General features: G+C 42.9%; 1 protein-coding gene across 1 annotated transcript; it reads left to right on the forward strand.

Moving 5' to 3' along the window:
* Nucleotides 1–44,327: 44,327 nt before the first annotated feature.
* Nucleotides 44,328–101,403, forward strand: tmprss13a (transmembrane serine protease 13a). Its single transcript, XM_028808490.2, has 13 exons — nt 44,328–44,567; nt 85,711–85,852; nt 85,989–86,087; nt 86,186–86,353; nt 86,514–86,640; nt 91,003–91,101; nt 91,198–91,241; nt 95,467–95,632; nt 95,762–95,931; nt 96,043–96,141; nt 100,712–100,854; nt 100,988–101,140; nt 101,253–101,403. The coding sequence occupies exons 1-13, from the start codon at nt 44,544–44,546 to the stop codon at nt 101,307–101,309; spliced, it is 1,491 nt and encodes a 496-aa protein (XP_028664323.2). The 5' UTR covers nt 44,328–44,543; the 3' UTR covers nt 101,310–101,403.
* The last annotated feature ends 8,148 nt before the right edge of the window (nt 101,404–109,551 follow it).

Here is a 109,551-nt window from a genome sequence, read left to right on the forward strand (position 1 = left end):
TGCAGCCTGGCAGATCTGACTCTGATGCTGCAGTTTCTTCTCTTGGATGGCAGAAGTGTGAAAAGTCCATGTGAGGGGTGTAAGGGGTCCTGCACGATCCTGCAGGCCTAGCGGACACTGCGTTTGTAAAATATGTCCTGCAGTGAAGGGAGAGGCACCCCAATAATGTTCTCTGCTGTCTTCACGATCCTTTGCAGGCACTTGCAGTTGCCATACCAGACAGTGATGCAGCTGGTCAGAACACTCTCAATGGTACCTCTGTAGAACATGGTGAGGATGGAAGAGGGAAGGCTTGCTCGCTTCAGCCGCCTCAGGAAGTGTAGCCTCTGCTGGGCTTTCTTGATTAGTGATGAGGTGTTATGTGTCCACGTAAGTTCCTCAGTTATGTGCACACCCAGGAACTTGGTACTCCTAATAGTCTCCACATCTAAACCGTTGATGATGAGTTGGACGTGGGCAGGATGTGATTTTTCTGAAGTCCACGAGTATCTCTTTTGTCTTGTCGACATTGAGAGATAGATTGTTGTCTTCACACCATGCAGACAGCTGTTCCACCTCATCTCTGTATGCTGTTTCATCATCCCTGCTTATCAGTCCCAGCACCGTCGTATCATCCACAAACTTGATGATACAATACAATACACTACAATTTATTTTTGTAGAGCCCAAAATCACACAAGAAGTGCCACAATGTTCTTTAACAGTCACTGCCTCTTGACAGCCCCCCAGCCTTGACTCTCTAAGAAGACAAGGAAAAAAAGCCAAAAAAATGGAAGAAATCTTGGGAAAGGCAGTTCAAAGAGAGACCCCTTTCCAGATAAGTTGGGCATGCAGTGGGTGTCAAAAAGAAAAGGGGGTGAATACAATACAATACACAGAACAGAACAAATCCTCAATACAGTATAAAAATAAAATTTTAGAAGTACAGAGCAGAATTTAACAGTAAATGATATCACATAAGAAGATCTGGATATATTTAGAGTCCTGGAGACCTCATCCATCAAGCTGCCTCCCCCATTTGGCCATTCCATGGCTGAAACAGCGCTGGGCCAGCCAATCCGATGAAAGGACCCTTCCTTCCCATGATTCCTGCGATCCTCCATCAGGGATGACTTTTCCTTGGGCAGGCAAAACAACTTGACAGGTGGGCCGTGGCACCAAGTGCCACATTTGAGTACCGAGAAGAGAAATAGAATAGGTGAGGGTTAGTATCCAATTCTAACGATCATGTTACTTATGTTTAAGTGCTAATGACTAACAACAGAGGTACAGTCTGTACAGTTAATCAGCAGCTCTAGGCAGGGTGTGCAAAACTGAAGTAGTGAGACTTCAGCTGGGATTTAAAAGCTGAGACAGAAGGGGCATCTCTTACAGTAGCAGGCAGACCATTTCACAGGTTAGGGGGTCCTGTAACTAAAAGCTCGACCTCCCATTGTTATTTTATTAATCCTTGGAATCATAAGCAGACCGGCATCTTGAGACCTTAATGTGCGCTCAGGAATGTAAGTCATGATAAGTTCAGATAAGTAAGCCGGACCTCGGCCATTTAAGGCTTTATATGTTAAAAGGAGGATTTTAAAATCTGCCCTAAACTTAACCAGTGTAAGGATTTAAGAACTGGAGTTATGTGTTCGTATTTTCTTGTTCTTGTAATAATTCTTGCAGCCGCATTTTGGATTAACTGGCTGCTGTATAAAAAACAGTTTGAACATCCAGTGAACACCGCATTGCAGTAGTCAATCCTACTCAATTCATAAATGCATGAATTATTTTCTCAGAATCCAGTTTATTTAGAAAGCGACGTCATATCCTAACATTGTTAAGATGGAAGAAACCTGATTTGGACAACTTTGTAATATGCGCTTTAAATGACATGCTAGAGTCAAAGATAACTCTGAGATTGCGGGCTGATTCAGCAAAATTTATGGGGATTCCAACTGAGTTAAATGATGACAGAATATTGTTATGATCAACAATTAACATCTCTGGCCAGATGTGGTTGGTGTTGTGCGTGGCTGTGCAGTCGTGAGTCAGCGGGGTGAACAGCAGTGGACTAAGCACGCAGCCTGACTTCTCATCTGACTTCTGGCATCGCAGTGCTCTAGTCCTGCCTCTAATTAATTCCACCAATAATTCTTAGCTGAGGGGGTGTCAGACCCCCACTCTGTCCATCTTATCTGTTTGATAAGGACTATTCATCCCAAATATATATATATATACCTCATCAAGGACTTTGTTAAATGGTGCGACTCAAACCACTTACACCTGAACACCAGCAAAACCAAGGAGCTGGTGGTGGATTTTAGGAGGACCAGGCCCCTCATGGACCCTGTGATCATCAGAGGTGACTGTGTGCAGAGGGTGCAGACCTATAAATACCTGGGAGTGCAGCTGGATGATAAATTGGACTGGACTGCCAATACTGATACTCTGTGTAAGAAAGGACAGAGCTGACTATACTTCCTTAGAACACTGGCGTCCTTCAACATCTGCAATAAGATGCTGCAGATGTTCTATCAGGCGGTTGTGATGAGCGCCCTCTTCTACGCAGTGGTGTGCTGGGGAGGCAGCATAAAGAAGAGGGACGCCTCCCGCCTGGACAAACTGGTGAGGAAGGCAGGCACTATTGTTGGCATGGAGCTGGACAGTTTGACATCCGTGGCAGAGCGACGGGCGCTGAGCAGGCTCCTATCAATCATGGAGAATCCACTAAACAGGATCATCTCCAGACAGAGGAGCAGCTTCAGCGGCAGACTGCTGTCACCGTCCTGCTCCACTGACAGACTGAGGAGATCGTTCCTCGCCCACACTATGCGACTCTTCATTTCCACTCGGGGGGGTAAACATTGACATTATTCAAAGTTATTGTCTGTTTTTACCTACATTTTTATTACTCTTTAATTTAATATTTTTTTTTGTATCAGTATGCTACTGCTGGAGTATGTGAATTTCCCCTTGGGATTAATAAAGTATCTATCTATCTATCTATCTATCTATCTATCTATCTATCTATCTATCTATCTATCTATCTATCTATCTATCTATCTATCTATCTATCTATCTATCTATCTATCTATTATCTCAGCACTTGCTACCATAGGGCCCATCGTTTTGGCTGTCTAGCACGTCTGACCTCAGGCTTATACAAAAATAATAAAAAATATATGTAGCATAAGCCTTTTTAATTCTAACCCTTACATCTAAATGTTTAGTGAAATATTATATCTACTTGTCTCATGTGCGTACAATACTCTTCTAATAAGTGCAAATTACCAATTTTAAGTAAACAATTTTCTATAGAAGCCTCTCTAAACTGCCATCCTCAGGTCTTCTCCACAGATGGGGTTTAAGTCTGAGCTACTCAAGGACCACCAGAGACTTCACTTCAGCGTTGTCTTGGCTTTAAGCTTCAGGTCATTGTCATGCTGAAAGGTGACCCATCATCCCAGTCTGAGGTGCTGTGCACACTGAAGCAAGTTTTCTTCAAGGACCTCTCTCAGTATTTGCTTTGTAAGACAAGACAAGACAACATCGGTGTGTTTGGGGCACCTGGTGGCACCCCTCTTAAAAATGAAAATAGCAGAATGGTGCAAAGGAGTCTTCCTCAGACTTGCGTCCTCTCAGGGTGACTGTTAAAGGTTAAGAGGTGTTCAGGCAGGAAGAGGCGGGACCAGGTGGGTGGACCGCAGAAGTGATGTCAGAGGCGGAGAGCCGTCAATCTTCTTTTCTGCAGCAAGAGTAAAAGGGAGACCATTATCACACAGCGCCAACCCCTGGCTCGGCAGTGAATTACTATCATCCAAGCCTTTAAACTGTCTCTCATGCCCACATGCGTGACAGGCTGCATTCACCCTTGCCTCAACTTCTGACCAGTCTCCCTGTCCCCGAGTAGCATCCCCAATAGCATGAAGCTGCAACCACAGTGCTTCACCGTAGGGATGGCATTAGGCAGGTGATGAGCAGTGCCTGTTATTCCCCAGACGTAGTGCTTGGAGTTCTGCCCAAAGATTTCAGTTTTTCTCTCATCAGACCAGTGAATCTTTTTCCTCAGGTGCTAAGAGAATTATAAAAGCTATGTGGCAAACTCCACATCAGCCGCTCCTCCCTCCACCAAGTGGAGCATTGGCTCTGAGGTTAGGGATCTGTGCCAGTCATCAGCAGGTTGCCAGCTCGAATCTTGTAAATGCCAGAAGTGATGCCACTCCGTTGGGCCCCTGAGCAAGACCCTTAACCTGCAATTGCTCCATCCAGCCTGCACCCAGTTGTGCAAGGAGGTCCTCCAAATTGCAGGATGGTCTGGTGGTGGGATTGGCACTCCAGCCACTATAAAAAAAAAAAAACCTCACCCTGTTCCACTCCATTCAAACTAGTGAGGTGCTGAGGTGTCACCCATCGCACAGCTGCACTCGGGTCCTAATTTGGGATCCTGAGGTGGTTTGTCATGTGATGGGTGGGTTAATGCGCTCTATCAGTGCATCACCCAAATACTCCTACTTGGCAAACTGACCACAGATTGATGGATGGAGTGCTTCTGAGATGATTGCCCACCTGACAGATCCTCCCAACTCAGCAGAGGACTTCTAAATCTCAATGGCTTCTTAGTCGCCTTGCTAGCAGAGATCCTCTTTTGCCTAGTTACTCTAGGAAGAGTCCTGGTGGTCCATAACTTCTTGTGTTTCACAATTCTTGAGCCCACTGTGCTCAAAGCTTTAGAAATGCCCTGATCAGTGCCACACCACAATTTGACCACGGAGATCTACAGAAAGTTCCTTGGACTTCACGGCTTGTTTTTTCTTTTTTTTTTAATCCTGACCTCTTACAGGGGCCTTTCTAATCGATGTCCCATCAATTCAGTGTGCCACAGGTGGGCTCCTGTCACATTCTGGACACATCTTAAGGATAATTCAAGCCAACAGGAGGCACCGGGGCACAATCTGAAGGGCCACAGCTAAGGGTCTCGATACTTCTGTGAATGGGAGAGTTGAGTTTAACACATTTGTACACCTATCTGAAAGCATGTCTTCACGTTGTCACCCGAGTCCTGTGGTGGACGCCTATCCTTCTGAGGATGTGCCACAGCATGAAAGAAGGACTTCATCCTGTTGAATTGCACCAGGCAATGACCTTAAATTAAACATGAAAAACACAGATTGCATCAGATGGAGATCCCCTGCCCACCCACCCTCAAACCATGTCTTGACTCCCACAGTATTTAGCAATAGATTACTAATTTACATAACTTCCTTGGCTTGGTCATTTACAAGAGTCCATAGGACATCTCGTTTCTCTTTTTGTCTTCACAGAGAGTTCTCCATTACTTTCACGTATTAGTGACATTTTATTCACCCTGCTGTTTTCTCAGCCTGCCATTCACCCGGATATTTGAATAACTCATTCATTTGTAGTCATCGGTTTGCTAATAATTTAGTAGTTTCATCAGTTCAAAGGCTGTGGTGGGCTGGCACCCTGCCCAGGGTTTGTTTCCTGCCTTGCGCCATGTGTTGGAAGGGATTGGCTCCAGCAGACCCCCGTGACCCTGTAGTTAAGATATAGCGGGTTGGATAATGGATGGATGGATGGATGGTTGGATGGATCAGTTCAGAGGTATACGTGCACACAATACAAACTGGCATAATCCAGTTTGGCTGGAGTCGACCCTGGCCACTCTGAGCAAACGGCAGGAAGGCACAGTGGGCAAAGTGGGCAAACCAAACCTGTATGCCACTGGGGATGTGCTAGGAGAACTGGGGGGAACTGGTGGAAAATCCACACACACACTGCCACACACGGAGACAATGACAACTTCTACAACAGTGACATCACCTTAAACCCACCATTCTGCCAACCTCTCATCTCTCCAGCACGGGCCTAATGAAGCAAAGAACTAAAGAAACAGAAAGCTTGATGACTTTAACCCGAAGGTACTGAAGGAGTGCACTGCAGGGACATGCGGTCACCATGAAAGGTAAAAAAAACTAATAATGATAACATATAAAAAATTTGTCTGTATGACTCCAATAATTCTGATAATTTTATATAGTCAAAATCACCGAATTGGCGCATTTCCTGTTCAAATACAGAGGAGAAACGTGAGGTGCGGAAGCGACAAGCCTCACCTCACCTCGGACTGCGCTCTCCCTCACACACTGGGCTGATGCATGAGGTTGGCGCGTGCCCGTTGCTGTCTCTCGGTATGTCGCCAATATAATGTCTGCACACACGTTTATTATACACTCTGAATTTCCACAGTCTGGCTAATATCTTTAATGAATGCGTGTGGCATATTTAGTCTTGCTGATCGGACATGGGGTGGCACAGTGGTAGTGCTGCTGCCTTGCAGTTAGAAAAGCCGGGTTCGCTTCCTGGGTCCTCCCTGCATGGAGTTTGCATGTTCTCCCCATGTCTGTGTGGGTTTCCTCCGGATGCTCCGGTTTCCTCCCTTGCGCCCTGTGTTGGCTGGCATTGGCTCCAGTAGAACCCCGTGACCCTGTAGTTAGGATATGGCGGGTAGGATAATGGATGGATGATCGGACATAAAACCGCAGTGAAAAGGCACAAGTTGAGCCAGACAGTACCGTGCCGCCCTGAAGGGGGCGCATGTGAGCCCAACAGGTGTTCGTTGCTGCTGTTCTTCTACGCAGAGGCTCCAGGTGCAGATAAGTTAGCGATACCAGAAAGTCAAGTGCACTGCAGCGTCCGTTCATTTTTATTCTTTGTTCAGATTGACTGCCAAAATGGAAGACTAAGTTCTGTTAAAACTAAAGGAAAATAAGGAGGACTTTTACAAAAAAGTGACTGAGATTTTTGTGGAGAAGGATTGGCGCATGGACTTATAAAGATACAAAGGTAAGACCATAAACGGTTTTCAATTTTATAAACTCGCCCACCCCCGGGTTTGGTTAACCTGACATACAATTTTAAGAGATTATTATTTTCATGGGAATTGTTACATATGCATTATTTTTACTTTTACTTTAAAACTTTAGTAAAAACAATATTTGGAATTAACTTCGCATTGAATTTTGATTCCGTGTTTCGACTTACATCGCGACAACGCAACGTATAACTAACTGCCTGTGAGTGAATATCGTTTCTTTCTCTCTAATAAATAAAACGACTTTTTCGAATGTTTGTCCATGCTATTTCGTCCTCGTTTAGTCATTGACGTGTCATCTAGAACATATAAAAGTATTGTCCTAATAAAATTTATAAGAGCTGAGAGCGCAGCAAACGTGTCTACCAAAAGCATTCACACGACTGAGGTTAGATGACCGTGGTATTGTTTGAAAATATTTGTAAGTAGGGCGTGACTTGAAAGAATCTCATTTTAAAAGTCTCCGTCTCACGGGACTTCATTCCGCGCCGTTTTTCAGATTTTTTTAATTCTGGCTGGGAACACGAATTGGACGATCTAAAAGTCTCCGAAAAAATATATTCGATCTCTTTTCACTGTTCCGTTATTTCACCGAGTAGTGATTTCCGTTTGTTAGTGCTAATGCAATCTTTACTATCCTTTTCCCTTTGAGACTTTCGAATTTTCATTCTTCCATTATCTGTAAACTGCTCCGCAAGTGTACCGCGCAAACATTTTTGAATTCCTTATGACGTTCTACTTTGTCATCTACTGTTTGTTTTATTTCCGGCGCGGAGCGTGGACTCGTCTCATGGGACGTATAAGCGCTTCTCCGAGAAAATCACGTCTCGTCTCCTTCCAAGTTTTTTTTTAAATTTTATAATAGAGAGATGGCATCAGACTAAGAAAAAAAATCCAATATTTAAAAACTAAATTTTGACCTTAAATAAAATATTGTTTTGTTTTTCTTGTTATCCTTTTATTGAAATGTCTGTATTAAAATTGATTAAAGCAACAGAATTCAAAGCTTTTAAAAACTAAATATTTCAATTAAGGTTGAAATTAAATCCGTTTTTTTTTTGTACACCTCTCTCACTTTCATTTGTACTGAATGAGTATGAATGGTGGAATTGCAACGGCACAGTTGGAACACATGGAGGGTGAGGAGCACATGCGCTCTTTCCGCTCTCTCTCGCCGCTATAAATGTAACGTTCTTTCTTAGCCAGATATGAACCTCACACCTATGGGTGTGTAAAGAATGCTGATGAGATATGAAACATAACCAGTAGTCAATGCACCAATCGAACAGTGAATAAGCTACTCTTTGGGGTTCATCTATACATATTAATAAAAGGCAAAGCCCTCACTGACTGACTGACTGACTGACTGACTGACTCATCACTAATTCTCGAACTTCCCGTGTAGGTTGAAGGCTGAAATTTGGCAGGCTCATTCCTTACAGCTTACTTACAAAAGTTAGGTAGGTTTCATTTCGAAATTCTACGCGTAATGGTCATAACTGGAACATATTTTTTGTCCATATACTCTAATGGAGGAGGCGGAGTCACGTATCGTGTCATCACGCCTCCTACATAATCACGTGAACTAAAAACAAGGAAGAGATTTACAGCACGAGTCAAACGCGGGAACGAAGGTAAATGACGTTAATTTTTGACTGTCTTTTAATACTATGTAAGCATACATATTAACACATGTGCAATTAAACGTGTGCATTTACGGGGTGATTTCTCAGGCTTAAAAGCTCGCCTTTTATCAAACGCGGGAACAAAGGTAACTGACATTGTTCACTGTCTTTTAATACTGTGTAACCATACATATTTACACATGTGCAATTAAACGTGTGCATTTACGGGGTGATTTCTCAGGCTTAAAAGCTCGCCTTTTATCAAACGCGGGAACAAAGGTAAATCACGTTCTTCACTGTCTTTTAATACTGTGTAACCATACATATTAACACATGTGCAATTAAACGTGTGCATTTACGGGGTGATTTCTCAGGCTTAAAAGCTCACCTTTTACTCTAAAGGTAAATGCAAAACTATTTTCAATCATTCTATGATCTGCTTCTCACAACTGAAGGCACCGTGGCTGATGTTACGTCACTTGCTGTCCAACCATAAGCTTTCCCTTTCGGGAATCGAAGCTCTGAGGTTTTCTTTTGTTCTTAATTAAAATTTAAAAGCAATACTTCACCGCTGCTAAGCCCCTCTAGCGCTGACGTCCGAGTTTCGATTACCGTAAGCAAGTGCAGTGAGTGTGTAATTACATTCACGGCGTTCGTAGTCTGATTCACAATCTGATTGTATGGGTGGTTACCTACGAGGTAACGCTTATACTTGGCCACCAAGTCAGGTCGAAGTGATCACTCGAGTAAAGGCAGCTTCACAAAAAAACAGATCCTTAACAAACTGTTATTAGTATATTTTCCCTCAATTTAAAAACGTTTTATTTTCTTCTTAATAAAAATTTAAAAGCGGTACTTCGCCGATGCGAAGCGCGTGGATTTGACCGACTGACACATACAGACATATTCATGAGTGCAGGTACTTTGGAAAGAAAGCACCGTGTAAATCTAAAGTTTAAATTAAGTTCATAGACCTACAAAAGGTTGCCATTCATTTGAGGCAAGATTGCTTTTCTTCTGTACAACTATACGTTGCATTCTCAAGTGTGTGCTTGCACGGCTTCAGATATATATGTATATATATATATATGTATGTCTATATATAAATATGTAAGCTTATAAGTACTGCCTTACTTCTCTTTAAGAAAGGAAGATGTAATGATACTTGATTTAAACGATTCCATGTCTTCCTGGGTTTCCGTAGCTTATTGTCAATATCTTTACACCTGTTTTTAACACTTATTGACTGAAACGGGCTTTCACGAAAAAAGTTAGGGCTTTGCTACAGGATACACCCTCCACAAGTTAAGCAAGTAAAAATAAAATATATATTTCTGTTTTATTTAAACCTTTTAAGTTCGTATGCATAGCCCCATTTGGCTGTTTAATTTTTTTTTTTCTTTCTTCAGTAATATTTAATCTCCTTAAAGAAAAAGAACATATCCATTTTACTTTTTTTGTATCTCTTTAGTAATATTTTAGTGTAAAAGGATAACCAGTATTTAAACCTTTTATGTTACTTTATACATTTATTTTACACAATGTTGAAAAATTAATAAGAAAGCTACATATTTTGGCAGCTGCTGCTTTCATTTTCAATGAAATGAAAAAAGCTCTCCAAGAGAAAACCTCAATGAAGAACAAACAGTTTGCACTATCTAAAAATCAGAAACCCTCATTTATAAAAGTTTGCTGCAGATGACTTAACTGAAAATAAATGAATAGTTCCTATGTGTATAATACATATTTATCTATTTTACTTATGCCTTTATTCCACCAACTTACAACATCTGAGGTACAATTTGTTACATTACTTTTGTTTTTTGCAGCACAGGCAGGTGAAGTGACTTCCTCAGGGTCACACAGTGGTGTCAGTACCAGGATTTGAACTGACAAGCTCCGGGTTTACTGAAATATTACTGAACAAAGAAAAAAAACGAAAATGGGCAAATACGGCTATGCATACAGATGTCCATCCGTCCATTATCCAACCTGCCATATCCTAAATACAGGAGCCAATAAGTAGATATGTATATATACAGTATATATATATATATATGTGAATGTATGTATGTATATATGTATGTCTATATATATATATATGTAGATATGTAAATTTGTATATGTATATATATGTTTTTGTGGATGTGTATATACGTATGTATATGTAGATATGTGTATATGTAGATATGTATATATATATATATATGTATATGTATATATATGTTCATATGTGTCTGTGTGTGTATATTATATATATAAAAGACAGCAACACTCATAACAATGACAACACAATTACATTGACAATCATGTTACGTTATTTTTAAAATGTTTCCTTTTTTTTTTTCATAACCTCTTTAACACACTACTTCTCCGCTGCGAAGCGCGGGTATTTTGCTATATATATATATATATGACAGCAATACTCATAACAATGACAACACAATTACATTGACAATCATGTTACGTTATTTTTAAAATGTTTCCTTTACTTTTTCATAACCTCTTTAACACACTACTTCTCCGCTGCGAAGCGCGGGTATTTTGCTAGTATATTTATAAATCTGACTCTGAAGGAGTCACCAGCCATGAATCTCACCGCACATCGCTGGTGCATTGGTGCTTGGTTTCTCACCACATCTTCACTCTGTTTCTGTCTGGAAAACATCTTGTGTGGTCCAATTCATATAGAGAGCGAAGCCAAAAGTCTGAAATGACTACCAAGCGGTGGCCGTGCCTTTACACATCATGAGGGCTTTCAAAAGGCTAATATTGACTCACTTGCCACCCCTGATCAGAAGAACACTGGACCCTGCGCAGTTTGCCTATTAGCACCACACAGGGTTGGACGATGGTGGCATTTTTGTCCACTATGTCTTGTTGCCTTTGATTCAGTGTTGCCAGGATCGACTCCAGCCAGACTGGATTAAACAGGTTTGGTGGTATCTTTGTAATATGTGAGATCATCGACTCTTGCATTTTGCTCTGCACTATTGTACGATTGTATTATCTTGAGGATGACTTGTGTTCTGTTCTGTGTAGTTAACCCCGCTTACTTTCTCATATACAAAATTGAGAAGTCAACCCAGACACAGACGGCACAAGTGCAAGCACACACTTTATTTTTTCTTTCTCCCTTGTGGAAAATGGGGGGAGACAAACACAGTCCCAAAGCACAGCTAAGCACAACACAATTCTTCTTCTTCTCTCTCTTTTCCTTTTCTCTCCTCCACTCCTCCAGGCAAGCTTCGTCTGTCTCCTCCCGACTCCGGCTCGCCGAGTAGTGTCAGCTGGCCCCTTCTATAATGCACCAGGGTGCTACTTAACGCATTTCCAGCATCACTCCCGGGTTGGAGAAAGAGCTGCAGAAATGGAGTCAGAAGCAGCTACAGCAAAAACCCCAACCCCCCAACCCCCTTGGCGGCACTCATGGATCCAAACAGGGCTGTATCAAACTCCAACTCCCATGGAGCACTGCAGGACTAGCGCACCTAGCGATAATGAGATAATGCTCTGGCCACGCTTCTTCCCCCAGTCCTTCCATTGTGGAGGCGACCCGGCTGGACAAGGACCCCGGCTATCCGCCACAAAGTATAACAGCGTTTCTCAACCTTTAAGTATTTGCGACCCGAGTTTTCATAACAGTTTTAATCGCGCCCCCCTAACGTTTTTTTGAAAGGAGCCCACTAATACCAATTTGTTCTTTTATAATTAATGATATATCATAGATGCATATTTTATTATACCTACTTAATTTTATCGACATTTATCTAACTCTATATTTATTTTTCTAAAATCAGAATATAGTTTAGGTTAATTTGTTTTGGTTTCAATAGATGTATTTTTCATATTTTCGATTCTTCTGTTTTCTTTTTTTCACATCTTCGCGGCCCCCTTTTTGTTACTTCGCGCCCCCCTAGGGGGGCCCGCCCCACAGGTTGAGAACCACTGAAGTATAGGTAAGGTATTGGAATCGTCCAATAGGGGGGGGATCAAGCGTGTCCAAAACGTTACCTCTACCCTGGACGCTAGATGGCAACCCCCCTGGTACTTCATTGGAGTTGGAGTGTGGTACAGCCCTGTTGGGATCTGCAGGCGCCACCAGGGGGTGCTGCAACAGGAGCTGCTGAGTCCTTATGGGCAGTTCTTCCACCACAAATGAGTCATCAGGCACCTGAAGCATTTCCAGGTGCAGTATAAAAGGAGCCAGCAGCCACTACTTGAGGACCCAGAGTTGGGAGGAGGAAGACTAAGCTTGACCCATGGTGTGGAAGAGAAGGAAAAAGATAGAGAAAAGACTATTGTGTTTGTGCTGTGCTTGTGCTGGGACTTGTGTAAGGTAAAAAGAAAATTAAAACCAACACATGTGCCTTGAACTTGTGAAACAAACTTGTCTGTGTCGGGTTCAGCTGGCGGTGCCAGCCTGGGTGGTCCACACTGTCTATCTGTCTATTATATAGTGCCTTTCATATCTTTCTATCTACATATTATATAATGTCTTTCATATCAGAAAGCATTTGATAAGGTGCCACGTGAGAGGTTGGGCATCAAATTAAAAGAAGTGGGAGTTCAGGGTGATGTTTTTAGATGGGTGCAGAATTTGGCTCAGACACAGGAAGCAGAGGGTGATGGTGCGAGGAACCTCATCAGAACTGGCCGATGTTAAGAGTGTGACCAGCAGGGGGCAGTGCAGGGGCCGCTGCTATTTTTAATATATATACATGATTTAGATAGGAATAGAAGTAACAAGCTGGTTACGTTTGCAGATGATACCAAGATAGGTGGATTAGCAGATCATTTGGAATCCGTTATGTCATTACAGAACGACTTGGATATCACACAGGTTTGGGCAGATTTGTGGCACATGAAATTTAATGTCAGTAAATGTAAAGTATCTATCTGTCTATCTAAAACATATCCATGTAATTCAGGATATGATCAGGCTCAGGATTTGAACCCAGGGTGCTAGGTTTATGAAGCAGCAGTGCTAACCACTATGCCACCATAAAATTAGCGGTTGTTTTTTAAAGTGTTCATTACAACATGCACTCCTTACAATATACTATAATATCTGAAGAAACAGACAAACATGTTGCAGGAAAACATCAGAGCAGTGTAACTGGTGTTCAGTTACCTGGTACACCAAATTCACATATCAAAAATTTATTAAATTTTGCCACGATGTCCTCCAGTAGCACAGGAACTGAACTCTGAGACTCTGAAACTTTTGTGGTTTCACATCCCAGTCTTGGCTCACTGTGAAACCATGAGGGATGTGCTGGGCGGATTTTAACAATAAATTCAATTTCAGTTTATTCTAACACAGTTCTTTTCTCAGAAAACAGAGCCAAAGAAAAGGTTCTTGTTTTCAAATGAACAACATTTATAAAAACACCCCACTCTGTGCACTATGTGCATGCTTAAATTCACACTTCCAATTTCTATGATTCCTCTCATTTATTGTTCCTTATGCTTTAAAATAAGAAAAATACATTACAATAATATCAGATATGGTCACTTTAAAATAGACGGCATGAACAATGAAACTCAAGCTGACAATGTAATATAACTGAACATTCTCAATTCAGGATTGCAGATGTTGCCACAAAGCAGGGACCACCACTGGACAGGACACATGCCCTGGGCACTGGGCACAATGACACACAGGCACTCCAATCGACCATAACATGCATGTTTTGGGAGATTTAATAGTAGAACCAATGCAGATATAAACAAAAAGTGCAGAATCCACGTGGAAAATTGTGTCTTTAGTGAAACTTCACTCATCGGGGACAACCCAGGATTGGCTAAAGGAAGTTTTAATAGTTAAGTAGTCCCAATATCTTAAACAGATACGACTTAAAGGAGGTTAAGGTTTGGACTTCAGTTACATTTCTTAGATAGATAGATAGATAGATAGATAGATAGATAGATAGATAGATAGATAGATAGATAGATAGATAGATAGATAGATAGATAGATAGATAGATAGATAGATAGATAGATAGATAGATAGATAGATAGATTCAAAGGGCACTATATAACAGCTAGATAGATAGATAGATAGATAGATAGATAGATAGATAGATAGATAGATAGATAGATAGATAGATAGATAGATAGATTCAAAGGGCACTATATAACAGCTAGATAGATAGATAGATAGATAGATAGATAGATAGATAGATAGATAGATAGATAGATAGATAGATAGATAGATAGATAGATAGATAGATAGATAGATTTGAAAGGCGCTATATAACAGCTAGATAGATAGATAGATAGATAGATAGATAGATAGATAGATAGATAGATAGATAGATAGATAGTGCCTTTCATATCTATCTATCTATCTAGCTGTTATATAGTGCCTTTTGAATCTATCTATCTATTGTGACCACCAGGGGGCATCGCAGCCTCCCACACTCCCAACACAGAGACACAGATACAAGTCCTGATTAATACAAAGGTTTTATTCCTTTAAATACCTTCACAACACAGACTTCAAAAGTCACACAGCATACACAATACAATTTTTCAAGGCGTTTTCTTCACCTGTGCTCTCCCACGCAAACTTGTAAATCATGTGTGTAAGTATATAATAATAATAATAATAATAATAATAATAATAATAATAATAATAATAACACCTCCTGGAACACTTCTTGACTTTAAAGTGACGAGTCATTATTGTCAAAATGCCCTTGACCACTAGAGGGCACCACTGTTTTATTATTATTACTAAATAAAATATTAGTAGTAATTAGTATTTAGTAGGGCGGCACGGTGGTGCAGTGGGTAGCGCTGCTGCCTCGCAGTTGGGAGATCTGGGGACCTGGGTTCGCTTCCCGGGTCCTCCCTGCGTGGAGTTTGCATGTTCTCCCCGTGTCTGCGTGGGTTTCCTCCGGGCGCTCCGGTTTCCTCCCACAGTCCAAAGACATGCAGGTTAGGTGGATTGGCGATTCTAAATTGGTCCTAGTGTGTGTGCTTGGTGTATGGGTGTGTTTGTGTGTGTCCTGCGGTGGGTTGGCACCCTGCCCGGGATTGGTTCCTGCCTTGTGCCCTGTGTTGGCTGGGATTGGCTCCGGCAGACCCCCGTGACCCTGTGTTCGGATTCAGTGGGTTGGAAAATGGATGGATAGTATTTAGTATTAATATTAGCAGTAGTCATTAGTATTATTAGTAATCTGTGGGCATGCCTTCACAAGTTGGTTCAAAATGGAGGTCGCTCGTCACCATGTACATCTTTAAGGGCGCCATCAGAGCTCAAACTACAGTTCAAGCACCGTCTGCGGGGAGATGGCCTGGTTGCATGGGGTTTCTTTTACTTCTCATTCTGTTTCTTGCTCCATCCCATAGAGGTTTAACTGTTGACTCTAAAATGGCGCAGAACAGATGTGTGACTGTGTAAGCTTCATGATGAACTGGTGTCCAGTGTTTGGGGTTTCCTGGCTGATGCTGCAGGTATTGACTCACTGTCTCCATATATTATTCAATTTGCTATGCAAATTAAAAATGAATAGTTTAAAATAAGGACATCTCAAACAAAATCTGTACTATATCATATATGACCAGCAGGGGGTGCTCAGTAAACAGATATTTTAAGGTAAGATGTCCTTAAATATGAAAGTCAGCCTCACAGCAGGTTGATCTTCGGTGGTCCACAACTCCCACTTAGGCTCTTTCTGTCCTAATGAAGTCCATGGAGTGCAATCATGACATGACGTCTCCTCATTACAAACTGCTCATCTTCCTCCTCTATAACCTCGCATGTGCTTCATGGTGGGACTAAACTGGGTGAACGTTGTCAGTCATCGTGCCTTTGCAGGTGGGTTTCTGGGACCTGACTTGTAGTTCCATCTTTAGGAAGAGAGATGAAAAGGCCTTAAGACATCTGCCTTAGATTCAGAAAATACCAGACGCACACACTGAAAAATAAAGACGCCAAAGTGGTTCTTCAGAATGATGCCATAGAGGGTGGGCATCGTTTTACCCAGGGCCCAGTGGGTAGGGGGGTCTCGGAGCCTAGAATGAAAAGGACATGTGACAGACAGGAATCAAGAGGACAGAGCCCACAGAGACTGCCCAGAGTTATGTGCTTCACCCCTGCATAGAGGGCACATTTTTAGTTTCAAAAAGGACCAACGACATGAAGGTTCCAAAAAGAAACTTTATTTATTCATTTTTTTAGACATGTAGCAGGTTCCATAAAAAACGTGAATAGATAATTACAGATTAGAGAAATACCAAAGGGTTTCCGATTTTTGCAGGACTCGGCATACAATCACACAGGCTGAGCTCTGTTGGTGTCCTGCTAGGTCGCTTCCACTAGACCAGGGCTGGGCAATGTCGGGCCTGGAGGGCCACAGCAGTGGCTGCAGGTTTTTGTTCCAACTCAGTTTCTTAATGAGAAGTCAATTATTGCTGATGAAGCACTTATGACATTTTGGTGCTTCATTTTAGTGGTCTCACTTGTTAAAGTTTCCCACCCTTAATTGCTTATTTCAATCTTAAACTGCTGCATTCAGTGTTTTAATGGATCCTTATTAGCAATCAGATGTAAATGACAAAGCAGCCAGCAGTTCACCATCTAGCTTGTTGCGATTTACATCTCTGTGTCTTCATCTTGCACTGTTTGATTTAATAAAACACTTAATAGAAAAATGTGACAGACTGAAAAGTATGCGTTTTAGGCTTCAAATCATTTTGATGATATCCTTGGAAAGGAAAAAATCTATAAGATCCTTATATTGCAGACTAACAAGTCATAAAATTAAATAAGGTCTGAGATAGGAAAGGATTGGTTTATAATTAAGGAATTTCCAGGGCCGACATTGCCCACCCCTGTACTAGACATTAGAAATGTGCGAGGTCTGTGCGGAAAATACCCAGCCATGTAATATGAAAACCAGATACTGTACATGTATTGAGGAAGAAACGAGAAACAAGAAACTTCGCACATAGGACAATGACGCCTCTGTCCACTTCAAAGTTGGCACCTTTGGACCCCACACAGCCCTCCCAGCTTCTCCTCCACCTTTCAAAACACTCCGCTAAATCCTTTGTTGGACTCGCCATCAGCTGCCTCGTCGTATTTTACTGAATCTCACCGACAATCTGAAATTAGGGGGGGTATCTTTAAAGCGTGTCTGCCACGCTTTTATTTTTGCATTGTCCCCGAAAAGCCCTTCTGGATCATCCGAATAGTTTCCGCGGACGAATGTTCAATCTGCTGCTGATTCGTTGCTCTCCTCGTTCAGTCATTTTGAACGCGCCAGCCACGCGGTACACGTGCTCACCCACGCCCCCACTGACCGGTCCAATGAAGTCGCCGTTGTTCACGCGTGCGCATTTCAGTCCGCTCTCCTTAACTTGCCAGGTTACAGCGAAGCTACTCAAACCGATCTCCCTTACGTTAACAATGGCTGGACTTTTTTTATACGCACAGACCTCGTATGCTTTGTCCACATATTTTAAGATTAGGGTTCGGATTTAAAACTTTAAGATTAGGAGTGAGGCGACGAAGGGACCTAATTATATTGATGTTAAGATAAGGGATGTGGGAAGGGTAGGGGACCAAAAAGATTAGAAAATCGCTGCCATCCATCCCCAGCTGTGAAACCCAGGAATATAAGTCAAACATGGTGCCTGTTTCTCATCCCTTGAACATCTAAACAGCCAATTTCACATGCAAAGCACTCTTCCCACAATTAGATGTTTCTTCATCAAGCAATGGTTCTAAAAGGATCCACACAACACAGGAAAGAGCCATTTTGTAACCGTTATTTGTAAGAGTGCAGCAACCAAACCTGAATAGGATGCCAGTCTACTCCAGGACTCAACTTCAAGTTTCCAAGTATGCCAAGCTTCACGTCTCTGGAAGGAAAACTGGAGTACTGGGAAAGAAATCCAGAAAGAAATTTCCATGCAGGTGGTGCCGTGGTAGAGTTTCTGCTTTGCTGTAAGGAGGTTGTGGGTTTGTATCTTCCCTGCATGAAGAGTGTTTGAGTAGTGAGAAAAGCGCGATATAAATGTAAAGAATTATTATTATAATTATTAGACATCTTTGCACAGACAGCACCGACACTCTTAACAATACTGGTTCTTTAATGGCACTTTATGGATCTTTACTGGGTTGTGTGGTTCCCTCATTGAACCTTTGCTTGCCCAAGCACCATTGCATTCTGGGAAGAGCTCTTTGCATATGAAGTTGGTTCTTTGTAAAACGTCCTAATGAAATCTTTAAGGCAGTGGTTCTCAAGCTGTGGGGCGGGCCCCCCTTGGGGGGCACGAAGTAACAAAAAGCGGGGTGCGAAGTTATGAAAAAAAGAAAACAAGAATCGAAAATATGAAAAATACATCTATTGAAACCAAAACAAATTAACTTAAACTACATTCTGATACTAGAAAAATAAATATAGAGTTAGGTAAATGTCGATAAAAGTTAAGTAGGTATAACAAAATATGCATCTATGATATATCATTAATTTAAAAAGAACAAATTGGTATTAGTGGGCTCCTTTCAAAAAAAAAAGTTAGGGGGCACGATTAAAACTGTTAATGAAAACTCGGGTCGCAAATACTTAAAGGTTGAGAAACGCTGCTTTAAGGTATGGTTAGGCTCCCTCACAGGACACAAACCTGCACTGAGCCAGATGTGATTGTGTGCAGCGAGGGTCCTTTTAAAATCAGGAGGCATTGGTATTTCACAAATCTGTTACCATCCAGTCATGGTTATTAATAGCAAAGCCTGTTACAGATCTAAAGGTGCTTCCTGGAACCTTCATGTGGATGGGTCCTTTGGGAACCAAAAATGCTTCCCTTATGGCATCGCTCTGAAGAACCACGCTGGCACCTTTGATTTTTAAGAGCACAGGGTGGGATCTGAGCCCATGAGCTGTGAGGGGGTAATAATGACCAACACACTGCAGTACAAACTGAATATGAAACTGGTGTCACACACGTGAGCTTGGGAGGCAGTGAAAGGACTTCACCGGATGAGTGACGGGTAGACGCTGTGCACTACCTTCCTCTGTAGACCACCAGATGACAAGAAGACCTAATCCCTAACCAGCTTCCTCATTCCTCACTAGACCACGCCCTCCTCCTGATCTCGCTTCCGCCTCTTCCCTCCTGGACCCGCCTCTTCCTCTCCACCGTCTTTAAAAACCCCGCCCTCTGTCCTTCTGTTTCAGTCCCATTTTGGACACCGTCTCTTGTGACTACTTGGCTTCATTAAATTATACGGGGTGGATTCCCCAAAACTTTGTCCGTCTTTGTGTTCTTGTATTTACACTGGACACTCTGTTCAAAGTTATTTTTGGAACAGTGCAGGGTTTGGTGAGAACTAAGGAATGGAATTTTTAAAAAATGCTCCTAACAATACAAGATAATTATTCCTGTATCATTCATGATGTAATATCACACTTGAATTCATCATAATTAGGTCTGCCAGCATCTAAGCAGAAGAGGTGATTTCTTACCACCTGGATGTAAAATGAGGGTTGGCGCAGGGGGTGTGGGCAGCACATGCACCTCTCAGCGCTCCGACTCTTTGGCTTTGATAGCCAGCCAGGCAGCCCTCTGTGTGCTCATTCCTCACATGTTTTACTGGAGTTTCCACCCACATTCCAAGAAGAAGAAAACTTCTCAGCCAATTGGAGACTATTAATTGACCAGGTTAAAGATGGATAAGATGGAGGATAAAGATGGAAACGTACTCACAAGCGAGGAGAGTGTGTTGAGGAGATGGAAAGAGTACTTGGAGAGGATGATGAATGAAGAGAACAAGAGAGAGAAGAGGTTGGATGATATGGAGATAGTGAATCAGGAAGTGCAATGGATTAGCAAGGAGGAAGTAAGGACAGTTATGAAGAGGATGAAGAATGGAAAAGCCGTTGGTCCAGATGACATATCTTTGGAAGCATGGAGGTGTTTAGGAGAAATGGCAGTGGAGTTTTTAACCGGATTGTTTAATGGAATCTTGGAAAGTGAGAGGATGCCTGAGGAGTGGAGAAGAAGTGTACTGGTGGGCTGATATTTAGGAATAAGGGGGATGTGCAGGACTGCAGTAACTACAGGGGGATAAAACTGATGAGCCACAGCAAGAAGTTATGGGAAAGAGTAGTGGAAGCTCGGTTAAGAAGTGAGGTGATGATTAGTGAGCAGCAGGATGGTTTCATTCCAAGAAAGAGCACCACAGATGCAATGTTTGATCTGAGGATGTTGATGGAGAAGTTTAGAGAAGGCCAGAAGGAGTTGCATCACGTCTTTGTGGACCTGGAGAAAGCATATGACAGGTTGCCTCGAGAGGAGCTGTGGTATTGTATGAGAAATTCGGGAAAGGCAGAGAAGTACGTAAGAGTTGTACAGGATATGTACAAGAGATGTGTGACTGTGGTGAGGTCTGTGGTAGGAGTGACGGAGGTGGGATTACATCAGGCATCAGCTCTGAGTTCTTTCTTATTTGCAATGGTGATGGACAGGTTGACAGACGAGATTAGACAGGAGTCCCCGTGGACTATGATGTTTGCTGATGACATTGTGATCTGTAGCGAGAGTAGGGAGCAGGTTGAGGAGACACTGGAGATATTCTCTAGAGAGGAGAGGAATGAAGGTCAGTAGGAACAAAACAGAATACATGTGTGTAAATGAGAGTGAGGTCAGTGGAATGGTGAGGATGCAGGGAGTAGAGTTGGCGAAGGTGGATGAGTTTAAATACTTGGGTTCAACAGTACAGAGTAATGGGGATTGTGGAAGAGAAGTGAAAAAGAGAGTGTAGGCAGAGTGGAGTGGGTGGAGAAGAGTGTCAGGAGTGATTTGTGACAGATGGGTATCAGCAAGAATGAAAAGGAAGGTCTACAGGACGGTAGTGAGACCAGCTATGTTATATGGGCTGGAGATGGTGGCACTGACCAGAAAGCAGGAGACGGAGCTGGAGGTGGCAGAGCTAAAGATGTTAAGATTTGCATTGGGTGTGAGGGGGACGGACAGGATTAGAAATGAGGACATTAGAGGGTCAGCTCAGGAGGGACAGTCTGGAGACAAAGTCAGAGAGGTGAGATTGCGTTGGTTTGGACATGTGCAGAGGAGAGATGCTGGGTATATTGGGAGAAGGATGATAAGGATAGAGCTGCCAGGTAAGGGGAAAGGAGGAAGGCCTAAGAGAAGGTTTATGGATGTGGTAAGAGAGGACATGTAGGTGATGGGTGTAATAGAACAAGATGCAGAGGACAGAATGATATGGAAGAAGATGATCCGCTGTAGCGACCCCTAACGGGAGTAGGCGAAAGAAGAAGAAGAATTGACCAGGTGCAAGTGTTTTGAGTGTATGGGGGCTTGGGGGTCCCATCAGAGGTGGCTACTGCAAGGCCTCCAGTGCTCTCCATCCACACTCTGGCTTCTTCGTGGACTTATTATAGAAAAGAAGATTCAGAAAATGTCTCATACTGTACAGCAGCATTTTTCAAGATATGGTCCTGTGGACGGTCCACAATTATATGGGTACCAAAAATAAGAAAAAGTCTCATTTACATTTATTTATTTGACACTTTTATCTACGGTGACTTATTGTATAACATTTGAGATACAATTGGTTGCATTTTTGTTTTTTTTCCAAGTGGAGCCCAGGCAGGTGAGGTAAGTGACTTGCTCGGGGTCACACAGTGTCACCTTAGGGTTGGAGGTCCAAAGCCTTAAGCAGGTCCCCTTATTAGCCTGGAGTATCTACAATAAGGCAGCAACCAAACTACAGTTTGCTGAGAAGAGTCATAAACAGACCTTAAAGGTGATGTGTTGACGTGGTGACTACCTGGAATGACACTATATTAAGAAAAGAACATGCAAAAGGCCACAGGCTAAGGCGTCATTGTCACCTATTAAATTCAAGAATGCCAGAGTAATTGAAGAAAAGGTGGGTCCCAACCTGGATTTCAGTACTAGTTTGAGTCAGCCTGGAGTGATTATAATCTGCAACATGCGGCTTTCCCCTTCGACAATGGCTAGCTGCTCAACTCTTACTTGTCAACGCCAAGATGGTGAGATTAGACATGCGTCCAGACCAACGAACTTGATCAAGAGAAGAAATTAAAAAGTCCCCACATGTCATCGCAAACTGGAAGCCCAAATTCCACGAATTGCTAAATGTATCTACTACCAGTGTTCATTTCTTAAAGGACAAAAGATAATCTAGAAGTGATGTGGGTGGGCCTGTGGTTGATGTCTGATGTATTGTTAGACAGCATGTGTAATTCGGAAAATAAAAAAAAAAAAAGATAAAAAAAAATCAGAAATTTAGAGCAAGAAGACAGCTCTTAAGGATTACACAGAAATCAAAAGGGCGCATAGGGGGACAAGAAACAGACACAGCCTCGCTCGCGAGGGACGGACTGACACTCCACCCGTGGGTTTATTTATTTATTTATTTATTAGGGGTTCTGTAGGGGGTCAGAGGGGCATGTGGGTCCAGGAGAACCTCAGAACAGAGTCGCTGCTCGGACCCCTTCATTGAGGTGGTTTGGACTTGTCGTAAGGTTGTCCCCTGGTTGCCTCCCCCGGTAATAGGGGTCCACACACATGATGAAATAAATGTAGATACATAAAGTTTGTTTAAGAAAATTCTGCTGTAATATAAAATATCATATATATTATATATATCTACAAGCCAACCCGTGGCGTAGCATATGCCACATAATTATTTATTGATGGGTGAACACTTCCTGAACGACAAAGTTGTCCAAATGGGGTGGGTTTGAGGATACGACTGTGAGTGAATGAAAAGATGGAACTCTGGAGAGAGCAACATACAATTGTCTGTGACTGAAAACTGGTTTGGCAGATACAGGCATATTGTTTTGAAAGTTTGTCCCTGCGCCTTATTAATTGTCATTGCAAAGGCCAATCTAACAGGAAATTGTCTGCCTGTAAAAGTAAAAGGCAAATTTGAATCTGATGGGGTCAGGGATATCTGGGAAATAAGGACAATTTGTGAGGTAGGAGCTACGATAGTTTTACACTCCAGTACATTGCGGTGAATGCTGGTAACAGTCAGTCTAGTGCCATCACAGAGACTTCTTGCTGGCAGGAGGTTTCTGAGAAGCATGACGACTGAACCAATTTTAATTTTGAGTTTATGCGGAGGCCTGGCAGTGGGAGTAAGACTGTTAAGAAATTATTCGGGGAATGAAAGTTGATCTGCAGGATCCTCTGTGACGATGGAGTCAATGCTGGTGAAAGTTACTTCGTCAGTAGGGATAAGTTTCTGCACTTGTTCATTAAGGTGTAGCGAGTCTTCATTGGTGACGCTTAATATACGGGAGGAGGGTTAGAGTTGGCGGGCGGGGCTCTGTCTTGCATGCGTCTTGCTTGCCATGGTCTTAGTGAATTATTTATATAGATTGCACAATGTGCCTATGAAGTTTAAGAAGGGGTACATGCAGCGCCAGTGGCAAGTTATTTTGCGCCCAGGGTCAGGCTAATTAGTGTGCCAACCAACTGTTCTGTAGCTAACCCGTGCAGCTGGGAGAAACCCCTTTATGATCTGCTCCCCTAGGTAAATATCTAATTCACCTTAATGTTGGCACCGGCCCTGGGTACATGTGGATTGTGTGAACATCATGCTGCCACATTCGCATAATATAGACATTGGGTGAGCACGTGTGGGCGCATTGGATGTGGAGAGAGAGAGAGAGAGAGAGAGAGAGAGAGAGAGAGAAAGAAAGAAAGAAAGAAAGAAAGAAAGAAAGAAAGAAAGAAAGAAAGAAAGAAAGAAAGAAAGAAAGAAAGAAAGAAAGAAAGAAAGAAAAAGAAAGTGAGAGAGAGGAACAGTGAGAGAGACAGACAGACAGACAGACAGAAAGAAAGAAAGAAAGAAAGAAAGAAAGAAAGAAAGAAAGAAAGAAAGAAAGAAAGAAAGAAAGAAAGAAAGAAAGAAAGAGTGAGACAGACAGACAGACAGACAGAAAGAAAGAAAGAAAGAAAGAAAGAAAGAAAGAAAGAAAGAAAGAGAAAGTGAGAGAGAGACACAGACAGACAGACAGACAGAAAGAAAGAAAGAAAGAAAGAAAGAAAGAAAGAAAGAAAGAAAGAAAGAAAGAAAGTGAGAGAGAGGAACAGTGAGAGAGACAGACAGACAGACAGACAGAAAGAAAGAAAGAAAGAAAGAAAGAAAGAAAGAAAGAAAGAGTGAGACAGACAGACAGAAAGAAAGAAAGAAAGAAAGAAAGAAAGAAAGAAAGAAAGAAAGAAAGAAAGAAAAAGAAAGTGAGAGAGAGAACAGTGAGAGAGAGACACAGACAGACAGACAGACAGACAGACAGACAGAAAGAAAGAAAGAAAGAAAGAAAGAAAGAAAGAAAGAAAGAAAGAAAGAAAGAAAGAAAGAAAGAAAGAAAGACAGCGAGAGAGAGAGACAGTGCGTGCTCTTTACTTCAGCTTTGCGTGCGCTCCTATTTGTTTCAAGCCAACCAACGACTCCATTAATGGCCAAAGCTCAGTGACAAAGCGCATGAAACTGGAAGCGTTGGCTCCCCAGATGCAGAAAGCCTGAGCGCAGATAGCACAAAAATGGATAAGGCAGAAAAACAATAATAACAAGTGAGGGATGACCATGTAGAAAGGGGTGTAGTTGACAGGGTCAGTGGTAGGAGAGCAGTGGCACCAACTGCCATTTAGATAACCCGCCTTCTTAATTATAGGGTCTCTTAATAGACCAGTTGTGGTGGGACACTTGTCAGTGGCAGACCTACATTTATGGAGGGACCCACTGATCTGGGGGGCAAGGTGGTCCCTTCGCAAGCAGCAACGATGTCTTCTTCAATGGGGATGTTCCACGACAGATCGTCACAAAATTGTTTTGAAAATCTAACCCCAAACATCTCAAATTTTGATTAAAACTGCAGTACTGGATTATCTCACATGTCAAAGTCACTGATGTGAATAAAAATGTTTCTGTCTTCACTGCCTCTGTTGAAAATTGAAGGGGTAGCGGGGTAACAGGGTGGGTCAGGTCAGTGTCAAAATCAAGGAGGTGCTTTTGGAAGTCCAGACAAGCTTCTGATGACACCTCTGATGGAGTAGAACAGTCACGCTGGACCCCTTGCCTATGAGGGCACTTGCATTCATGCACTGCCAGTGGCATAGCCACCCACCCCATTGGTATCATCCAGCTTGAATAATCAAAAGAAAAAAATGAATGATGATAGTTATAATGAGCAATGTGTCTAATAAAGCTACATTTTTTAACAATTTATCGTTGAAAACAAAATACAGCATTTCTCTTTACATATGTATATTTTAACATGTTGTTAAACAAAACACATTCATTAAATTTTAAAAATATAACATCTTTATAGGCTGGTATGGTAGAGCAGTGGTAGCGCTACCACCTTGAAACAAGAAGCCCAAGGATCACATCCTGGGTCCTCCCTGTGTGGAGTTTGCATGTCCTCCCCTTATCCACATGGGTTTCCTCCAACAATCCAAAGACACGCAGGTTTGGTGGATTGGTGATGTTAAATTGCCCCTGGTGTGTGTGTTCACCTTGTGGTGGACCGGTGCCCCCCTACAAAGAGATTGTTCCTGCCTTGTTTCCGATGTTTTACTGGGGTGGGCTCCAGCTGTCCTACATGGTGATCCTGCCCAGGTTAATGATGGATGGATAAAGTCTTTGCAACTCCACCTTGAAGGAAATCGCAACAGATGTGCTGAAGAAGACAAAGTTGTGAAAGGTAAGTGATGGCTAATGGGCACCATACCATCCCATTAGACTGCTGAACATTTGTGCCAGTGCCCTGTTGGCATTTAATTCTCAAAGTGGCTTTCACTTCAGTGAGTTGCTGGAGGCGTTAGGAAGACCAAATGGAATAAACATGTGCATTGTCTATAACAGATTTGAATTTATTTTACAACACATTATTATTATTATTATTATTATTATTATTGTTAATAATAATAATAATTAACATGTAAATCATAATGTAATAATAATAATGTAACATTGAATGTAACCTGTACATTCAAAAGGATAAGGTTGCACAATGGGTAGAGCCGATGCCCTGTAGAGCGCGGGTGTCGAACTCCGGGCGTGGAGGGCCGCAGTGGCTGCAGGTTTTCATTCTAACAGTTGACCAGTTTTCACTGCTAATTATCTCCTTTTCCCTTCATTTTCATAGCCCTGTTTTTAAGGATTCAGTCCTCTCAATTGATTTTTTTCTTCATTAAATTACAGCCAAACTGAAATGAGACGTGAAACGAGCCAACAGATGACCAGCTAAACTGGGATTTCAAACTCCAACCAATTTCACTCCAACCAATTCCTTAATGAGAAGCCAATTCTGACTGTTAATTAAAGCCGTTGTTTAATTCCACGGCTTGCTGTTGCTCTCATTCTGCCACAGCAGACATTTCCCAAACTGTTGATTTTCTGTTTCTGATTATTGACCTGACACACCTGTGTGTTTTGGGGGCTGGATGTGTTTGGGGGTGTCCTGCAATGAGCCAGCACCTTTCCAGCACTAAATCTTGCCTGGCACCCAATGCTACCAGGATAGGCACCAGCCCCTCCGTGGCTCTGAGTTACATTAAGTGGGTTTCAGAATGTTACTTTTAGTTTGGTTATCTTCTTTAACAATCCAAAAATGAAAAACACATGTACACTGTCCTTGAAGGACCACCCAGGAAAGACCTTCTCCTCTGGAGAGCCGAGCCTTGTGTTTGAGATGCCATGCAATCAAATTATTGTTATGGAAACGACTATCCAAGACCCACGGCACAACATCAGTTGGCAAAAAGTTTGAAACATCTTCAAAATAAAGTCCTGTGTTAATTTCTTAATGGAATTTTTTTTGTGGAAACTAAGGTGCAGGAAATATTTACGTTTGAGCAATCCTAATTATGAAATACAGAAGCAAGTCTGTGTTTTATTTTATTATTATTTTTTAGTATTACAGCATATTGAGCAATCCTGTACTCTAATCTCTGACACCACTTGAAACAGAACCAACAGGAAATGACTAAAATGTTCCTGTCCTTTTAAGGGAGACACAAAAAAAGTAAAGTTTTATTTTTTAACAAACTATACATTAGAAAACCTTTGATGAGAAAAGGCCATTCAACAGGAGAACAGGAGGATGTGGCATTTCTTTGGATCCAAGACTTTCACACAACATTCTTTACATTGAGAGCGGAGTCATTGTCATGAAAGGTATTGGTCCATAAAGTTCTTTGTCACAAATGCCGAAGCAAAATGGTGTAAGTAACACTAACAGGTTACATGGCCAAGTAATCAATATGGACGACACCACAACAGCTCAGGAATTAAACTGGTGAGTGGCTTCAGCCTTGAACTTCTATGAAGTTGCACAATCATTAAGCTTTCAATGTTTTAAATGTTTGTTTAACCGCGGGGTCAAAGAGATGATCCACAGTTTCTTTCCCAGTTTTAAAATGTTCTTTAATGTCTCCCAATCTTAATTCATGAGCTCAGAAGTCTTCCTGGAGTGTTTGATGTTTTACTACAGGAGTCAACCACAGACAGGTCACTCAGGTCTAATCAATCAAACGAAGGAATCCAGTTTTAGTCATTCTGGTGAGTGTGTGTGTGTGTGTGTGTGTGTATGTGTGTTTATTTATTTAAAGTGTTTCTGTAAAAAAACAAATATCTATCTATCTATCTATTGTGGAACATGACCCGGACACGGACAGGCAGACATGTTTAAATCACCCCACACACGTTTATTTACAGTGTCCACATTTACAAATGTGCTCACAAGCCCAAAGTCCCCAAAAGTCCTGGCCAACAACACAATGCCTTACTTCTTCAGGCTGCCTCCTTACCTCCTCACAGACCTCGACCTTCTTCCACCCGACTCAAGTCCTTAAGGGAGGCGGCCCCTTTAATAATCACCCGGATGGGCTCCAGGTGCATCCCGACAATCTTCCACCGGCACTTGGCGGAAGTGCCGGCTGCGCACCCGGAAACACTCCGGGTGTCCCCAATCCTCTTCACCCCAGCACTTCCGGGTGTGGAGGAAGTGCTGAGGTCCAGGGCTCCCAAGGCATTGGGGCGCCCCCTGGCGGTGACCATGGGCCCCTACAGGGTTGAGCTTCAAAGCTCTGTACCCATGGTCCCCATAGCCACCAGGGCGGTCGCCCCCACGTGGTCTGGGGAAGGTGTAATCCCTCTTCCGGTCCTCCAGGGCGCCCCGCCAGCCACCTGCAACACTATCTATCTATCTATCTATCTATCTATCTATCTATCTATCTATCTATCTATCTATCTATCTATTATATAGTGCCTTTCCTATCTATCTATCTATCTATCTATCTATCTATTATATAGTGCCTTTCCTATCTATCTATCTATCTATCTATCTATCTATCTATTATATAGTGCCTTTCCTATCTATCTATCTATCTATCTATCCTTTCTGTCTGTTGAACCTCTGTCTGTCGATTACTCTGGTCTGGGGTGGGCGTGGTTGTTGGCGGTTTCGTTCGTGGCGGGTCTCTGTGAGTATTTTCTCGTTTTCTTTTTCTATCTTTTTTTTACTATCAATTTAATATATACAGATTTTTTTTACTGATTTGCCATTTATTTAAAAGTCTATTGTTTATTGTTAGTGAGTGTTGTAATAGTTGGACGCGGCTGCGGCTTGCCGCCATGGCCGCGTCCCGAGCAAAGCCTCCAGGGCTTAACCCGCGACATTTTGAACACCTTTCCCGAAAACACGGAATTAAGGTGGTTGTGGACCCATTGGTCTCTGTTGAGGCGTGTGTTGTTGAGGTGGCGAAAAGAGTGGGTAGTAAAAATGTAAAGTCTGCCTCTCGCATGAATAAAACGGTTGTGGTCTTTTTAAACGATGAAGCTATGGTGCATACTCTGGTGCAGGAGGGCCTGGTAATAAACGGCTCGCTAGTCCCGGTGCTGCCTTTATCGACTCCTGCTAAAAGGGTTATTATTTCAAATGTTCCACCATTTTTAAAAAATGAGGCTTTATTAACTGAACTTCGTCGATATGGTGAAGTCCTATCGGACTTAGTTATGATTCCGCTTGGCTGCCGTTCTCCTGATTTGAAGCACGTCGTGTCTTTTAGGAGACAGGTGTACATGCTGCTAAATAACTCACGTGAGGAGCTTGATGTGGCCTTGAAATTTAAAGTAGAGGGTTATGAGTATATAGTTTTTATCACTACAGAACTAATGAAATGTTTTAAGTGTGGTCAGACGGGGCACAAAGCGAGTCTGTGTAAGCGAGGTGAGATGACCGTCAACCTGGATAAGCCGGGACCGTCTGGCGAGCACAGAGAGCCCCGTAATAGCACTTCGGACAATGAAGAAAATGAGTCGGTGTTTAGTGATTCAGAAATGGAAGATCAAAGTTATGATTCTGATGAAGTGGCTGAAGATCAGGGTGTGATAACAACCGTACAAAGTGTCACTGTAGGCCCGGGACATGAAGCAGGGGAGCCGGAAGTGTCAAGCAGGGAGCCTGCGATGGAAAACTACCCGAGGACTGAAATAGTTACGGGCGCAGCGGCCGATGACGGGCAAATTAGTGAAAGTAGTGGGAATAAGAAGGCTGAAGTCAGCCATGAAGAGGAGGAGGTGGTGTCTGCGGTTGTACCAGAGGTCGAATGTTATACAGATGACTCTGCAGCGCTTTTACAGAAGACACCCACTGAGAGTGTTGCCGCTGCAGAGACGGACCCAAGTGCTGCGCCTTCTCAAGGGGGGGCGGAGAAGAGCGATCTGACTGTGCAGTCATTGCCTGCTGAAGAAACACAAGTGACGGGGGCCGATGGAGAAATGCTCTGTGAAGACGGTGACGGTGAACACAGTGTGGTTAAGCCGGTAACCAGAAAGAGAAAAGAGCAAACAACCAGTGGTGGACGAGCCAAGAAGAGCACGAAAACTGAAGGTGTAGAGGCCGCCGCTAGTGCTCTGCAGCAGACTGACAGCACAGTGACAGGAGATGGAGGGGAGGACGGCAATGAATCAGACCCGTCAATCAGGGTGGATCTGTCATCTCACTCGAGCTTAAGCGAAGCCTACAGCACAGAAAATATTTTGCAGTTTTTAGAATTTTTAGAAGGGAAGCGAGGGATCAGGATTGTCGAACACTTTCCTGATCTTCATCAATTTCTGAACTCAGCGAAACAAGTGCGTCATCGGGCTGCTGAACTAGGACTGACCTCCAAAGAGAGAGTCCGATTAAAAAATATTATCAGTAAAGTGAAACGTTCCCTTGAAGAGCAATCATGATGGCAGTTTTAATGCAATTCCCCGTTTTTTGGGTTAAATCCGTGTTGTTGACTGCTACTTTACTCTCATGTATTATGCCTGTCTATTCCCTGTGCTCCTTAAATATAAACGGCTGCAGAGATTTGGTAAAACGAACGGCGCTATTTGAGCACTTAGCGCAAAAAAAGATGAATGTGACCTTCCTTCAGGAAACACACACTGACGTGGTAAATCAGTCTGACTGGCACAGAGAGTGGCAGGGGGTGGCACATTTAAGTCATGGCTCCAATATCAGTGCAGGTGTCGCAATCCTGTTTTCAAAAAGTTTTGTACCAGACAGGGCGGTTTGTTCGGAGTTAATCCAGGGGAGGCTGATGAAGGTAGAAGCACTTATGGGGGACAAGAAGTGGGTGTTTTTTAATGTGTACGCCCCAAACTCAGGGACTGAGAGAACTCACTGCTTCTCTGTTTTAAATGATGTGCTGAAGACGTGTGAGGATGATGAGCTGGTGTTTGTGGGGGGTGATTTTAATTGCACAGATAATGCACAGTTGGACAGGAATGGGCTAGAACCTCATCTGGGGTCCGTCATCGCATTGGGTTCTGTGGTCACCAAAAATAATCTCATTGATATTTGGAGAGATTTTCATCCGGGGGTCCGACAATATACGTGGGTAAAGGGCTCAGCTGGGCTGCTTTCTATGGCCAGACTTGACAGATTTTACATCCAAAAACATCACCGTAATCTCATTACTAACTGCTCCATTCTTCCAACTGCCTTATCTGACCACTCTCTTGTTTTCCTTCGAATTTCTTTTCTCTCTAAACATTCTGTCAAGTCCTACTGGCACTTTAATAGTAATCTATTGAAAGACCCCCACTTTATCAACTGTTTCGTGTATTTCTGGACTCAATGGAGATGCAAAAAGAAGAATTTCAGCTCACTGAGGCAATGGTGGGATTGTACTAAAACTGAGATACGCGTATTGTGCCAACAATACACAGAGCAGACCACCAGAGATGTGAATGCGGCCATTTTGGAGCTGGAGAAGGAAATTGAAGACCTTCATTCAGGTTTATGTTCTAACTTTGACGGCCACACCTTTGAGTCCCTGAAAACTAAGAAACAATTATTGTTAGACCTCATGGACAAGAAAGTCAACGGCGCACTCGTCCGCTCGAGAATGCAGTCGCTCACCCAGATGGACGCTCCCACACAATTCTTTTTTAGTTTGGAAAAAACCATTGGCCAAAGTAGGATTATTAACTGTTTAAAGAATGACAAAGGTCAGGAACTGCTGGAGCCTGAAGCCCTTCGAGCCTGGGCGCATCAGTTTTATCAGCGACTGTTTTCTGCGGACATTTCAGAGGTTCCTTTAGAGACGTCTTTTTTTCTCCAAGACTTGCCTCAGATTCCAGATAGAGAGAAGGACTTCTTGGAAACTATGATTTCTCTGGAGGACTTGACTACAGCCTTGAATGGCCTGAACATTGGTAAATCCCCAGGTATCGACGGGTTGCCTGTTGAATTTTTTAAAGCCTTTTGGTCTCACCTTGGCGCTGATCTGGCAGAGGTTTTCAGTGAAAGTTTGCGAGTGGGTGAAATGCCCCTCTCCTGTCGCAGAGCGGTGATCACACTACTCCCAAAAAAAGGAGACCTCACGGAGTTAAAGAACTGGCGTCCAGTCAGCCTGCTATGTGCGGATTATAAAATCTTCTCCAAAGCCCTGGCTAATCGGTTAAGAGGAGTCATGGCGAGTATCGTGAACCCAGAGCAGACATACTGTGTCCCAAACAGGTGTATTCTGGACAACATCTTCTTGGTTCGAGACGTGATTGATGCGGCCAGACTCTTTGGTTTTGACGCTGGACTTTTATCACTGGATCAAGAGAAAGCATTTGACAGGGTGGACCACAAGTATCTCTTAGCAGTTCTGAAGGCTTTTGGCTTTGGACCTTCGTTCATTAAGCACATTGGACTTTTATATCACAACGTCTTTAGTGTCGTGAAATTGAATGGAGCATTAACAGCCCCTCTCCAAGTAACCAGAGGGATACGTCAGGGCTGCTCTCTGTCCGGTATGCTCTTCTCGCTGTCCATCGAGCCACTACTGCAGCAGCTTCGCATCCACCTTCAAGGTCTGAACATCCCTCAGTGCCCGAACTTAAACCTTAAGGTGGTCGCGTATGCAGATGATTTGTCAGTGTTTATCTGTCATCCTGGAGACATCACGGCACTGAAATATTGCCTGGATAAATTTGAGCAACTGTCGTCTGCAAAGATTAATTGGGACAAAAGCAATGCTTTTTTGATTGGCAACTGGAGGAATGGGGACCCGCCAGACCTGCCTGGTGGTCTTCAGTGGAATAGAAGAGTCTTCAGATACCTGGGGGTGTTTTTGGGAAAGGGAGGTTTTGCTGAAGAAAACTGGGCAGACTGGGTAGAAAGAGTTCAAGCCAGGCTGAACAAATGGAAATACCTTCATAAGGAGATCTCCTGTCGTGGCAGGGTCCTCATTATTAATAATTTAATAGCCTCCATGTTCTGGCATAAGTTGCAGTGTGTTGACCCCCCATTATCTATCATCAAGACCATCCAGAGCATGATTTTAGAGTTCTTTTGGGATGGAATACATTGGGTGAGGCGTAGTGTCCTGTATCTGCCTGTAGAAGAAGGCGGTCAGGGACTCATTGACTTGTTAAGCAAGATGGAGGCATTTAGACTCCAAATGTTACATCGACTCTTATACGGACCCGAGCACCTGCCGTGGAGACAGCTGGCCTTTACTTTATTTCGCAGAGTAAGAGGCTTCAATTTTGCTGAACATTTTTTCTTTTTAAACAATGCAGTGTTTGTTCGGTCTGAGTTGCCAAAATTTTATCATTCCGCACTTCAAATCTGGCACAGAAACCTCAGGAGGACCAGGCTAAATCTGGAGAGTACTTATTGGTTCATAGAAGAACCTTTAGTGTGGAATCCTCTGATAGAATGCCCATTATTGCTTTCAGAATTTTTTGTATCTATTCTTTTGAACAATAGACTTTTAAAAATAATTGACCTGATTAACACAGATATGAGGTGCTGGCACACCCCAGCCCACCTAGCGACAGTCCTGGGCATCAGATCAATACGCCTGGTTGAACTTTTTCTCAGCCAGGTAAAAACAGCACTGAGGAGGTCAGGAGCGAGTTCTGTGTGTGCCGAATATTTCAAAGGTGAGGACAAACTAGAGGCAGAGATGACACCACCTGCCATTATCGTGAGGCCAAATGTCACTGACCACACAGACAGGCCTGGGCGCCTTCTCCGTTTTGGTACTGTAGTTGAAAAAGACTTTGAACTGTTTACCAAAAAAGAACTGTATAAACTGTGTGTCAAAGTGACATTTTATAATCAATTGAAGGAGTTACCTGACACACTGTGGAGGAAGGAACTGCAGGTCTCTGAGAATATCTCACCTTCATGGAGAGCTTATTATAAACTCCCATTGCAGAAAAGACTTGGAGATCTGCAGTGGAGGATAACACACTCGGCCTTAGCCACAAACTCGTTTCTGTTTACGATTAAAGTTTCAGAGACTGACCAGTGTCCGTTCTGTACTGTGAGAGAAACCATTTTTCATCTGTTTATTCACTGTGCACGGCTGAAGCCGTTGTTCAGGTTCTTGGACTCTCTTCTTGGTGGATTTGGTTTTAAGTTCTCTACTATTTGCTTTGTCTTTGGTATTAATTATTGCCAAAAAAATAAGAATAAATGTGTTATTGGAAATTTTCTGTTAGGACAAGCCAAGTTAGCAATTTTAAAAACAAGGAGAAACAAAGAGAAGAACCTCATGGGGACTGACGCTCTGCTGCTCTTTAAAATTTTAATTAAAAGTAGACTGAAACTTGATTTCATGTATCATAAATTAACTAACAATTTAGAAATGTTTAGTGACATGTGGGGGACACGACAGGTACTGTGTGCTGTGGATGGGGGTGAACTGGTGTTCAACTGGGAATAACAAGATAGTAATGGTGGGCATCAACATCATGTAATTATTATTGTGCGGAGTAGGAGGAGTGTAAAGGGGAGTACAGGTGGTCTTTGTGTTATAATGAATTATTAACTGTTAAAGTTATTATTAATGTGTGGAGTAGGAGGAGTGTAAAGGGGAGTACAGGTGGTCTTTGTGTTATACTGAATTATTAACTGTTAAAGTTATTATTAATGTGTGGAGTAGGAGGAGTGTAAAAGGGGAGTACAGGTGGTCTTTGTGTTATACTGAATTATTAACTGTTAAAGTTATTATTAATGTGTGGAGTAGGAGGAGTGTAAAGGGGAGTACAGGTGGTCTTTGTGTTATACTGAATTATTAACTGTTAAAGTTATTATTAATGTGTGGAGTAGGAGGAGTGTAAAGGGGGAGTAGTTGGGGTCGGATGTATGGCTTCTTGTTTATTATGACGCTTGTTTTTTTTTTATGTTAATTGAATGTGTATATTGTTTTGTTAATGTTTTTGTTACTGTTTAAAATAAAGGTCATTTTAAAAATTAAAAAATTATCTATCTATCTATCTATCTATTATATAGTGCCTTTCCTATCTATCTATCTATCTATCTATCTATCTATCTATCTATCTATCTATTATATAGTGCCTTTCCTATCTATCTATCTATCTATCTATCTATCTATCTATCTATCTATCTATCTATCTATCTATTATATAGTGCCTTTCCTATCTATCTATCTATCTATCTATCTATCTATCTATCTATCTATCTATCTATCTATCTATCTATCTATCTATCTATCTATCTATCTATTATATAGTGCCTTTCCTATCTATCTATCTATCTATCTATCTATCTATCTATCTATCTATCTATTATATAGTGCCTTTCCTATCTATCTATCTATCTATCTATCTATCTATCTATCTATCTATCTATCTATCTATCTATCTATCTATCTATCTATCTATCTATCTATCTATCTATCTATCTATCTATCTATCTATCTAGCATCAACAGTGGGATTTGAACCAGCAATATTTAGCTTCAAGTCCTACATCTTGGACAGATTCCCCAAACCCCATGTGTCCTGGCAAGGAGAGATGTGGAGTAGGCATCAGTCATGCACAGGGATGTCCCACGGTGGGTCCTCTGCCCTTCTCTCTCCACCACCTAACTGGACCTCATAATCCAATCCCCCCGGTTTGTCACCTCAGTGCTGACGACATACATCTCTACCTGTCAGTCCCTCTTACTTGCCAAAGTCTCTGCATGTCTTACTGCTATCTCAACTTGGATGAAGGACCATCATCTACAGCTCAACCTGGCAAAGACGAGGCTCCTCATTATCCCTGTCAATAAGGACCCCTAAATTCTTTACCTCCATCTTGACTTCTAAGCCTACTGGATCAAGTTCATTTCTAATACCCTCAATTTATCCATGTTTGCCAATAACTAAGATTTCTGTTTTCTCCTTAATTGTAGGACCCCATTCTTGCACCATGATGGAACCCTACTGGTACTGCTTATGGATCACCTGTCTGTTCTTGTTCACTTTACAGTACATGCAGCGTCTATTGATGCTTATGGAGATATGAATTCCATTGTTTAAATCAAGCTGATGGTAGCCTGTGGAAATATCCTGCCATTAGTCAAATTTTAAAATATGCCTTCACTAATACTCTGTCGCAGAAGAAAGCTGGAGGCCATCTTGTCGGTATCAGACACACCAGCCCGATGTCGGGCTTATTAAGTCCACGTAAAGGCAGAAATGCCATTTAAATAAGAATACACGGAAATCAGGAAGCTCACACTACCAACTGGACCTGCTGAGCTCAACTCCTCAAAGCTTCAAATTCAAATCAGTCAGATGCTGTAATTATTCCACAAGGCTCTGCTTGTCGTTCTGATCTTTAGATATCAACAAGTTCATTTCCTACTGAAACACGAGTCACTTCCCCTTAAAAACGGGCCTTCAGATTCACTGCAGTTGTCATTTCATTTCCGTGCAGTCCCTGGTCTTTTCCACACTGTGATGCGGGTTCAGATTATTCTCATGACACATCACAAGTACAATTTCAGACTCACTTCATGTGTTATGAGCCGAGCTAATAAGCAGAGCATTTATGACCGGTGGGACAGCGAAACTGGCAATCAGCCCCACTAATCAGCCACGGCTTCAAACGCTGCTGACACCGGGTAGCATAACAAGCTCTGCCTTAAGGTTACTGGGAAATGTCACTTCTTAAAAGTCTGACGGCCTTCAATCGCAAAAGTGAACTTTTATTCTGACAATTAAACATGGATGGGAAAAACCCTCACGATACGACCTCTCGGTCTTTCGCTACGCACTTTCACTAACTCTGCCACTCTCGGCGCTGCCAAGCCACCCTGCCTCCTGTCCCATAGAGGAAGTCTCTTCTCAATAAAGGCTCTCTATCTTCATTTGGTTTCACTCAGATCCTTTCACAGTGCAAACTACCACAAGGTGTTTATCAAGACAAATATAAGAAGGGTGATCAAAATGTTCAGGGCACAAGACTGAAAAGGGTCTTCCACAGGGCGATGCTAAATCTGTAAATTACCACGTTTGTGGTTTTTAGCGTCTGCTTCTTGTTTCAGATTCAAGTCAAAGTAAAAGCTGGAAACCTCAAAATCGAATTTGTGCAGTCACTGGGTTTCCAAAGCAAGACAATACTGATGACAAAAGAAATGAATGCCACAGTGGGGCAAAATCCTAATGAAGAACAGAAGTGCGCGACAACGTGGACACCATATTCTTCACATTTAATGTACTAGGGGGCTTCTCGCTTCGCTCGTCAATCCCCTTGGCCACTTTGCTTCTCTGCCACTCGCTTATGTGGATTTCACTTTCACCAAACAACCAATGTTTTAATTCTCGTGGATACACCTCTTAATTGGGAAGAAACACTACTTTTCCATGATGGCAACACAAATTAGATGATCTACAAGTCTCCAATCTAAAGTTTAAATCTAAAAATATATTCAATCTCTTTTCGCTGTTCCGTTATTTTACCAAGTAATAATTGTTTGTGCTAAAGTGATATTTACTATACTGCGGAGGGCTGGTGCCCTGCCTGGGGTTTGTTTCCTGCCTTGCGCCTTGTGTTGGCTGGGATTGGCTCCAGCAGACCCCCGTGACCCTGTAGTTAGGAAATAGCGGGTTGGATAATGGATGGATGGATGGATATTTACTATAATTTTGAGACTTTCGAATTTAAGGATTTCATTATCTCTAACCTGCTCTGCATGCGTATCACACCAAAGTTTTTGAATTCTTTACGACGTTCTACTTTGTCATCTACTCTTTGTCTTTTATTTCCGGCCCCGGACCTGGTTAAATCTCTTGGCACAAAGTCTTGTATCGTGGGACATGAAAGTATCTCCCTGAAAAAGTAACATCTCAACCGACAATTTTTTAAATTATAATAGAGAGATAGAGCACTTTCTCAAAACTCAAAACACTCTCCACACAGGGAGGACCCGGGAAGCTGCCACTGCACCACCTGTGTGGATTTTCAGAATAGATAGATAGATTTTAGTGTAGTAGGAAGGATAGATAGATAGATAGATAGATAGATGTGAAAGGCACTATATAACACATAGATAGATAGATAGATAGATAGATAGATAGATAGATAGATGTGAAAGGCACTATATAACGGATAGATAGATAGATATATGTGAAAGGCGCTATATAACACATAGATAGATAGATAGATAGATAGATAGATAGATAGATAGATAGATAGATAGATAGATAGATGTGAAAGGCACTATATAACACATAGATAGATAGATAGATAGATAGATAGATAGATAGATGTGAAAGGCACTATATAACGGATAGATAGATAGATATATGTGAAAGGCGCTATATAACACATAGATAGATAGATAGATAGATAGATAGATAGATAGATAGATAGATAGATAGATAGATAGTGTTGCAGGTGGCTAGTGGGGCGAACCGGCTGGGACGCCCCGGAGGACCGGAAGAGGGCTTACGCCTTCCCCAGACCACGTGTGGGCGAAAGCCCTGGCGACTATGGGGACCATGGGTACAGAGTTTTGAAGCTCAACCCTGTAGGGGTTGATAGATAGATAGATAGATGTGAAAGGCACTATATAACACATAGATAGATAGATAGATAGATAGATAGATAGATAGATAGACTGATGCAGTGTTCAAACATGGCCCTCAGTTCTACATTTTGCTGTTTGGCTGTAGTTTGATGTTTGAAATCCATACATACCATCGATGTTTGAAGTCAGCCTGTGCTCACCATTACACTCTTAAATATTTAGGTGCCAAAGTGACTCTTCTAAATGATGCCACAGGGAGACCTTCTCAGGTATCCATGAATAGATCGTAATGGGTTTGTGAAACCCCAATGGCTGTATGTACAGTATACAGTACCACAGTCTGAGTTCCAGTTTGCATGATTTGCTAGACAGGACATACAAAGCTGTTTTGAAATTTAGATAGATAGATAGATAGATAGATAGATAGATAGATAGATAGATAGATAGATAGATAGATAGATACTGTATTAATTAAAGAGTGATAAAAAGTGCAAGTTAAAAAGTGCAAGGTGGAGAGTGCCAGGCAGGTATAACAGACGGACAGTAACTTTATATAATGTTAACGTTTACCCCCCCCCACCTCGAGTGGAATTAAAGAGTCGCATAGTGTGGTGGAGGAACGAACTCCTCAGTCTGTCAGTGGAGCAGGACAGTGACAGCAGTCTGTCGCTGAAGCTGCTCCTCTGTCTGGAGATGATCCCGTTCAGTGGATGCAGTGGATTCTCCATGATTGACAGGAGCCTGCTCAGCGCCCGTCGCTCTGCCACAGATGTCAAACTGTCCTACAATAGAGCCTGCCTTCCTCACTAGTTGTAGTTACAGGCAATTCCCCTGAAGCCCCCCAGAGAGATGTACTTTAATTAACCACACGCTAAGGTGTTTGGAGGAGGTGATGGATGTCCCACTTGAGGACAGAGCTGTTCTGTAGCCCACCGTGACCAGGGGACAGCAGTGGTTACTAAAGAACGAGGTTCGTTATGGACCCCATGCATCTTCTGCAGCTCCCGTATTTACACCCCTTTATCTGTTAGTATCCTGCTACTACACACTAAAGATTTCTGTTTTGTCAACATAAAAGAAACCTTTTCAGTGTTCAGTGTTTAAAAACATATTTCCATATGCAAATAACCCTTCTCAGAATAAAACAGTTCTTTGTCAAGCAGTGGGTATACGAGGAATCACACAACCAGCACCTTCAAAGTGCCAGTTTGTTTAAGAGTGTATGCCCTGTACCAGAACTTTTAACAACTTCTTGGTAGTTTAATGTCACTTGAATTTACCAGCTGTTATATCCAGGGAACAGTGGAATGCCATATGGACCCCCTATCTGTCCATCTCATACCTTACTTTCTTAAAAATCAAACTGCCAGATTGGTTCTTCCCTAGGGGGATTATTTTTGACTTCCAAAAGACCCATCGACATGAAGGTTCCAGAAAGAACTTTTATTTATTTAGATCTGTATCAGGTTCTACAAATTAAGATAGATTGTTTGGCACCAGAATTGATGAAGTACCCACCTCTGACTTTTTTTAACATGTGTATTCTAATTGGCATTTGCATTTTTGAAGTGGCAGTCATCCATCCATCCATCCATTGTCTCCCGCTTATCCGAGGTCAGGTCGCGGGGGCAGCAGCTTGAGCAGAGATGCCCAGACTTCCCCCTCCCCGGCCACTTCTTCTACCTCTTCCGGGAGAATCCCAAGGCGTTCCCAGGCCAGTCGAGAGACATAGTCCCCCCAGCGTGTCCTGGGTCTTCCCCGGGGCCTCCTCCCGGTTGGACGTGCCTGGAACACCTCACCAGGGAGGCGTCCAGGAGGCATCCTGATCAGATGCCCCGAGCCACCTCATCTGACTCCTCTCGATGCGGAGGAGCAGCGGCTCTACTCTGAGCCCCTCCCGGATGACTGAGCTTCTCACCCTATCTTTAAGGGAAAGCCCAGACACCCTGCGGAGGAAACTCATTTCAGCCGCTTGTATTCGCGATCTCGTTCTTTCGGTCACTACCCATAGCTCATGACCATAGGTGAGGGTAGGAACATAGATCGACTGGTACATTGAGAGCTTCGCCTTGCGGCTCAGCTCCTTTTTCACCCAGACAGACCGATGCAACGCCCGCATTACTGCGGATGCCGCACCGATCCGCCTGTCAATCTCACGCTCCATTCTTCCCTCACTCCGTGAACAAGACCCCGAGATACTTGAACTCCTCCACTTGGGGCAGGATCTCACTACCAACCCTGAGAGGGCACTCCACCCTTTTCCGGTTGAGGACCATGGTCTCGGATTTGGAGGTGCTGATTCTCATCCCAGCCGCTTCACTCTCGGCTGCGAACCGATCCAGAGAGAGCTGAAGATCACGGCCTGATGAAGCAAACAGGACAACATCATCTGCAAAAAGCAGTGACCCAATCCTGAGCCCACCAAACCGGACCCCCTCAACACCCTGGCTGCGCCTAGAAATTCTGTCCATAAAAGTTATGAACAGAATCGGTGACAAAGGGCAGCCCTGGCGGAGTCCAACTCTCACTGGAAACGGGTTCGACTTACTGCCGGCAATGCGGACCAAGCTCTGGCACTGATCGTACAGGGACTGAACAGCCCTTATCAGGGGGGCCGGTACCCCATACTCTCGGAGTACCCCCCACAGGATTCCCCGAGGGACACGGTCGAATGCCTTTTCTAAGTCCACAAAACACATGTAGACTGGTTGGGCAAACTCCCATGCACCCTCCAGGACCCTGCTAAGGGTATAGAGCTGGTCCACTGTTCCGCGACCAGGACGAAAACCACACTGTTCCTCCTGAATCCGAGGCTCGACTATCCGACGGACCCTCCTCTCCAGGACCCCTGAATAGACTTTTCCAGGGAGTCTGAGGAGTGTGATCCCTCTGTAGTTGGAACACACCCTCCGATCCCCCTTCTTAAAGAGGGGGACCACCACCCCGGTCTGCCAATCCAGAGGCACTGTCCCTGATGTCCATGCGATGTTGCAGAGGCGTGTCAGCCAAGACAGTCCTACAACATCCAGAGCCTTGAGGAACTCCGGGCATATCTCATCCACCCCCGGGGCCCTGCCACCAAGGAGTTTTTTGACCACCTCGGTGACCTCAGTCCCAGAGATGGGGGAGCCCACCTCTGAGTCCCCAGGCTCTGCTTCCTCATTGGAAGGCATGTTAATGGGATTGAGGAGGTCTTCGAAGTATTCCCCCCACCGACCCACAACATCCCGAGTCGAGGTCAGCAGCGCACCATCCCCCACCATATACAGTGTTGACACTGCACTGCTTCCCCTTCCTGAGACGCCGGATGGTGGACCAGAATCTCCTCGAAGCCGTCCGAAAGTCATTCTCCATGGCCTCCCCAAACTCCTCCCACGCCCGAGTTTTTGCCTCAGCAACCACCAAAGCCGCATTCCGCTTGGCCTGCCGGAACCTATCAGCTGCCTCCGGGGTCCCACAGGACAAAAGGGTCCTGTAGGACGCCTTCTTCAGCTTGACGGCATCCTTCACCGCCGGTGTCCACCAGCGGGTTCGGGGATTGCCGCCACGACAGGCACCGACCACCTTACGGCCACAGCTCCGGTCAGCTGCCTCAACAATAGAGGCACGGAACATGGCCCATTCGGACTCAATGTCCCCCACCTCCCTCGGGATGTGGTCGAAGTTCTGCCGGAGGTGGGAGTTGAAGCTACTTCTGACAGGGGGCTCTGCCAGACGTTCCCAGCAGACCCTCACAACACGTTTGGGCCTACCACGCCTGACCGGCATCCTCCCCCACCATCGAAGCCAACTCACCACCAAGTGGTGATCAGTTGACAGCTCCGCCCCTCTCTTCACCCGAGTGTCCAAGACATGTGGCCGCAAGTCCGACGACACGACCACAAAGTCGATCATTGAACTGAGGCCTAGGGTGTCCTGGTGCCAAGTGCACATATGAATACCCCTATGCTTGAACATGGTGTTCGTTATGGACAATCCGTGACGAGCACAGAAGTCCAATAACAAAACACTGCTCGGGTTCAGATCAGGGGGGCCATTCCTCCCAATCACGCCCTTCCAGGTCTCACTGTCATTGCCCACGTGAGCATTGAAGTCTCCCAGCAGAACGAGGGAGTCCCCAGAAGGTATGCCCTCTAGCACCCCCTCCAGGGACTCCAAAAAGGGTGGGTACTCCGAACTGCTGTTCGGTGCATACGCACAAACAACAGTTAGGACCCGTCCCCCCACCCGAAGGCGAAGGGAGGCTACCCTCTCGTCCACCGGGGTAAACCCCAATGTACAGGCTCCAAGTTGGGGGGCAATAAGTATACCCACACCTGCTCGGCGCCTCTCACCGGGGGCAACTCCAGAGTGGTACAGAGTCCAGCCCCTCTCAAGGAGATTGGTTCCAGAGTCCAAGCTGTGCGTCGAGGTGAGCCCGACTATATCTAGCCGGAACCTCTCAACTTCGCGCACTAGCTCAGGCTCCTTCCCCTTCAGAGAGGTGACATTCCACGTCCCAAGAGCCAGTTTCTGTAGCCGAGGATCGGACCGCCAAGGTCCCCGTCTTCGGCCACCACCCAACTCACACTGCACCCGACCTCCTTGGCCCCTCCCATAGGTGGTGAGCCCATGGGAAGGGGGGACCCACGTTGCCTCTTCGGGCTGTGCCCGGCCGAGCCCCATGGGTGCAGGCACTCGCCATCGAGCCCCACCTCCAGGCCTGGCTCCAGAGTGGGGCCCCGGTGACCCGCGTCCGGGCAAGGGAAAACACCGTCCAAACTGGTTTTTCTTCATAGGAGGTTTGTTTAACCGCTCTTTGTCTCATCCCTCACCTAGGACCAGTTTGCCTTGGGTGGCCCTACCAGGGGCATAAAGCCCCGGACAACAGAGCTCCTAGGATCATTGGGACACGCAAACCCCTCCACCACGATAAGGTGACGGTTAAAGGAGGGGGAAGTGGCAGTCTGTTTATCCAAATGTGCTCAATGTGTGCCCTCATTTATTTGGAATTTCTCTTTGGCACAGGCTCCTAGCATTTGTGTGGAGTGCACTTGGTTGGCACCAGTATTCATGGAGATCCCAGCTCTTTAAGTTTTTTCTAGTGCATTCCTTTGGATTGCATTTGTGAAGAGTTAATCACTTATTCCTAATGCCCATTAAATGCCCACCTCTCAGACGGTAATGTCTGCATCTAATGTCACTAAATTGTCTGCTTGGTTGGCACAAGCGTTCTAAGAGTATCCCACCTGTTGTCTGACAAACCTTTAAAATATCTGCCATACTTTTTTTCCAGTACAGTATTCCTGACAAGTCTGCCTTATTTGCTTTAGCTTTTCTTGTTATGCCCGCATTCTTCGTCTTGACGATTGCTGACACACGTCCAGCCTATTGGCACCAGTGACCCTGAAGCGAGTTCCTCATCGTCCCCACCCTTGAGGAAGTGTTCACTGCTCCGTTACCAGTGTTTACAGGAATCCAGCTTTCCAGAAGTGCCCACATTATTGACACCATCTTTCTTGAGGTGTCCACTTTATTGGCCCCTGCGTTTCAGTGATTTCAGCTCTGATGGCCCTCATTATTTAAAGCAGGTGTGGATGTGGAAGAGCAGGTATGCTGTTTTGTTAAACTGGTTTGGTGACTATGTGAAGCATTTGTTTCTCTGACAGCTTCCTACATACAGCATGCTTTAAGGTGAGACAGGCAGAAGCAGCCCTACGAGAGATGGCAGCGTACCCAGGGCAGATGGTATGTACTTGTTTTTGGTTGTATATTAGCTCTGAAGTGTGTGGATCAATTCGGATCAATCTTTTAAAAATGGCTTCTGCTGCAAAACGAAGTTAAGTCACTGGAAACTCTGGACTTTAAGCAAATATATGAAAGAGCCTCAGCACGTCACTAGAAAGTCAAGTCTGTTTGATGAAACTGGTATTCAGAAGCTTCCTGTGTCCAGCGTTTTAGGAAATGGATTAGTATGCCACATCTCTAATGCCCACCTACTGGGAACCAAGCCCACTGCATCAAGTGTCATGTGTCTTAGAGCCAGGGCTTGTGAGGACCATGTCAAGCTAACACACTCAATACTGTCATCTTTAAGCTCTAAGGGCTGTTTTCATGTCTGGTGGTCAGTTCAGCGCTATGAGTAGTGTAATAATACAATGCGCTTACACTTTGTTAGAGAATTGTCAGTCAGGGGGTCTTTCCAATTTTGATGTCTCTTGGTTCTGTAATCGGTGACCTTTGTATAAAAAGCAAGAACAAAAGTGGGATGGTCACTGCTGCGCGCGGTCTTCATAGACCACCTTCAAGTACGGGAAGGTCGTCTGAGATACGAATAACAACGGACTGTGCCCGTCTGCGTGTGTGAGATGGGCGGTGTGGCGGCGATTTGTGTGTGAAGGGCGTGCAGCCCGGTGAGTGCATACTGGAAGAGATTACAGGCGCCTTTGAAAAGTAAGCCAACGATCTCGGGGGTGCTGCCCTCTCTGTCACCATGGTAACAGTCCTTCATCGTCACAGTCCAGAGGTCACTTGTGAGCAGAATTGAAATTGGGTGGCGCTGGACACTGAACCTTCCAACGGCGTGGAATCGCTCTGGGCTTTCGAGGAGCTCCAAATCGGCGATGGCCGCGCATCGGCCGGCGCGAACTGTGACGTCAAAAGGGCGACTCGTGTTCTTTCTTTTTTCTTGGAATTCCACATCAGAGAGGGAGTGGACACGTTTTGCTTTTGTGGCACAAATTCGCATTGTCCGTAAAAGTCTTGTCCACTTTTTTGCGCGAAATTTTCTGATTTTCGATGTCATTTGATGAAGGGTTATATTGTGAATGCTCGTAAATGATTTGTAAATAATTTGAAAGGCCGTTGAATTTTTAGCCTTGGTGTTCATAAATAAATCTCGGCGAGTTCACGGGCATCGTGATTAAAACACCGTTGTTAGTAGTTAGCTGTTATAATTCGAAGACGTGTGCCTTGTGTGTTGGAAGTTGTTTCTTGTGTACATTCGACTTCTTCTTTTCAGCGCTGTGTGACGGGACATCGTTATAAACCGACATCCCTAGAAAAATCAATCATTAAACCAATGTCTGTTTTATCAGACGACCATCACAAGGCACCTTACAAAAAACAACGTTCAAAGGAGCAATATAATATCCAGAAAAGTAGTACATGTCGGAAATACAAACGGCAAGGCACAAACAGATAGATAGATGTTTCATTTTTAAAATGACCTTTATTGATCAAATAGCAATAAATCAAATTAATATATAACAGGTAACATATAAACCAATATTTTACAGGCTGCTGTATCAAATGAGAAACAATTCCCTTGCAGTCCGTATATGACATACTATTACTTATATTAATTTGAAAATGACCCCAAAACATTTCCATTTTTCTAATTAATAATTCAAACCTCCTGGACCTGTATCAAACAAGCACTTTAAAAGTCCCAAATCATAACTTCAACATAAATATTATGATATTACAGATAGATAGATAGATAGATAGATAGATAGATAGATAGATAGATAGAGCCTTTCATATCTATCTATCTATCTTAGAGATATATAACTATATAATAGATAGATAGATAGATATGAAAGGCACTATATAAGAGATATACTGTATAACTATATAATAGATAGATAGATATGAAAAGCACTATATAAGAGATATATAACTTTATAATAGATAGATAGATAGATAGATAGATAGATAGATAGATAGATAGATAGATAGATAGATAGATAGTGTAACAGAGGCGCTATATAAGCGCCTGACCCAACACAGATGGACACAGAGGCACGTATCAGGCAAAGTTTTAATATTTCTTCACCCGTGGGCGCACGTCTTCTCCGTGACCCACAGGCAATACACAGTCCCAAAGCACAATTCAAACACCAACAATCTTTTCTCTCTTTTACCACCACCACCACCACCACCACCTCCTCCTCCTCCTCCTCCTCAAACTTAGTCCTTCTTCTCCTGACTCTGGCCCCCGAGTGGTGGTTGCTGGCCCTTTTATAGCCCACCCAGAAGCGTTCCAGGTGCTTGACCACTTGGTCCTAATTGCACTTCCGGGTGGGGCTGAAGATTCGTCCAGCCGGGCTGCTGACTCCATGCAGCTCCCTCTAGCGGCTATCCGAGACCCCAACCAGGCTGTGGAGGACTCCATCTCCCATGGAGCCATGCGACAGGTTGGGGGATCACCGTCCACCAGGGAGGCTGCCACCAAGCGTCCCGGGGGAGGTATTGAGCTGCCCATGGTTGCTCCCCTGGAACAGATGCAGCAGGGGCGTCCCTGCCAGGCATGGAACCCGGCTGTTCTTTGTCAAGCAGTTGGTATACGAGGAATCACACAACCAGCACCTTCAAAGTGCCAGTTTGTCTAAGAGTGTATGCCCCTGTACCAGAACTTCTAACAACTATTTGGTAGTTTAATGCCACTTGAATTTACCAGCTGTTATATCCAGGGAACAGTGGAATGCCATATTGACCCCATATCTGTCTTTCTTAAAAATCAAACTGCTAGATTGGTTCTTCCCTAGGGGGATTATTTTTGATTTCCAAAAGACCCATCGACATGAAGGTTCCAGAAAGAACTTTTACTTATTTAGATCTGTATCAGGTTCTACAAATGAACCCTTGGAAGATGATAACAGATGCCTTCCTGATTTTAAAAGGACCCCTGCTGCACATAATCACACAGGCCAAGGTCCAGGTTTTCTTAGTCTGCTGGCCTACCATACATTAAAGATTTCTGTATTATCCACACATCGAGAACTCTTTCCAAACCCAAAGATGTAATTTCATATGCAAAGAATCCTTCAGAGAAAGAAATTCTTTTTTGGTAAGCAAAAAGTCTATGAGGATCAAAACAACCCATTGCACTCGGTGAATCCAAAAGAAACGTGTAATCAACAACGGGCCAAGAAAACAGAAGGCGAGAAAGACACACAGACTTTACCAAAACTAAAGCAAAACTTACTTTTGTGTTTGACTTCAGCTGTTTGCCAGTAAAAATAAAAGTACAAGAACTGCTGGGGATGTCCCTCGAGGCCCATGCCATACATATACAGTATCCTGAAATCTACATAATGCTGAAAATATTTATTTTACTCTTTTTGCAAATTTTCAAATGTATAAAGTAATAATAATTATAAACATTCTAAAAACATTTCTGAAACAATTTACAAATAACCTCATTTGGTCTCTAAAATATCTAAGGGCAAAGTCTGCTCTTGACATACATTCAGACTTTAAATTGGGAATTTTACTGGTCACCATGTTATAATAGTGAACCTAGGAGAGCCTGAACCTAGCCGGCCGGTGCTTGGCATAATGGAGGACCCCAAACGCAGATGGAGATGAAAGTCACTAAAAGAGAGGTTCACACACACACACACACAAACACACACACACACACACACACACACACACACCCACACCCAAACACACACACACTGCTGCATTTACTTTCAAAAAGCCTCAGGGTAAACAATGCTCAGGACTTCAAAGTGTGAGCAGGACAGTGAACTAAGGGGGTAACAATACACAGCAGTGAGAGCACGAAAATGACAAGCAACTGGTTTTTGTAAAGGCTCACCAATGACTTTAAATTAGCTGAAATTTAATTTAATCTACTGGAAGTCTTTTAGGGTTAGTTCCAAAATGGAGGGATGTTATTTAGTTTCCGATAATCTCAAAGGTCAAGAATATGCAATTTTCAGGGTGTGGCAAAAACAGCATGTTGCATTCCTTTACTCAAGTGGAATAGATAGATAGATAGATAGATAGATAGATAGATAGATAGATAGATAGATAGATAGATAGATAGATAGATAGATAGATAGATAGATAGATAGATAGTGTTGCAGGTGGCTAGCGGGGCGAACCAGCCGGGACGCCCCGGAGGACCGGAAGAGGGCTTACGCCTTCCCCAGACCACATGTGGGCGAAAGCCCTGGCAGCTATGGGGACCATGGGTACAGAGTTTTGAAGCTCAACCCTGTAGGGGTTGATAGATAGATAGATAGATGTGAAAGGCACTATATAACACATAGATAGATAGATAGATAGATAGATAGATAGATAGATAGATAGATAGATAGATAGATAGATAGATAGATAGATAGATAGATAGATGTGAAAGGCACTATATAACACATACTGTAGATAGATAGATAGATAGATAGATAGATAGATAGATAGATAGATAGATAGATAGATAGATAGATAGATAGATAGATAGATAGATAGATAGATGTGAAAGGCACTATATAACACATACTGTAGACAGATAGATAGATAGATAGATAGATAGATAGATAGATAGATAGATAGATAGATAGATAGATAGATAGATAGATAGATAGATAGATAGATAGATAGACATGTAGTTGAAGCACAAACCTTAACCTCTTATAAGTCATATCTGTATAAGATATCATAACAACTTAACTATTAGGTAAACAAATGTTCCTGATGGATTGAATGGTCTCCACTCATTTCTCACATTTCTTCTGTTCTTATGTAAATTTCCTTTAGCCAATCCTGGGTTGTCCCCGATGAGTGAAGTTTCACTAAAGACACAATTTTCCACGTGGATTCTGCACTTTCTGTTTATATCTGCATTGGTTCTACTCTGAAATCTCCCAAAACAGGCATGTCATGGTTGATTGATGTGCCCTGTGATGGGCACAAGTCCTGTCCAGTGGTGGTCCCTGCTTTGCTCCAATTCTGCTTTATAGGTGGCAGCATATACAATCCTGAATTGGAATGAACAGCTTTGATAATGTTCAGTTATATTACATTGTCAGCTTGAATTTCAGTGTTCATGCCCTCTGTTTTAAAGTGACCATATCTGATATTATTTTAATGTATTTTTCTTATTCTAAAGCATAAGGAACAATAAATCAGAGGAATCATAGAAATTGGAAGTGTGAATTTAAACATGCATATAGTGCACAGAGTGGGGTGTTTTTATAAATGTTGTTCATTTGAAAACAAGAACATCTTCTTTGGCTCGGTTTTCCGAGAAAAGAACTGTGTTAGAATAAACTGAAATTGAATTTATTGTTAAAATCCGCCCAGCACATCCCTCATGGTTTCACAGTGAGCCAAGACTGGGATGTGAAACCACAAAAGTTTCAGAGGACAGGATGTCATGAAGTTATTATTAAGCACTGTGTTTGTATTAGTTATGTTAATACTTTCTTATTGTTCTGGCTTTTATGTTGCTGCAACAGTTTATTAACAACTGGACCTGATTGGGGTAGCAAGCCCAGCAAAAATGAAGAGGATGGGGGGCATTTTTAGGTGGCATGGAGGATGTCTGGGAGAATGGAAGGGAAAGCTCATGGGCTATGGCTGGGCTCACTTAAGTCATCATCCAGCTTTTGTGCCTGTCGGTTTGTTTATTCCTTGAAAGTTGGTGAAGTTCTGTATTCTCTTTATCCCACTTCTGCCACCAAAATATATAAATCAGATTATCTTGTTAGCCTTAGTTCTCAGTAGCTGATGCTTCATCCGGAATGTCACAACATTTTAAGTTATTATTTTGGTTATTGTTAGAGAGCGCTGTGCTTGTCTTGATTATGTAATTAATTACTTATTATTCTGTCTTTTATGATGGTACAGCCTTTTATTATTTACATTTACAACTCTACCTGATTGGGGTAGAGAACCAGGGAAAAACGGAGAGGGTGGAGTGCATTTTTGGTCTGCTTGGGAGATATCTGGAAGAATGGAGGAAGAAGCTGGGCTCACATAAGTCAACATCCGGCTTTTGTACCTATCAGTTTGTTTCTTCCCTGATTGTTGGTGAAGTGCTGTATTTTCTTAATCCCACTGCTGCCACCAAAATATGTAAATCTGAGGGTCTTGTTAGCCTTAGTTCTCAGGAGCTGGCGTAAGGAGTACCCCGGCGCTTCATCACAACAACTTAAGTTATTATTTTGGTTATAGGCGGAGAGCACTTGGTGATGTAATTAATTATGTAATGTTCTGTCTTTTATTATTTACAACTTTTACCTGTATTCATGTATTGTGAGATATCGAAAACGAGATGAAATGCAAGTAAACCTTTAAAAGAAATGGAAGGAAAATGAGGTGCCCCAGATCAAGACCCAGACAGACATGGGAAGAATGTGTCATCTTAGACAGGGACTAAGAGTGGAAGACGTTTTGCAAAGAAATGACGCTCCACACTGAGGTGTGGTTGTTCCATGAGGTGCTTAAGTAGATTTTACAGTTTGACCTGAAAACGTCAAGTTAAACCTTGATGGCTAATCAAAGCTGGTCGTGGCGTAATATACTGTGAGTAGTGCTTACAGCATCATAATCCGCATGCTAACGTGACGCATGTGTAGTCGCAGGGCCATTCTTAAGGGGCTTTTGGCGTTGAGGTCTTGTGAAGCTCCACGGCTTGGCTTTGATCGTTGCAGTCACACCACCCATCCTGAAGCAATTCTGGAGATTTCTACTCTTTCATTCCAGCAAACAGCGAAACAAAGTGGGTGCATTTGGACTGTTGTATACAATATGTCATGTCTGCTGTAACACTTGGATCTTTTTTAGAGTAACTCTATGATTGTTCTGTTTGGGAATCACCATCACACATAAAAATAAATAGGCCAGAAAGAACCATCCACATGAAGTTCCAGAAATAACCTTTATTTAATTACCGTATATACTCGTGTATAAGTCGGGTCTCGAAACAAGAAAAATCGATCATAAAATCAAACCCCGACTTATACACCCGTTCAAAATACGACACTTACATTTTTTTTTTACATCTTCTAGCCTCCTCCAATCTCACATCAGTTTCTCAGACGCATCGAATTTTGTTGCAGCAGCGCAGTTACCAATTTCTTTTGCCACTTCAACGACTTTTAATTTAAAACGACCTTTACATTTTCTTCTGATCGAGCGTTCCATTGTAGATAAGGGATGCTGTTATGATAAGGGTGTATGAGGTACAAAAAACACAAAACAGTGCAAACGTCACTTCGGAATAGTTTGGGTATTACCGTGTGGTCACGTAGGCACAATACATAGAAATAAAAAGGCTGTGTGACCCGTGGTTACTCTCTCAGGTGGGCGTTAGCATATCATAATCTCTTGGACCAATAGCATGAGTTTTCCGCATTCGACTTATACGACCAACATTATAAAATGCCGGAAATTATGCAGTAAAATCAAGCCCTACAACAAAACTTAACTACAAGTAGATCCATAACAAGCTCCATAAATAACCATAACTAGATGATACAGATTTGTGAAATATCAATGGGTCCTTGATGTTTAAAACACTCATTGTGCTTATAACAACATGGGCTAAGTTCAGGTTTCTTGATCTGTCAGTATCAGCGACATAGGGAGGGGTGAGTGTGGTATACTGGGTCCGCGGCTTTAAAAAAAATAGGCCAAGTTTGAAATCCTTATAGCCGTGTCGATCTCCGTGGGCGTGATTGCACGACCGCGGGGAGTTAATAAGGTAGTTGGAGCGAGTCGCACCTGCACGTGTGGGTGCAATCATTCTCAATTGCTTCATTGGATTCCTGCGGTGTGTAATTAAGAAGCTGCACCCTCTGAGGCACGGGAGAGGTGTATGTATATGGGTTGGCACCAGGAAGGAGAGATGAATAGGAATGGATGGATCGATCAAGGGATGAAAAGATGGATCGAGGTGAAGAAAAAAGGTGGTTAAAGGATTTGAAGAGAAGTCTTAGCAGGAGGATCAGGCCACCTGTAAGGAGGAGACAGCAACGAAGGAGCGTTAGGTTGTGGCGCTCTAGGGGCTAGTTCACCCCACTGGATGCTCTATTGGAGTGGGGTGAGCAAGGCAGGTGCCCTCCCGAGGGATCTGTGGAGCAACTGCGTGAGCACGAAGAATGAAGGGAGGAGAGCCGACCTCGGACGTTCTGGCAGTGATGTCCTTAATGGAAGCCAGGACGGAGGTCGGCCGAAAGGAGCTCGGGGCTGTTGGGTCTCCGCCGGCTGCGGGAGCAATGGGTGAGCCAGGGAGAATGAGAGAAGGAGGTGGGCCGGAGAGTAATTTTAACTTCTGCATTGTTAACTTTGGATTTTAAAGGATTTATTTATGGGGTTTTTCTATCCCCACTGAACACTTGGATTTTATGGATTTATTATTAACCTGATGCACTGCACTTTGGACACTGTTTTGTTGATTTTAATAAAAGCACTTTGGCACTTTTTGGAAAAATCCCCTGGCTTCATTTGAGAATTGTCCTCATTTGTCGGCTGATCTTGGTGACATTACCGACGGGGTCGGGTTCAGGGCTCCCAAACGCAAGATGGGAGAATGGAGCGGACCTGCATTGTCACAGTGGGCCCAGGCCCTCCTTCATTGGCCAATCAGCAGATTGTATATGAAATTTTCCATGAAATTTTGTAATTGATTGTCTATTTGTGATTTTATCTTTCCTTCAGTTTCAAAGTGGTATGTCAAATCCCATTGGTTTACTGAATTTTCAATAAATAAACGGGGTGGAGTTACGGTGTATGTGTAACCTGATTGGTGTTACTCATTAGACAGTTCACAGAACCTTAACTTGCTTAATTGTGTATTGTCGACGAACATAAGAGATACTTTCTTATTTTTAGGGATTATTTCTGACATGGCAAAACAAGTGGAAATATCAAGGTTATCCAAAAAGCCTGGCTAAGCTATATGGAATAAATTACCAGGATGCAGAGTACTCTGTGTTAGTGTTTGTCTAAGAAATTAACAGGAAAGTGGAAACAAGACAGCAAAAGTGGTCATCTCTTTTGCCCTGTGGACATATTCCCTAATGTTAAGATAGATAGATAGATAGATAGATAGATAGATAGATAGATAGATAGATAGATAGATAGATAGATAGATAGATAGATAGATAGATAGATAGATAGATAGATACTTTATTAATCCCAAGGGGAAATTCACAAATGCTTTGTTGCAAGTAATGGACACACTTCCAAGTACAACTTGTAGTGTTGAGAGAGATGTTTCACCCGTAAATCAGATCAAGATGCGTTTGAGGTCATCAATGTCATCAGTTTGTATCAGCAACTTGACTATCTTGCTGAAAACTGAGATTGAGACAAATTAATCGACCTGCTCAATCTAAAGCCCCGACGCCTGCGTCTGGCATAAAACTTTACAGGGCAGGTAGGGACTGATTTTGTGTTTGTGTGTCCTCCATGGCACAACGACGTTTGATTGCCTTGATAATTTTTGCTCAACTTTTGTGAATGTACCACAGTAATGGAAAGTGCCCTTATATAGCCTACTAAAAACTAGAATGCCCATTTTTACAGAGGCCCACCCTAAAATTGATTCCTGCTTACGCCCCTGGTCAGTATCCTGCAGGTAATAAAGAGCTCTGTGTTTGTCCACATATTAGGAACCTTTTCAAAGCCTAAAGAAGCTGTCAGATAGTGTTCAGGAAGTAGCCATTAAGAAGGCTAACAGAAAGTCAGGTAATATAGCACCTTGATGTGTGGAGTACGAGTCACAGGAGGTGATTTCACATGCAATGGCTCCTTCCCGAAATGAAATGGTTCTCGGTCAAGCAATGGCTCCACACAACCCAATAAAGTGCCATTAAGAATCCGTTCTTCTTAAGAGTGAACTTGCTGGTGTAATTTTTGGGTGCAGTGGTGCAGCGTGTGAGACAGGACTAAAGCCACCTCACACTACATTGCTTTCCCAGTGTGAACCACCAGGGGGCGAAACACCCGACACAACAGACACAGACACAAGTGCTGTAAAATAAAAGGCTTTTATTCAGTGGGAAACATTTTCTACCCATTTCCCATTAGCACCAGTTAGCACCCATTAGTACAGCCAAAGAATACAACACACAGCACTTCTTCTCTTTCTTTCTTTCTTTCTTTCTTTCTTTCTTTCTTTCTTTCTTTCTTTCTTTCTTTCTTTCTTTCTTTCTTTCTTTCTTTCTTTCTTTCTTTCTTTCTTTCTGCTTGACTCCTCCACTGACAAGCTTCATCACTCTTCCTCCTTTTTAAGCCACACCCAGGAGCTCCCCAGCGGGCTCATTAGGGAGGTCTGCAATTATTCCCAGCTGTGGTAGAATCCTAAAGTAGGGCTCTGCAGCTTCCACAGTTCCCCCTGGCAGCATCCACAGAACCCAACGGGGCTGTGCCAGCACATAGCAATTCCAATACAGCCCTGTGAGAATCAGAGGCACCCTCGGGCGCTGCCAAGTGACAATTCAGGGGAGATAACGCCCTTCAAAAGCCATCTCCCCATGTCCTTCTTTTAAGGAGGCATCCCAGCCAGGTAAAGACACCAGCCATCCCTCACACCAGTTATTTTTAGTCATTGTTACATCGTAAGGGTGGGCTCATGTGTGTGTGTGTGTGTGTGTGTGTGTGTGTGTGTGTGTGTGTGTGTGTGTGTGTGTGTGTGTGTGTGTGTGTGTGTGAGAGAGAGAGAGAGCTGACAACCACTTGAGCGCCCACCCGGAATGTGGGCATTTTGGACGTCACAAATATGAAGAGAAGCTCATCTGTCTGACGTCTTTGAAAAAAGAAAACCGGGAGAGAGATCGCGGCCGAACTTTGTTAATCCTTTACACGTTGTTGGTTGTCAGGAAAGAAAGGGGCGAGTGTGCAATACTTTGAAAATGTGAAACTGTGCTAAACAATCGTCATGCCATGTTCAGTCGACATCTCCGCCGATTTCAAATGTAAATTGACATCCACAGGTGACGAGATCAGCCAAGTCTGAGGTGCCCTCCAACCAGAAGTCGTGTAACCTGACATCATGACCATCATCATCGAATTCTTTCATGTGAAGCCATGATTTAGATCATTTATGTCAGGTAGAATGCCCAGTAGGGGGGTTAGTGGTCTCTTGGCCTTGGACCCCCTGCAGATTTTGTTTTTTTTTTTTTTTTTCTGCAGCCCCCAGGCATTTGGTTTTTCAGTCCTTCTGGCCATCTGACCTTACTTTATTCTGTGTTACTTAGTATTGCCTAATCTGATTTTTGTTTCATTTAAACCTTTCCTTCTTCATCTTGTAAAGCACATTGAGCTCCACCATTTGTATGAAAATGCGCTATAGAAATAAATGTTGTTGTTGTGGCTGACACAGATGTTGAGAGCATGCACTGATAGCATATTGCCACAACCACCACATGCTGAATCACCTGGACTGGGACAACTGACACCTCCTTACCACACTGGAACAGTGCCAGGAGTGCCAATCCTGCCACCAACTGCCAAGTTTTCCCTGTAAGTCGGGGGACCTGCTTGCCGGGCTGGATGCAGGTTAACGTCATACCCGGGACGGAGCAATCGCAGGTTAATGGAGTATGAAAATGTGCAATAGAAATAAATGTTGCTGTTGTTATCAGAAATGCTCTTTCGGCACAAGGTGGTGCCTAAATGTTTGAAGAGCACGATACTAAAATATGCCCTCCATGTTAAGGCAAAGTTAGCATTCAAGTATAAAAAACAAATGAAATAGCACCCTCATTTAAATTTTTTCCTTGTTTGAATGGGTGATTGGGCAGCACGGTGGCACAGTGGGTAGCGCTGCTGACTCGCAGTTAGGAGACCTGGGTTTGCTTTCCGGGTCCTCCCTTCATGGAGTTTGCATGTTCTCCACGTGTCGTTTCCTCCGGGTGCTCAGGTTTCCTCCCACAGTCCAAAGACATGCAGGTTAGGTGCATTGGCAATTCTAAATGGTCCCTAGTGTGTGCTTGGTGTGTGTGTGTGTCCTGCGATGGGCTGGCACCCCGCCCGGGGTTTGTTTCCTGTCTTGTGCCCTGTGTTGGCTGGGATTGGCTCCAGCAGACCCCCGTGACCCTGTAGTTAGGATATAGCGGGTTGAATAATGGATGGATGGAATGGATGATTGACTGATCCATCTTTGTCAATCATTCGTCCACCACCTTTCTGAAGCCAGGTTACAGGGGCAACAGTCTTAGCAGTGAGGCCCAAATGTCCTTTTCCCAAACGTCCTTCTTGCCAACTCATACTGTGGGAGTCCAAGGTGTTCAAAGGTTATCTGGGATATAATCCTCTAATTAAGCAAACCCATACATTTAAAAGAGTACCCCACCCAGTATAGGGTTACGGGGGCCTCCTCCTGAAGCCAGGCCTGGTAGAGGTGCCCACAGGTGGGCTCCTGGCAGCCGGGCCTACATACCACAGAGCCAGGAAACACAATGTGGGACTGCCGTCCTGTGGGGACCCCCCCCCCCCCCATCTGCAGGAGGAATAGGTGCCGGGTGCCACGTGAGCGGTCAAAGGCAGAGGCCTTGGCGCACTGCAACCTTCTAGGGGGCAGCACCTCTTTAAACCCTAACCAGACACATAAACCATCTTTGTCAGGCTGGAGATCAATCCCATTTGTAAGAAGTATAAGAAGAGAAACTTTTGGAAGGGCGGCATACAAACATCGGTTAATGAATCAGTCGATTCAAATTCATTATAAACTAGATGTAGCAGTGAAACGGGACAAACTTTAAAAATCAATAAACAAACAGGTATCACTAGCTAAGCGCAGGCAAGGTACACCGACTCGAACGGAGGCTGGCGCGTGAGTGAGGAGGGTCCCTACTCCCCTCGGCCTGCAGCCACTGTCTCGGATTTGCATGAAGGAATCACTCCTGCAAGTGAACTATGATACTTAGCACGATGGGAGAAGGCACAAAATCAACCGGAATGTTCAAGCAAATTATAGAGAAAAGCCTGATCATAATCTGTTAAGTAGTTCTCTCGTGAAAAGCGAACAGACAGACAGATAGACAGACGTTAGATTTTATATATAAAAAGATAGCGCTGTCTGCAAAGCTCTATATTTTAAATAGAGACGATTTTATATTACATTCTTACCAGGGTGCTTAGAGATGATTATTAAATAAGAACGCACACGTTCTGTACAATTGCATGCAAGACCTAAATTATAATTATCAAACTGATTGCATTGCAAATCATACATCAATCAACTGCCTTTACCAAAATAAAACTCTCACTTGAAACCGTGGAATGACTTGGACTACAAAACCAGAAAAGTGTGGCCGTCTCTGTCAGGCTGAACCTACAAAACCGGACAGAAGGTGTGGAGTCAGAACATTTTTTTATAAATGCTCCCAGGCCACACTCCCCTCGTCACCAGTGTTTGAAGCCACAAGCCGTAGTTACACTTCCTGAATACATAAAGAGCTCAGCCATTCAGTTCTTAGAAGTTTATGCATATTTTGCCTTCGAGCGGAGCCTCCCAGTCACACCTGCTTTCTTTACTGAGATTAGACAATCAGTGTTTGTGTGGAATGCTGGGGATTTATTTAAGGTGGTGGTCCCCAGTATACTGGCACTGCCACATACAAAGAACTGCCACAGTACGCTTCACAAAGAGCAGCTGACATAATGAAGATATCATGAAAGCATGTGTGTGCTTCATGGGTGCCGGTTCAGTGATTGGCACTAAGCACCAGTGCTCAGGCAAAATCTGGATCTGGGTGCCCATAAACCATCTGTCAGATGTTTGGACGCACACAGAAAGGTCAGTGTTTCTGATAGACATTGCTACCTTTAATTATCAAGATACCATTAAAAATCCCTGATACGCAGATTACAGTCGGTCCAGAATGCTGCCGCTCGCTTTCTGGTTGGGGCAAGAAAGTCTGATTCTGTGTCTCCAATATTAGCATCTTTACACTGGTTGCCTGTCAGTTTTTGAATTGATTTTAAATCCTTGTTGCTAGTTATTAAATCTTTTCATGGGCTTGCTCCTGCCTGTTTATCTGAATTGTGTGCTTTACACCAGCCATCTAGAGTACTTAGATCTTTTGGTCAGTTGCCTCTTGTTGTCCCTCATACCAAATGCAAAATTAAGGGGGACAGACAGGACTTGTGCAGTTGCTGCTCCTCGCCTGTGGAACTCTTTACCTCATCACATAATAGAGTCTTCTACAACTGAACTGTTCAAAACGAGATTAAAGACTCATTTCTATTCACTTGCTTTCCATGACCTTCAGTAATACTGATGGTTTCCTCATTGTGATTATGTAATCTTACTTCTATTTATTATTTATTTTTTTATGTTCATTTATTTTTATTTATATTTATGTTAATTGTAGGGCAGCACGGTGGCGCAGTGGTAGCGCTTCTGCCTCGCAGTTAGGAGACCCGGGTTCGCTTCCCGGGTCCACCCTGCGTGGAGTTTGCATGTTCTCCCCGTGTCTGCGTAGGTTTCCTCCGGGTGCTCCGGTTTCCTCCCACAGTCCAAAGACATGCAGGTTAGGTGGATTGGTGATTCTAAATTGGCCCTAGTGTATGCTTGGTGTGTGGGTGTGTTTGTGTGTGTCCTGCGGTGGGTTGGCACCCTGCCCGGGATTGGTTCCTGCCTTGTGCCCTGTGTTGGCTGGGATTGGCTCCAGCAGACCCCCGTGACCCTGTGTTTGGATTCAGCGGGTTGGAAAATGGATGGATGGATAGATGTTAATTTTATGTTTTTTTTTCTTCTTTTATTGTAAAGCACAGCATTCCTTTGTTGTTTTAAATGTGCTATATAAATAAATTGACATTGGCATTAAATTAGTAGCGCAGTGTCACGCATCTGCGTCGGAAAATCTCAAGGCCTCGATCGAGGTGTATGATAACCCACCGGGGCGGGAGGAGACACTGTTGCTGACATTTTCTCCTCCTTCTCCCCATCCCCAAATCCGAGAATCCCCCCAAGTGAGGGCATTTAGCTCCGCCCCTTCCTGTTTGTGCAATATAAGAAGCCAGGCCGCCCCGGGAAGGAAGCCCGGCTTTGTTTAGGGAAGGCTCACTACGTGTATGTGCCTGGAGAGAAAATACTGCAGAGTGACTGGCAGCTGGCACCATCCGAGACTTTGTCTGGATAGAACAGGGGTCTCCAACATGTCGGTAGCTCGAAACCCCTTTCCAAATAGCTTGCCAAAGGGTTAATGAATCCTACATAAATTTGAAAACTTGATTAGTCAAATTAGGGGTGGGCGATCTTTCCAAAAAATCATATCAAGATGCTTTTAACACAAAATCACGATCCACAATCTGAATTGCAATCTATCTTTTCAATGTGGAACACACTAAAGAGAATATCCGGACTCAAACTCATCAAGACCTAAGTAACACTTTATTTTACATATGAAACAAAACTGAATTTGATTGTTCTGTCATTCGCAGAGTTGAGGCACACGCCCCGAAGCTGGCGAGTGAGTGAGTGAGGAGGATCCCCCTCCCACCAAATCTCAGATGTGTGCAAAGCAATCGGTACCACAAGCGAACTCTGATACATAGCGCAATGAGAGAAGTCGCAGAATCAACCAGAATGTTCAAGCAAATTATAGAAAAAAAGCCCGGATCTAAATCCGTTAAGTCAGCGTTTCTCAACCTTTAAGTATTTGCGACCCGAGTTTTCATAACAGTTTTAATCGCGCTCCCAACGTGTTTTTGAAAGGAGCCCACTAATACCAATTTGTTCTTTTTTAATTAGTGATACATCATTGATGCATATTTTATTACACCTACTTAACTTTTATCTACATTTATCTAACTCTATATTTATTTTTCTAGTATCAGAATGTAGTTTAAGTTAATTTATTTTGGTTTCAATAGATGTATTTTTCATATTTTCGATTCTTCGCGCCCCCCTTTTTGTTACTTCGTGCCCCCCTAGGGGGGCCGCCCCAAAGGTTGAGAACCACTGCGTTAAGTAGTTCTCTCATGAAAAGCGGACAGACATACAGACAGAGGGACATTGGATTTGATATATTATATATTAGTAAAATTCAAAATAATGTGCAGTCAAAATCTCAACAGCATTCTCAGCATTTCTGGTGCTTAGTAGAGCCTGATAATTCTAAGAATCTTCACCAGGCAGCTCTGAAAATGTCTGCTTTGTTTGGGTCTCCATACCTCTGTGAGTCTGACACGAATGTCATGAAATCAAAGTTCAGAACAAGACGGACAGACGAACATTTAAATGACTCCATAAGAGTGAACCTGAGTGGCTCCACTCCACCAGACACCTCAGTGCCAGTCATCTGACGAACTAAAAAACACATCACACTTGCAATTGGACATGTGAATAAAGTGACAAAGTGACAAGTGACAAAATAACAAATGAAGAAGTCATATCTGTGTACTCGGTAGCGCTGCTGCCTTGCAGTTAGGAGACCCGGGTTTGCTTCCTGGGTCCTACCTGCGTGGAGTTTGCATGTTCTCCCCGTGTCTGCGTGGGTTTCCTCCCACAGTTCAAAGTCAAACAGGTTAGGTGCACTGGTGATTCTAAATTGTCCCTAGTGTGTGCTTGGTGTGTGTGTGCCCTGCGGTGGGCTGGCACCCTGCCTGGGGTTTGTTTCCTGCCTTGCGCATTGGGATTGGCTCCAGCAGACCCCCGTGACCCTGTAGTTCGGATATAGCGGGTTAGATAATGGATGGATATCTGTGTATTTGGAATTGCATTGTTTTGTTTTGACAGCATTCGTGTTTTAATTCAATAGTGTGAGATACACTAGAAAATGCATACACACATACAAAATGAACTTGCAGGTGAACTAAATATTTTTTGTGATGTTTTAATGAAAAATGTGAGTTTTGGACACCAACATTTTGTAAATGTTCAGGCAAAACAAGCTTATTGAGTTTGTTTGGTTTGAAATAAGCTATGAGACTAAACATTAAAACACGAGTAGCTCTCAGCCATTTTCATTTTGTAAAAGGAGCTCTCAGGGGAAAAAAAGGATGGAAACCCCTGGGATAGAATCTCCGCGCATGTGTGTGTTAATCTTCCGTTCCTGGGAAGTCTCACAAACTTCACAATAATGCAACTCCCCAAGACACGGAAGATTTCACACATGGCGTCTATTTACCTGTCTTGAGAGAAGATGGCAAACTTGATCTGACCAGGACAGAAAAAGAAGGGACAACTGCATAGGAGGACAAGGACATCTGAATGTGTTGTGTGAGAAACAAACACTTTAAGGGTCCTCAGTTGGATACTTCATTGAGTACACGCCAAATGCCAGTGCCATCTGGTAGGTTGCCCTCTCATGGGATGGGGTATGAAAATATCCAATTTTAGGAGCCCTCCCCGACTTTTCCTATCCATGTAAAGATCTCACATCCATCCTGGGCGGGATGACAACTAAACCTGTTTGGCACTTGCAAGATATAATGTAGCACTGGTCAATTCTCGCGTTTGGTTTTTAGAATATTTTTGCATCTGCTCATCTTTTAAGCTGCTTATCCAGTCCATAGTCCTATCCCGACTGGTATGGTGGCAAAGCAGTGAACCCCCAAGTCCATTGTAGGGAACACAAACACACCTTTCTGTGCCAATTTAGAGCCACCAATCAGCATAACGTTATCATCACCAAGTGTAAGAATTGCTTATTAGGCATATTTCTGTTCTATCTGAGTCTATGTGAGTGGGTTAGGGGCAGGGGTGGTAGCATAACCCCATTATTTTCTGAAATAGCTATCAGAGATCGATTGTCTGACTACCTGGACACTGGAAGATCCAACACTGAGTTATAACCCAATCTATTTATGCTTCACTTAATTAAACCGTTGATGGCGGAGCGGGGCGCTTCAGAAATGGGGCTACAAGATTGGAACCACACTGGACTTGGATGCCAGACAATGGCAAACTCATCAAGGTGCCTGTCGTGTTCTTAAGGATGAAGGACAGACACACTCAGAAGTACACTTCTAATGCTGTCTATTCACTAACCCCGTTCAACACGCACAGCATGAAGATGTCATACGTCCCAAAGGACGCAGACCACAATAATCAATAACTGAACATAAAATAATTGGCAAAAGTATAACTGAACAATAGCATACAACAGTGCCAAGGCGACTCTTCAGAGCAGTGCCATAGAGGAACTGTTTTTGGTTCCCTAAGCAATTATCTTTACATGAAGGTTCCAGAAAGAACCACTTTTTTATTTTTTTATCTGTAACCGGTTCTAAAAATAATTGTGAATAGATTAATACACATTTGTGAAATTTGAATGGGTTCCTGGTTTTGTGAATTTCCCCTTGGGATTAATAAAGTATCTATCTATCTATATTAAATGAACACTCTCTGCTTACAATAACACAGGTTTTCTTAATTCGTTAGTACCCTGCTAGGCAGCCATACGCTAAAGATTTCTTTTGTGTCCACATATTGGAGGGTCCTTTAAAAGTCCTAAGACCCAATTTGATTAAAAACCCTTCAGAGAATTGGATGGTTCTTTCTCAAGCAATGGCTCTATGAAGAACCATACAACCATTCCAGAACCATTATAAGAGTGCCTCATATGCTAATGCACCCCTGTTCGCTACCACTTAACCAAGCACTAGATTTCAGATTTTGGTAGATGTCTGATAGCATGTTCTGCAAAAAAAAAAAAAAAAAAAAAACTGTAAACTTAGAAAGGAAAGATATTGTGGATGATTTTTACTGGGAGTGTAGGGTGACACAGTGGTTAGCGCTGCTGCTTCACAGCTTAAATGTCAGCTGCGCTGATTGCGAGCAGTTTGCACACGGCACTTTTGTTCAGAAAATCCAAATAAGACAAGAAAAGCCCCAGGCTATTCTTGCATTGTTGCGGTAGAATTCTTTATCTTAGACTAGGTTTATTTTTCGTTTTATAACATTAATATTCCTTGCCTTGTTTTTAGTCGGTAATAATTTAATTTTGATCCGAGTTAAAAGAAACAACAAGCCTGTAGCTGCTAAAGCCTTTTGCGTTTGGAATCTTTATTCTCCACCTCATCGTCAAGCGCTAAAGGTCATCTGTCAGATTTTTTCGAAACAGGTTTGGCTGATGCTCATTCCTCACGGCACAGTTCCGTAATTCAATTCTGCAGTTAACTCAGATACTTGTTTTGTAAGTTGTTATAACTTTCACATCACTCGAATGTCTTGAAGTGCGTACTTCATTTTCGTTATATTTTCATTGTGTTGTATCCTTCCTGTATATGCAAGCAACAGGGTGTGAGTTTGATTAGCCCGGTCACTTACTTAATGGAGTTTCAAATTCTCCCGAGTTTTCGTGCGTGGTTTATCTCCACATAATACAGTCTGCTTTCCTTCAGCCTCTCCGTACAGGGGCTTGGTGAGGTCAATTGACGTTTGCTGATTAGCCCCCGTTGTAAAGTGGTCCCGGCTGATTACTACACCTTGCGCGCACTGTTGGCCGGACAGGACCACGAACCGGATTAAGCCTGTTTACATCAGTGGTTCTCAAACTCGGTCCTGGGGACCCCCTGTGGCTACAGGTTTTTGTTCCAACCAACTTTTGTTTTTAATTGGACTGCCAGCCTAATGAAGTGATCTGTTATTATCCAGTTTCTGTGTTTTGCAGTCAATGAAAGAAACTAAGTTTGGTAATTTTTTTTTAATAAAAATGTACTAAGAAGCTATATGAGAAATGCATTTTTTTTAACTTTTAACAATATTTTCATCCTGATTTGTATTGTTCTTTTCCAGGTTTTCGGGTTATTTAATCCATTATCTACTAATTAGGTCTGACGCTGAAGTAGTTGCAGCTTTACATCATTCAGAGTTGTTTTCCCAAGTGTCTGCTCTGCTTCTTTTTAATTGTCATTATCAGGATACAACGAAAGAACCACAGAAAAGGTTCAAAATAAGATAGTGAAACAATAAATACTTCTAAATACAGTATGGTATAAATGTAAAAATGATACTATTTTGCATTTCTGAATGTGGAATAAGAGAAGAGGTAAAAGACCAGCTAATTAAATGACATCAATTATTATCACGGATTGTGAATCTGGTTGGAACAGAAGCCTGCAGCCACAGAGGGTCCCCCGGACTGAGTTTGAGAACCCCTGGTTTAGATAATGTTGACTTCGTGGTTGTTCCTCCCTGTCTTTTGAGTGTGATGCCTCATTACAGAAGTATGAGATCGCCGAATGACAACTTCTCTTTGTATCCCACACTAAGTCACAGTCACTGGGGCAGGGACCCGCTGTCTTTATTATAGCTGGTACTTGTCTACCGTCGCTGTCTTATAAGACGTCAGTGAGTTGTCATATTACTTGCATGTTATTTTTAAGTAAAATGGGCTACTTAAAAATTAATAACATTAATAATAATAAGCGGCAAGCATGGTAAACAAATGTGTGAGAAATTGTACCAGCACGGCGCCCTCCTGTGGAACAAGGTAGCGCAAACCTCGACACTACTTCTCAGTTAGCCTTGATTTTATGTAGTGGTCCATGACAAGAAGAACAGGTATTGTCTGCTGATCGATGTGGCGGGCCCAAAAACAGCAACATCAGAGAAGCTAAAAAGCAAACCAAATAAAAAGATCTGAAAATGGTGATCAGCACAATGTGTGGAACTAAGAAAAGAGCTGAGCCTGTGGTGGTCGGCGCTCTTGCTATTATCAAAAGAGGATTAGACAGGAATCTGAAGGATCTGCCAGGGCACCACACAGACCAAGAAATGCAGAAGATCGTATTGATAGGAACCGCTTACATCCTTCGCAAAGCGCTGATTTAACATCACGGACACCTCATACATGTTGCTGTGATATATCATCATCCACCTTAATGAAAGGATACGTGTCTCTGTGTGTCATTCCAACAGGTGGCGCTTCACGCACCTTAACACTGCGTTTACTAATGGTACATAACAGAGATATGTGAACTGCATGGTGCACGGCAAACGTTAACGCTGCGTTGAATATTTCTAGATTTCAGCCCGTCTTAGACATGCAGGTGGCACAACTACTCATTGTCATATTCACTTAGTATAAAGTGTAATTAATTGAAGTATTTGGCTGCTGCTCTAATTTTTTCAGGGGTAGTTAAAAAAATGACGTGTAATAAATACATCATCCACAGGTAACGTTTCTCAAATGTAAAAGAAGACTTGACTCTAAAATGTGATTTTAGCGCAATACTTCTAAACAGCTGGTATTTAAAGGAAAAGACGCCGAGTGTTTTTGGTCGAGGGTCGCAACTGGTTCATAGAATGACCCCTCGATGGTCAAGGCTCCAAACATCCGAGTTCAAATCACGATCCCGGAAGCTTTTTGCAACCTTGAGATTGGCCCGTGGTGTGATACTCTGGGTGTATCTCGCAAGACGCCAGTTTCGTATTCAAGTCTGGTTTTATGTGATATTTTAAATATCTCTTTGTCCCGCATTTTGGGCGTGACCGGTGTCTCTTTAAAATTATATATTGTATTGAGATGTGTCCCTGTGTCTGCATTTTAACTCTAAACTCGGTGGGACCCGAGTTTGACTTACACCGATCGCGGAAGTCGTGAGATTCATTCGTGTAGGACGTAACATAACAGATAATCTCCCGCACCCAGCATAGTTTCCTTTCCCGGTGGGCTTATCCCTGCAGCAGTGGGCGTAAGGTATGGCGCCAGTCCATCTCACGGCACAATTGCACACATCAGCACTGCGGCACAGGCTGGTTAATTCAGAGATTGGCACTAATTCACCCAAATAAGGGGGATGTGGGAGGAAACCTGAACTGTCGGAGAAAGTTCCGAACTTACAACCTTTAGAAAGCCAACGACCTGCGGCGCAGGATTCGGACAGCAGACACTGGACCAGTGATGACCACAAGCCACAGACTGAAGCTCAAAGCCGGTCAGTCAGACGGCTCTTAACCCAATGGCCCAGTGCAGTGACTGGGAACCTGGGTCTCTCTGATGAGTACGTAAAAACGAGGTCCTGAATCTGTGAGCTCATTAAAGATCCCTGACCATCTTTCGAAAATGGTAGGGTGTATCCCGGTGTCTTGGCTAAATTGCTTATCAATTCTGGCCCCCTAATCCCCCGCTGTCTCTAATAGACTATATCACCGTCCCACCTATTAGCTAAAATGTGGCAAGTGTACTGGCGCAATTGTCGCATCGTCCAGGTGGGTACTAAATTGGTGGTGGTCGTCTACGTGAAGCTCTTTGAGTTGAGGGGAAAGCGCTATACAAATGTAATTAATTGTTTTTATTTTATTATCATTATTGATGCAGTGTTGTCTGCTCCGGTGGTTATTCTATGTCTTTAATGTACAACATGGGGCGTTGAAAGGGGTCGTATTGTGCCTTTACAAAACATGAATACTGGCAATACAAAGAAGTTCTTTATCTGCGATTTGTTAAAAGTCTATCTTCCCGCGTTTCCTGTTTATTATCTGAAACCAGAATGGCGTGTCTTTAAATAAACTGAACTTTTAACTTCCAAAGTCGTGACCGGTGCGGTCTAATGTTATAGCTTGAGTACCTGTTAGACGGCTTTGTGCATACAAGCACCGGCCCTTGTTGTTGTTTAATTTAATTTAATTAATTAATTTATTTATTTACATTATTAATTAATTATTCGGTCTTTCATCCCAAATTGGTGAGGCGACGAATTACGGTTTCTTTGCAATTTCAATTTCATTTCTTTCTTTTTCTTTTTTTAACATTTTTGCCTTGTGTCCAGCTCTTGATTTTTGAAAGTCTATACACGCTCCAGTTGTAACTTCCTTCCATTTGTGTTTGCTTTTTGGTAATTTACTGTTTTGTTCTTTCAGGAAATCAAAGCCGTTTCGTTAATTATTACTTGGTGTACAGATCCGGCGACTGGTTGACTTTGGAGTCTCATTATTATTGTGTTCATAATAATTCCTTCTCAACGCTTTGAAATCACTCATTCTTTTTATTAAATTGTATTTGTTTTTTATTTATTTTTTTGAGTTCCTCCTCCCCCTCAGCTCTGGCTCTCTATACCCAATAAACACTTGTTTAGGCCAGGGGTAGGCAACGTCGGCCCTGGTGAGCCGCAGTGGCTACAGGTTTTCATTCCAACCCAATTGCTTAATTAGAAATCAATCATTGCCAATCTCAGACCTTATTTAATTTTATGGCTTGTTAGTCTGTGCAATGTAAGGCTTTTATATCGTAGATTTTTTTCCTTTCCAAGGATATCATCCAAATGATTTGAAGCCTAAAACAGATCATTTTCAGTCTGTCACATTTTTCTATTAAGTGTTTTATTAAATCAAACAGTGCATGATGAACACACACAGATGTAATTGGAAAAAAGCTAGCTGGAGAACTGCTGGCTGCTTTGTCTTTTACATCTTATTGCTAATAAGGAGCAATTAAAACACTGAATGCAGCAGTTTAAGATTGAAATAAGCAATTAAGGTTGGAGAACCTTAACAAGCGAGACCACTAAAATGAAGCATCAAAATGTCACTTAAGCAATATGTGCTTCATCAGCAATAATTGAGTTCTCGTTAAGGAACTGGGTTGGAACAAAAACCTGCACATACTGCGGCTCACCAGGACCGACGTTGCCTACCCCTGGTTTAGGCAATTTATTTCTTGATCATATCTTCTGCAAGAAATGACACCCTTTAGGTAAAGTGTAAACCAATGGGTTCTTCATCAAAAATGATCAGAAGGACTTGAAGTTGTGCGTGTTACATCAACCGACCCCAGGGGTTCACATTCTAATGGCATAGGAGGGCTCAACGTTATCCTTCAAGTTACTCCTTTTTACAAACCTTCGTAAAAATGGGGAATCGGATAAACGGGGCGTGTGCTTTTTCGACATCGCTAATCACGAATATGTATTTTTGATATTTGATTTTGTATCGGTGGTCCTAGCCCTCTAAGAGCCTCCTAGAAGGATACAAATTTCAAACATGAGCTTATAGGGCAAGGTCAGAGATTACGAATATGACGTTATTTGGGGGTTTGCTCCTTTAATAGGAATCTAGCGCTCTGTGGACCCCCATCAGCGGACTATCGATTGCAAATTTCTACTACAATCGAGAATATTTACTCTTTAAACAACACACATTTTTGTTTATTTTGCACTTAAAGCAAATCCTTACATTTCTTATAAACACCCCGAATTAGGGCGGCTTACGCTAATTCAAACTTTTTCATTTCGTGATTCATGCACTGAAAAAAGTAGGCTATAACCTTCATTCAACTTAAAATATTTACGGTAATGATTCACACTTAATATTTTCAATCTGAACCAATATAATTCTTTTCATCTTATTGAACCCACGATTTTTAAATTGATGCAAATCATTTAGGGAGGTTTCGGCAAATTCAGAGCGAATAGGCAGTTATGGAATTACAATCACAACTTTATTTAGATTATTACTATTTAAAGTACCATCTGAATAATGAAACAGTAAGACTTTCTCAAATCATTCGAACACAGTCGTATCATTAAACCCGTTTCAAATGTGACATATTTCAGAGAAACAGAAGGGGTTTCTAAGAAAACAGAAAGCTGGGGATTTTTCTCTGAATACGTTTCGGATCATTCACACTTAAAAGTTCATTTCAAAGTGCTCACAAAGCGACGACGTGTTTGATTCTAACGCGACCGAGTGTTGTTATCACTGATCAATCGCTGATTATAAACGTCCTATAACAAAGCGGCACGACTATACATGAAAACTGCGGAGGGGGACAGGAACTCCCGATCGGCAGGACCCCAGAGGAAGCAGACCCTTTACTTTTTATTAGTGGGGGTGGCGGAAGGCAAGAAGTACACATTGTAAACAAAAATAGCCGTTTCGTAAAATAAACTATGGGTTAATTTCATGTATGCTTGATGGAAGCCATGGTTTGCCTCGCCTCTGCGAAATTGCTGCTAAACCTTTTTCATATTTTATGTGATCTCGGGGCTACAAAAAGAGCAGCAGATGGTTAGATTTCATCGGAAACAGTATTTTTTTCCAGACTTCTCCTTTTTTTTTAACTTACTTACTCCTTACTACTTTTTTCCTGTCCTTTCTTTATAAATTGAATCCGTCAGCTCCTTTGATTTAATTCCAATGAATCAGCTGCTCGTGGATTGCCGGGGCAGGCAGTGTGGCGCAGTGTTTAATACTTTGTGGCTTCAAATCCTGGGAAAGGGAATTTAAATTCTACAATTAAAAACTCTTGCCTGACTGTTGTACTCACATTTTCACAGTCATTTTCAAATGGTCTTAATCCAGACCAGAGACACACATGTGCCAGAGCTTAGCACAGGGTACAAATTCAAAAAAATTTATTCAAAATAAATTTCACTCAGGAAATGGTTACAAGTCTAAGTGAATGGAATAATTTATGTGAAGTTTCGAGAAATGTTTGAAGGAAAGGAAATAGAAATGTTTGTTTTGATTTAGAAATTCCCCATCTGGTTAACAAAGTGTTATTAAGCCAGACACTTGAATTCATTTTTTATGTCCATTTTGTTCATTTATTCATCCATCCATCCATCCATTTTCCAACCCGCTGAATCCGAACACAGGGTCACGGGGGTCTGCTGGAGCCAATCCCAGCCAACACAGGGCACAAGGCAGGAAACAATCCCAGGCAGGGTGCCAACCCACCACAGGACACACACAAACACACGCACACACCAAAAACACACCAGGGCCAATTTAGAATTGCCAATCCACCTAACCTGCATGTCTTTGGACTGTGGGAGGAAACTGTAACGCCCGGAGGAAACCCACGCAGACACGGGGAGAACATGCAAACTCCACACAGGGAGGACCCGGGAAGCGAACCCAGGTCCCCAGGTCTCCCAACTGCGAGGCAGCAGCGCTACCCACTGCGCCACCGTGCCGCCTCATTTATTCATCTTTTATAATATTTTTAGAATTTCTCCAATTATGTATTTTTTCAGTCTTGTTTATTATCCAGTTTCTATGTGCTTAAATTTGTTCTCCTCTGTTCCTTCTACTTTGTGGGTGGATGCCAAAGAGGCGTGGCCACCAATACCTCACCGCAGGGAACCGCCCACAGCTTGCATCCTGGGAGAGTGAGTTTCTTGTGGGCAGTGCTGGTGTCAGGTTATTTTGCTCCTTATGCCAAGCTATGCCAAGTTAGCTAGCTAACCCGTGCACTGGAGTTTCCTCCCACCCCCCACATAGGACCTGCACCCTAGGTGAATGCCTAATTCATCGTAATGGTGGCGCCGGCCCTGCTTTTCGAACACATGAATGTGCTAAAGTGGGCTGTGATGTCTTTGTGAGGATGTGATTTGTTTTTTTGGAATTCTTGCTTTACTCAGCTCTTTTGCTTTGAATTAAGGATTGTGATTTTGACCGTGCATTGGGACTTAATTATTTTAGGACCAGTAACGGCGCCCTGCACGATAACGTGCAGTGAATACCCTTGACCTGAGCATTCCTAGTTTTCCTCCTCTTTCTCTGTACGTTTACCATTCATTTGCTCAGAGGTTGATGTGCTTGCTGCTTCCTGAGCAGCTCTTCTTCTTTTCTCCACCATAGCGGTTTGCTTCTTCTCTTCTTTTGTCTGCATCTTTTCGCATTAAAACTGATTAAGTCAGTGTTTGTGTTGCAATTACTTTTTACGTTTTCTTTAATTTTTCACTTAAGATGGCACTTAAGCCTTCAATCTGCCTACAGAATGATTTAAGATATAAAGAGGTAGGGGAAGTGATGGCGAAAGTGGTAGGGAATGTGAAGGGCGCCTGTACGCATGTGCCACACGGCTGACCTGCTGGCCGCTGCTGAGAGTTGATTCTAAAATAAAATAAAAATAACAAAAGGAATAACCTTGGAGGTCAATCAGTAACCCGAAAGCGGATAATAGACATCATGTAGTATATGTGTACCAAATTTCAGGTCAATCGTTCAAACGGTTTGCGAGCTACAGGTGATTTAAAATCCTGGACAGACAAACGGACAGCCAAGGTATCCATATTACTAACCGAGAATGCTAAACCGGATGATGGACGCAGGCACATCCGGCAATGGGCCGTAGCTGCAAAAAGACGTACTGCGCAGGCGCTAAAAACAGTCCGTGAGAGTCGTCTGAGGAGCCGAGAAAGGCGGACAAAAGAGGGCGAGAGAGGCGGATGAGGGGCCGCGAGAGGCGGACAAGACCACAGAAAAAAGGAGTGAGCACAGGAAAAATGGAGAAATGAGGAAACGCAGGCAAAGCACGAAACACATTGCACACGAGACTAGACCCAAAAAAAAAAAAAATAGAGGCTCGCGCACAACAGCAAGGCACCCCCCTCCCCCCCCCCCCTACAGGCACCGGACGGGACACACACCAAGAGGGGGATTCAACAAGCCCATGGAACACAAAAAAAAGAACACAAAACCACCCCACAGACCCTACAAGCAAGGGACGGGACACACACAAACAGGGGGATTCAACAAGACACAGGAACACAAAAAGAAAGAAGACGCTCGCGCGACAACAATCCTCAACCCCCCCACACACACACACACACACACACACATCCATAAGAAGTGACACCCAAAGCCACATATTCTAAAGTGAACATCAACACCTTCACACTAGACAGCATAGGTGTCAGCATAGGTGGATCTCCTTACAATAAAGCACTATTAACCGTTCAACTGCAGAAAAGGAAACATATTAACAGTGACTGCGATCCTCCATATTACTTATCCATATTTCGCATGCTGAGAAAGAAACAAGTCATGAATACAAGGTCACGGGTACAAAACGAAAAGGAAAGGATAACAGGAACAAACACACGAACACGAAAGAAACAACAAAATAGACGGCTATGCAGCATAGGTGGATCTCATTACAATAAGGCACTATTAACCGTTCAACCGCAGAAAAGGCTCCATATTAACAGTGAGTGCAATACTCCTTATTACTTATCCATATTTCTAAAAGAAAAAATGACTCGACTCCAAATACGCAAAGCTCAACTAAAGCTTCTAACTAACGATGTACCTAAAAGTAAAAACTTTATGAACTGCATTAGATCCTACAATAGTTCATTTAATATGCACAAATCTACATCCTAGATCCACATGACGCAAACTATCAATCAAAGTGCTGCATCGCAACAGGCACGGATTCAAAACGAAACACCTCCCGTCTCAGACATACGTTAATGGCAGCGAAGGCTACAACGGGCTTCTCACACAGCACAGGCAAATCGATTACAGCTCCAAAACAACACGTCCCAAATAATACACATGCAACAACGCGCCTCTCAAACGGCACAAGCAAAACATACACCAGGAAAATTCATTCGGATTAATGAATGTCATTTGCAATCATTGTCATTCAGTTCACTTCCCTGAAGAAACAACTGGCAATAAAAGTTATACATTTACACGTTGTTGTCAAAAGGGTCAAATTAGACTGCCTTCTTTACATTCATATACTGAATATCTACAGAAGCTTATAACTGACGATGTACCTGAAAGTGAAATCTTTATCAACTACATTAGATCCTACAAATCGGAATCCACTATGAACATTAACGGTGGCACTGCACGTGACATCCGTCTTGAAAAAATGTTGTTTATTGATGAATGTCCAATGGCATGAACAAACGTTTATGAATAATAATATTCGATTTGGAGGAAAGGTACTTTTATGAGGAGGAGATTTTAGACAGTGCTTAGCTATTCTTCCAGATGCCATTCACTCAGCTATTGTTCAGTGCACCTTAAAATACGCAGACAATTGGCATTGCTTTCAAAAGATACAGTTAGTAAAAAAGATACGATGTCCAGAAACAGATCATAACAATTGCTTATTACAACTGAGAGATGGTACACTCACGAATACAGATGGACTTCAGCCACATATTATTACAATTCCTCAAGCCTTTATCTGCAACGACTTAGTTACAGAGAGATTTGGAACAGCAATCTCATTAGACCAAATGCCCCTTTTAACACAACGCACTATATTATGTCCAAAAAATATTAATGTGGAAAATATAAATACCCAAGTCATTCCATTACTTCCTGGAAAGACACAACTCTTTCTAAGCTCTGACAAACTTGACTCTGATCACAACAATAACCATCTTAAATGACCTTACAAGTTCTGCGCTGGAATTACCTTTTACACTTAAACGGCGTGTACAAAGAAATTTTCAAATAAACCTTTACACTGTGCCACACACTTTATTGGGTGCTTTCTATTTGCATCATCTACACCATCACACTATTCTATATCTCATTCATACATCACGCTCTTTGTCATTCCCAACACCAGGGGTTGGCGAGTGAAGCGAGCAGGGGGCGGAGCCCCCTAGTAGAGTATTATATATAATGATGATATTTTCTGTGTTTGCAGCTCTTTTTTGTTATTTTTCTGCCTTCTAAAAATGAAAGTCTTAGTCTAAAGAAGCTAATGTTTTTTATGATATTCTTCTTCAGAACTTTTAAATATATTTTTGAGGCTTAAACCCCTTCTTAACCCCCTTAGTGTTATGTTTATCCCTGGAAAAACAAGTGAAAAGCATTACATTTTTTTTTTCAACAAATAACAAAGTCACATTCTGCAACAGAAACATGTAAATACCAAAAAGTCCACATAATCGCAGTAGGGCTGGTATGTCTAGTGCCCACTGCTGCACTGGTGCAGATTTAGCATACGTGATTCCTGTGATATGTTTTGTAACATTCACCAATATACATTGGCACTGTTTGAGCAGATGCCAAAATATTTTTTTTGTAATATTTTTTCCATTGGTTGCGCCTGACCCACACAATCATACCGACTGTTGTGGAAGTCCGAGATGGAGAACAGGAATCCCAGCTGGGAAAGAGGATAGTTTCTTACCCGAGCAGAAGGACAGATGGGTTGGCCAGCTGGACAAAGAAACAATTTTGTGCCAGGCAGAAATAATATGATACTTGGATCAGTGGAAGCTGTGAGCTGGAAGCCGTTCCATACCCCATATGACAGGTGGCAGTGGTCCTTGTTGAAGCAGATTAGGCAGCATGGGCACCCTCATCCCCAAAGAAGGCACTCGGAGTCTCAGGACAGGAAGCAGATTACAATACAATAGAATACAATTTATTTTTGTAGAGCCCTAAATCACACAAGGAGTGCCACAATGGGCTTTAACAGGCCCTGCCTCTTGACAGCCCCCCAGCCTTGACTCTCTAAGAAGACAAGGAACAACTCCCAAAAGGAACCCTTATAGGGAAAAAATTTGGAAGAAACCTCGGGAAAGGCACTTCAAAGAGAGACCCCTTTCCAGGTAGGTTAGGCGTGCAGTGGGTATCAAAGAGAAGAGGGTCAATACAATACAATACACAGAACAGAACACAAGTAATCCTCAATACAGTATAAAAATAAAAAATTTACAAGTACAGACCAGAATTTAACAGTAGATGATATCACATAATATGATTTGGATTTGTTTACAGTCATGGAGACCACAGCCATCAAGCTGCCTCCCCAATAGGCCATTCCACAGCTGAAACAGCGCTGGGCCAGCCAATCCGATGAAAGGACCCCTCTACCCTACGATTCATGTGCTCCTCCATCAGGGATGACTTTACCTTAGGCAGGCAAAACAACTTGGCAGGTGGACCGTGGCACCAAGTGCCACATTTGAGTACTGAGAAAAGAAACAGAATAGGTGAGGGTTAGTAACAATTTCTAACTATCATATTCCTTATGCTTTAGTGCTAATGACTAACAACAAAAATGTAGTCTGTACAGTTAATCAGCAGCTCTAGTCAGGGTGTGCTAAACTGAAGCAGTGAGTCTTCAGCCTGAGAGAGTGAAGGGGCATTTCTTATAGTAGCATCCAGACCATTACACAGTTTAGGGGGTCCTGTAACTAAATGCTCAACCTCCCACTGACATTTTATTAATTCTTGGAATCATAAGCAGACCAGCATCTTGAGATCATAATGTGCCCTCGTGGCCCGGAGGACGAATACGCCACCTCCCGGTGCTTCCAGGCGTCCAGGCTGGGTCTATCCCCCAGCTTCCTGTGACACATGTTATGTTACAAATAGATGGCAGCAGAATACTATCCCAAGTGTCATTCGGTTTTAATTCTGTAAAGTTGATCATTTCACGTCACCCAGAGTCAGACTTGGGCTTAACCGGACTTGCATAGAATTCTGGACGTGAGTCACACTCGAAGTTAACACCAAGAAGGTTAACCCTACGGAGGCCTAAGTAGGCCATCAGAGCTGAGGTCTGGCCCACTGGGGTGAGGCCTGTTCCAGGAAGGAAGGTGGTCTAGCTTGGAGAGTCTTTTGGAGGACTCGGACCCTATTTCACAATAGAGTTAATTCCAGCTTATGACACAAAGGAAGCACAATTTTCTGAAGATATTGATGTTTGTGAGCTCCCGGAAAAGTTTATGAGGTAAAATTCTAAGTAGAGAAACTGCAGACCATTTAAAAGGTCAAATACATTACGTAAATGACTTAATGGCATCATTATCCTAATCTGTTTATAGCCTAGAGAATTCTTTTGACATTGATAGTTACTGTAGAGTTTGGTGAAAGGAGTTTGTTGAAACTTCATGTTATTAAAAAAAGAAAAAAATACTTCTTCGACAGCTCAAGAGAGGCTGAGTCATCTAGGACTACCAGCAACAGAAAATGAAATGTGTGAAAGTTTAAAAATATCAGCTGTCATCAGTGATCACGAGATAAGAAATTGGGAGGGGTGTAGTTTTAATTTATCTGAAGTGACTTTTCTTACCTTCATATCAGATTTGTGTATATTTTGTACATTTCCCATTGCCATAAAAAATGACATATGTCCCTCCTGTCCAGTTTTGAGAATAACATTCAAATGGGTGGCAAAAGACCTGTGCCATGCAGGCATCTATGAACCCAGGACTGGACCCGCCATATGTACTCCAGACGGAAGCATAAAAGCTCAGATGTTTTTTTCCCATGCAGTTTAATAATAAAATATCGGTGTCCGTTTTTGAGAAGCTGTGTAACAACAGCCATTGCCAGTACAGATGAGAATGCCCGGTTAAAGGTCAAGGGCGGCCCCGAAAAATACCTCTTTTTATTTATTTATTTCGTTTTTGCTGGTGACCTTGTTTGGTGAATTTTTTTTCTAGAAAATTCATTATGTGGTTGGCGTAGGTAAATATTTTTGCCCAGTGTCCCAAGATGCTTTGCAAGGCCAGTATGTCACATTTTTCACATTCCTTGGTGGTTCTAGGATAGATTGCCATGGCAACAGCCAACATAATTACTCCAAAACAACACCATAAAATGAACATTGTTTTATTTATTTATTTTTATTCCTTGAAGCTCAAAACCACTATTTGGATGCATACTGCATCCAGGAAAAGCTACAAAAAATTAAGGCTGTTAGTGGTGATAGGAGCTTAGAAGATGCATTGAGAGATAAAGGAGTAATGGGAAGTTCCAATAGGATTTTGCTTTTTGTAGGTGTTTTGAGCTGCTGTCTGATATATGTGTATGTATGTACAGTGGGTACGGAAAGTATTCAGACCCACTTCAATTTTTCACTCTTTGTCATATTGCAGTACATACCGCATACCGCTTAGAATTAAGGCCGAAAAGTTCTATCTTGGTCTCATCAGACCAGAGAATCTTATTTCTCACCATCTCAGAGTCCTTCAGGTGTCTTTTAGCAAACTCCATGCGGGCTGTCATGTGTCTTGCACTGAGGTATGTGTGGAGACAACCAGGCACTGCTCATCACTTGTCCAATACAGTCCCCACAGTGAAGCATGGCGGTGGCAGCATCATGCTGTGGGGGTGTTTTTCAGCTGCAGGGACAGGACGACTGGTTGCAATCGAGGGAAAGATGAATGCGGCCAAGTACAGGGATATTCTGGACAAAAACCTTCTCCAGAGTGCTAAGGACCTCAGACTGGGCCGAAGGTTTACCTTCCAACAAGACAATGACCCTAAGCACACAGCTAAAATAACGAAGGAGTGGCTTCACAACAACTCTGTGACTGTTCTTGAATGGCCCAGCCAGATCCCTGACTTAAACCCAATTGAGCATCTCTGGAGAGACCTAAAAATGGCTGTCCACCAACGTTTACCATCCAACCTGACAGAACTGGAGAGGATCTGCAAGGAGGAATGGCAGAGGATCCCCAAATCCAGGTGTGAAAAACTTGTTGCATCTTTCCCAAGAAGACACATGGCTGTATTAGCTCAAAAGGGTGCTTCTACTAAATACTGAGCAAAGGGTCTGAATACTTAGGACCATGTGATATTTCAGTTTTTCTTTTTTAATAAATCTGCAACAATTCCAAAAATTCTTTTTTTTGTCTGTCAATATGGGGTGCTGTGTGTACATTAATGAGGGAAAAAATTAATTTAAATGATTTTAGCAAATGGCTGCAATATGACAGAGTGAAAAATTGAAGGGGGTCTGAATACTTTCCGTACCCACTGTATGTATGTATATATGTATGTATGTGTGTGTGTGTGATATATATATATATATATATATATATATATATATATTGTGATGGACAGCCAAGGCCCATGCCCGGCCGGGATGCCCCTTCTGTATATGTTCCAGGGGAGCAAGTATGGGCTGCACAGTACCTGCCCCACTTGGTGGCAGTCCCCGTGGGTGACTGTGGTGCCTCAGATACCTGCAGGGATCCATGGGATATGGAGTTCTCCACTACCCTTTTGGGATCCGGGGTGGCCATCAGGAGGTGCTGCAGGGGTTCCTGGGCTCGTCTGGGCCGTAGTTCAGTCACACCCGGAGGTGCAATTGGAAGCAGTCAAGCACCTGGAGCACTTCCAGGTGAGCTATAAAAGGAGCCACCAGCCACCACTCCAGGAGCCATTGTCAGGAGGAGGGAGACAAAGCTGCCAAGGAGGAGTGGAGGACTTGAAGAGTTTATTTGTGCTTGTGACTTGTGGTTTTGTGGGACTGTGTTGGGGCTGAGGGACATGGGGAAGACATGGGCCCCCAGCTGAAGATGGAAAATAATTTTTTTTGGTTTATTTTAACGTGCCTCTGTTGTCAGTCTGTGTCGGGTCAGGCGCACATATAGCACCTTATTACAATAAATATATATATATATATAATATATATATATATATATATATATATATATATATATATATATATATTGTGGAAAGCATACCCCCAGACACAGACAGACACCAGAATGTCTAAAACACACTCCTTTATTTCTCCAGAGTACCACAATGCCTTCCTCCAACAACTCTCTTCCTTTCTTTCTCTTCTTCTTCCTCCTCTTCTGACCTCCACTCCCCTCCTCACAAGCTCCGTCTCCTTCCTCCCAACTGCGGCTCGTCTACTGGAGGGAGGCGGCCCCTTTTATAATGACCCGGATGGGCTCCAGGTGCTCCACCTGACGACACTTTCTGGAAGCCCTCCGGGTGCCCCTGGGATTTCTTCCAGCAGCACTTCCTGGTGTGGCGGAAGTGTTACCATCCAGGGTTTCATAACCGTCCGGGCGCCCCCTGGCGGTGGCCATGTCCTCCCGTAGGGATGAACGTCCCAGCTCCATTCCAGTGGCCCACAAGCAGACCCGGGCAGCTGCCCTCTCGTGGCCCAGGGGAGGTGTCATTTCTCTCGGGGAACGTCCAGGCGTCCCGGCTGGGTAGGGTCCCCAGCCGTCTGTGACAATATATATATAAAAAATCCAACGTCTGTCTGTGCACTTTTCATGAGAGAACTACTTAACAGATTTAGATCATTTTTTTTTCTATAATTTGTTTGAACATTCCAGTTGATTTTACGACTTCTCTCATCGCGCTAAGTATCATAGTTCGGTTGCAGCACTGATTTATTCACATGAATCTGAGAGGCTGTGGACCGAGGAGAAGGGAAGGCGAGACCTCAGGAGTCGGGAGCCAGGCGGGGCCCTCATCACTCACGCGTCAGCCTCCGTTCGAGTCGCTCTACATCTCGCCACGTGTTGGGAGAGCACCTTGCCTCCGCTTAGCTAGTGATACCTGTTTGTTGAGCAGACATTATTTTCTGGAGATTGTTAAAGAGTAACGTTTGACATTTTTGAGAGAGAGATTACAGCTACGTGTGTTTTAGAGGATACCTGCTCATTGGCAGAGATATCACAGTCACATGCTCTTCTTCCCACGTAGGGAACGCTCTTTCATCAGAGCTGAACATGATAAGATACAGTGAAAATGTTTGACGTTGGAGCGTACCTACCTTCCATAAGGTTTCTAAACTCTTTTGGGACTCCCCCCAATGGGACAACACGACAAAGAGCATCCCAAAGCGTGATCGCCACATCTGTGGAAGATAGCTTGTCCAATGCTGGGACAACTTCAGGCTCACAACGAAAGCAAATCCGATCCAACCGTGGTTGCGGTATAAGTGCATGTCGTCTATGGGTGATGCAAGAGCACAGTATTACTTAGCCACTAACCTGGCCCTGCCTGACTGCTGTGTCTGTGTATAGGAGAGCGGCAGATCCCGCTACAATAAATAACCGTGTTGTTCCTGTTTCACGCTGAATAAAGCTGGTTTTGCTAAAGTACTGAGACTCAGCGTCATGTTTTGGTGTGTAAGACAGGGACTCACACCCCACTTCTGGTACCATGTGACGTGAACAGCAATTTGTTGTTCCCACCAAGTTTACCTGACAAAAGGCAAAACTAGCAATAAAGTGTAATCTTAATAGACTGAGTCCATAACTGAACTGAGCTACTAGGATAAGATGGCGGTTTTATAGCAGGTGGACAGGAAGGGGTGCGACTCTGGGGCTGACACCAGAAGGGAAATCAAGAGGGCTTGAACTGGAAGTGAGATCAGGAAGAATTTCCTTCTGAGGGTCTGCAGAGGAGGCAAAGGAGAAGGCATTAGTGGGCAGTGCCACCCACTGAAGCAGTTTAAAAATGACACTTATTTAAGCCCATCAACTGATTCCCATGCGCATGTGTGTGACAATGTACATATTTATATGTAAAAATATGTCAGGCATGAGAACAAAAGGTGTGTCTTACAAGTATTGGATGAATTAAAACATAGGGAGGAATCCGAGTGTAACACCTGTGCTAACCCAGAGCTGAGGATGACTTACCTGAGGGACACTGATGTCACTTCTACCAATCATCCCGCCTCGTAGCACTTTCGTTTCTTTATGAACCACCTGACCTGTAGACAATGAGTCCATTATAACCAGGAGCTCAGAGAAGACAGAAGTCAGAACGAATGAGCTGCCAACTGTCACATGTCTTTTCTTCTTCTAAAAGTCAATCTAACTTTGACAGTAAATGGCGATCCCCATCCGGTGGCCCACCTCTTTTTTTCTGTCTCCCACCAACTCATTCACAACATGTGAAGTCATTTATTGACATCATACAGCATACAGCCCACTCTAGATACGTGGCTCCAATGTTGAGGTTGTTCAGTGTATCAAGTTCGTCAGAAGACATGTTACAGAGGACCTCACCTGGAGGCAAAACACTTCTTCTGTTGCTAAAAAAGCTCAGTAATGGCTTGACTTTCTGAGATGGCTAAAAGAAAGCAAGTCTCCCTTCTATGACCGTTACCACGTTTTATGGGGGTGTTACAGAGAGAGTGTGGTAACTAATTCAATCACTGTGTGGTTTGGGAGTCCAGCATTGATGACCGTAAGGTGCTACAGAGGATTGTGGGGACAGCTAGATAGATAGATAGACAGACAGATAGATAGATAGATAGATACTTTATTAAAACCAAGGGGAAATTCACATTCTCCAGCAGCAGCATACTGATACAAAAAACAATATTAAATTAAAGATTGATAATAATGCAGGTAAAAACAGACAATAATTTTTTATAATGTTAACGTTTACCCCCCCAGGTGGAATTGAAGAGTCGCATAGTTTGGGGGAGGAACGATCTTCTCAGTCTGTCAATGGAGCAGGACGGTGACAGCAGTCTGTCGATGAAGCTGCTCCTCTGTCTGGAGATGATCCTGTTTAGTGGATGCAGTGGATTCTCCATGATTGACAGGAGTCTGCTCAGCGCCCGTCGCTCTGCCACAGATGTCAAACTGTCCAGCTCCATGCCAACAATAGAGCCTGCCTCCCTCACCAGTTTGTCCAGGCATGAGGCATCTTTCTTCTTAATGCTGCCTCCCCAGCATACTAACGCATAGAAGAGGGCGCTCGCCACAACCGTCTGATAGAACATCTTCAGCATCTTATTGCAGATGTTGAAGGACACCAGCCTTCTAAGGAAGTATAACCGGCTTTGTCCTCTCCTGCACAGAACATCAGTATTGGCAGTCCAGTCTAATTTTTCATCCAGCTGCACTCCCAGGTATTTATAGGTCTGCACCCTCTGCACACAGTCACCTCTGATGATCACGTGGGTCCATGAGGGGTCTGAGCCTCCTAAAATCCACCACCAGCTCCTTGGTTTTGCTGGTGTTCAGATGTAGGTGGTTTGAGTCGCACCATTTAACAAAGTCCTTGATTAGGTCCCTATACTCCTCCTCCTGCCCACTCCTGATACAGCCCATGATAGCAGTGTCGTCAGCGAACTTTTGCACATGGCAGGACTCCGAGTTGTATTGGAAGTCCGATGTATATACAGTAGGCTGAACAGGACCGGAGAAAGTACAGTCCCCTGTGGCGCTCCTGTGTTGCTGACCACAATGTCAGACGTGCAGTTCTCAAGACGCACATACTGAGGTCTGTCTGTAAGATAGTCCATGATCCATGCCACCAGGTATGAATCTACTCCCATCTCTGTCAGCTTGTCCCTAAGGAGCTCATCATTAGCGTGTCTCTGCCTATAAAGCAGCCAGCATTATGGCCGATTGCACTCGACCCCTCCCTCCATCTATTAAACCCTACCCCAGGGTCCGTGACTGCTTAACAGCTTCTACAACAGGCCGTGGGGCTCCATAACGGCTCCACTACCTGCTGCTGATCTGTAAACATTTTCTTTCTTTTAATCTTTAACTCTGCCTATATTCTAATTTTTGATTCTAGGTGAGTGTAATAACTTTGTTTAATGACCTAACAACTAAAGAAATAACTTAATAATTTCTTACATGCATGATTGTATGGCACCCAGCTCTGCACTGACTAGTCTTCTGCACTTGTTGAGAAATGGGGTGCACGTTATACTGCCTTGTGTTGTTTCATGTTACGCTGTGGTCCTGAAGGCATGAAGTTTTTGTCTGACCGTGTACTTGTATATGGCTGCGATAACAATAAAGAGGAATTGGCTTTTCAATGTACAAGGGCAAGTCTCTACTTATATTAGAACATTAGAACTCTCTAGACGAGAACAGGCCATTCAGCCCAACAAAGCCCACCAGTCCTATCCACTTATTTCTTCCGAAAAAACATCAAGTTGAGTTTTGAAAGTCCCTAAGGTCTTAATGTCTACCACACTACTTGGTCGCTTATTCCAAGTGTCTATCGTTCTTTGTGTAAAAAAAAACTTACTAATGTTTGTGCGAAATTTACCCTTAACACGTTTCCAACTGTGTCCCCGTGTTCTTGATGAACTCATTTTAAAGTCACAGTCTCGATCCACTGCACTAATTCCCTTCATAATTTTAAACACTTCAATCATGTCACCTCTTAATCTTCTTTTGCTTAAAATGTAAAGGCTCAGCTCTTTTCATCTTTCCTCATAACTCAACCCCTGTAGCCCTGGAATCAGCCTAGTCGCTCTTCTCTGGACCTTCTCTTGTGCTGCTATGTCGCTGGAGACCAAAACAGCACCCAGTACTCCAGATGAGGCCTCACCAGTGTGTTATAAAGGTTGAGCAGAGCCTCCTGTGACTTGTACTCCACACATTAAGGCGCTATATAACCTAACATTCTGTTAGCCTTCTTAATGGCTTCTGAACACTGTCGGGAAGTCGATAGCTTAGAGTCCACTATGACTCCTAAATCCTCCTCATAAGGTGGACTCTCGATTTTCCGCCTGCCCATTGTGTATTCAAACCTCACATTATATATATTGTGACCACAAGGGGGCAGCAGAGAGCCCCAACCAACAGACACAACACTACACCACATGTTAACAGAATACAGTTAAATATATTTATTCCACCAAGCACCTTTACAGACCCCCTTCCAGCGATGCAACACAATTCTACAATAAACCAATACAATAAAACACCAATTCTTCCTCCTCTCGTCCTCCAGCTGACTGTTGCCCGCTGCCTTCCAACTCTTACTCACTAGCTCCCTTTTAAGCCGGATCTGGGAATGCTTCAGGTGCTATGCCGTGTCCCCCTAGAAGTACGTCTGAGCTGTAAAGAAAGTAGAGTGGTCCTCCCCAGACAGTCCCATCTATCCACACTCAAGGACCCAAACAGGGCGGCACCTCCCAAGCTCCACTGTAGGTGTCCCAATGGGGCTGCCTGCCACATGAGGACCACTGCCACCTGCCATACGGGGGATGGAACTGCTCTCTTGTTCCGGCTTCCACTGATCCATCCATTATTTTATACTAGCTGGACACAAAGTTATCTTTTCATCTGGGCCGGCCGATCCATTCACCGATCCTCTCGGGCCTCCCGTCCAGGTAATAAGCCATGTTCGTCCCTGGATGAGACGCCCATTCTTGTCCTACAATATCCAGATGCTGACTTTACATATTCACAAAAACTTTACATATTAAGACATTTACTTCATATACTCAGACATTGAAAATCAGAAAATCAATATATTTGCCTGTTTGGCATCCCATAATATATGTACATGAGAGATTTTTTTTTTCATTTATTGCTACTTTGTGGCGATTTCTTGTGTTTTGTTTGTGTTTATTGTTTCATCTCTGTGACTGATGCTACATTCTATTCACCTATGGAGATGGATGTTGGAGCTGGGAATGACGTCACACCCAAATTCACCGCCTTCCAGTAAAAAAAATTTGGAAAACTAACATGGGTGTGTCCAGGAAAGCATTCATTGTGCTTGCTCAGTTGGAATAAATGGCATTTGATGACAACCCATTACGGGGTTAAGTATGTGACTTTACAGACTTTGCTGTGCAGCAATGGCCAGTTAAACAACAACAACAACATTTATTTATATAGCACATTTTCATACAAAAAGTAGCTCAAAGTGCTTTACATAATGAAGAGAAGAAAAATAAAAGACAAAATAAGAAATTAAAATAAGACAACATTAATTAACATAGAAAGGAGTAAGGTCCGATGGAAAAAGCAGACCTTGTCTCTCATAATTTCAGAGATTAAAACCAGGACTAATAAAGTTCTATCTATCTATTAATTATATAGTACCTTTCACTTCTATCTATCTATCTATCTATCTATCTATCTATCTATCTATCTATCTATCTATCTATCTATTATATAGTGCCTTTCACTTCTATCTATCTATCTATTAATTATATAGTACCTTTCACTTCTATCTATCTATCTATCTATCTATCTATCAATTACATAGCACCTTTCACTTCTATCTTTGTCTCTATTATATAGTACCTTTCACTTCTATGTATCAATTATATAGCACCTTTCACTTCTATCTTTCTCTCTATCTATTATATAGTACTTTTCACATCTATCTATCTATCTATCTATCTATCTATCTATCTATCTATCTATCTATCTATCTATCTATCTATCTATCTATCTATCTATCTATTATATAGTACCTTTCACTTCTATCTATCTATCTATCTATCTATCTATCTATCTATCTATCTATCTATCTATCTATCTATCTATCTATCTATCTATCTATCTATCTATCTATCTTTGTTGTCTGTTCTTCAGATTTTTGCCATTTGTTTCACAGCTCAGACTCTATGGTTGTCATTTATTTTGCTCTGTGGGTTTCTAACTCCTTCACATTGATGTGTGTAGCACTCATAGTATTTTGTGTAGGTGGGACCCCAAAAATGTCTCAAGCCCAGGGGTCTCCACCCTGCTTAATCCAGCCCCGCAGGTGAGGACTTCAAAAATGAAATGAAAGGTGATGATTTCCATCAAATAATGACTGTTAAATGGAAGTGTTGCTGTAATCTACAGCTTTCAGTCAATCAGACGGTCAGAGTTTATCACTTTTCTCATCGTATGCCACCTCGAGATGCAGTTTAACTATCATCTGTTGCCTGTTTTGGGTGGTCCTTGTGCCCACTCTCTGACAGCTTTCTCTTTTTGTCTTCTTTGACAGAATGTGCAGCCTCCTCCTTACTACCCTGTGGGGGTCCAGCCTTACCCCAGTGGTCCTCCGCAGTATGAAAATGTTAGATCTCCATATTATGTTCCTCCTCAACCTGTACAGCCTCCTCCATATGTGGCACATGAGAGACGACGTAAGCAGCCTTAACTTTTGTTTTGTGCCTTTTCTAGTGAGCACCATAATTGACTCTCACTTCTAAACCTCTGAATGACATGACGCCCAGTTGGGTGGCAGACACTGACAGTGCCATGGTGTCTCATTTTCTACAGGCCCTCCTCCTAAATCTTCACGATGTGTTTGGTGTGGCTCCTGCACAGGGGTGATCCTTGCCATTCTTGCTATACTTGGCATCGCAGTCTGGCTCGGATGTAAGTGCTTTGGGAGTGTCTCGCTGCTGGTGATTGTACACTTTGGCTTTGAAAGACTCAACCGGTTCATTCTATGATATTTTTTTTTTCTCTCCCAGTAAAGTATGGCCCCAGTGTGTACAATGCCATTACCAACTCCCAGCCAGGCAGCAGCAGCGACAACAGCGGCCAGTACACGCCATACACTCCGGACACCTGCCCATCAAACGTCACCTACTGTAATGGGGTCCTGGAGTGCAGTCAAGGCTCAGATGAACTGGGCTGTGGTAAGACCGTACCCGGGGGGGATCAAACGCCAAGAACAGCATGAACAATAAAAAACACTAATTTTTAAAAAGGAAAACAGGAAAATGTAATCAGATAAGAATACGCTCGGTAAGGCGACTCCTGTGACGTGAGTGTCTTCTCTTTCAATGTCCTCTTTAGTGGTCTTTGGAAACAACAACGAGCTGCTCGTCAAGTACTATAAGACACAGACCTACCTGCCCGTCTGCGCTGCCAGCTGGAGCAATTCGTACTCTCAGACCATCTGCAGCCTGCTGGGATTTAACGGGTTTGTTGATCTTCACCCTCTTGACCCCATCAAATGTCTTCTGTAGACCCCCATACTCTGTGAATGTGTGGGTTTCACCCAAATCAAAATAATATGCTTTGTAAGAACTCCTGGGGTGATATGGTGGTGTGCGCCCCTAAATGTCATCCTAAATTTCTGCAGGACACAAAACATTTGTCCACCGAGTATCTTGACTTTGAAACTCTTATGCTATAAGAAGACATTTCCAAAGTCGAAATGTAGATATTTAAGTGCAGAAGAAACACTCCAAAGTGAGTGTGTGCACACGTCCTCAAACCTCTGTGCTTTGGAAGCACCAAATGACAAATGAGTCACAAGTGACACAAAGGTGACAGTCATAATTAGACATAATGAGCTTCTACGATCTCTCCAGATATAAAAAGCCCCCCTTTGAAAGGCCAAACACTGCAGAAATGAAGCCAAAGGAGCATTCATGATGAGGCAGGAAATGTCAGTCAGTCATCGTTCAACCCGCTACATCCTAACACAGGGTCACGGGGGTCTGCTAGAGCCAATCCCAGGGCGCAAGGCAGGAACAAATACCCTGGGTAGGGCGCCAGCCCACCACAGGGCACACACACACACACCAAGCACACACTAGGGACAATTTAGGATCGCCAATGCACCTAACCTGCATGTCTTTGGACCGTTGGAGGAAACCCACACAGACACGTGGAGAACATGCAAACTTCATGCAGGGAGCACCCGGGAAGTGAACTTGGGTCTCCTTACTGTGAGGCAGCAGCGCTACCCACTGTGCCACCGTGCTGAGTGGTGGCGGAGTGGTGGCTCTTAGGCTACGGATCTGCGCTGGCATCCCGAAGGTTGCCGGTTCGAATGCCTGTCACTGCCAAAAGAGATGCTACTCTGCTGGGCCCTTGAGCAAGGCCCTTAAACTTGGACAATAGCTGACCCTGCGCTCTGACCCCAAGGGATATGTGAAAAAGATGCATCTCACTGCATGTTGTCCTGTATAACTATGTATGTAACAATAAATAAAGAATTACTTCCTGCCCAACCAAAAAATATCAAAAGAGTTTGAATGTCCCAATAAGCCCCGTTGGGTCCCTCATCAGAACATGGAAGGTTCATCAGAGCCCCCCTAGACTCTTACTAGAGCAGGCCATCCCCTCCAAACAAAATTTCAGAACAAGCCATCGACTGGTGAGAGTGGAAACTTAAAGGTCCAAGCGTCCCTCTCAGAAGCCTTCAGTGGTCTTTGGCTGAAACTGAAGTAAAGGTGCAGAGGTCCACAATTTCAAGATCTCTCCACAAAACTGGCCTCTATGGCAGGGGAGCAAGAAAGAAGCAATTCCTTAAACGAAGGTCCACATAGAATCACGTATGGCATTTGCTACAAAGCATGAGAAAGATGGGGGGAGAAGGTTTTATGATCAGATGAGACCAACAGAGAACTTTCTGGCCTGACTTTAAAGAGGTGGCGTTAAACTAACGCTGGCCATGTCTCAAGAGAGAGCAGACCTGATAGTGAAATATGGTGGTGGCAGCGTCAGGCTATGGGGAGGCTTTTCATGTACTGGGAGTGGGAATCTCGTCAGAGTCGAAGGGACAATGGATGGACACAAATAGCACACCAACTTGTTCCAAACTGCTATGAACCTACGGCTCAGGAGAAGATCCATCATTCAACGAGACAAGGACCCTCAGCATAAGGCCAAAGCGACACTGGGGGGGGCTCAAAAACAGAAAGGTGAATATTCGAAACGGCGAAGTCAAAGCCCTGATCTTCACCCTATTGACAATCTGGGACACTGTTTGAAAACTGCTGTGCAGAGGTGCCATCCCACCAACCTATGGGGTCTCTAGGAAGAATGAGGAAGAATCCCTCGTGAACAACTGGGACACACACCCAACAGAATGAATGAAGGCTGTTACTGCAACAAAAGGCTTCTCCACAAAGCATGGACGTGTAGGCCTTGAATACTTGGGCAACCAAATGCCGACTCTGGAGTTGTTCTTCTTGAGGTAAATTTTAACAGAAAACAAATGATTTGGACTTTGGGAAATGTCTTGTTACTGCATAAGAGATCACATTAAAAGCACTGAAAGGACAAACATGGGGACAAATCTTATGTCATGCAGACAATTATGATGACTTTTAAGGGGACTGAATACTTCTACACACCACTGTATATAGTATGTTTTTGTGCTATATATTCAGTATATTTTTATACTATATATTATATATATACACTACAGGCAGTGCTATAAATAACACAAAAAAAAACTCTTTTGGATAGCTAAGTCACAAAAAGGGAGACCCCCCAATGACTCTTCACATTAGGCTTCTTCACAACCCTCGGGCACAACTATACTTCCAAAAAGCTCCCCTAAAACTGTCTCTGTAAACTCTTTCTGCTGTGGCATGATGGGTAATCAGTTCTTTCTGTCACCAGTATCCAATCAGGACACAGTGGGTGTGGCCACCACAGAAGTAACTTCTATAAGAGAAGCATTTGGCCGTCTGAGTGCCAATTTTAGAGGCAAAAAGTTATTAGCAGTCGTGTCAAGTTAGCTAGCAAACTGCAACATGGTGTGGTGGACTAAAGCTAGAATCACGTTAAAATAATAATTATAGTTATAATAATTTCACACTGGCACAAAACTGTAATGATAATACTGTAAATCATCTCAAGAATGTTCATTCTTGTTGGGATTTGTGCCACTTCTTTACTACGTGAAGCCAGACAAGACGTCAGAGAATTCCAACTTAATGAATGATGGCTCACTGTGTCCATAGTCACCCGACGTTAATAGGAAAATGAAATTGCCCTTTGATTGGAATAAACCAACAAGATCTTGTTTTAGTTTTAATGAACCTGACCAGATTAGAACACACCAATGAAGAGACAGAAGAGTGGGGCAGTTCAAGTAGGAGCAGATCCTTGGCGTAATGGCTGCCCATATTCACTTTTTCACTGTAATAATCCAGCCGCGTTAATAAACCAACCCATTGAGAATGATTAAAAATACAGTAGTCCATGGAGAAAATGAAACTGTGCAGTTCACATTGAAATGCAAAGATTAGAGAAGATCCAGGAGAGGAGCAGAGGTGATGTGAGGAACAACGATTTGCTAATCTGCTAATCTAATTTGATAATCTTCCTCTGTGCAGACACATCTTCATACCATTAGTAAAAAGTATCCAAATAATTCATTTGTTACTGAAATAAAAGCGTGAAGCATAGGAGCAAAACCCATCAGAGTGAAGAGGGGAGGAGTACAAGGAAAAAAGAACATAAGAAAGGTCAGGGGTGGATGGGAGGGTGAAGGTCCAAATGTGAATGGAATGGAGAATCGAAGTAGAAAAATGCAGAAATAATGTGATAGAATTAGAGGAACCAAGTGAAAAACTGAAAGGAAGATCGAGAGATGAGGAGGAGCAATTGTCACGTGCAATGGAAAAACCTGGTAACTGCTATTTATTTTTCAAAATTGAGTTTTTTTGTCGTTGAGTCTTTCCTGGTGTTATAAGTGAGTGGTGATGGCCAAATATGTCTTCATTCTGGTCATAGCGCGATGGAAGAAGCTTGTATGTACACACAGCATTTCATATACTGCAACTCCACTGAACAATGAGGAAAAGACTGCCTACCAATGAAAAGGTCGGATTACGATCACGTGATTTAAAGGCTGTGACTACGTGATTTAAATGGCAGGTGGTGTTGAATCGTGAACGTGAAGCTCAGGAAAAATGAAATCTAGAGATCGTTAATTACAGGGGCGACATAATTTTAATTTTTTATTTATTTTTTTTAATTTGATCATTTTCTCAATTTGCCAAAAACTTGAAAGATGTGACATGCTGGGTTTTTCCATAGTTGGTGAGAAATGTCAAAGAAACATCCATCCATCCATTTTCCAACCCGCTGAATCCGAACACAGATTCACGGGGGTCTGCTGGAGCCAATCCCAGCCAACACTGGGCACAAGGCAGGAACCAATCCTGGGCAGGGTGCCAACCCACCACAGTCAAAGAAACATAAAGGGCAAAATATGAAGAATTAAATAAGGAAGTAGAACCAAGAATGGGTGATCTAATGGAGAGGAAGCATGGAATGGTGACACCAAACGAGACCCCACACTACAGCATAGAACCTGCAGAACACCTCCAGGCTGACCTCCGTGATGTGATGTGATGAACACTGCAGTCTTATAGTATCGGCTCTGGCTCTCTGTAACCCTCAAACTGGATTAAGCTGTTTAAGAAATGTGATGAATCAAAGGAGTATGCGTCCGCTCCTCTGTCACTAAAGTATTATCTTGTGCTGCCCTCTTGTGGTACAGGACATTAACTGCATCCTTTTCTTTAACTTGCAGCATTAACTCCAGCTCTTCAATTACTGACCAGCCTGCCAGCTTCCTTACTGTTGCTCCGGGCCGATCTAACATTAATATCCAAGGAGATGTTTCCAGCAGGTATCTGCAAGGGTCTGTGAAGATGGGCAGAAGGGGTTTTGTAGAGTGGCTGGAGCACAAGAATGTGTAATAACGTTGTATCCACTTATATTCCAGCTCCAACTGTCCAGGACAGGCGTTTGTGTCTCTCCAGTGCAGCAGTAAGTATGGACTGAGTCTGTCACCATAGCAAGCTTAGGTGAACGGCCTGTTAGAACATTAGAGTGGTCGTAATTAGCCCAACAAACTTGTTCATCCTGATCACCTGGATTATCTAACATCAAGTTGAGGTTTGAAGGTCTCTTCTCTCCGCCACACTACTTGGTCATTTATTCCACGTGTCGGTGGTTCTTTGCACGAAGAAAACCTTTTTAACATTTGTGCAAAACCTGCCCTTAAGATGTCTCCAACGGTGTCCCTATGTTCTTGGTGTAGAATGTATTTTAAAGTAATGCCTTAAATCCTTTGATCACTTTAAACACTTTAATCAAGTCACCTCTTAATCTCCATCTGCAATAATTGAAAAGGTTCCACTCCTTCAATCCCTCCTCACAGCTCGTGGCTCTTAATTCTACGTTATGATTTATCTTACAAGTGGCAAAAGTGGTGTTAGGTCTTCAAAACTAACCAGGAAAAGAAGCAGACCTGAATCTCGCTAGCCCACCCAGAGGTGGTTCATAAGAAGGTAGCCTAGCTCCCATTACAGTGGCTGGCTTTGGCCTACACAGGCCTAAACTGTGCACCAAAATCAAAATTCATAAAATAAATAACGAAATCTCCCCCAGAAACACTCAAAAATGAGTCACAAGGGAGGGGATCACCAACAAACCCCCTGGCTTGGACACAGCAAGGCAAAGAAGAAACTTTATAAAAGAAGGATTTATTGATAGAAACAAAAACAATAAAATCATTCACAGTCGCAACAAAATGAGCAAAAAAGGACTTGTCGAACTCACAATCCAAAGCAAATGTGTCCAAAGATGAAATCCAAAAAAAAAAATCAAAGTAGCAAAACCAAAAAAATATGAATTAACATAAGCTGTCCTAATTTGGGGTGTCCATAAGAAATGTAAAGATTTACTTCTTGAGGTAGGAGTACATGATAAACAAGAAGAGTTGCATTAGATATTTGAAAGATTAAAATGTGTGTTTTAACTCAAATGTTTAAAGTCTAAACATTCACCATTGCAATAGTAAAAAAATCAAAAATACCCTCATATTCTTAATCACTGACCTGAAATAGTCTAAAACGATACCCCACATGCTTATGTTTGAAATTTGTCATTTTTAACCCTTTGGGAGTGGCCCTTAGAGGGCTAGGACCACCAGTAAAGAATCAGATATCAAAAATATGACCATATTCATGATCAGCGACTTCACAAAATTAAAAAACAACACTCCACAAGCCTAGATAACCAATCCACATTTCTTCAAATTTTTGTGAAAAGGGGTAACTTTGACCCTCAAATCCCATCACTGAGGTCTTTCACTCCAAATCCTTTTGAATTTCCTATTATTTTCGTAAACATTTTTTTGCTATTTTGTATTTGGCGGGTGGCATGGTGGTGAAGCGGTAGTGCTGCTGCTTCGCTGTAAGGATACCAGGGTTTGCGTTCCGAGTCCTCCCTTCATGGAGGTTGCATGTTCTCCCCATGTCTGCATGTCTTTCCTCCAGGTGGCCCAGTTTCCTCCCACAGTCCAAAGACATGTAGGATAGGTGGACTGGCAATGCTAATCTGGCCAGTGTGTGTGTCTGGGATATATATGTGTATGTGTGTGTGATCACCCTGCAATGGACTGGCGCCCTGTCCAGAGTTTGTTCCTACCTTGCACCCTATGCCATCTGGGATAGGCTGCAGCACCCACCCCCCCTCCAACCCTGTTCAGGAATAAGCAGGTTAGAAAATGACTGGCTGTCTGACTATTCTGTATTTGGACAAACCGTCAACACATGTTCTGCCATTTCTCGTAGCATACATAATTCACGAGTAGCGTTACCATGTCTCCCCATGAGTGCTAACGTTGAATTTAAACCAGGATGTCCACGTCACAGCCTTGTCAATCACACATCCTCTTTTCTGTCTCTACACATCAGCTGCTTTCTTTGCACTGAGCAACACAATCCATGATACCATCTATCCTTTAAATTATTATTTTCATCTTATATCTTTATCCAAGCCACTCTTAGAACTGACCTCACTTCTTCTTTTCCCAAACTAATTGCTAAACCAGACTTGAATTCCCAGCCTGCCTTTATAGGGCCATGGGGGCGGTCCCTTAGGATTGATGGATGAGTCGCTCCGCCTCTTGGGGATCCACCCACAAAATGCAAGAAACATAAATAACCACAAAATATACATGGATACCACATAATAACAAAATAGAATAAAATTAGCTAATAATACATAATTAGACAAGTAATAACTGAAAAATGTTTTACAAACTAGGGGGCTCTGGTACGCGCTTGCCACTTCTCGTCTCTGCTGCTCGCGTATGAGGAAGCGGATGTACAATTTAAACAGATTTTTATTTTCGTGGGAATTATTACATATGCATAGTAGAACTACCTATTTTACATTACAGTGAGTAAGCATAGTAAAAAATAGTGAAGCATAATAAATTTAAAGAAAATTATGTTTCATGTTCTGCGGTGGGCTGGCGCCCTGCCCAGGGTTTGTTTCCTGCCTTGCGCCCTGTGTTGGCTGGGATTGGCTCCAGCAGACCCCCGTGACCCTGTACTTAGGATATAGCGGGTTGGATAATGGATGGATGGATGTTTCATGTTGCGTTAGAGGTATTCGTTGCGTTAAACATGTTCATTCTGTTTGGCTTTGAAATTAACACGTTAAATACTTTTTAAACTTACACTTTTACTGAAAAACTTCAGTAAAAACAATATTTGGAATTAACTTTTTGTTAAAATCGCTTTGACTTTTGATTCTGTGTTTGGACTTTCATCGTGACAACACAATATATAACTGCCCGTGAGTGATTATCGTTTCTTTCTCTTTAATAAATAAACCAACTTTTTCGAATGTTTGTCCCTGTGATTTATTAATTGTCACAACAAAAGCTGTTCTAACGGTAAACTGTAAACGTTTTAATAACAAATGGCATATCAAGATCTCCTTTGGTCTCTAATCTTATCCCCTGAAGATGGACTACATTACCTCTCTTGTCGCCTGTTAAAATTTTACATGTCAGAATTGTTTGACCAATTTTGAATACAACTAATCTTGTCCCATTGCACAGCCCATCACTCAGATATAAATGACGCAATAACGTTACGACACGTCCTTCTTTCTACAGTAATTCAGCCAGTAGAAGACCAGATGGTGTTAACGGTTGTAGATATTCTTCGTGATATTATAAGTTGATGTTTTCATCTTCCTCATCATCACCACCAACTGTCTCAGCACAGTCTATTGATACGCATTTAACCAACTGGCCGTGTAACCGATCGACATTTTTCACGTTAATTTGTTTGACGTCATCATTTCTCGGTGCTAGGATTGCCCGTGTACTCATTTTTCTGTAAAGCCCTTCATGATGAAATTCTTCACTAAGATTTGGACATACTGTAGTAAGTCTTCTTTTATTGCGAACTTAAAGTGAGAAAAACGTAAAAATTCAAAAGAGCTGAGAGCACAGGAACTGTGTCTGACAAAAGCATTTACACGAATGAGAGGGCCGCGGGCGTGGGGCGTTAACCGGAAATGATTGAGAGGAGGGTGGGACTTGACAAAATCTCTTGGCAAAAGTTTCGTCTTGTCTCAAGATTTTCTTTTATAGTAGAGAGATATAATAGAAAGTAATGGACAATAATGAATAGTGAACAAAGAAGACAAAATGAAGCAATTATACCATAAGCCAAAGAGGAACCCTGGTTTGACCTGAACATCCCCAAATAAGCTCAGTTGCTCTCCTCTCCTCCGGACTTTCTCCAGTTCTGCTGAGTCTCTTTCATAACATGGAGACCAGAACTGCACCCAGTACTCCAGCTGAGGCCTCACGTTATCTCACTGAAGCATAACCTCCATTGACTTGCACTCCACACATCAGGGCGCTATATAAACTAACATGCCGTCAGCCTTCTTGATCACATTGCTATACTGTCTTGATTTTGAGAGTGAGGAGCCCACCATGACTCCTGGATTCTTCTCATTAGGTGGAGTTTCAAGTTTCAGATCTCCCCTTGTGTGTTCAAATCTACCATTTCTTCTCTTCTGTTGCGCAACATTTTACATTTGCTTTGCATGAAACTTCATCTGTCACCACTCTGTCCAAACCCGTGTGCTGTCCAAGCCACTCTGTAACATCTAAAACATGCATGTTTAAGTGCCCCCCCCCCCTTTTCATTGTTAATGAGAGCCTCCTTCCTGACAGACTGTGGAAGACAGATGCAGAGCCAGAGTCGGATCATCGGAGGTACACAGGCTCCCCTTGGAAAGTGGCCTTGGCAGGCGAGCCTGCACTACAGCGGCTCTCCTACATGTGGTGGCAGCATTGTGTCCCCAACCATAATCATATCAGCAGCCCACTGCTTTTACAGGTGAGCCACCCTGAGCTTTCCCTTTCGTTTTCTCCCTTCCGCTCTGGAGTAGAACGTGGGACAAGAGCGAGTAAGCTGGAGGCTTTGTTTAGAGACATTTTACAAAATTCTTGCCTGATTTCTTTCCAGTAACATGTACGACCCAACCCAGTGGAAGGTGTATGTAGGCACTGTCAACCAGAATAACCTCCCACCCGCAATATACGTCTCCAGGATCATCATTAACTCTCAGTACGACAGTAACAGCCACGACAACGATGTTGCAATCCTCGTCCTGCAGACCTCCATCACCTATACAAGTGAGACCACACAGAGAGCAGCTGCCCGCACTTTGGTTTGCACCATCACTCTTCTAGTCACTTTTGTGTCTGTTTGATTTTCCAGTCATACTCTGCTTTCTCTTCATTCAGATAACATTCAGCCCGTCTGCCTTCCAACTTCATCCCAAACTTTTTCTGCAAACATGAACTGCTGGACCACCGGCTTTGGAACCACCCAGTATCAGGCCCGTAAGTATGTAGAGCTGTCAAATCCTATTCACAGGTTGTTTAATTGCTCGGTTGGCGTATTTTTTTATTGCATCTCTGATGGACCACACCACCTGGCTCACACATTTGTTTTTTGTCTTTTCTTTTTAATTTTATTTTCACAGCATGTTAAACCATTTAGACTTTAATTTTGCATTCCTTGTGTATAGATTTTTGTGAACAGATCACTTTAAAGTCTATCTTCATAATTTACAACCATTTGAAAAAATTAATTTAGAAAATACAATATACGCATGATGTAACATTATGGTGCGTTCTGCTACTCATGTAACTCTTTTGCAAATTGGATCATTTTTAATTTGTACTCACCACTTCGCTCACCAACCCCACCCACCCCCACCCCATCCCCAGGCCTGACCCAAACCCGGTGTGCGCTATGCATCAGTCACTTCCCATCTCTGTCCCTCGCGTCTCTGTCCCTTGCTGAACGCACCCCTCGGAGACGCGGTCGCTCTTCTGAAACCCCCTCTTAATGGGAGACAAATACAGTTTTTATTTTTTTTACCTCCTCTTTGCTCGATCAGCTGCTGGATTCCTGCTGGTGCCCTGCCCCGTGCACTTCATACATTTAAAAGCCTGTACAGCAGCTGTCCTTTTGTCTCACTGCCTTGTCTCCCTTCTCCCCTCCTCCTGTTGGGGGTCCCGCTCCCGAGGCGCATCCCTATGAAAAGGAAGATTTTCTGTTCTTTTAATTGAGAGAAGGAGTTGTCCCCTCCGACTACACAGGTAGCTCGATTCACTCCTGAAAGAGACTTGTGTTTGTTTGAAGTGTCTGAGTAACATTTCTGTCTCTAAAATCTCCTGTGCGACTCTGTGACCCCAGCGTGACAGCGTATGTGGATTTCACTTTCGGCAACACGATTGAGACGATCTACAAGTCTCCGACTTAAAGTTTAAAGCCGAACAATATATTCGATCTCTTTTCGCTGTTCTGTTATTTCAACGAATAATAATTTCCATTTGTTAGCGCTAATGCAATCTTTACTATCATTTTTTGAGACTTTTGTATTTTCGTATTTCCATTATCTCTAACCTGCTCTGCCTGTGTATCGCGCCAACATTTTTGAATTCTTTACGACGTTCTACTTTGTCATCTACTCTTTGTCTCATGGGACGTGAAAATGTCTCTCTGAGAAAGTCACTTCTCGTCTCCCTGAAAAAGTCTCCTCTCATCCCTAAATTTTTTTTATATAATAGACAGATTTATCAAAGAGACAGGCTCCACACTTTTGTATATTAAATATTTACCTAATGATGAGTCATATCCATAAACAACAGTAGCAACAAAGCATAAATACATGTATTAGAGCAGCACAGTAAGTCCTCGTTATCCGGGAATTCGCTTCTCCGCTATTATAAAAGCTTAAGTGATTTTTCGCAACACTAGCGGTCTGATTGTACCTCTCCGCGGACAAGATCTTCGGTCTCGTGCTGGTGAGATGTATCGGCCTGCAGAGCCAGAGAACCATACATCACCGTAAATCTACACCAGCAGTTTCACGGCAGAAGTGACATCACTGCATATCTAGACAAGCAGTTTGGCAATACAGTAATCCCTCGCTATATCGTGCTTCGCCTTTCGTGGCTTCACTCCATCGCGGATTTTATATGTAAGCATATTTAAATATATATCGCGGATTTTTTGCTGGTTCGCGGATTTCTGAGGACAATGGGTCATTTAATTTCTGGGTCATGCTTCCTCAGTTGGTTTGCCCAGTTGATTTCATACAAGGGACGCTATTGGCAGATGGCTGAGAAGCTACCCATCTTACTCTTCTCTCTCTCTTGCGCTGACTTTCTCTGATCCTGACGTAGGGGGATTGAGCAGGGGGGCTGTTTGCACACCTAGACAATATGGACGCTCGTCTAAAAATGCTGAAAGATTATCTTCACGTTGCTATCTTTTGTGCAGCTGCTTCCAGAAACGACATGCTGCACGGTGCTTCGCATACTTAAAAGCTCGAAGGGCACGTATTGATTTTTGATTGAAAAACAAACTCTGTCTCTCTCTATCTCTCTCTCTCTCTCCCTCTCTCTGCTCCTGACGGAGGGGGTGTGAGCTGCCGCCTTCAACAGCTTTGTGCCGCGGTGCTTCGCATACTTAAAAGCAAAACAGCCCTATTGATTTGTTTGCTTTTCTCTCTATCTCTGTGACATTCTGTGCTCCTGACACGCACTCCTTTGAAGAGGAAGATATGTTTGCATTCTTTTAATTGTGAGACGGAACTGTCATCTCTGTCTTGTCATGGAGCACAGTTTAAACTTTTGAAAAAGAGACAAATGTTTGTTTGCAGTGTTTGAATAACGTTCCTGTCTCTCTACAACCTCCTGTGTTTCTGCGCAAATCTGTGACCCAAGCATGACAATATAAAAATAACCATATAAACATATGGTTTCTACTTCGCGGATTTTCTTATTTCGCGGGTGGCTCTGGAACGCAACCCCCGCGATGGAGGAGGGATTACTGTAAACTTTTATAGGTCGCCACAAATCAAATTGATTGACACGTTAACCACACCAATCACTAACCTTAACAAAATTAACCCAGAAATCGAGGGTTATATTTGCAGCCATGGTTAGAAAAAAGAAATCGAGAGACCAATCGCGCATGAGCGACACGTTAGATTGAGTAATAACAGGTGTGTGATGCTCTTATTGACTCCCGGGGCTGCACTCTCACTGCACGGAATGGATCGACCTGGCTCCGAGTGCAAGAGAACAAAATCAAAGAAAATACAGTACTCACAAATCCCGCCCAAACGCATTCAAAATGAACTCACATGAACTTCTTCTTCTCCTTCTTTTTCTTTGTTATTTAAGCATTCTCTTTGTGGGTGCATTAGGATGTGCAGTCCTTGGATCAGCTCTTCTGTGGTCGCACGTGGCGCCTAGAAAATGATCGAACTTGACTATTGAGACAGGCAGAAGTTGGCTTCTTACTCGCCTGCTACTTATTCGGATTTTCCGTCCCACCTTAAAATCTCCAATGCTGTGCATATTTAGGCAGTAGATGTCGCTATAAAACTTATTCTTCAACGTACAGTCTTTAAAAATGGTAAACTGTCACCTCTGCATCAGTTACTATCACCTTATCTTTTCTTCTGCATGCCATTTCAAAACGTGTGTTCCACTACAGATATTCTGAGTTACAAGTGATTTTATTTTGAAATGTTTTCTGTGTGGCCCCTTTGAACCTGGCACTTGGGAACATGTGACCAAATCACACACTACATTCTAGTATATTTCTATAGAGGTACAGTATATGTTATGTTTTTGTACAATTTCTCACAAAATATGACGTTGAAATATGCAAACACACATGACCCGCTACCAGGGCCGGATTTTCCTATAGGCTAACTAGGCTTCAGCCTAGGGCCTCAAGATCAAGAGGGGCCTACATTCAAATTGTTAGCAAAATTTTATTATCTCTCATGTAATTTACATACTTAAAAATGGAAAGTGAAAGGGCCTCATAAGTGGAATAGCCTAGGGCCTCTTTTCATATAAATCCGGCCCTGCCCGCTACAAATACCGTGAATTACAAGACATTCAACTGTGGAATATTTTTATTTGTGGATCCCTGAACGTATAGCCAACCAAGACACCACCATCTGCCCTATTGCAAAGGACTTTTGTACACTGTCTCACAGAACTGACACTGGAGTATTAAAATGCATGTGTTCCACAAGATAAGGTGATAACAGCTGATGCAGTTGTGGTCGAACGAGTGGCGTGAATCGGGTCCAAAAGAAACGCTGGGACAACAGCTGGGTCATCCCGTTTAATTGCAAAACAAAACAAAGGCACGATTGCACTAAACAACAGATGTATAGCCTTCTCTTAATTCAGTCATGCTGCTCGGCTTTACAGTTTTACATCCTTCGATCTGACTCAAATGAAAATGAGATGCCTCCTTCCGGGTTGCCTAGTTGTATAGGACCAGCCTGACCCAGGAGGGGCAGAGTCAGTTGCACTCAATGGGCGTTTTCTTGAAGCTCTGGAGTTAGAAACAGGTGAAAATGTTAGCAACAGCGTCCCCTCTTGTTCCAGAGTGGTATTATATATCTCAGCGGAGCCCAAAATCCTACGGTTTTTTTTAAATAAAATCGCAGTCCCGTAAAACACATTTAGCTGTTTCAAACTAACAGCAATACAGTATTCCCAGTTTGGGCTTTTTATTGCTTTCCCTTAGAATAAGTTATCCTTTAATTAATATTTGTAAGTGTCACTTGCTGTGCTAGGTCAGAAAGGTTAACTAAAATTCCTTTCCCTCCATGATCCCCCATACTTCCCATTACACGTCTCCTTAATACATTTTATTAAAAGTTTCCAGTTCTCCTACCTTTCTTGCTGTAAGCACTCAATATCACGTTTCTACAGTCTTGTAGTGGTTCATTTAGCTGACATAATGTGCTAACTGAGCCATCTGCGATGAAGCATAAAGGTGGGCCATTAGGACCCACCAAGGGACCTGAGCTTGGCATGAGGGGCTAATGAGAAAGAGAAATTAAGAAATGGTGGTCTCTTGCAGAACAAGGCTCTACCTACTTAATGCAAGTGTCTGTGAACATCATCAACTATAATGTGTGTAATGGTCCTTCAGTGTATAATGGCGTTCTGACCTCCAACATGATCTGTGCTGGTAACCTCAACGGTAAAGTGGACTCCTGCCAGGTCAGTATACCTCTCTCTATTCATTTTTGCAAATTTTTGAAGTCCAAGTATAAAGATGTTGGAGAATGAGGGGAAGCAGCACCCCCTGCTGAAGACTATCATTGTTCTAATTGGTGTTCTCTGCTGTTTGCAGGGGGACAGCGGTGGGCCTCTGGTTTGTTATGTCAACCAGTCATGGTACCTGGCAGGTATCACCAGCTGGGGGAAAGCATGCGCCCTGGCAAACAACCCGGGCGTTTATACCAACGTGGCCAATTTTTTGCCGTGGATCTACAGCGTGATGGAGGTGTGGTGTGACCCCCATTCATTACCTCTCATGTCTATTCTCAGATCTTTTCCTCTTTTCCAAGTCTTCGTTGTATATTATTTCAACTGACTTTCTCTGCTTTCCTCCTCAGGCTCAGACACCAAAATGGAAAAATGTAATGGCAAGCGCTGGGATTCAAGCAGGCTAGGGACCACCTGGACTTGTCGAGGCTTTGCTTGTTTGCACATATTTATCCCAATCTCACAAGTCTGTTTTAAATTACATGTCTGGAAATGATATTTGCAGGTTGTGTTGAAGGGGATTGGGGATTGTTTAGTGGTTGTATCTTCTAATATCTCAAAAAATCATGGAATAATAAAAGTGCCATATTCACCATTAATTTGTGACTGTCATATGTGTCCATATTTACATCACTGTTGTTTTTTTAAATTTTTGGATTCTGTCAGTTCTTCTCTTTCATGGACCTAAGAAACACAAACACCAAGCCTATAAAAGACTTCATAGGGACTGTAAAGTGATGTGGAGACAGTTAACGCAAGATGCTCATTCCCACTTGGGCTCAAGAGGATGGTGGAACCTACCCTGGCAGCACTGGGTTCAAGGCAGTCCATCATAGCGCCCACCCACACAAACACAGGGTCAATTTGGAATCGGCTGCCTTTATGTCTTTGGAATTGTGGAAAGAAAACCAAAATATTCAAATAAAAACACAAGAAACCACCAAAAGGACAAGAACCAGTGCCGTAGCTCGAGTTCGTGCCGCTCGGGGCTTCAATTTGTCACCCTCCAACATATCTGAATATGTTAAGCTATTTAAATAGAAAATTAAAATGATGTACTGTACTGAGAAAAATTAAGATACATTTTGCATAGATTTATTCATATATAGAGAAATAGCGATAATTGTTTACATATAATCATTTATAAGCATCAGCTAGACAAGAATATAGTATAGACGCACTGGTAAGCCGTGTTCTAATTATTAGTTTAATATAATTACGCGGCACGGTGGCGCAGTGGGTAGCGCTGCTGCCTCGCAGTTGGGAGACCTGGTGACCCGGGTTCGCTTCCCGGGTCCTCCCTGCGTGGAGTTTGCATGTTCTCCCCGTGTCTGCGTGGGTTTCCTCCGGGCGCTCCGGTTTCCTCCCACAGTCCAAAGACATGCAGGTTAGGTGGATTGGCGATTCTAAATTGGCCCTAGTGTGTGCTTGGTGTGTGGGTGTGTTTGTGTGTGTCCTGTGGTGGGTTGGCACCCTGCCCGGGATTGTTTCCTGCCTTGTGCCCTGTGTTGGCTGGGATTGGCTCCAGCAGACCCCCGTGACCCTGTGTTCGGATTCAGCGGGTTGGAAAATGGATGGATGGATATAATTACGCTGTGAAAACCAGAACCAGTGTAGTGTACAAGTGATAGGTGGGGATGTTTTTTTGCGCAGAGCAAGAACGCATTCAGATTGATAACAAAACAAAATTTCATCCATCCATTTTCCAACCCGCTGAATCCGAACACAGGGTCACGGGGGTCTGCTGGAGCCAATCCCAGCCAACACAGGGCACAAGGCAGGAACCAATCCCGGGCAGGGTGCCAACCCACCGCAGCAAAACAAAATTATAAATTGTAAATTAGTTGTTTATCTTCCTAGAAATTATCATCTGTGTAATGTTTCTGTTTATTTTTGTTATTGCCTCATACATTTCAACTGCTGTGTCTGATGCCGTCACAGAAGGACAGTCTGAAAATTATTTTTGAAGCATTTCTGGATAAAAATCAGAGAATTTTACTTTTTTCATTCATGAGTGATATTTTTCCGAACCCTGCTGCTTTCACACGAATTGTACTGAGCCTTTTGGCCAATAATGCCGCCCCCAAAAATGTGCGGACCGCCCCCTCCGCCCAGCCCACGCTAAGCCACTGGAGTGAGACACGCGGTCGGGACACGAGATCACAAGAACTGACCGCTGAACTACCGTGACAAGTGTAAAGAGAGGATGTCAGAGGGGGACTCTAAATAACTGGCTACATTAATTCGATCTGGGTTGCCATCACACTCCAACAAATTTAATAAATGGAACATGCGCTATACTTTGTATTTGTGACAGTATACAAAACCATTAGGTGACGCAGGGCACCATCATCTGAGGGATACCATTAATGAAAGTTATGGTGCGCGCACTCAAGAAACCAAGAGCGGGAACCGGTCGTCATACTCTGAAGATACTGAGTGGGCGCTGTACGCTAGGGGGCGCGCGCTCCTTGGAGTCCGCGCTGTATAAACAAAGGGGCGCCGTGTGCAACAGTACGGCAGGCCATTTTAACATTTAATCCCTTTTCTTTGACGCTGATATCGTTGGTTTCAAATTTGATATCCAGTTTTGAAATTTGATATTTTGGTTGTGAAACTTAAACAAAGAGGGCCTCAAAAGCTAATGTATTATGGTAGGCCGTTTTATAACATTTAATCCAATTTTCTTTTTAGGGAATTTGATGTCATGCTTATAAAATATGATATCACACTTTTGAAATTTGATATTGAACATTTGGAATTTTATATCAAATTTTTTTAATTTGATATCATGATTTTAACACTTGATATTGAGTTTTAGAAAACTGATATCACCATCCTCAATCTTGATAACACAATATCAGATTTCAAAAGCTCGTTATCAAATTTTAAAAGCGTGATATCAGATTTTATAAGCCTGATATCAAATTTCATAAACGTGACATCAGAATGACAAAATATGATGTGAGAACGCAAAATGTATCTATATTACCATTTAAGCTGAATTTTCAAATGTCCGATATCAAATTTCAAAAATGCGATATTAAATTTTAAAAACTGGATATCCAATTCCAAAACCTCAATAACAAATTTTAAAAGCATGATCTCAAGTTTTCAAAGGCTTGATAGCAGATTTAAAAGCTTGATATAAAACATTACAATGTCAATATCCATTTTTTAAAACTTGATATCAAATTTCCAAAGTGCGATATCAAATTTTAAAAACTTGATATCAGATTTCAAAAGTTTGATATCAAATTTTAAAAGCATGAAATCAAATTGTATAAGCCTGATATCAAATTTCATAAATGTGATATCGAAATGACAAAATATAATGTGAGAGTTTAAAATGTATATAAATTAGCATTTAAGCTATCACATTTCAAACATGTATATCAAATTTTAAAAGCCCGATATCAAAATTCTAAGTGCGGATATCAAATTTAAAACTCGTGATATCAACGTTTTCAAGGCAGGGATCAAATTAAAGAGATTAAATGTTAAAACTGCTTGCCATACAACAGGAGCCCATTGTGCCACTGAAGGGGTGAGCGCGCTACGGATACCGCGAGTGAAGGTCGTCGAGCTCTGTTGGTGCTTACGTGGCGCTGTTTACTGCTGGGCAACGTTTATACAATTCAAGGGCTCACGCGCTGTACTCCAAGGGGCGCATGCGTCTTTAAATCGCAGCTATTTACACTGAGGTGTGCCGTTTGTGCTAATGAAGGGGCGCGAGCTCCGGACACCCCCTAATCAGTTCATATGGGTCTAATAATACCGTTTAACGGCAATAGATAACAAAGAGCGAAATCCATCATCTCCACCCATGGCTCCAAATTGGCTCAAACTGGCATTGACTACACTCCTAAAGGACAGTCCCCTTTTTCGGACAACTGTCCCCGCTCAAAAACACGACCCCGTTTTGTCCCCGGTTTAAGATTTCGTTTCAGCTTGTTCACTTTTTTGAATGTATCTCATCACCACGATAATTTGAACTCGGCGCGCGTGCGCGGTGTTTTGACGGAGGTTATGCTTTACCCTACCGCATCCTGCAACTTTGGTGAGGAGTCACGTGATAAGCGTTCGCTTTGTAGTCTACGCTCCTCTATTGGCCCAAAAACTTCTGGTCACCTTACCTAAAAATAAAAGTGCCAGAGAGGGTCTTCATGGCGGTACCATAGGGGAATCCATTTTTGTTCCCAAAAGGCCACCTATCCACACAAAGGTTCCAGAATGGACCTTTTATTTTATTTAGATCTGTAACAGTATGCATTAAATAAGAAAAATCATGAATAGATGATAACAGATTTGTGAAATACTTATCTCTTGCTACATATATAACAATACAGGCTGAGTTCAGGTTTTCTTAATCTGCTTGTGTCCTGCTAGGTAGCTTACTGTGCATTTAAGATTTCAGGGTGTGTGTGTGTTTTTTTTTTTCTTCGTGTGAGAAAGTATTTCAAAGAACCAACTTCGTACACAAAGAACACTTCACAGAATGAAATAGGGCTTGGTCAAGCAATGGAGCTATACAAGGAACCACACAAGCCAGTAAAGAACCATAAAGTTCAATTAAAGAAGCAGCATTTTAATGAGTGTACTATGAAGGCATATGCTTGTTAGTCCCTTATTAACAAACAGCAAAAAAAAAATTTCTAAAACTCCGTTGTTAAAAAATCAAGAAGACGGTCCTGACGAGTGACATACCGTATAAAAGCAAAGAAATCCACAAGTACATTATAACTGACACCAGACCACATACGCTCATGACAATTGCAGTTTTATGCCATATTATAAGCTTACTGCCAGCAGACGCAAATTCTGAAAAGGATCATCTGTACCGATAAATCTGTCCTGCACCCTGCAGATCAGCTTTGAAAGTTACCAATCAGTTCTGTTATCCTCCATGCACTAGAAAATGGAGTCAGAGTTCACGCAAAAATTACCACCAACAGCAGAATTTGGGGGTGGCAAGTGGGGCGACCACCCCAGGCCCCGCACCTAAGAGGGCCCTGCTTTTGAAGGTCCTGTGTCCCGTTCTAGCAGATCTGTCAAGTTATATTCTCCAAAATAGATCAACCATGTCTCGAGACAGGCTTTGCGGTCTGGCGATCCTATCTCTAGAAAAAGACATTGCAGATCCAGATCCAGATTTTTCATGATGATACCTGTACATTAATTTCACACTTCCTGTTGAAACACTGAAACTCACATTTTATTCGTAAGGCCATAAACATTTCCGAATATTAATGCACAAAAACATGTATCGCTAATGATAACCGGCTGACATGACATCAACGTGAGTTATGACTGTGACCTCCTGGATATCGAGACTTAGAGGGCACTTACTTTTCTAGAAGAGGCCCTGCTAATTTCCATTTGCAGAGATATTGGGAGTGCCACACACCCCCGTCCGGTGACCTCATGACCCTCCGTGCTCTCCTTATCTGTCTACTGACTTTATAGGAAGAGTCACCAGAGATATGAATGTCACTGTCGAGGTAAGAAAATCTCTTGATGAGGTCGACATCCTGCATATCGAGACTCAGAGTAGACTTGCTTTTTTGGAAGAGTCCCTGCTAATTTCCGCATGACACCACATCGCATTTCGCCCCGTCGTGGTATTTTCATGAATTATGAATTGCACTTTATTAATAGATTTTATCGTTATATTTTGATAAAGTCCACGTGCTATCTTGCAAAAATTTAGCTGAATACTGTCCCGAGAAAATCCAGTGTATGTTAGCATTATTTTTATTAAATTCGCACACAAGTTTACGCAGTCCACACATACCGGTAACAGCGTTTGACCTAACCAGCCCTGCATGGGGTTGGTCAGCCTGAGGCCCCGCACACCCCTAAGGTCTCCTCTGTGTACACTGGTACTGTGTGTCTGTGCAGAGTGGAGGCTGAACCTCTCCATTCTTCCCAGTTGATTCTGGGATACATCAGGGGTCTGTTTTTGCTCCTACCCTGTTCAATATTAGCATTAACTGGGTGTTGGGCAGGGTCATGGGGTCCAGCGGCTGTTGGGCATCTGTTGCTGAAGAAAGATTCACTGATCTTGACTTAGCTGACGATGCTGTGATCTTCACAGTGTCAATGGAGGCTCTGATCGGGGTTTGCAAGTGTCCTGATAAAAACTACCAAAATTCAGTCCTTTAATGACCTCTTGGTCACGGCCATCAGCAGTGTGTCTATCTGCGGAGAGAGTGTCAACCTCATCGAGAGATTTACTTACCTCAACAGTGACATTCATGTCTCTGGTGACTCTTCCTATGAAGTCAGTAGAAGGATTAGGAGAGCATGGGGCGGTCATGAGGTCACCGGACGGGGGTGTGTGGCACTCCCAATACTGTATCTCTGCAAAAGGAAATTAGCAGGATCTCTTCTAGAAAAATTAGTGCCGTCTGAGTCTCGACATCCAGGATTTCATAGTCATAACTCACGTTGATATCATGTCAGCCGGTTATCATTAGCAATACATGTTTTTGCACATTAATATTCGGACATGATTATGGCCTAAAAATAAAATGTCAGTTTCAGTGTTTCTACAGAATTAACGTAGAGGTATCATCATGAAATCTCTTACCGGTTTCCAGGTTCAGAGACAAAACTCCACTTTTCTTGCCTTCTGATTGTAAAAGTCACGGATGACGTCTTTGTAGTCTAATTTGGATCTGCAATGTCTTTTTTTATAGGTAGGAGAAGCCAACCCAGTGATTAATGGGCTATACCTTTTTTAGGAAGGGATTATACTGGTGACCATTTTCGGGCGATGAAGGTGAACTTTGGAATGTTTTCAAAGACATACATGTATGAAATTTGACCTTGAAGAGGGATTTTAAAAGGGTTCCTCTTAGAAGCATCTCAAATACAGTATATACAGTATATCCATCCATCCATTTTCCAACCTGCTGAATCCGAACACAGAGTCACGGGGGTCGTCTGGAGCCAATCCCAGCCAACACAGGGCACAAGGCAGGAACGAATCCTGGACAGGGTGCCAACCCACCGCAGTATACAGTATACTGTATATACACTGGAGAATATAACTTGAGAAATCTGCTCGAACGGGACACACTGACCTCACATGCGGGGCCCCCTTAGGCACAGGCCCCACTTGCCACCCCCAAGTGCCACTCTTGAGTGTGCAGGCTGGTCATGATATCTAGCAACCTTAGGAGGTACCCATAAAGACTCAGGATGTCCCACAGGGCAGCTTGATCAACTGAGCCGAACGCTTTACAACAATCGACAAAGGCCGCAAAGAGCATATTGTACAAAAAGTAAAAAGTGTTATGATCAGTGGACAGACTAAATGAGTTAGGATTGGGCCACCAGCCAGACAGAGGCATAGATGGGGTTTTCAGCGCTTGGGGACAACTGAAGATTTCGCGCCCCCCTCCTGTTTGCCAAAATGCAATGGGGAAGGGAAAGAAAAGTTTAAAATGGTGCCCCCTGGATGCTGCGCCCGGGGACTGATGTCCTCCCTTGCTCCCCCCTAGCTACGCCACTGCAGCTGAGTAGCCCCGCTCAATTGTCGGCATGAAGCCAAAGACACAAATCATTCATTGCTTTTGTGCACAAGGAAGTCAGACTTAAATTCATCTCGCAAGGCAAAGTACAAGAGAAAAAAAAAATGAACAGTTCTGTCAATGGGAGTTCCGCCATCTCCTGGGGACCCGCCATTTTTATTACGTCCTGCCCAGAAGGGGCGGGGCTATCTCAGGCCTGAAGGCGGGCACTAGGTGTCTTCCTGGTGCTGCCTCTCAGAATTGCAGCTGAGAAAGAAGACAGTGTTTGCAGCAGCGCCCCCTCCTGTCGCAGGGTGGCACTGCTTACCTTAACAGAGCCATGAAGGTGATCACCAGGCACACATGCATGACAATGGATTATCTCTTCCTTGATGCTGTTACCTCTCTTACATCCTTTAATGACGGGTAATCTTCTACTGCACACACTTCAGTTTCGATTAAAAATTGTGTAGCTGGGCTACATAGTAATAGTGTTTTCAATGTTTGTGCTGAGTGCGTTTTGTTTCCATCGTCCCGTTTGCTGTTTATAATGTGTGCGTCAGTGAATGTCGTCCCTGTAAATACAGAGGGGACACATGAGGGAGAGAGACCACAACTCCAAGATGGAAAGCACCTGTTCATAATCAATTACATCCGGCTCTTTACTATTTAAACAATCAGGAAGGAACAGAGAAAACAAAAAAAACAAGGAGAAAGACGGCGATTTCATTTTACGACAACGAACCACCATTACCTGTTATTTTTCACATTGCGCTTTTGTATCCAGTTTGTTTTTCATTCCGCTGGATTTACTTCAGTTCACTCATCACCCGAGACCCCGGGATTGGACTTCATTATCCACCACACACCGAGGATATACGATGAGGTTGTTCCATTTTTCCGGGACATTCAAACACATCCATTATTTGTTGACAAGTCATCCGTATTCAGGACAGTAATATATCCGGACTCAAGTTCACGATCATTGTCATTTCCGTATTCATTCATTGTTAATTGTGTTGTGTGTGTTATATGTTACAAGGGCAAGGGAGGGTTTGTTATTATATATACAGTATGGCGTTTTCACATTGCTGCTTTGGTGGAGGGATATACATATATATACAGTATTGTG

Source organism: Erpetoichthys calabaricus, chromosome 9 (genome assembly GCF_900747795.2).
Source record: "Erpetoichthys calabaricus chromosome 9, fErpCal1.3, whole genome shotgun sequence".
Classification (NCBI taxonomy): Eukaryota; Metazoa; Chordata; class Cladistia; order Polypteriformes; family Polypteridae; genus Erpetoichthys; species Erpetoichthys calabaricus.

Coding starts and splice junctions, on each gene's coding strand:
- tmprss13a (XM_028808490.2), top strand. CDS start 44,544: ATGGCAGCGTACCCAGGGCAGATG. Junction 44,568..85,710: donor CAGCGTACCCAGGGCAGATG/GTATGTACTTGT, acceptor CTTCTTTGACAG/AATGTGCAGCCTCCTCCTTA. Junction 86,088..86,185: donor CATCGCAGTCTGGCTCGGAT/GTAAGTGCTTTG, acceptor TTTCTCTCCCAG/TAAAGTATGGCCCCAGTGTG.